The sequence below is a fragment of the Amblyomma mixtum genome, chromosome 7 (genome assembly GCF_055824585.1).
Source record: "Amblyomma mixtum isolate Tamu chromosome 7, ASM5582458v1, whole genome shotgun sequence".
Classification (NCBI taxonomy): Eukaryota; Metazoa; Arthropoda; class Arachnida; order Ixodida; family Ixodidae; genus Amblyomma; species Amblyomma mixtum.
The window spans coordinates 42,618,347-42,762,525 of NC_143018.1; the positions used below are offsets into that span (position 1 = coordinate 42,618,347).

At 44.0% G+C, this 144,179-nt stretch overlaps 1 protein-coding gene across 2 annotated transcripts; it reads right to left on the reverse strand.

The window, feature by feature from the left end:
- Window positions 1-18,035: 18,035 nt before the first annotated feature.
- Window positions 18,036-102,548, reverse strand: LOC149335819 (glycine receptor subunit alpha-3-like). Of its 2 annotated transcripts, none has more exons than XM_089554561.1 (9): window positions 102,144-102,548; window positions 39,894-40,027; window positions 30,837-30,940; window positions 29,616-29,683; window positions 26,861-27,087; window positions 24,858-24,940; window positions 23,425-23,559; window positions 22,396-22,772; window positions 18,036-21,467 (listed from the first exon to the last, which is right to left on the reverse strand). In XM_089554561.1, exons 2-9 carry the CDS (start codon window positions 39,968-39,970, stop codon window positions 21,285-21,287), a joined length of 1,254 nt encoding a protein of 417 aa, XP_089410687.1. In that variant the 5' UTR covers window positions 39,971-40,027; window positions 102,144-102,548; the 3' UTR covers window positions 18,036-21,284. The 2 variants fall into 2 exon arrangements, with proteins under 2 accessions (XP_089410687.1, XP_089410686.1); XM_089554560.1 differs by having other exon boundaries at window positions 30,837-30,943.
- Window positions 102,549-144,179: the final 41,631 nt, after the last annotated feature.

The following is a 144,179-nucleotide window of genomic DNA, read 5'->3' on the forward strand; positions in this document are numbered from 1 at the left end:
TCCACCAAAGAGATGGTGACGCCTGTAACAGATACCCAAGTGCCTCCCCCCATCCCCCCCCCCCCCCCCCCCCCCGGCAAAAAAAAAAATATCGCTCCGCCACTTACATCTCCGCTCTTCACCCCGATACGCCGCCGCCGCACCATCCGGGTCCATCTGGCTGGCTCGTGCTGAACACGGAATCCGCGACCACGCTCTAGCAACGCTCCCGCAGGAATCTGCCCACGCGCCGCTTCGCTGCCCTTATCAAGCCTTCACCGCGGCGATCCCCGCATCTGGCGAGAAACCGATGGGTCATGCGCAGTTGCGTTGCCTGCGCGCGCAGCAAGATGACTGGAAGAGATCGCGTGAAGTTTAAATAGCTAAAAAGGCTTCGAAGGATGGAAACTTCCAAAAAAATGAAAGTGCGATGTCACCCCAGCCAGTAAGCTACATGAGGATAATACTTTATGAAGGATTGTTTCAATGCCGTTTATTTCACCATATAGTCGCAGAGAAATCGTGCCAGTTCATCTAATCAAAAACTTATTTGTCTCGTTCTCAACTTTGTCATGAGTACTGGGATGAAATGTACGTTGAAAATGAGGAGAAATCGAGGAGGGATTGAATGAATATTACTTAAGCGCTGGCGACCATTTGCCAGGAATGACACTAGCCGCGTGCTCTCCATTGATCAAATTGTTCATGACAGCACAGGTGCATTGCTCACAATGTGCACTCGCTAAATTTTAGATTTAGTATTCACGTTGCTTAAGCATTCAGAAAATAATTGCACAATCCTATTGTCAACTTACACGTACGTCAGTTTACTCAGGTGATGCTCATGACTTGCGTTTGTCATGAGCATGTGATACGCGGAATGGAATGGAATGAAACGCCACTCATTAGACGAAAAATGCTTTCTCCTTAACATAAGCTGTGCGTGTAACAGGCGCAGGAAACAATTAAGCGTGGGGGAAAAAGAAAAGAAAGGCGGCACGCTTCGAGACCCCACTGGTTGGGAGAGAGATGTAGCGAGCGAAAAAGAGGAGAGAATGAACATTGAGAGGGGCTTTGTTGCATGGAACGCGGTCATTTTTTTTTTTGGGCTCATGGCAACTTGTGCTCACGAGAACAGTTTGTTATAGGAAGCGCTTAACTTGCGCAGCAATAAAACGAGGAATTCGAATTCCGATAGATTCTAGCAAGGCCTGCTGCATCCGGGAGGTGCGATGAAATCCGGCGTGCAGAAAAATGCAAAATATGCTCAGCAACGTTTGCCTCCTAGGGAGCATTAGTTTTATTGGCTGGTAGAAATAAAAGGAGTTGCATCTGCGTGAATACATTATATTTCACATTTCTTAGTAGCGTAGGCTTTCAATATAGTCCTCACAAACAGATTTGAACATCCGTTACATAGAAAATATTCTATGCGCAACTTCACAGAGGGCAATATTGACTACCTACAAAACTAATGGAATACTGCCCAGAACACCTCTTTTGTGCATGCAATAAGAGCACGCTCCAGATGTTTACCCGTAGTCGGAGATTAGGACAATCCCAAGAGTGCAACGGCCAGGTAGTTAGCTGACTGGGGAAAAAAAGCTGCTCTCAGAACCGCCATAGTGGCTCAAGGGTTAAGGTTTCAGACTGCTGAATTCACCGCAGCTGTATCCAATCCGGGCTACCGGAGCCACATTTTGTTAGAGGCGAAAGCAAAACACTCATGTACGGTGCCTTGCGATAGAGGCGATGAACGTTGAACTAACATCCAGGAGTGAATTTCTCCTACAAAACTGTTTCACTTCAGGAACTAGTGTGTCGCCACGTTCTCTTTGAAAGTAAGGCATGTCAGCATTGCGCCTTATAGGCTAATTCTTCTTTCACTCCCACCTTCTTCCCTTCAATAAAACTTGGGTTGGGCCTAGTTGGTACATGATGCTGTGAAGGTGTAGGTTGCGCAACCAAGGGACGAACCACGAAGAAAGACACAGATACACACACAAGCGCACTAACAACTGTTTATTTCTTCCTTGGAACGCTTACTTATACACCTGGCCACGCATGCTGAAATGCAATCTTTAACCACAATAGTCATGCCAAGGGCTGTTAACGCAGACGCGAGCGCAAAAAATTGATTTCGGCTACGTACAGAGCCACGGACGTGTCACTGATACAGTCTACAGCGTTTTCCTTTATGTGGAATGCTTCCAAAGCCGGTTCAGGTGTCCAACAAGATATGCGGGACAGATACTGCGTCATTTCCTTTCACTCAAAAAACCAACTTACCTAGATTTCTGTTAACTTCACCCTTGTCAGGTTTTCACTCTCTTTATCGATTGCATTCTTTACTCGTTAAGAACTACCATTTTCAGTTGACTTCTATTTACCGGCTAGCAAGACCTCTACTTTCTCGATTCTCGCTCTTTTGCCAAAAACATGCTCCTTAGCTTAGAAATGAACTGTTTTGAAGTGAGGCCAAACAGGAACTAAAATAGAGGACCAGAAGGATCAGCCACTCAGTGAAATTTACCTTCAAGTGCTTAAACGGCTCACGCAAAGCCGCTTACCTGCTTTCCGCCAGACGCGTCGAGGTGCAGCCCAGCTTACCTACCGCACAATGCGCGGCATTGCTCCCTCCCGTTTAACGAAAGTAAATTACGAAATAAAATGGAAGCAGATACCTACACATCTTTTTTCGTGATTTCTCAATCTTTTGTAGCATGCAGGTTTTACCGGCATCTTTTTTTTTACTTGCAACGGCGCCAACCCTTATGAAAATTGTGCAGAGTGTCTACAGACTTCTGTCTATAAAGTCTATAGACTCTCTGTAGACAAATCCTAGAGAACAGTCTATAGGCAATACAAATGCTTTTGACATTCTATAGGGATCCATAACAACAGCGCAAACGACAGGACAGAGATGAAGAAGGGACACCACACAGCGCTGCGTGGTGTCCCTTCTTCATCTCTGTCCTGTCGTTTGCGCTGTAGTTATGGATCATCGAAAACACCAACTCGCCCAACAAATGCTTTTGTCGAAATTCTATAGGGAATCTATAGATTTATGACCATACAGTTTTAGTAGACTTTTGTCTATAGACAGTCTATAGACTATGAATAGACAAAAATAAATGTTGATAGGAAGGCGGAAGAGTCTATAAAGTTTTTAGACTGTCTACCGACCATTTTTAAAGGAATTTATTACAGTTTTAATCACTCACCAGATATATACTGTTGGCTGCCAGTCTTACTCTACGTTTTCAACTCAGTTATATAAAAGAATATTGCGATATGGAATGTTCCTCGCTCTCAACTCCCGAGACAAATGTGAGTCGAGCATTTTGCCGCTGGGAAATAATCTGTTGTCTCCATAAAGCGCTGTAGTTACAAACTGAAAGAGAAAAGATTTGTTGTCCTGTGTTCGGCAAAGAGCAAATGTGTCCGTTTTAATTACGTCCTTGCCACATTTATCTTCATCAAAGTCAGCTGCCGGGAATGAAGGCAGCCATTCTCAGAGACGGCCGGTGCACCCACTTCGATGTTCTACGAATTGCCGCGGCGTTCTCTGGTACTTCGTGGGTTTCTGTACAGCTTCCTTGCCGTAGTATTTTTCCGAGCTAGTACGTAGGTATTGCTGATGCCATTCGGAGAGATTCCGTGAGCATAATGAATAAAAAAAAATTGGCGGTAGACATAAGGTTAACGTTTTTCTCTGCTGATAGCCTAGCACAAAATCTATTTTGCAGAATTTGGGATTTAGCTTATATTTTAAGCAATCTGTAAAGGGAAATTTATATTCATAGTCCTTTGCCTCAGATTAGATTAGCTAAGCTCCTTTCCACTAGGCAGCATTACCAAAGGAGAAGACACTAAGATAATAAGAGAAATATAAAGACGAACATTACAAATATCTTCTTATATAGAGTTATCTTTGTTAAGCTGGGATAATTATTAGCGCTTAAGGAAACAGGAAGAGGACTCCAGACAATAAACTTTTTTCGATAGTTTCTGCGCAACACAAAAACATGTATGCAGGTAAAAGAACGTTTTTTTTTACTTGTATCAGATATTACTTTGCTATAAATATTCCTCTTAAAGATATTGAAAAATAACGAGCATTCAAAGCGAGCTTAGAGGTGCGTGGACGAGAAGGTGCTCGTTTTAGTACAAACCCTGTGCTTACGGCTCATTCGCCATTGTGAGGCAATTACTTTTATCGCCATTAGTTCTGATTTAACTAAGTGTTGCAATCGTTCATTTTAATTGTTTCGCAACACTGCCCCTACCATATTTAGTTCAAGGGCTCCTTGGTAATAAATCACCAGAGTGGCTGTTCGAGAATATTCCGGCAACGGGGCTACATATTAAGAGTTACGCCGCTGTGCTCACATAAATAACGGGTTCAATATACATAAACATGACAAAGTTTTCCCTAATTGCCGCAAAAATCACCATGGTGTAGCTGCGCTTGATCATTCTTGAAATCGCTTTACCCTTGATACGCATTCTTTCTACATAATCACCGTTGTTCTCTTGCTCTTTTAAAACGATTTGCAATATTGCAATAATTTGATTATCGAAATATGAACTAAGGCATTATATCGACTAACACCTTCATGAATAAATTACTTGATTCCAGTACGATGCAGGGAAAGTAACAGCAACAAAGAAATTGTGTGTTTTTCAATCTTTAAGTCACTGTGTTGCTTTTATTTCGCTTCTCAACTTTTCTGGATGGTGCGAGTCAAGAGGGCGAAAATGTGCACATGCCCTCCAGAACGCTTTCATTGGTGTTGCTAGCTGTGTGGCCACCTCTATTCTTGAACGAAGATGTGCCAGCAATGCTTTCTCTTTAGATTTATACGTGTTCTATGTAATAAGTCTACTCAAAATTTGCTTCGCAGCCATGGATGCTGCCTTATAGCGGTGTAAAACTAATGGTACTAAAAGAATTCAATGCGGTTTGAATGTATTTCTGTTAATTGCTCGACAGTCGAACAATAACATCTTTGCGCGCACGTGTTAAATCAATAATGCTCCGTGATTTTGAGATTGCAATAAATTACGCGGATATATAAATAAACATACGAGGGGGTACCCAAAAGAAACCGGACTTATTTTTGTTTGAACTTATTTGTTCACATTTTCAGCACAGACCTTTAATATCCTTCAAAGTACTCTCCACTTACAATAATACGTTTGTCGAATCTTTCATTCCATTTTTCAAAACATTTTTTAAATTCATCTTTTGTGATGCTTGACCGTCCCTTCGTCGTTTTTTTCTTCACCTCAGCAACATCAGCGAAACGCTTTTCATTCACCTGTCTTTTCATTTTACGAAACAAAGAAAGTAGCACGTGGCAAGGTCGGGTGAGTATGAGGGTTGAGGAACACAGGTCACGCCATTTTTGGTCCGAATTTGTCGTAGAGACAGGGCTGTGTGAGCAGGGGCATTGCCATGGTGGAAAAACCAGTCACCCGTCTGCCACAAATCAGGCCACTTCCACCGAACACTGTTGCCCAATCTTTTCAAAACATCCAAGCAGAAAGCCTGGTTAACTGTCAGACCCTGCGGAACAAATTCTGAATGGACGACTCCTCTCACTTCGAAAAAACAAATCAGCATTGTTTCGAGGTTTGGTTTCACCTGACGAGCTTTCTTGAGGCGAGATTAATTTGAAGTTTTCCATTGGCATGACTGTTGCTTTGTTCAGGATTTAATTCAGGAACACTTGAGTTGTCCCCATAGCATCGTCCTTGAACGTCTTTCTGAATATTTCAAGAGTTTCCGTTCCACTGTTTCCGAGAAAAAATCAGAATTTCACCGGCGCATGCTGTTCACGAACATCAGCCATTGCAAAAACGACACTCACACAAAAGACTCGTCACTCTAAAACTCTGCCTAAACTAGTCTGAGCTCCTTCAGCGACGGCACTCGGCTTACTGACTCTGAAATGTTCGTTCTATGCGCTCCTAGCGGCAAAACGCGGTACCACAGAAGCTGTGCCGATTCAAAAAATTAGTCCGGTTTCTTTTGGGTACCCCCTCGTACTCTTTAAAGTGTCTAATTTTTGTGCTCGTGGGTCTCTCGGAATTCCCGGTGTTTTTTTGACACGAAGAATGCTTGAGTGTGAGGCGCTTTCGCTGCCCCATTTATTCGCTTGCGCCATATGCAAATTTTTAATTAGAGATGTCCAACTGCAGTTTATAACGAGAAATTTACTTTGACCTAATGTATGATAAAGTTGGTAAACTTCCTAGCTATCGTACACTCTGCTTGATTGCGATTTATTAGCGTCGCCATCGTGAACATGGAAATATTGAGCTCAGGCATACACGAGGGAATGGGAGCTGCAGACAATAAGCTATATTAAGGCGCAGTCAGTTCAAAGAGCTAAATAAACCTTAAAGAAAAAATGTGGGGCTAAAATGTTCTGGCTCACTTCTTGATTTTGAGAATATTTTATGAGAATAAAACCGAAAATTTATTATTCAAACAAATATATCATAGAAAGAGTGGAAAAGTACAATAATCTTCATTTAATATGCCTGCATAATAAAAGAAAGGATATTAGGAATGCACGGCCACAAAAGCATGTGTAGTAAATATGTAAAGCTGGCAAGGAAAATAATTACGCTCCCTCAATTCGCCATTTATATGTATATATATATATATATATATATATATATATATATATATATATATATATATATATATATATATATATATATATATATATATATTTAATGGCCAGCGGCCATTAAAATATCTCTTGTTCATGGTGCATCGCGCCTCATTCTTCGGCTGGCCGCCACGTAACAACACACAGATATATATATATATATATATATAAACGTAATTCGGTTGACACACGGTAGAAAAACAACAACTTTATTCTAACGTTTCGACCAGGGTCTGGCCTTCGTCAGAGTGATGACGAAGGCCAGACCCTGGTCGAAACGTTAGAATAAAGTTGTTTTTCTACCGTGCGTCAACCGAATTACGTTTATGTTCTACCGGATCCATCCGATCTTCACCCCCTTCTTATATATATATATATAGCGTAATTTTAGTGGGAACAAACCAGACACGCAGTTTTAAATGCAAACTCGCGTTTCTAGTGCAGAACTTCCCAACATCTGCTTAGGAGCCAAACGCTACTATTTTGGTGCGACCGTCGCAGGCCTTTTGGTGTTAATGGACACGATGGTAACTTTGTACATGTAGAGAAAAAAATTCCTGTCTTATATTGCGTACCTCGTTTTCTTTATTCCTAATTTTTCGGACATTTGAAAGCCGGTATTCAGGAATACCTCTTCTGGAACCATTCTTGAATCAAAGTTTTCTCTTATTACATCACCTACTACGCGACCTGCCATGTTTGGACTCAAGGATTGACTAAATGTGCACTGCAATTTGAATTACGGCTCTTTTCGCAAGTGACACTTCGCAATAAACTCGGTCACTAGTCTCGATCGTTGAGAGTGTAGTCCGTGAAATCTGTCAACTACGAGTGCAGAAATACAAAGCAGGCAAATGAGGATGCGCTAGTGTATTGTGCGGGAATCGCTCTAGCATTCGGTAACCACTGACCTCCTAAGCTGTAAAATGAAAAGTCAAGGTTGGGTAGCACGCCTGCTGAACGGCCCAGGTGTAGAAAAATACGGCTGAAGTCTCCAGGTCAATTCTCAGTCTTATATTCAAAGGTTTGCCGTGAACCACTTGTAAGCCATAATTTTCCTATTTTCACTATTTTGACAGTTCAGAATTATGAAACAATGTTAAAATATTAGTAAGGGCCTTCAAACATACAGAGTTCACCTCAGCTGAAAAGAGTCATTTATTAGGGTGAGACGGTATACTTGAACAGAGTTTAGCTCTTACGTTGCTTCATTGATTCAAACGCAGTTGTGATTACAATGATTTTGCTCGCAAGGCGTCGTCTCATTACCCGGGGCCCACATTAGCACGCTGTCTGCAATCACAGGCAAGAACAAACCAGTTACATGCGATGCAAAGAAAATAATAAGCTGTGAGGAACGCCTGTTCTGACTTTAAAAAAATGTATGGTTAGTAAAATCGGCTCTACAGAAGTGAAGATAAATTACATTCTTTTAGCCGCAACTATATCGTGCAGTTTTTCCCGCTAATTATATTTTTGGTGCGAAAAACGAAACGGGCGCTGTTAACATCCCCAGCACTCACTGGAATTTCTACGGAGGTTCGGAGAAAATCATGACTGCGTGATTAAAAAAGTATTCTGTGTCTCAAAAAGCTTGTAAAATGACTCGGCCTTCGGAGTCGGAAGTTAGGGCAGAGAAATTCCGACATCATAACAGCAGATGCGCTTCGAATTTCTCTCGCTCGGTAACGCGATACGGGCAGCAAGCTTTCGCGTAAAATTTTCTCTAAACAGGCCTATTGATGCATGTGGAAAACGAAGAACTCTTCCGGTTTCCTAGCGTAAACGCCAAGCCAGCCTGATGAATGCTGCCCTATATGCCCCAGAAGCAGCAGCAAAGAGCAACTTTCGGGCGGGGAAATTCGAAGGAAAGAACTTAAGCGCAAAGACACATCCGAAAGCGGTGGCGCTTAAGGCTAGTAGGCTTAAACGCCAGGACCACGCAGTTCGATCTCCCGAGGCATTAACGAGAGACAGAACCGGCAAGCGAAGGCAGCAGTGAAGACAGAGGCTGCGGACAAGGCATTCACCAAACAGTTTCAGAGCACTCCGTACGGCTAGAGCTGGTCGGAAAGCGGTCGGTTTTGGCCCAAGAACGATCTCCCTGCTATGGTTCTGACCTAGCAGGCCACACTCTTATTGGTGTTTCCTGATAAGCACCTTTCGATGTTCTTTTTGCTGACGGTGCACCATTCATATTGAAACGCTTGTAGCTGTGCTGTGTTTCTATGATAATCAGTAGAGTTCTAATAGTCGCTGCTGTGGTTACCAGCAGAGGAAAAATTTTCCGAAGAAAAAGAACGAAAACGCGTTGAATGCTGCCATCTTAATGAACACTCTACCTGCGTGATTAAAAAGAGCAGTCAAAAGAGAAATAGCAGAGATAAAAATTCTGAGGAAACAATAATTGAATAGGTTTGGTTTATGGGGTTTAACGTCCCAAAGCGACTAAGGCTATGAGAGACGCCGTAGTGGAGGAATAATTGAATAGTTGAGTTGATAAAAGACCTATTTAACTGCGTACTACCCACTTGAAAGCAAGAAAAGGTAAAAAGAAAGCTTGAGAGACCAATCATACAGGATAGAACCAAAAATGATGCCCCATATAAAAGGAGGAAAATAACACTAAAGTTACAAAATAGTCTGTTCCAAATTTAACTTACTTTAGAGTAGAATGAGTGCATCAGGGGAAAGGTACTAATGTATCATTAGCGGGTTTAAAGTAGTCACCATCACAAAAGCAGGAAGCGCTGAGCGGAGTTCATCACCTTGATGTACACGGCCCTATTTTTTTCCCCACGAATCCTGCATAATCAGTTCAATTTTTTAGATTTTTTTTTAATACCGGTGCACCCAAACCCGTACGTTGGCTTCCTGTAACCAATACCCGGAAGGTGCGTAACTGCTAAAAGCTGATGAGCATTCTACGTCGTAGAAACCTTTGCTCAAACAGGCTATTTTTACACAGCCGAAGAACTCTGGCACTTCCTGCAAGGAAATAGATCTATGCGTGCTTCAGCTCACATGACTCATTGGATCAAAAAGGACGACTGACGGAAAAGAAAGAAATAGAGAAAGAAAAAGAAAGAAGGAAAGTAGAACACAGCAACAGAAGGAAGGAAGGAAGGAAGGAAGGAAGGAAGGAAGGAAGGAAGGAAGGAAGGAAGGAAGGAAGGAAGGAAGGAAGGAAGGAAGGAAGGAAGGAAGGAAGGAAGGAAGGAAGGAAGGAATAGAGACGAAAGAAATAAAGAAGCAAATGACGAACGAAAGAATTAAGGGTAATTGCTCGCTTTGCCAGTTCCAGCTGAGTTATGCAGAACAGCGAGGAAGTAGCAAGGGCAAAAACAAATATGGCACGGACGGAGAGGTCGCGAGGACAACGCGAGTGAACGTCCCCAAAGAATAGGGAGAAGAATCCGTCCTTAGGGAGCGCTTCGGAGTCCTGTCGAGTGGGAGCGCGCAGCACAACATTGTCGTGCAGGCACCGACGCACAGAAAATGAATGCGGAAACGAGCAACAGCAACGCAATCGGTTACTGTGCGGCAGCATTAGTGGGACGACGCCCTGTTTGCCGGCCTCACTGAGTGCTTCGGCCTTTGTTTCATTTCTTGTTTATTTGCTAGATTTCTGTGAAAGAAGTAAGCTTAGGTTACTCGCTTTAGGAGCAAAATGTCGCCTTATGCGCAAGTCAATTTTCTAAAGTTTGAACCGCCTTCTCGGAACTCCTTGCCTCTTTCTCCAATAACTCTTTTACAGTCAACATACGAATTTTCTTGTACTCAGGCCTTCCGGTTTGGCTCCGGTTTGGCTGCAAAATACAGAACTTTTAGAAAACCTCTCCAAGTCAAAATGCAAAGAAGGGTGCCTGAAAGCCAATTATTTTGATGTATTTTAATGCTTTATTGCGACCAAAAGTCCCAAGTGAGTCAGCAAACTTGAAGAAAATACTTACTTCAGATGTCGGTTGCAGCTGTCACTGAAGAACTGTGACTGCAGCAAAGGGAAGATAGGTTCGGTACGCGCACACTGAAGGGGCACCGCTGTTTTGAAAGCGTCAGCAATCACCGCTAGCTGTACATGGCAGCGTAGACCTGAATCAAAGTATTTATTTTGATCAGAATACTTTATTCATATCGTATTATGCGCAAGGCTCGAAGAAAAAGAACATGACAAAGGAATTGAAATGAAAATGAAGAAGCTGAAAAACGGAAGGGAAGCGTTATAAACTACCAGCAGCCAAAATTTTGCCAGTCGCACGCAGAAAATTGAACAGGAGTTTTAGTGTCCTAATTCATATGATCACTTCAACTAGTAGGACTTCCTGACGTCCGAGAAGGAAAACATGATTTTTTTTTTAATTTTTAGGATCAATTGGGCTGCATGAAAAAAATCTACATGAAAACTGAGGTGATCTACTTTGTATATCATGTTATGTTGTTCTCCGTTGCCATTCTAGTGCGGTAATCGCGCGGGGTCAAGTGCCGCCAACATGTCCATATTTACATCAGTATTCAAGCAAGAGAAGGCAATTCCCGCCTAATCATGACAAGCGGTAAGATATATCGTTGTTTAAATTCTGCCGATGTGTTTTCTTAACTTCTGAAGGTTTGGAAGAGAACCAAGGTGTTTGCACTGAGTCTTTAAGCAAACCGACACGTGCGTGTTTCAGCAAGTCGACACAGTGCGCAGGAAACTGACTGCCTGTTCGTACTGCACTTATTGTTTTCATGAATTTACTGCATTTTTTTTTTGGCAATATGTCCAACGCAAGTCATCTACTATCAACATTTGCTCTCTGAGCTGATTATATGCGGCGACTTACAACATGAAAATAATTCGCAGGCTTGACTAACGCAGTTGACATCGAATTCACAACTTTTTCAGAGAGTGTAGTCCACCTAGGAGTGAATTCATTGTTTCAGTCGAATTTGGCCTCCTTCTTGTAAAAATTAAGTTGGTTTTTGGGACATGAAGCGAACACACAAATAATATTGCATTAAACAGTGAGTGAGTTGGGTAGCTCGTCGTTCGCCATTTTTATGCTACAAATTTTGCCGTCAGCAGTAAGGATTTTTTTTTGTTAAATCACAAGCGTAAAGACACCTTAAAAGCCCCGATTACACGATCCCTCGGGCGCTTACTTGATAAATACGGACATATCTATTTTACTATCTGGCCCTGGTGCATAATTTTGTATATCCTTGTGAAAACTTAGCCGCTCGGTTTTCGGGCTAAAAAACTAATAAACTGCCTTTCTTGAGGCCTGAATATGCTTTTTAAGTGAGAAAACATTATTGTTTTCAATCTAAACAAGAAATATCGCCTGAAATGGTTAATATACTGGAAGTGCGTGAACTTGAAAACATTACGTGTATGTTTCGGTTTCTCTACTTTTTGACCTCGAAGAAACATTTCGTTCTTTTAAAACTTATTAATGAGAAGAGAGGATGAAATGGATTCTCCAAGCTTAAAGAATGTGGTCATGTACCAGCCATTAACAATGCAGGCCTAGCGTAACATGATCGTATTTTAAGAGTTCTTTTTTTGTTAGGCAGGCACAGTTACATATTCCTTTGTTGCTCAGCCATCTCACTGCTCAGTCTTTTCTTTAGTAAGTCTGCTATTAGGTCTGACCATATGTTAAGCTGAAACATTCAGTCACCGTTCAGGCATCTTATGATTACCCCAGAAGTCAACTCCGAAACTCACCATTCATCTCCAATTTTATCCAGATAACACAACACAGAGAGAGAGAGAGTCTATATGTGTGTGTGTGTGTGTGAGAGAGAGAGAGAGAGGGAGGGAGGGAGGGAGGGAGGGAGGGAGGGAGGGAGGGAGGGAGGGAGGGAGGGAGGGAGGGAGGGAGGGAGGGAGGGAGGGAGGGAGGGAGGGAGGGAGGGAGGGGGACTGACAATCCAGTTCTAAAACAACATTTCCCAAATACCGAGAGCGACTGCATGGAAATTTCCTGAAAAGACTTGTGCAAAGTGGACTTTCATTGCATTCGAATGCGTCGTTCATTACAGCCGGTTCCCTATTACATCCGTGTCGCCTGTTGGCCGCCGCCGGAGGTGTCTCGCGTGCTCTAGAAGGTATGCGCAGCTTACGTGCAATCAGGCCTCAATTAATTCCATGAGTCGCCACTCTCGATTGATTAAACGCCGCTCAGAGAGCAATTTGCGCTCTGCGCAGTTAGAAGTTGTAATGCAGAGAGCCCGAACGCATGCGCGGGATAGACGAATGAAAACGAAATAGGAAAAGCGAAAGCAGGCTCATCATGCTCTGTCAGCAAATAAGTGACTGTCGCGGTTGCCTAAAGCGTCGTAACTGACCTTGTTCTGTTATTTTTACTTGATTTTATTTTTATTTTTGCTTATGTTCCAGGAGTTCTACAAAAGACCTGGTCGTAGCAATCACCAACACGCAGCGGCCACATACTTTGGTGAAAATTACAGAGTCGATCACACTTGCACTAGAGCGCTCGAGCGGTGTGCTGGGGAGCAGATGAAGTTAATTCTTATCGCAGCTGCTTTGCTGGGGGTAAGGTACTATAGTACCTGTGCGGTGCACATGTCTATTAGGCTTCTCCCGAGCGCAAGTATTGCCAGTGAAAGTCAATGCCTTCTTTAGAATTTTGCATTATTTCCACCGGACGGCGAGATGCAAATACACGCACACCTTCCTAATTCACCTTCTGCTTTCGCGGCCGAAGGCGTCTGTTTTGAATGAGCTAAAAGTTCAAATTAATTAAGGTTCGCACTTACTCGTGTCTGCTTATATCTTTTTACACATTTCTGTAAGAATGTCAAGCTAAGAAACAATGAGCAAGATATGTTGCCTAGTAAGAGGGAAGTACCATGTTGCACGAAAGCTATAGCGAAATCTAGAGCACCTATTTGGGCGTAAATCTTAATTGAATTGGATTTAATTTTACTTTCCTTCAGGAAGCAGGTGGAAAAAATGGCCGTAGATGCAGTTCGACGCCAGTCCCCTGATTGTGCCGCTTTCAAGTCTAAAGCAACCAAAAAATGCCTTAGCGACAATGTCCTCTCAGTCAGCTCAAATAAAAACAAGCGAATAGAGCCTGCAAATCTAGAAGGCAGTCTGCCGCGTATCACTTTTTCCTACCGCTCTTCGAAAAGGAAAGGGAGAACGAAGGAATGAAAGGTGAAAGTTAGTTTCTTGCTTAGAGATGCATAGTAAGGAGGAAAAAAAAAATTGTGGATGCGGAACGCAGGCTGCATGCCCCACGAATTTGAACTTCAAAAATCTTCGAGTATGCAGCGATGCCGTGCTGGAATGCGCTATTGAACCCGAAAATTAGTCTTAGGTTACCCTCCAGGAATAAAATAAGGTACCTCTGCTTAAGCTCAGCGGCACCGGGTATCGGTGGTAAAAAATGCGAATATGTTCCCTGTCGCGCGCATACGGATTGAGCAGGAATAATCCACGAGGGCGTAGGAGGAAAAGTGGGAACAGAAAGACCTGAGCAGTCGGTGTGACCGTTTCCAAGATCTATCATTCTGGCTTATCCCGCCGTATTCTTTCTAGGCGGACGCGTTCTATGCGCATGCTTATGAGCATGAAATACGCATCCGCCACTTAGAACCCTCAACAAGCATATTTTCCAAACGCCGTCGAAGCTGTACAAAGCAGGGCTACAGCTGTCAGTCACTCTTCATGCACCTACGACGTTAGCGTATCATCTTCAAAAATGCACTCAGGTCTGTCACCTTTTCCAATGTAGCATCGCCACTCCTGCCTTGCTTCACAAGTTCTTGTTTCACAACGCATATCGGATCGTATCGGTTATCCTCTTCCGCGTGCCCAAAGCCCTACCTTTACCAACTCACTTCTTTTAAAGCAGCACTTCAATGGAACGACCTGTCCCACCGTATCGCCACCACAGCCTTCCCGTTAATATTTATAAGTGCTGTAAATGCCTGCATTTAGTAAACCCCACCCGTGATATGACACTTCAAAAGGGGTCTTAAAGATGCACTGAAGAGGAATCTCAACTCGTCTTTTTGCCGCTGGAACACGACGTACACGTTCCGAGCATTCTTAGAAACTTCGACTTATTGCACTGTGTGGCCGATTTTCCTAATTAAATCGAATTAACGTCCGGCTCCCGCCTTTATTTTTTGAATTCTCCCCGTACGGTGGGCGGAGTCGACCAACGCGTGGAGTGCCTTTCAGCCAGCTTTGTGGAGGCTTTGCTTTCGCTTTATTTTGTTTTTTTAGGTTTCGGTGAATAAATAGTTTCATTCGCAGGTAATATAGCCGCAAAATAAGCCCGTAGAAATAAAAATACGCGTGGACTATTTGCGACTACGGATTACTACGTATTACTCCGCCGATGGCAGAGCGGCAAGCCGCCACAAGACAGGGTGAAAGGCACTCACGCGTTGGTAGACTCCGCCCACCGTACGGGGAGAATTAAAAAAAAAGGCGAGAGCCGGATGTTAATTCAATTTAATTAGAGAAATCGGCCACACCGGGCAATAAATCGAAGTTTCTAACAATGCTCGGAACGTGTTCATTCAGTTCCCGCGGCAGAAAGACAAGTTCAGATTCCTCTTCACTGCACCTTTAAGGGAAGTGAAGTGATGATATATGATATGATGGTGTGTTTTTGGTGAGCTTGGCCTGTTGACCACGGAACTGGAGCTGCCTTGCCAACATGGGCAACCAAACTCAAAATACGTATAGGAGGCATAAAGTTATTGCGCGGCGTGGTTTACAAACAAAACTAAAGCATACGTATGATGACTATTAAGGCGCAAGCCTTACTTGCCCCTTCCCTAAACCATAAGCCATTGAGCAAAAACCAGGCGATCTGTGTGTGTGTGCCTGTGTGCGTCAGAACACTCGATGGAGCCCATGAAAAATCAGGTGGCGGTTAAATTAATCATTGGTCGCGTGAGGTAGCTCGGGACAACACAGGTCGCACAAGTCAAACCGGTGGCAGCACCTGCCATAGGAGGGCAGCGGCGCATCGCTTAACCACTGCACCACTGCACCAGGAATGGTACGAGGTCTCCCAGGGATCTTTGAATTTTGGGTAGAGAGAGACCAATTCTACATATATGGCCATTACTCTATTAGCTACCGCGTCATGTGCTTAAGGCGGAGCGCGGGCAAGAATACGGCGGCGAGTGCCTTTACAGAGTTAGCGCGCAGATCAGATGGGGTGCGGCGGCGTCGTGGCGGCGGCTTCGTAGAGCAATACAGAGGTAGAAATGCCAACTGCATGGCATCGGGTTACACCACACCGCAGCGCGCGTCGACAAAGTGAGCAGGCAGGCTTACGCCTTCTGACACGTAAGCAGTGTTAACGGCCTCTATGGACGTTTTTTTCCAGGAATCACCTATGGGACCAGAACTACTTGAATGCTCGATAAAAATCAATAAATATGGCTCGCATCAGCGTTGTAAGCAATCAGAAGTAACAATAATAGGAATAGCTTTAGGCAACACAGATAGCCGAATAGTTAAAGTAGCAAGCCCTGGTTAATAACAGCGTCGATTACGATAAACAGTAGTTATTCGTCGGACAGATAGTAACTGGTGGTCGCTCATGCTGACACAGTTCTTACCCAGGGAAGCGAAGCCAAGCTGAGACCTGCAGATAATCATGCAGATAGAGAAATTTAAGAAACTTAATGGGAACTAAGTTGCTGTAAGTTTAGGAAATAGTCTCTAATTGAATTCCAGGGTCACTTCTTTAGGGTATGACGCAATAGTGTTCGGGTCCTTCAGCGGCCTGAGGTCCTCTTTGCGTACACGCGGACAGTTGTTTACCACGACACACAGAGCCTCTCTTTAACCTGGTTAAGCGAACGTGCCAGACCTAGGGTAGCTTGTCTGACTCATGGCCTGGGGGTGACTGGTTTCATTCCGATGTAGTTACGCCAATTTCTTTTTCAACGCAATAACTTTATATTCGTTCCTATCATAATCACCTATTAGGCATGTAGTGGACTAATAATCACAATTTACTTACTCTTTAATTCACTTTCAATTCCATGCGACGTCAAGACACTTTCAACCAACTCGGATTTTCTTGACACAAGGCCAAAACTCCCTCTGTTGCCGACTTTTCCGCGGTACAAGACCTTTAACAGTTTCGCGTTAATATCGCGGTCTCTATTTTCCCGGTTTCGGCAAGTGAAAAATCTCATTCGAGGAAAAGTGTTTTCTCAGTAAACAGTAATTACTACGAGCAGCTGGGTAATTTGGTGTCAATTTTAATCAGTGTAGCACGAATGCTATGCATTTCGCAAACGCAGTGGCCTTACTGGATGTCAATCCGTTTATGTTAATCTTATTGAGGTAACAATGCGCATTCAGTCCGCCGCTTCTTATCATCTTATAACCGCCGCGGTGGTTTAGTGCCAAAAGCGTTCGTTTAACTAGCCCAAGTTCCAGGTATAGCATCTGCGCCGCGGCGGCCGCGGGTTAATGCAGGCGACAACAAAAAATAGCCGAAGTGTTACGTTATAATAATATATGTTAGGAAACCCCTGGCGATTGAAACTAAAACAGAGCTCTCCACTACACCATCTTTAATTTACCCCAGGCAGCTACCCCAAGTGAAAACCAACATTTCCAGAACACATATAATCTTTCCAGTGCCACTTCGAGGCGTGTGAACTCTCTTAACTCCATACCATTGCACACCATATACAGATCTTATAAAAATGTTGTCAAATTTAGTACAGCAGCAGGCATATTATGCTAAGTAATGTCATAAAATTAGGGTCTTGCTATAGCGGTTTATACAATCCAGAGTGAAAAATGACGACTTCATTGCACAACAGGTCTATGGGATTGTTATATACTTTGAAGGTGGTAACAATAAATAAGTTCTCTAAAACACTTACCAGTTTTTCGCGCAAGTCTTAAGAAATTTGGAAGTCCCCTCTTCAACGGACAATCAAATCTTTATGTCCAGAGATCTTTGTGACGCTCTTGCAAAGGCGACAATAAGTATAAGAGGCATGAAACAGTTGTTTTGCTGCATCAAAAAAAAAAAAAAAAACGGAAGAACACCTTCCCAACACCACTGGTTTAAGCACTCGGCTTCTGATTCTATGACTCTGTGAATGAAAAATAGATCGCATTTTCTTCTCTCGAAAGGGTTATTCCTGTGGATTGTCTCCTTTCCAGAGACAGTGACTCAAGGCACTAAAATCTTCGCAGCATGTAGCCGAGCCGCAAATGCAACTCACGGACGCTTGCTGTGCGGGGCTCTAGCACAGTCCTTGTGACGTGTAGTCTCATGGTGTCCATTTGAAGCGGCCAGTGAGACACAAGCGGAAACAAGAAAGAGAGTTTTATTTACGACGTATAGTAACTGAGCATCTACGGCCAGAGTGGCCTCAAAGTGATTTCCGTTCGCACCTGTGCTCATGACGGTCAGGTTTGCACATCCTGGCCGAGTCATGACGTTGAAACGCGAGAGAAACGGTCGCGTACCGGTGTGCGTTTATTCTAGCGACTACATGCTGACTCGCCTAACGTTGCAAAATTGTTCAAGTTAAAAGCCAAGATCGCGGCATGGACGAGAGGACGATATAGTTGTGCATCCTTTGGAGCAATACCAAACTAAAGCAAACTCTGTGTGTTTCTTAATTCCCGAAAACTAATATAGTTACTCATTACAGAGGTTCTAAACAACTGATTCACATATTTTTGCTGGCCTCAAAAGCCACCTAAGAGAACACTTTTCTCAAGTAACCAGTTCTAACAGCGCTCGAAATAATCTCATTCGTATTAGTGACATTTACACGCGAAAGTTATTTTGAAATAGAATTGATTTCTTCTGTCCCCTTTTAAAGCAATTGACAGTATATCTACAATATATTTAACTGCCCCATGCAAATCGAACAGAATTTAGATCACCTAAATACGAGCATGGTGGTCCTGAGCCTATTATAAACCGTAGGACACCAAAGGTTGCGACAGTCATGTAGCTACGAAGTATGCATTCCAAATGTCAAGCGAAATACAAGGTATCATTGTAAACTACCTTGAAAGAACTGAGGAAGTTGCAGCAATGCTGCACTGTGTGCAGTCGGTGCTACAGCCTGAATGTTTCCCAATTGAAGGGCACGGTAATGTGCTGAATTTCTAACGGATATCAATCTTTAGACGCGCCAACGCTATTTTGAGCGGGTTTAACAACGTGTTTTTCACTGAGTTAACATGAAGACGGCCCTCAGGGAGGAATATTTGAGGTAGGCTGCCAGAGAAAATGTGAAGAACAATGTCAAGAAAAAAAGGCGTGCTTTGCAGCGCATTTGAAAGTAGGTGTAAGCTGCAGGCTCTTTCAACTTCTAAGATACATTCCAATATTTGGTTAAGTTTACGATTATCGTGAATATGAGAGATTTTCAATGAAACTCTGGACTCAGAAAAACAGTGAAGTTACTGCACTGCTGTGCACTGATTTAGTGCTAGATGTTTTATTTGTAGTAGATGTTTCTAGAAGCCATGTTTCTTAAAAGAATATTGGTTTGATTTTAAATCTCGCACTCAATTTTAGCATCTGTCTGATCTGCTTGCCGCTCAGGTCTCTGCGCTGTTATCGTATAAAAATCAAGTTGTTCCTTCTAAACATCAGTAGACAAGTACTTTTTTGAATATATAGTGCGTGAGATTCAGAAATGACACTTCAGGAAACAGAGGCCACACTGATCTTTACGGAAAGCGAGTCTTATGAATACGTATACAGCAGCTTTGTCTATCGGTGGTGCTAGAAGTTCTTCGTGCAATCAGCGAATGTTAATATGTCCTTATTGCTTCTATCATCTTAACAAGCAAGCGAAGTGTTATATCCTGAAAGCGTTTGCTGCGCGCTACTTTTCAAGTAAAAGAAAAGAAAATCAACGCTTCGATGCTAGTTATTGCAATTTGAGTAATTTGACGAATGCAAAGCTGCTAGTAGCCATAGTTGGTTTTCCTTGTTTAACTTCAATTAACTTCTTAAAGAAGTGAAAAACCTAACCTTGCGCTCATGTATATCAACCACACACGAGAATGAAGCTAACTCACTGCATTGGTGGAACCATATTTGATATGTTCATTCATTTTATTTTTCATTTTAACCGCTTATATAAAATGAATTTCCCGCGCAATAAAATCAGTTTATTGCGTACGCCCTGCCAATAAGAGTAGTTTTTGCGCCTGTTGTTGTTCGTACCTATGAGTAGCGCACTAATGAAGCTAAACAGAGTAATTTGTTTATGTTAGAATAAAAAAAACTTGTTGCTCTTAAGACATGCGTGCACACTGACGCCACTTCTCAGGTTGATCTAGAGAGATTGACGACTAAGTGACCGCCAAGAATGTCAGCGGGAGCTAAATTTCTAGAGTAAGAGCAAGACGTCTACAGTAAGTTAAATTCGAAACTCACACGTACACACACGTGCACACATCTTCCCCCCTCAACGATCAGGCGTTGGTTTCGTTCAAGCACTGAACTGTCCTTTGTGTATGACAGTCATGGCGATTTCCGCTGAAGCAACTGCTGTGAGCACTCTGTCCACAGAATCGCTGTGTAAACGTCACAACCAATATTCATGTACACTGCACACATATTTCACGCTCCAAGTCCCTCTACAGTACCAGGAGGCCCTAAGCAAGCTGCTAATTATTGGGAGCACCCAGTCATTTGCCATCGTCCTCTTCAACGGAGGCTTTTCGGTCCCCTCTGTCCACGCCCTCGCCACTGCATCTGGTCCGCGGTAAGGTTACTAAACACAGTTTATTTCTTTGCACTCTAATGCTTTGTCAACTTGTGGCTCCTGAAAGCGTTTCGTGACACATTTCGTTTAGCCTTGTGATGAAAGTGCAGCTCTGGTAACAGCACAACGACGGCCAAATTTTGTCAGTGTCTTCCGAAGCATTGCGTGTCTTGCAATGTTTGCAATGCAAGCGCTGAAACTGTGGCCGAGAGATATTTTCTTGATCGCCTCAACATCTGTATGAAGTGGATCTCGATGGTTTTTCTTTCTTTCTGTAACGCACGGTTTCCGCTAGTCATATTTCACTAGCGCTTGCGCACTCAAAAGTCACACTTCCACTTGTTGGGCTTGTACAAGAATGAAGTAGAATGTTCGGTCGCCACGATCACATATGCGACTCTGTCATGCGTCGTGTGTCGTACTCCATTCACGAACGGCATCCTCATTTAGAGCTGTCATAACTCTCCTCGAATCCGTCTTCACTGGACAAGAGAAATACCCCAGACGTCTGAGCTAAGACAGCCGAAATGCCGACAAGAATTCTTGACCTGTCCTAGTTGCTCGAAATAACAATGGAGAAGCTGGTGTAAGTTGATGACGAAAGTGCCACCATTAAACTTCACCACAAAAAGCCGAGTAGCATTTTAGGATATTTATCTTAGTTGACAGCTCTGCATTCTGTTCTTCGCATAGGTCCTGCACCCGGCCCTTCATGAGTTAGGTGGCGTCTTCCGCTTGGCGATCTGCCCATCGGCCGATGGTAATTATTGTCCTCCATGTCCTTGATGTCCTTGTTGGTCGCGTGAAAAGTAGTGCTCGCTGAGGGCGCTTGTACGAGAGGCAGTTTATCCTCAAGACGACAGTACCTCAGGGGTAGTCGAGGTAGACGGACCAATACACGGTGTTCAGTATGACGAAAGACAACGGGAAGACTACCCTGGAGATCTTGTCCACAAGCAAGGCGCGGTCACGGCGACGCGGTAGCCCTGTATTTGAGGGTGCTGTCTCAATCTTTTGCGTAGGTGCACCGTTGGAGAGTCGCCTTGATTCCTTTAATCAGAAAAAGACGACAAAAGAAGAAGAATGATTAGACTGAAAGTTACCTTTCATGAGTTGCTACAAGCGCTCTCATTGTAATCGCTAGTTTTGGCTGAGTTTTTGTTGATACCGTACAAATCGATGAAAAAAAACTGCATGGTTGGCACTGACGCCTATGTCTTCTAACTTGAGGGGGTAACATGAACACAGACGGCGCAGACAACTTGAGAGCGTAACACGAACACAGACAACATTCCACAAGTTAAAAAAAGTACGAAAAATAAAGACGATTTACCACAGATTAGACATTAGTGAAGAACACATTGCGCCCTTCTATTTTTGAGTGCTATTAAATATGTGGTCACCAGTTGCAGCCTGTTTTTCTTCGCGCTTTCATAGCGCCCTGTGCATGGCAGCTTGTCCTTGTAGGAACCATTTTTGGGATCAGGGAAAAACGCTCCCTGTTTCGACTTCTTCAAAAAAAGTGGCTCAGATTGTCCTCCTCTCTGTGTCCATGGAGTCCACGGGAACTTAACCGCAGCTCCTGAATTGAGATAAAATCAGCACACGCCCTTCTTTACACGAATGAGACTGCTTAAAAGCCCACATAAATAAACACATCCTCTTCTTTCCACAGAACAGGCCCACTTAAAAGTCCAACTAGACTACAAATTTAAATGTGGCACAATTCAAAGCAGCCTAAGCCTCGCCCAACACGTCCCTCCAGAACCAGCTATCGTTTCTGTCCTTCCGAATGGCCCCAAGTACCACGTTGTCTCCGAGTAGAAAGCAAACTTGCATGTTTCGAATTAGGAAGTATTACGCCGCAAGTGCTGGTAACACGGCTTCAATTTAAGATGGGCGCGCGTCCCCCATGCGTATGTTATGAGAAGTATATATTGGGCGGATAAAGGGAGCGCTGCAGCAGCGTGTCGCTCACCGTGACCTTGGCTGCGAGGTTGACGGGCCTGGCCTTGCGGTATACGAGGCTCTCGTCCGTCTCGCCCATGAGGATGTTGACGAGCGCGTACTCCATGAGCGAGGCAAAAACAAACACGGTGCAGGAGGACATGAAGATGTCGATGGCCTTGATGTAGGACACCGGGGGCAGAGACTTCTGCGACTGCGCGTGCTGCGTGGACAGGGTGAGCAGGCTGGTGACGCACAGGGTCACCCTGGCCGGCACAGCCTCGGGCTTGATCCAGAAGGATATCCAGGACATGATGACGATCAGGCAGGTCGGAATGTACGTGTGGAACATGTAGTAGCCGAGGCGGCGCTTCAGCGTGAAGGTCACTTGAATGCAGGTGAAGTTGCCTGGCCGGAAAAAAGGGGGCGTGGGAAACAGTTTATTTCTGTGTGAGCTTAGATTATTGGTGCGTAGCATTAGGAGCCAATGAAAACCTTGGCTTCGTAAATTTGATAGAAATGTTCATGCTCAGCATTAGGGCGCCGATACGCAGTGTTTTTTATTCTGCATTGCGCACCTTTTATGCTCAGATTACTCAACGAAGACAAATCTTCTTGTCGAATTATTTTCCAGCTCTTTGAGGCTACCCCCGCCCTTGTGCAATTTGTGTTTTTAAGAAACCCATCCAACTGCCCTTTTTCTACCATGTCTGTGCTAAAGTGTTACAACATTCAGATAAGTAAAGATTTTGTTTGAATGATCCTGAAAGAGCGTGGCTTCGATAAGGCAGTGTGCAAGACAAAAGGTGGAGCATAATTCCTTAGACTAACGCGAACAGAAATGCAGTGGATTCTATGTCTGTTATCTTAAATTGCTTCTTTCTTGTAGCTCAGTAAATCTGCAGGCAACTACAGCCTGGTCTTGTATTTTTTTCTAAGTACTCATTACATCGATGACTGTGGTGCCACAAATGCCTTGTACATAGCTCACGTGTTCTAGAATTTCTGGGTGCCGTTTGAAAATATTTTAGCCATTTTTTCATTATATTTTCCGCTATACCTGTAGAGTATACGGTCGTGCAGTCGCTGAGTGCGGTCTCAACCAAGTTGTGCTGTGGCAGCTCGATAGCTTCGTCCACGACTAAGGGCACGTTGTCGTCCCAGATGAACACCAAGTCGTCTGTCGTGTACGACACTGTAAGGCCAAGGGTGTAATCAGTATATCAAGCTGGCTTAAAGGTAAGACTGCAATAAAGCTTCACGTTTGCATTAGAAATTCTATTGTCAGTAAAAATGTAAACTTTAAATAAAGACATTTAACCTACCTATATTTTAAGGATAAACACGTCTGTAAAATAGGCTTCCTCCCTGGGCGGTAACGTATAAATAACTGTTTTAAACTTGGTGGTCACTCTCATGATCGTAACGTAGCTTTATTATTGGTCATAAGACGTCTAATTCAGAATGCTGAACATATTTGTTTTCTCTTTCCACCAAGAAGAGCAGTCCGCGTAAGCATTTTTCTTGCATGAAAAATAGTCCTTATTTTTCTACCAGAAAATATATTTGAAGAGATTTAGTTAAGTCTGAGGTTAAAAAGATCATAGGAAATGCCTCCAACCCGCATATACCAAATACCTACACATGACCAGCTTTCCTGTACATCAGCGTCAAGCGCCATCTGTTGCCCGTCGGTAACTTAAAGGGCACATTTTAATCAGGATTTTTCGGCAAGCCAGAGAGCCTGAAGAGATTCTGCGCGAACAGGGTGATTATCATGGCCAACATTTCGTCCTCGATGCAAAATCTGACCCACAAAATGTTTTGCGTGCTCACGCCACCCACTTTCTACAACCATAGAAAGTCAATGGGATGTACCGAAAAGTAAAACTGCCCGCGGCGATTCGGATAATTCAGCGCCACCTGGAGCATGACGGCAACCTTCAAAAGAAGAAGCGTTTGTCCAAATTTCCTGAGCTTCTTCCAAAGAAAAGGTTGCGGGATGACTACCATAAGCCTTACAGCAGTCAAAGTTCTCTAAAAGATAACCAGTACTATTTATTCTTACCTTGAAATAAAATTCCTTAAAGCCGCGGATATTTGGCGTTCCATAGAGACAATCCACATGTACTACACCATGCAAAATATTGCATAATATGACAGTGCTCACACGAAACTCTTCTTCGTCAACAATCTATTTTATTTGCTTAAAGCAAACCAAGAAGTTGCAGAAAGTAACACAAAAAATGTGCACGCTTCCCACTCCTGTGAAGGAGATGTACATATTTTGAACTCTAGCACCCCGCGCAATTAGCATTTAGATTATTTGGTACAGAAAGCGCATGAATGTGTCTGGTGCATACGAAGCAATAACATTTTGCTACGGCCGCGATCATTTAACAATGAAATATTATTTTCGAGACAAGAGGGGATGTTTTGAAGAAAGGAAGCGAATGGAAATGAAGCAGAGGCATGGTATACGTGCATACTCACGGCTTTCAATCTTCATGGTGCACACTTGCGTATCATGTGGGTACGTCTCGAACTTCATTGCGCAGGAAAGCAGAAGAGTGAGCCTGCACGGGGCAGAGTAAATAATCTATAGTTTTTGATCCTGCTTAGGGCGTAACCATAACATTTTAAGGTCCTCGTTACCAACCGCTGCACTGCCATAAACAAATTTTTTTGTCATGGTTGGGAAAAGACCACTTTTTTAACACTTTTTGGTGATGGTCGCTGTTGTGTTGTAAAAACCCTTGTTAAATTATTTCTGCTTCAGGTACCATTCGGGCGTTATCGATGTGCTGCTATTAGGCGCAAGTGTTGCTACACAAAATTCTTTACTGTGGTGTGGAAAGGTATACTTTAAGCGCTAAACAACCAAGAAAGGATGAGGACAGAACACAAGACACGAAAGAGCGCTTTTTCGTGTCTTGTGTTCCGTCCTCGTCCTTTCTTAGTTAATTGTTTCGCGCTAAAAGTATCCCTGTTCTACGATGAACCAATTTGCCCAACAGAAAGTTTTACTGTGGTGTACCTCCTTTTGAGTATTGAACAGCTAGCATTCATTGAAACAATGAATTAGGCACCGAATGTAAAAGGTATTTTATAGAACCCACGACCTATACTTCACATTAAATCGGCTCTACGCTCTCTTCCACAAGCCACTGACCCTGTCGGGACAACGCCTTCCATGGTATTAGCGTGGGAACCGCTTCTCCACTTTTTCGATAGCAAAGAAACGCCGTACGTAGATTTGCTGTTCCTAACTCTTCCATGTATTTTATCTCTTGTCTACTTCGTCTATGGAAACACGCCACTCATTTGAGTGTAACATAAAACTGAAGTTATTTCTCCGCAATACTTAAAAAAAAATGAGGCCCATAGTGCTAGCAGTTTGTGGTTGTTGCTTAGTCTTCTAGGACCCTACTGGGAGGAACAATTTCTCTCACTTGATTAAGGTTTCTGCCAGTATTCGAAGGAACACATAATACAATTCTTAAAATTAGAGTTTAAGATTCGGCAATGCGCACCTAACAATACAGGAAGCTCGAATTGTGAAATGGCTAGTAAAATACGAACTAAAATAAAAAAAGTTAGTGCCTTTTATGTTTGTATATTTAATGACACAAACGTTAGCATATGATGCATGAAGCAGACAGTTGTAAGGTTTCCCTTGTGCTCTATGTTGATACATACCTTCAGAAGGGAAAGTGTAAGATTTTATAAGTATACAAAGATTATAAGAAACTTAAATATCTTTGTTGTAGGCAAATAGTCATGGTTAAATTTGCAGTCAAGTTCTGTTTCCTGCAAGCATTCAAAGGGGAAAGAAATGTGAGCTGAATTTCTCCTTCTTTCGTCTGCTTCGCAGTTCCTAGGCACAAGCCTTGCAGTTCGTATAAGAGGACGCAGAAAAGAGCGCCTGCATTATTATAAATTTTGCAGCGCTAGCTATGTGAACTTATTTTACCAAATGGTTTCCATCTTTTACACACCCGAACCGTGGCGTCGCAGTTCCTGCAACATTTTATCCCATGATGGAAGAAATAGTGTTGCCCTTCCATGATCCTTTCACATTCAAGCATTAGGAACAGCTCTGAAGTGTACATTTGGAACAGCTCTAAAGTGTAAAAAATCTGCACAATCCAAGTTGAACTTGTGGTCTATGCCTGAGAGGCATTGTATGCCTTGAAATCATTCAAATTTCGGGAAGGCTTCATAAGGTGCCGTTTACAGCGCTCTGTTCTTGTCATTTCTACGAGACAAGTGGTTGCTTTCATGCACTGGTTACATGCACTGCATTATGGATAAAAATAAATAAATCAAAAGCCCAGACAGAATTTGACACACCGAACCATGGGCTTTCTATGAAAGCCTAAATACCTAAAGTTCTGACATTTGCTTGTTGCAAATAGCGCATTTCAACGTGGCTAAGTACATAACGAAACTCAGCAGTACTGCACTCTTCAAACGCGGAAAGTGCAAACACTCACTTGACCATGTAGAGTATGCTGCCGTCCGCGTATAGCCATATATAGTGGTTTGGTATAGTCATCTCCTGGAACGTGACACGCTTGGCGTTCTTGAAGAAGGAGTCCGGCCTCCACATCTGGTGCAGCCAGTTCACGGGAAGGAGGCGGTACTTGGACGTCATATTCCGCGGCAGCCGCAGTCGGTGGTCGTACCATGACTGGGACATGAAGATGTCTGCTACGTAAGTCTGCGCGAAAGGCACATCCGACCCGGCTTTGAGAGAACAGACTTATAGGGTCGGTGAATGAAAACAGTATAAAAATACGCCGCCAGAAGAGCAGGGATACCAGGCGGCTAATTTAACCGCGTTTGTTTTAATCTCTAGCTCACGACATGTGATCTCGTGAAGACTGCCTTAACTTAATGGCATTCCGACTTCAAACGTAGATTGAAGTTTTACGGAGAGGAGGGATGCATAGTAATTGCGAGCAGCTTTTTCTCCTTTTTCTTGCCCTGTTTTTCTGAGGGTTAAGGACTTTTGCTTCATTAGTTGGCTTGAAATCTTCTTACGCTGGATTTGGAGCAGGAGACAGCACCGGCTAGGTAAGGCGTTAGCTCCCTAATGGGCGACGGGAATGTCACCTACATGAATGCACTGAAAGACGCAGAGCTGACAAGAGTCTCAGACGTCATTCGGCCAGCGTCCCAACCTGTTGCGGCAGCACGTTCCCGCCGCCTCCCCCCGGCAAACGCCACGCAGTTGCTTTCCTCAAGAATGCGGCGTCCACGGGAAGACCCGGCCCCCATTTTCGAAGCGCAAGTGTTCGGCGCCGAAGTCGTGCCCCTACCTCAGCCGTTAAGTCGGAAGCTCTTCTTATGTAGCTTTCTACTTCCAAGCAATCATTCATTGATGTTTTGTAGCTATCTCGTCCGCTCTGTATAATATTACAAAGTATAACAACTAGCATCTGAGGGCATTCGCGTTCCTATCGTCCCTGCTATTCTTCCGATCGACCAAGAACCCCTCTGTGGTTAGCGGGACAAGACGCTGCATACGCGGAGTGGGAGCGGACGGAAGACAGCCCTCATATCGCCGCAATCCTAGCTACATTACTACTGCTGTCTTGTTACCGTGGCGATGAGGCCATCTCTTCTTCTCAGTTCTTCGTGTTGTGCAGTTCAAATTTTGCAGCAATGATATTAACCATTCTGGATTCATAAAACGCTGGGACCTCCCTAGCGCAGATGTCCATCGAGTTCTTTGAATTGAATTGAATTGAAATTTATTCCACAACAAAAAGATGCTGCGAGGAGGACAGGAGAAAAGCTGTGTGAACAGCTTGAAAAGCCCTGACCCCCCAACACACGGGGTAGGACAGAAGCGTGCGGCAAGAGAACACAGTCGGATATGGCAACATCGTTGAAAAAGTTAGTATAAAACAGGCAAGAAGAACTATAAAATCATATCACAACATTATACAAACAATAAACGCAGTTCTTTTGGTGTTATATCTGATATGTCAATGTTAGCATCTTTTATCATGTGATTCAGAAGTGTAGGCAATTTAAATTTTGTCATTTGATTTCCATAATTGGTTCTGCATTTTGGAACATACCACATCTCAGGATGGCGCACATTATAAGCAGAAATGTTTTTCTCTAGCCTTGCTAGGCTAGTGATGGCATCATTATTTTTTATTAAACTGAATTTATATAAGCGGCACAGTCTGTGATCGTTCATCGATGAAACTTGTATTATGTGGTACTTCTTGAATAGGCCTGCTGTGTGGAAGCGATATGGAACTTTACAGGCGAGGCGTAAAGCCCTTTTTTGCAAGACAGTAAGTTTGCTAATGTTTCCAGTTGTTGTTGTTGCCCATACAGAAAACGCGTAATTTAATAAAGAGGAAAATAAAGAGTTATATATGAGCATGTTAACAGGTATGGGAAAATTGTAGCACTAACGGCGCATAACGCCAGCGGTCCTGGATAGCTTACCAACGATATAGTTTACGTGATTATCCCGTGCCATGTTTTCTGAGAAATACACGCCCAGTGATTTAAAGCTCTTTACCACTTCAATTTCCGTGTTATTTAAAAAAATAGAAGGTCGCTGGACATGTGTGTGTCGGGGGTGAAATAAAAAAAATAAAATAGCCTTCGTTTTATTAATGTTTAGCTTTAGGCAGTTAATTTGAGCCCAGGCATTAATCTCGGACAACGTTCTATTCGCTCGGATACTTAGATCAACACACGATTTGCCTGAATAGAATAAACTTGTGTCGTCAGCATAGATTATATAATGTGCCGTTGCAGCAACGCGAACTATCTCGTTAATATAAAGAATGAAAAGAAATGGTCCCAGGATGCTTCCCTGTGGGACACCTGTTTTGATTGACTTTGATGTGGAGTGTTTTCCTTCAATGACGACAAACTGAGACAAACGACAACTGTGTCCCGTCTTCAAAAAGCTCTGTTACTTTTTTTCCGTCAACAATAGTTCGCATGTTGTCTGGTCTTCTTTCATGTGTGCTCATTCTGGCGAACTATCTCGTAAAGAAATGTTGCAGCAATACTCACCACAAGAAAACAGAAATGACGATGACGTACCTAATTGACACCCTTTAATTTACGCCAGTGTGCATCTAAAGGCAATCGGTGAAAACGAGGGCCAAAGAAAAAGGGGCACACAGAATGGCCCCATGCCCCATTTCTTTTTTTCGCTTTTTTACGCTCCATATGGTAGCACGTATACGTGCACAAAGTGCGTCTTACCATAGAACCCTCGTCGATGGAATCCAGGCTGAGGACAGTGACATGAAACTTGACGGACGTCGCCCTCCCTGCAATCACAAATGGTCCTATTAGAATTCCTGGATGCAAATGTTATATTTTAGTGCCTGCTATAGCTTGGTCACTAGCTGCTAATGGCTGGAATAAGACTACGCAAATATGAAATACTTTTCGCCCGTGGTAGTGAGCATGTATTCAAATAAAACAGTTAATGGACATCAACATCTGAAATACTTTGAGTCTTGTAATGTGTATCTCCACGCCATCAGTAGAGTTGTGATACTCAAAGATTCTTTTTCATATCATAGGCGCATCACGAAGCTAGCTGACGCGGCAGTGTACGTAGAAAAATTAAGGCAGCTTTGGGACAACAGAAAAGGAAGAATGCGTTAACGAAGTTTTCGTCAACAATGAAACTAATGAAAAAAAGAGCTTCAATTCTGGAACTCTTCAAAGACACATCCCGACAAGGTCCTCGCCATATCCCACGAACATTATAAGGCACACCAGCCTCTTGTGAAAGTTTTCAAAACTCACCACTTCTGTCCCCTAACTTCTATTGGAAGCCAGAAAGTACTGCCTGTGCTTCCAGTACCAGTTTTTCGAGAACTATGCAACAAAGGACTGCTCTAGCAGCCTTTCGTTGGTTTCTTCACCTTAATCAGCTTCTTGCTTCAAGTCACCAAATACCTCCAATGCTTCTGGCTCTTTACCTTGGCACTATTTATAAGTTTTCTAAATACGCATTCTGCCATGCATCTATTTAACTTACCAGAATATTTCAATGTTTATTTTGTAACTCTTTTAACTGATAACACTAACTCATTTGGCACACACCCATGCGAAGTAGCATGAAAAGAAGACATATAAAGCAGAACTGTTCGGTGTACGCCTGCAAACTGTTTTCTGTACATTTGCGCGAACATGCAGTCAAAAACGCCAATTTTTATTAATGCTGACAAACCGAGCATCAGATCGGGTCTCCCGAGTATATAATGCACCTACTTCGCCTGGCTCGGTAACCCAGAGATTGGCGAATATATTGTTCTTGTAAAGCATGCCCAGAGCTGTAAGCCTTATTCTTTTGCACTAGTACAAGTGTTCATCTAACTAAAAGGGAGAGGATTAGCCTCATAACAAGTTACTGGTAGGAAGGTTGGCTTAGAAAAAAATTAAAACCAAAGATTTATCATCTTCGCTCACCGTGTTCTCTCGGGGGCGCGAGGTTGTCGTAGTCCTGCGGATTTTCCGGCAGAATGGAGGATATGTCCAGGTTTTCGTCGCTCCCCATGCTGTGCCAGTTTGAGCTGCTGAAAAAGAAAACTTGTTAAACATGAAAATTTACGAAGTCCTCGCTTAGTTTATTCAGCGAGGCATCGCCTTTTCCTCATCTCAGAAGCCCTGAACAGTCTTTTTACTGGTGTCCAAAGTAATTTCTAAAAACAATTAAAGAGGCTTAAGAAAATATGCGAATAAAAGCAAGCTGTACGACAGACGTTTTAAAGAAGCTACGCGTGGATTGAAATTTAATAAAGACGAATAAACGTCCCACAGTGCATGGCAGAAGTAGAACTAGGAGTAGTAGAGAAAGCGGCGAAATAAAAAAAAAATCACCACTGAATAAAGCCACATTTTCCAACTTGTGCGAATGTTTGTTTCCACAGCAGATATGCTTTCAGACAGAACATGCACCTTAAAGCAGAAGACAGTAAGAATATTGCGGTGTCTTAGGTATATTCTAAAAGGATTTCTTGCACGGCGTAGAAGGTTCAAAGGCATTAAAACAAGCTTTTCAGTTGTGCCGACTGACGCTTTAGGATTTCCTTTTGCGACCGATTGCACTTCTGATGAGCTTTGGGGGGCCAAAAAGAGTTTCTCTGAACGCTGCAATTTCATCTGGATGCTGTGGCTTGGTTGAAAGGAACAACCATTGAACTCGATGGTAAACATTTCCTAGGGTAACTTCATTTTAGTTCTAAGAAAAATTTCTGGTGTCGCAGTTCATGTTTTTCTCCTCTTTTCCTCCTCCGAGGTGCACTTATGCCGCAAAGTTGTCGCTGAACAGGAGCTTATCTTTTTTTTAAACCTTGTTGATTGCGCTTTGTAAAAGTGCTTTATGTAAACGGACCGCCTTTTAGGACAAGGTTTCAGTAAGAATTTCATATCCGCATCTCAGTTTCTCAAAAATTTGCCAATCCACAAAAAAGAACAGCAGCTAAACGGTAGAGCTGAATATTCGCAGCGAGCTAGTTTGTTTCACACGGACAGATGCAGGGCCAAGGCACGGCAAATTGCATAGACAGCACCATTAAGTCAAAGGAAGGCCGCTGCAACACCCTGGGCATTTCACTCAGGCTAAAAAAAGGAATAAAGCGATGCCTCGCAGTGCCTGAAATTCCCGCTGATTTTGGAATCCACATGTTGACAGTTGGTTCACACAAGAACGATAGGAAGCGCTGCGGTTAAGTGCGTTTGAAACTATGACGGTGACAGTGATGTTTTCCGTTTCCGTATACGGCCTGCAAGATAATCGCAGTTTCACGCAGCGATGTATACCGGAATGAGCAGCCTCAGACAATGACCCATTAAGGGAGAGTCAGCGGACGTGGTTCCTCAGACAAAGGACTCAGTGGGAGAATTGGTTCGTTTTGCGTTAAGATTCTGGAGCGCGGAAACGTCGTGTCTTTCCTGGCTCTCACATTCTGCAAATCTCGAGACATTACGCCGCGTGGCTCAGGCAAAACCAGCCACGCGCTCTTGGTAGTCTGCGCAGTTTAGTCTGGCAGCGTTCCATAGATGCACGTTTCGCATCAGCGTCTCGTTCCTGCCCGGTAGTCTCTACAAGAAAGCAACGCAATTTGCTTCTCTCCCTAAGTTAGTTTTACCACTTCCACTTTACGCGTAATAGCTAGACATGCTTACGACCGTTCCTAAGTTCAGATGGGCCCTGACGAAAATTAAAGTAGCCGAAACTTTTGTCTTTTTTCCCTTCTTGGCATCCCTACGCAATTTACGTTCTTTATTCTATTTTCTCTCCTTCTGTCAAAGCCGCCGCGGTGGCTCAGTGGTTATGCTGCTCGGCTGCTGACCCGAAAGACGCGGGTTCGAACCCGGCCGCGGCGGTTGAATTTCTTTGGAGGAGAAATTCTAGAGGCCCGTGTACTGTGCGATGTCAGTGCACGTTAAAGAACTTCAGGTGGCCGAAATTACCGGAGCCCTCTACCACGGCGTCTCTCATAGCCTTAGTCGCTTTGGGACGTTAAAGCCCATAAACTAAACCAAACCTTCTGTCAAAGCTGCTCATCAGCATAATTATCAGCCCGACTTTACCTACTGCAAGACAAAGGAATCTGCCATGTCTCTCCAATTAACCGTGGCCACTGCTAATTGCTTTGTGCTGGGCAGTTGCGGTGTTGCCAGCGTGTTGCTACTCTCTTTCTTTACTCACCCGAACCGAACTACATTTTCTAGTTATACCTACTTTAAATTCATACCGATCGTGAACAGTTGCATTTTTTTCCCTACTTAGCTGCTACTTGAATTATGAAGTAAAATAAATATTGGGCACGCCACGCTTGGCCAACAGAACTAACGCTCTCAATTACTCAAGACTTGGCGAATGAAATTAAATGCGATACTAAAGAACATCCTTCGATCCATGGCATAAAACACAAATGCTTCACCTGATTGCAATTTGTTTTCGCTTTTACAGCTGCCCTCTTTTGATGCCCTCTTTCATCATGTAGTCATTCGTGCTCACTTTTGGGAGAGTACATTTTTGGTGCCTTTCATTCCTGTTCGTCCTTTTCGACATCATCCACGTTTTATGGTACCTCGCTGCTACACTCACTATGGCCACTTCACTCGTAATTATTACATACCAAAAATGTTTAATTCTCTGCCTGATTCAATCTTTTCAGTTTCTTCGTTGTCTCTATTAAAGAACTTCTTAAAAACACATATGTCGGTAACCTAAACTGTTTCTTTGTTCTTGTTTGCCTTAGGTATTGCGGTTTATCATTGTTTGCTTGCTTTGTAACACCTATTGTTTAATATATCTGTCTTTCATCGATTGCCGAGTACTGCCCTACAAGCCTTTATGGCTTGGGCAGACTTGTCTTAAAGATTGTATTCTGTTTTCTGAAAATAAAGGTGTTTATTATTATTGTTATTATTATTATTATTATTAGCGGCATCTTAGATACCAAATAAAGCAAATCTTATGGATAACCAATAGATAAGAGGATAAACAACTGCTGATATTTGCAGTCATATACTTTGCAGGGTTGACAGCATGCATGCGAAAGAAATGCAAACAATTTTACCAGTTGCGCAACGCTGTTTATGAATCTCGGCATAACCCTCCGTTTTTAATTTGCTCTCATTTTCTGCCATGCTCTCTTTATTCGTTAACGAAGCTGAATGTAGGCGCCTTCCCGCACGCCTATTTTTAATTTATTATGACCGGATAATGCCATCTTAATTGTACAAAGCGAATACAGTCTCTACAATTCGTCCCATTGTTTCGAACCTTCATTCATTCCATTTCAGTCGTCTGTTCTGCTTTGCTCCACTGATATAGCGCCTATCGAGTTTCAAGGTTGACAGGCACGCTAACCAATGCGAAAATCGATCTCGTCACTGCCATGAGAGAGGTGACCTTGGCAAGAATCAAACGTTTAAAAGAGGTAGGTTACCATATTGACTTCATTTGCCGAAGTTTTTCTGAAGAAATACTGAAGAACAATAAATGATTCCCACCTTTACTTTTTAGAAAACTTCAAGAAAATTCTCAACGCATTTCCACACACCTCAAAACCGGTGTCTACTGAACGCTAAGCTTAAAATGACACCAGACAGCTGCAAACGTCACAGCCTTTACGAATGAACTAGGGCAAAACACAAGAAGAGCCACACTAACTTTAGGCACGATGGACGGCCCACTGTCCAGATTGCCTAAAGTTACCACGTTGTCTAAAGTGGACACGTTCTCCAAATTATAACGTGTAGGCACTTTCCTCTGGATGTGGTCAAAAATATCATACTTCTAATGTAGCCGAGGAGCTGTGCCTACACCACTTCTAACTTCCACCTCTTTATCGAAAGCAGAGCACTAAAGTTTGTTGGTTGGTTGGTTTATTGGCGTTTAATGTCCCGAAGCAACTCAGGCTATGAGGGACGCCGTAGTGAAGGTCTCCGGAAATTTCGACCACCTGGGGTTCGTTAACGTGCACTGACATCGCACAGTACACGGGCCTCTAGAATTTCGCCTTCATCGGAATTCAGCCGCCGCGGCCGGGATCGAACCTACGTCTTTCGGGTCAGCAGCCGAGAACCGTAACCACTGAGCCACCGCCGCGGGGCAGAGAGCACTACAGTGTAAATGCCTCTGAATTTACCAATGATTGCGCACTTGGTAACGAAGCAGCGTCAGGTGCGTTTTTTGTAGTGCGTTCCACCAATGCGGCTTTGAGGCGTACGTGTCTACAGAATCTTACTGCTGCGTTCAGAACTATTGCCGCATCGGCGAAAGGGTGAGAGAAACGGCGTATGAAGAGAGAGTGAGGGGAATGGTAGTCCACGGTACATCGCGCTATCTCGGTCTGCTTTGCGTGCGTGTGCTGTCTCGGTTTTTCGCTGCGCGTAGCCGCTCCCCGAGAAAGCAGGGGTCGCGCTACTCTGCGCTGGCTGCCGCACTGAGATAAGCCGAGATGCGAGGAGGCGAAGCGAAAACAGCGCTTAGAGAAGCAGAGAGAGAGAGAGCGCATGTGTACGTGTATACGTGCGCCCGCGAAAGAACGAAAGGAAGGCGGGCGATTTGTTTCCCTCCTCCTCCTAGTTGTGTGCGCCCATCCAAAGCCAAAACGAAGAACCCAAACTAGTGGAGGCGCGCCGAGCCCTGAAGCAAGTTACCACGTTCCGGCGCGCTCCATGTGATAGTGTGGTGATGACACCGCCCCGAAATGCGATGTTCAACCGCGATAAGCACGGAACGAGCCAGCGGAGCGATGATTTTGCGGTGGTTTTGTGACTTTAGAATGCGTGGGAGTTCTCTTTTTTTCCGGACAGGGCAAGCAGCAGTGGCTCTCTGGCTTGCTGGGCTCACTTTGCGTCAAATAATGCGAAAAGGGCAAACCCAATAACTATTAGTAACCCCGCTTCTGATCTCGCAAAATGTCGTATTTGCTCCTAAAATTCCGCGATTTCAGGCATTAAGCTAACGTAAGAAGTGATGATGATGATGATTTTTTATGGCGTAGGAGTTGATTTCGTCAAAGTGACATGGCAGAACGTATCAAAGACACATTCGCCAAGGATTTAAATGTAGATAAGCCAAGCACCGTACCCTAGGAAATCTTGTACCCATTGTCTCTCCGGTGGCTACCCGGCAGCAGTGGGTGATGAAAAGCTCTAAAGTGTAGATATTTTATTTGGCAGTGCGCAGAATGCGGCTTGGTAAATACCATGCTTTTTCTGATAGAGCTGTGAAGCTATCATTAAAACAAGAATGCACGGAGGGTTTATGAAACATTGCTAATGAATAAAAACTTCTGGTAGAGCTGGTTCTTTTTGCCTTGCCCGACCGGCTTTTTTTGGCTTCAGGTACCCAGTTTAAAAGTGGCGCAGCGTGGTCCAGTGCGAATATATCTAAGTAACATGTTTTCTTTTTTTTAATATGGAAATAATGTAAGATAGGTGGATCATCAGATTTTTACTAATAGGCGTGATAGCTGGGTAAGCTCATGTTTGTGCTTCAGTGCTGCCAGTGTGTTTGGCTGTATTGATATTAGGTGAAAATAGAATAGAGAGTCAAAACAAGAGCTTACAATATTTTTCTTTGTCATATCCGCATTGAGTTTCTAATACTGGGATCGCGGTGAGGAAAGCAAGAGGCATCTGCGTTTTAGACGGCCATAAAATAGACCTTGGTGTCAAACTAAAAATAACGCCTCGTTTTGTTTCTCAGCGCGTGGGTATGCTACCACTATTTCTTTCACAGCTGTTCGTTTTACGCCTGTTGTTGCATTGTGGCTATGAAAGATGGTGTGTTGCAAAATAGCGCAACGTACTTAATCTTGACGGCTTCTTGTAAAAACTGCACAGTTCATGATGAGACGTTATCTCTTCTGATGTCTTTCTTATCGTCAGTGCCCCTGTCATGATTAAGGAAGGATTACGGGTCTATATATCAAAAACTAAAACCATTCATGAATAGCAATCTCATTGCATGTAAAATTTTCATAGGTTTCACAGTTTCTACACAAAATAAAATCGAAATAAAGTTGTTTGCATAAATGTACAGCACTTACACACATGGAGTAGGCCACAGAGTTTCTTACTATTACCTAGAGGGAAAGCTAGCAGCCCGTCTATGGGAGTTTGCATAGAGACCCCTCGAGGCCGCTTCAGCCACCATGGGCGCTCAAAGCATCATGGGGCGGTGAGCTACTTGTTGCGGAACTTCAACTTTTGGCCAAAAAATAATGCAAAAATAAGCGCTCTTCGATAATCAAGAATGCCCTAACATTCAATACTCTGTCTGTAAATTGCAACAAACGAGCAGAAAAGCATTTAAGTGCAAAGTTCGCCCAAAATAAGGCATGACTGGCTCTCCTATTGGCCCAGTGATGAACACTACAAAAACTAATATTTCGTAATTAACAGGCGCACTTTTAAAAGAAAATATGTTTTCCAAAAAATTTTGTTGCTTAAACACTATAAGAGGTTTTTAATGGCATTTCATAAATGTAAAACCTTTTATTGGCGTCGTGTGTCGTCGCGTTTTCACTACTATGGCTTTTGCACACTGCTTTCGCGCGAAAGTCGTCTGCGCACACACGAACAGCGTTTTCGGAATGAAACGTCTTAGTAGTGCCACTCCGTGTTCCCGAAAAATTACGACTGTGCCGCAACAAGTAGCTCACCGCCCCATGATGCTTTGAGCGTCCATGGTGGCTGAAGTGCAGCGCCGCCAGCTTTCCCTCTAGGTAATAGTAAGAAACTCTATGGAGTAGGCGCAGTAACAGTGTTAGGATATATAAGGAGAATGAGTGAAGAGGGTTGTTTAGCAAGAAAGAGATTAGAACAGTGCAGACGAGAAATGGTAACGCTCCTAAAAATCTTTTCCCAATCCCAAGCGTCCTTTTCGCCACGTCGGTATCACTTTTAAAGTGATGGCTATGATGATACCGTGGAAATTCGTGCAGAGAATAGGTCCCCAAGAATGGGCCTCCCTCTGTTTGAGACCTTCTTCGTCCGCTTTTGTTTTTTATTGCGAAGCAATATTACTTTAGCTACCACCTCAGCCCGTTCCAGCGCGAGGCAGTGGTAGGCACCACTTGACCTTTGGCATGACGTCATACCATCTGTGTAAAAACGTGGCCCCAACTCGCGCCGTCGCAGCGCGAGGCTGGTAGGCACCAACGGCGGCCTAACTCCCGCTCCTCTCACCAGGGGCGCCGCGCGCGGAGTGACGTCATACCATCTGTGTAAAAAAAAACGGGGCCCCATCTCGCGCCGTCGCAGCACGAGGCCGGTAGGCACCAACGCCGGTTCGCTTCTCTCGTCAAGCCTGTCAGATGCCGCCTCAAGCAAGCAAGACACTTCGGCAGAATGCAAAGAGGAAGCATCAGGGAGCTACGGAGAAGGCAGAAGAACGAGAAGAACGACTTTCCAAGCGGCGTGCTCAATATACAGCCCGACGAAAACGGTCAACGTCTTCGGTAGAAACAACGTCAGAACCTATCGTATTGCTTCGCAATTACCAGGCTTAACCAAGCAAAGCCACAGCCAGTTTTTTTCTCCTATAAGTAGGCACTCGTAAACTTTATTGACGTACTTATTCTCGAACATTTGCTGCGTTGTGGCATTTGGTGAGGAGAAAATGCGGCGAAAGTATTCGCGAGAAAGCCTCTGGCTGTAGCATTTACTGTGGACTCCCGTAGTCCAAGGTACATATTGTAGTCGAATGAGCTTGAAGGTATCTGTCGACAGTATGCGCAAAAATAATTCAGCAGAGTATAAATATCAGGCCGAACCTAACACCTATATCCAAAGCGAATTTTTTTTATATGTCATAACGTTTAATTATACTTGCTCTAGGTGCAATAAAATATCCTGCCAAGAGGAATTACTGAAAAGCAACACATCTAATGGTATATATTGGCGCTGATGTGTTAAAAAGCTGCCACCAAACGAGCAGCAATACTACACAAGCTCTATTCCGCAAGTTAAATTTTTGTATTAACACTGTTTCTCCTTTACTAACCTCAGCTTTATAGATGAGAAAGTAGTTTCTGTTTCCAACATTTAAAAAACATGGCTTAAAATAATAGCTATATTATCATCGTCATTGTAACCAGGAGGTATTTTCTAGTATTCCCGTTCTTCCAGCCGCCATAATTTGTACTATTCGAACTTAGTTGTATAAGTTGGTACTTAATAGATTAGTATCTTTAAAAGGCAAACTATGCACCCTTCCAACCCTCCAAACATGTTTAAGAAACTCATACAAGGATATATCAGAAATCCAACCTGAGGGTTGTTTCGGCCGGCTATAATTACCTTATTTACCAGCGGAATGAACATGCTCGCATTACGAACGCATCCCCTAACAAGGCTGCGAAAAGTAACATTTTTTCCATCGAGTCAAAACTCACCCCATCCTTTTATCGCGCAGTCTTCTGATGGTCAGAGCTAGTGAACGCTAACATTTCTTCTCAAAACGAGGACGGGGTTTGTGAGCTAATTTAAGAAACTGGCCCACTTCAACGATGGATTTTGAAAATAGAGGCTACAGTTACTGTAGCAAGCAGTATATTTTTTCACTTCTGTTTTGCAATGCTGCAATTCTTTGGCAGCAAGAGCTGTAATAGCTGTGCCACGTGATACGCCATGCGGCTCCTGGCCAAAAGCGCGAAGACCGGGAATTGGATGCGGAGTAGGAGAGGCGCCATTAAACGTAGGCGGTGGAGTGATACAGATGCATCACTGACCACACTCTGAAGACCATTTTGGACCCTCCGTGACGTCACAAAGTGGAGGCGGAGGGTGTCGCCGGTATGCGTGCAAGAAGTGCCAGTGCGCACGTTATTTTCTAAATGTAAACTGAATATCGACGTATGAAATGAGCCGGGCTTGATCTGCTTACGCTGTCTTCATGGTAGCCCGCTTTTCTTATCACTTGCCACCCTCTGTAAAACTTGTCGGGCCGGGCCTACCCCGGCCGCCCCCCAACAATAACGTGTGTCCGATACTCACGCCGAGACCGAGGCTGCTGCTGCGGCGATGAACAGTGCGAGTGTCCCGTTCCAAGGAAGGCGCCCAGGATGGCTCATGTCTCCCGGAGGGGGGCCGCATGGGGCTCGGCCGGAGCACTGGAATTTGGCCTCATCCTGCAGAACATTGGAAACAAAAGAAGCTCGGTGTGACGACGTGAGTCATTCAAAGAAGGGTGGCATATTTATAGCCGTCTCAGACGGCAAGTTTACGCATAAAAATCATTGTTGAGCATCCCTCTGGCAGCCCTCCCTTTGTTCTTTGTTTTGAAAGCGCCGGCTTCAAAGTTAACCTACAGCGAATGAAAGGGTCCCTCAAACTCGACCTTATTATGAAAAAAATAGCTACAATTTGTAATATACCTTCTGTTCTGATCCTTTTTTTATTGCTTTCTAATACCGTTGCTATACAAATAAAACCTATAAGCCTAAATTTTGCAGGAATTCTGGAATTTCCTGTCTTGGTTCATTTGTAATTAGTTTTAAATTTTATATTATCGCAGTCACTATTACCTGCTGATCTTTACGGTTGTTTTTTTGTCCTCCTAGCTCGGAACCCTTTCAGTTCTGTAGGCTCCAGCGAGAGTTTTAGATGCCAACAAATATATCGCGCTCAATATATTTGAGCTGCCGCGAACAAGGTGCCTTAGGGTCTCAGTTTTATGGGCCCAGTACAGCTAGAAATTGACGCTCTTGTCTGTCCATGTAAAGAACAGAATGCACTGAATGTTCGAGAAATTTTGATACCCTGGATGAAGGCGCATTTATCTAGTTTAAAGTGAGTAGGTTCACCTCTTACGCGCTGCAAGACATACTCATCGCGTACCTGTACAGTTAATAAACGAGTAAAGTGATTAAATAAAACTTGCACAAAAAATAAAATTGTCTTTTACGCGACCGACAGGGCACTTATAGCACAATTATTGTTCTCGACGGCCAGGGGATAACTGCTTGCGTTTTTGACGCATGGTAGAGACACTGATGACGACGCTGTAGACCGCGATTCTCGACATAGGTACAGCTTCAAAGTAACGCACTCCTAATTTAAGGCTCAGTCAGTATGAGAGTACGAAGAACTTAGTGTGTATAGCTTTCGCTCAGCCGGCTATCACACAGTTTGCCTATGAAGGACCCTTAATGATTGAGGACCCGTAAATAGTTGGCCAACAAAGACGGTAAAAGATTTTCAAGTAAAAATCGAGCTTTGCGTCCCTGTATATTCTAAATGGATTAAAACAGCACTGAATAAAAGATTATATTACTTGGAGCAGGACGTGCGCCGATTGGAACTAATTACTCCATGTCTCGACGGTCCTAACTCGCTTTTACGAGGAACATGTGTGGTAACACGTGTTTTCGGAATGAACACCAAGATTCAAGAGCCGATGATGATTTCTGCCACGCCCTGAAAGGTTTCGCATGGTAGCGATGCCACTCTTCTCAAGTTGAAGATTTGTGATTTTTATGGCTTAAATGTTATTAGAATTTGCATTTTAAACGGGTGAGTTGTTAATTTTCACTGTTAACTCTAGAAACTTTTTATAGAACTATGAAGACAATGTGCTCCGCCCTGCGCCCAACACCATCCCGTTTCAACGAAACCAAACAAAACCAAGCCAGCCAGACAAACAGCCAGCCCTCCCTCCATCCCTACTTTCATTCATAATTATAATAATCAACACAGCCGCGGCCTCTTATCTCCACAAACCCCCTAAACTTCCCGCCGGACTGTCACCCCCTGCTATATTAGCCGTCACTCAGAATCCACCCCATTACCCAAAGCGAATATCGATTACACGCACTCAGATTACATTCTCTGCCCGTGATCATTTCACATACTTGATTTCAGCTAGAGTATCATGAAGTACCGTTAGTTTTCCAACTCATTTCAAGCTCAAGTTATCCGTAACAATTATACTCCCCACACTACGCTACGCTTTGTCAATTTAAGTTAAGCCCTTTTGGCTAGCCTGATAATTACCGGCAGTTATTTGATGATCCACAAGAGAAAATAAGACGGGACAACATGAAAGATAAAAAGCGAACAGTCAGTGAATAAAAGGCGCGCACATCATACCACAATGGTCATCCACGTCAAAAAGATTCAGATTGCCTTAAAACTACATTTTTCAGGTTCTGAAAGACAGTCAACATACGCAAAATGCAGGTCAGCAAAGGTATGTAAAAGCACATAAGCCATGCCCGAAGGTTGATGCTTTTCTGTAGGTATATATTTGCGCGTAAGACACTGTCAGCCAGACAGGAAACCGCTGGAGCGATATAAATAAGAAAAGAGGACAAGAGGATACAAGCTAAGACTCTATCAACATCTCTGCGACCATTTGACCATGTTGTTCAATCCCTAGCAAAAGACTTTGCAAAAACCAATCTATGCAAAAGCTTGTGTTCGAAGGTTACAAATCAGGCGTAAATTCACTCCGTCAAAAGGTTATGCTGGCATAAATTAATACGTGCTGAGAATTTTCATAGCGCTCCAACATATCTGCATTTGCTGGAAACCGGCAATGTGTGTCAAGGTTTCTTCGAAGTTGGATTTTTCTCAGCGGTACCTCTCTGTTCGTTATTCATCTCTGTGCCTTCCGTCGTGGTACTATCAGATGTGAGCAGACAAGGATTTTCTTGCTTTAGCTATGCGCTGTGCACACAGGCCTTAACAACCTCCTTTCAGCCGTAGTTGGGAAGCGATGTAGTCTAAATACCGGGTGTTTCACGTAAGGTATTGTGCAATTTTCAAAAAGAGGTGTTTTCGGGTTCGAAGAGCGCTTTTTCGGCACAGCATTGCCAGCGGTGTAGCGCAGCAGAATACAGCTAACACATGCTAACTGGTAGGCTGCTTGACTACTACTGAGTTGTTTAGCGTTTGACTAGTGCTGCTATATTTATTGAGAGGCATGTGGCACATTGTAAGTAATATTCCTGTTAAATTTTAAAATTTCGAAATCTGAGTAACCCTCGGCACAGTTCCTTAAAAAATTTCGCTACTTCGACGACTTATGTGGCCCGGAGAGGTTGCTTTGCTTGCAAGGTTTACGGAAGGGCATGTATTTTGGCGCGGGGTGTGCAAAATTTGTCACGCCACACTTCCGATAGTAATACCGTTATCGAAATTGCCAAAACTGATATGTTTTTTACTTACGGTGGGCTACACACCTAATTAATAACGAGACTAACAGTAATAGTTTGAAGCTTAACTACTGCACATCAAATAAACAGCCTACCATTTAGTACGCCTTGATTTTGGTACTGATTTAGTTTGATGTGCTACACCACTGACAGTGCTACTCCGAAATAAGCGCTCTTGGAACTCAAAATTCTACTTTTAAAAATTGCAGAAGATGTTAGGTGAAACAGCCTGTATACAGCCTGCGGTATTTTCCCCATCACTGCTAAAAAAAGGTTTTGTGTGAGTTTTTACTCCTAAAGAAGAAATTCGAACAAATCTTTATATTTTTTGGCACGCTGCAAGAGCATAGCCCTCGTCTGTGCCGCCGCCACCGCACACCACCCTACCCTTAACCGCTCTTATGCACGCAGCCTTATCTGTTGCTTTAGGCCTTACATTCCATTGATGAATAATTTATTATCCCATTTCTTTCAGAAGATAGATGTTTTGTTAGGACTCTTAACACGGACCGGCCAAATGAAAAAAAAATGAAGCTTTACCGGCATGTTGATTCTCATCTTTGGTCTGAGAAAAAACAAAAAAAAAACACTTGGGGGACAACACTCCCTAAGAGTGGAATGCGATGGCATTGGAGATCCCGATTTATTCCACTTTCGTGTTTCTGTGTCTGGTTTCTCGTTATAACACGATTTTACCGCTGTCTTTTCATCTCATCTGTTTTTTGCTATATCTCCCTTCTCTATTTTGCTCCTCTTTGTTTTCTTCTCGTTTGTGCCACATGCTATATCGGCCAGGTTGCTCACAACCCAGTAGGCCGGTTGCCACCTGCCACGATAGGAAGGTTGTGATGACGTTCCCAGCTTTACGAAACCTCTACATTCGTTGGACTTGTTCTCACTCGCCGCGCCGGGTGGATTGTGACAATGTGACAAGCTCACCTGACCTATCTCGACCAATCGTCTAATTTTGTGACTGAGGCCGGCATTTCTACGGAATGCGGGCTCTATAGTTGTGTCATTAACACTTGAATTGTAATGCTGATGACGATAGGGAATGACGGGCAAGTATTCTGAGAGAAGCGCGCAGATTAGACAGCTAATCCCAACGCAATTCACGGAGGAACGTTTATATGGTGATACATTACTTTTTGTTGCTTGCACACACAGTGTCCTACGCAACCAGGGAAATTTCAGACGGGAAACTATGCGGGCTGTAAAACAAAATATTTAATCTAGGAATGGGTATATAACAAGTGTATATTCTGGTCGCATATATTCATTAGGATTAGAAAAATGTACCGTTAGGTTGGAAGAAGCATTTTCTCGTATCGTACCAGGGTCATCTGTTCCCGATGCCTGGCCTCTTACATAGTTATTCATACGTTGCTATCCACTAAAGGTCATGTATTGGGATGAAAGCTGAACAGGTGACTTTTAAGAAACAGTGGATACATTGAGACGGAGCAACTAGTCGGAAAAGGCAGGGACAGAAATAGAGAGGAGAGGTTGTGAAATTCAGTGGGGCAAGTATTATGTCTTGCGAAGGCAATATAACCGACAATCATTAACAATAACGAAAGAAAATGCAAAGATAATGCAAGCTCAGCAGGGGGCGGCCGACAGGGATTTGGGCGGATGAGAATAGGCAGTTCGCGGGATTAAGTATTGGAAGATGTCCCGGGAAGAGAATAATTCAAGGGATATGGGAAATGCTTTTGTCTGCTGTAAATGTAGCTTAACTAATGAAAATAATGAAGGCTCCTTCGCAAGCTAGACGACCGGTTTATTACGAGCGTAAAGAGCATGCACGGCCCCGCATAATTTTACACACTTCAGAAGACTTGATTCCGCGAATGTGCCGAACCAAATTATTTTTTGGACAGTCGCATAGCGTAAACTTTGTATCAGGATATTACATGTATCTCATTCGTCGTCTTTTCGGTATTTGACTTCTTCCATAAGGAACTACCAATTTCTTAGCAAACGCGTTTCTGTGAACGTCTGTTTTTTTTTTGTTTGTTTGGACATTATAAGCGAAACGACAACGGTGTAACATCAGCAAGTACTCTTTACTGAAGATGGCATAAGAGTAGTGTACGCAGCGCTTGAACTATAGTTGTGACTAGGGTCGTGACGTCATAAAGATCCGGCTCTAAAATTCCAATAATGATCACAAACGACGGCTTCCAGGACTTATTCTCAGCCTGACAAAGCCAAGAGACAGGCCGAATTCAACTAAGCAAACAGTTTGCTTTAATGTCCGTGGCTGGCGGAAGAGAATGAAAAGGAGAGGATGGAGAGTGTGTGGTCCAGCTCTCCCAAGATCGATATTCAATCAGGCACGTGCAGATGTGTTCAGCCGGTGGTGCGTCAGTATTTCAATAGGGTCTCCTTCGGAATAGCGGAAGGCCACAGCTTGTCCATGAGTGAGTGAGAAAACGTACTACAGATCGCATTTAGTTGGGCAGGCTCGTATTCCAGGACCCCATCACCCACGTCTGAAATGTGGTTTGCTCTTCAGCGAGCTGTTCTTAACTTACAAAACGGACCACCGACTGGTTCTCCAGTCACCTTTCTCTTCACATCCTGTCGCACTCATAATTATTGCTTTCATTTTTTGCTTAAAATTCTGCTTTATGCTGTCACTCTGCTCTTACTGTGAGACTGGGTGGAATTCTGATTTTGCTACCTTGAGCACTGCCGCAATGAATGCTTTCGTTTTTTTTTATTCCAAAAATAAATTTACTGCGTCGAGAAAGTAGTCAAAATGCGTTTAAAGTTTGCTTGATATTCCGCGCCCATGAACTAACGAACAATTATTTCTGTTTTGAAAGAATGTCGTACGCCAAAAAAGGACGAAACAGGAAGGAAAAACACAGAACAGGAAAGAGGCGCAACTTCCAACTTTAATAACAGGAAAGGAAACCAGGCGCTCTTTTATAGCCGCTGAGCTGCATGAGGGTGCGTGAACTAAAAAACAAATGCGGTGGTGGACGAGTGATAACAACACTGCAACACAGCACAACAAGTCATAGGGAGGTCGCTATTACAAAAGGCATGTTGAAAACTCATGCGAGCGTGAATGATAGCACAGGTTGAACGATTATGAAAAAGGATAAGAACTACCTCTAAGATATTAACAATCATGAAACCGATTGAAGGAAGCAGGCGGACTTTGCAAAGGGCATCTAAACGAAACCGTCCAAGAAAGCTAGTTCGTTTCTGGTGAGGAGAACAGAAGGCGTGCTAACGCAGTTGTCTTTTCTTTGATCAATATAAAAAGCCTCAATGACTTCTCTTTCGATTTTTTCCTTTGCCCTGGCTAGAAACCTGGTCTCTTGAAATTTCGGAAAACAATCTTTACACTTGCTACAATGTAAAGCTAGATTGCTTCCCGTCTTGCTTTTTAGGGTCACATTGTGCTGTAGAGCACGCTCATTGAAGCACTGTCCCGTTTGCCCCACATATACTTTGCCACACGTCAAAGGGATCTCGTATACCACATTAGTGGTACATTTTGTGAACATTGTTTGATGTTTGACAGTGCAGGCCTTTTTGACCCGCTTTCCTGACACCATCGGACATATGCTTGCCAGTTTGTAGGGGGCTGAAAAAACCAGCCGCACTCCGTGCCTGGAAGCCACTTTTTTCAAATTGTGCGAAAACCCATGCAGGTAAGGAATGACCTGCACAGGTTTGTTTCCAAATTCCCGCTTGTAGTCCGGCTTTTTCATTTTTTGAAGGAGGCTTTCAGACACACTGGTGACCAGTTGCAATGGGTAACCTGCTGACATAACTCTTCTGATCTGATACTGGAAGCTTTCACTGATTTTGTGTGGACAAGATTTTTCTAGGGCCGACCTAATGCAAAGAGAAACTACTCCTCGTTTTACTAATTTGGAGTGGGCGCTATCGTAAGCTAACAGAGACTTCTTTGAGCGAGGTTGATACATCCAACAGACGTGGTTGTTTATTTCTGAAGGCAAGAAAAGGTAATAAATGCAGGCCCCAAGAACAGGCGAATTATTCAAAATTTGCAATTTTGCAATGCATAGCAAAACTTTCAAACTAGCGAGGCTCTTGTGTTGGTACTTCGAAAGGGCTAGGGAATAAACATATACCTGTTGACGTTCGGCTTAGTTTACGGGGTTTAACGTCCCAAAACGACTCAGGCTATGAGAGACACCGTAGCGAAGGGCTCCGGAAATTTCTACCACCTGGGGTCCTTTAACGTGCACTGACATCGCACAGTACACGGGCCTCTATAATTTCACCTCCATCGAAATTCTACCACCGGGGCCGGAGTCGAACCCGCGTCTTTCGGGTCAGCAGCCGAGAGCCATCACCACTGAGCCACCGCGACGGCTGACATATACGTGTTCATTCTTAGATCGCTCTTTGGCCTATTTTGAATACGGAAGCGGAGCTGTTCGGAAGTCACCAATCCTCAGGCAGATTAGTGCGCAAAAACCAAGACCAAATTTGTGATATCTTCAGTGTGTTTGGAAGAGTTCAGCCAGCCACACGAATCCTTCCCAGCGGATACCTTCATACAACGTAGTTTAGTTTGGTGATAGAAACTAGTCTTGTCGAAGAATGGATAGTCTTAACTTCAAGCCAAAGTGTGCAAGTACAGTCATTACACTCATACACCACACCTTCATCACCTGTATCTTTTCTCCCTGGGCTACTGGGTGGGCTTGGGTAAGCCGCCGGCGTGTGTACAAAATATTCGCTAGCGATTTCCCGCGTAGTTGTAATCTTTCTAATATTCGATAGAAATGGAAGACGTTACTTGGAAAAGCGAAACTCCAGAATTCATTTTCCCTTACAGAGTTACCGAGAGAGGGGGTACAGTGGTGTTTACCTGCGCTGAATCAGTATCTTAAAACAGTACAGAATTGATGAGTGACGCCTAAGCAGCACGCCGTGAATATATAGCTGATTGCACAGATTTCTGTCTCTCTCCATCCCGTCTTAATGACACAAGTACACAAGTACTGCTGTTTACAAGACTAATAAATGCACAGATAGCGAGTACGCATTCTGAATCTCATGTAGAGGTTGCAAATTTTTTGCGCTGTTCGGGTCGTCTGCATTCGGTCAAATTTTTTTCATTACGGCAGCCAGAGTTCAGGTGTTATATGAAGCGAGTACTAATAGTAAGGCATTGTATAAAAATTCGATGTGTCCGTGTGGAAGAAAACATACCTTATCGGCATTTGATTCCAGAGCCATGCAAGCAGCACCGCATAAAATTCACACTGCAGAACGTATTGTACAAACCCGGCATTTTCACCACCATCAAGCGCGTATTCCCTTTCTATGTAGACTGGCCTTCAACTTGCCCCTTACACAACAGCGATCGTAGTAACTTATGTTCTTTTTTCGAACGCTATCAGCATTTCTTATTTTTTGCGTCTTTCGCATTTTGGCCTCAGAGCTTAGAAACGCGTTGTGCGCGTAGTACCTGTCTTAAACTCCACTCCTCCGCCCACACACACACACACCTCCCCCGGTAAAGACAGGTACGCATTCTTTGAAAAAAATAACATTATAAAGAGGTCTATACAAAAATAACAGTATAAAGAGACCATGGCTGTGGAAATGAACGCCCGCGCTTCACAGTAAGAGGAAAGATGAAAAGAAAAAAGGCGATGCTATGACACGAAAAAGACAAGCAACAATTCATCAAAAATTAAGTAATATGTTTTGCCCTAAGGACAACGATCCTGCTGTCAGAGATTAAAAAAAAACTAATAAATAAAGATGTGGCCAAACATAACTGTTCTTATAACTATGTTTTGTGCTAAAATTAAACGTAAACAGGAGCTAACGACAGCGGGGATACAAGAGCTGTCAAAGGCAACCCCGATGATGGGCGTGCCAGAAAGATTCTTCTTCGTTAAAAGATAAATACATGCTAACTGACTAAGACCTTACAATTAGCGTTGGGCTTGCTGCTGTCAGACCCATGGCGAATGTAAAAACTTTTGCGGGCTTAAATACAGCGGAGAGTGGAAGAATGACGGAAATTTAAAGCTTATGGTTGAGCCAGTGCGGGCTCAATTTCCCTTCAGTTTAGAACGATTAGTTATGCCGCAGTAGTCTCTTTCATAGCATGGCTCTAGCTGAATGGTTATGCTTGAGTGCATGACACCCGTATACCTTCGGTTTTCGATGCCGGTTAATTTTGTCCGTCGTTTCGTCTGCCCTTACAGGTGCTCTGGTGAGTCTGTGGGAACTCCAACCTACCGTTTCTTTGAGCCTGCGCTTAGCCTGGCCAGACGTACAGCTCGTCAAATGCCAAACGTTTAGAACTGAGGCAACGTACCTTATTCAGCTTGCGCTGTAATACGCGGGTTTTAGTGGGAGTCCATATGATCAGTACACATCTAAGCTGGAGTGGATAAATGAGTAACAGCCATATATTTAAAGTCATAAGCGATACCCTATAAGAGCACGGAGGCCGCTGTGACAGCGTCGTCAAGACAAGCGCCACAATAAAATATTAGCTAGTTAAATGAAAAATCAACATCTTGTAGGGTGCGAAAATCTTACCACAAGGCTGCTTATTAAGCAGATTTATCTGCTCTTATCAACTTAACTAAGGCCGACAAAATCAACAGCGGGGTAAGGAAGATCCGGTATAATAAGAATATCTGCGTTGATATCTATGTGGGAATTTTCTAACTGTGACAGGCTATGAATAATGAAAGGGAACGAATCCGAGGCCCCGTGGACTGATTTTCTTTCGCTGCTGGCAGTGCTTTGTAATCAGAATAAAAATTTATTGTCGGAGAGAAAGAGTTCAAATATGAATTAGATCATGAAATTCTTGTTGAAATTTAGCGTCATTAAATATGCACTTTGGTTGGCCCGGAAAATTTTTAAACACAATTATGTAAAGAAATGCTATCCTGAAACCAGAACACGAAAATCATGCCGGCAGTTCGTATACGCTCAGCGCACAAAGTACATAAATAACAAAAGAAGCAATATTTCCTGTTGTGCTCAAAAGGATATGAACGTGAGAAGACACCCGGAAACGCGGTTATGGCATTCCTCGCTTCTTTATGAAGTCTTCAGTATGGAGACAGATGCGGTTTTTTCGCTATACACCAAACGGCCAAATTTCATTTTGTGCGTTGCGGCGAGGCAAGAGAGTTAGTTGTCTCGTAGAAGGGTGATGGTTCGGGCCAGTGGGCGACTCATATGAGCTTCCGTAAGGCAAAAAGCAAGGACGAGCGCTTGGCCAAAAATAAAATCCTTATTGGCGTATTTTGGAGGAACTTCTATGTAATGTGACTCGAGGCATAAAAATTTGTCTCGTTCGGTGTCGCATTCCAACATTCCGCGCCAGTCTGGCTAGACTCCGGAAGTTTCGGAACAGACGGGCGTGCATGCTTTTGATGTTGCATAAGCAACGTTCTCCTGAAGTTCGAAGTAGTCAACACTTTGATTGATATTGTGATGAGTGCTACGTATTTGCAACGTGACTAGTTTCAGACACGCGACAAAGATGCTATAGAGGGTAGTGGTTATAAAATATGGATTTGAGAAAACGGGGAAACCATACGCGATTATTTGTATTCAATGGTGTTCAAATCCATTTCGATAAGCAAGAATCTGGTAGACCGCTCAGATGCAATAAACCGTTCTTGTCTTCGTAGAACCGATATTTTGTACAGCCGACCACATATAAGATTAGCTTTCAGTGTTCTAATAAGGCACTCCGCTTGTTATTTGCTGCTATGCTGATACCGTGATGGCTATAAGGCACCCCAACTTACTCTCTACAAGTCTAAATTGTAAAACTGACGCTTTCAACCCTGAAGAGGGTACTATAGTTCTAAAGTACTAAGGCTGCTTTTAAAGGCAGCCAATCTTAGACTTGTCAAATGCTCGTGAAACCGCTTACGCTTCGTGCTTTTGCAGAACGCATCTCTTCTTTGGTCAAAATGCAGTTTTTGCCGCAGAGTACCCGGCTGCAAATTCATCCCTTAAAAACGAAGTCAGTAGGTCGTTTTCTGATGCAAAATTTATGGGGAAATACATGCGTATACAGTTTTATTAGAAGGCACCGAGGGCTGTAGCTACGGTAGCTCCGCAAACAGCCGTTGACAGGAGGCAAACATGGCACCAAACTGCTCAGAATTGTCACTCTTCACGGCATGTCGGAAACAGAAGTTCTGCAGACGAAGCAGTGCCTCAGGTCTCCGACTGCTTCAGGGGTGCTTGCAACAACAGCTCCTTTCGTAAAGATAATCCACGCTTAAAGGCCCCTGTCAGACGCATGAACCCTTTTTGTGAGACTTTTAAAACCCTCTGGAAAGATTTCGTTTTTAGGCTTGGAATCATGAAGAGTTTAAAACACTGGCGGGATCGACTATCTTCGTTTGTTGAATTGGGCGGTAAATTATCGCATGGGAGGTCGTTCGCTTTTTTGAAGCACTTATTTTGCAAAGTAAACAATCGGCAACTACCTTTGCTATTGCATTATTACTCGCTGAGTTCTCACTTCCAGTTTCCTTGTACAACATTTGCAGCCATAAAATCGTGCAGCTCTATTACATTTGTGCCAAGATTTTCATAGGGCTTTGATTCACTGCCATTGGCTGAATGACGACGTTTGTCTAGCAGCACGAGTACCATAGCTGCATTTTTCATCGAAATTTCCTGTATCCTTCGTATTACAGCAGAAACGCTGAGATGAGCTACAGAGAGAAAATGACCCTCGACGCAGTGCTCTATTTCCTTCCTGCCTAACGTAAAAGGTTTTGAGGGAAGTGTGACATCAGAAAAAACTTTTAAGCCGCAAAGAAATGGAGTGACCCGCCTCAAGGTGGGCGGGCGACACTATAACATAGTGTAACATCACGAGGCAGAGCTAAGGCAATCTAGTACACTGGAGCACATGACGTCACTGGGCCGCGCTGTCTACGAGTGACGCATGCGACACTTATGAGTGGTCACGTGGGCGCCTGTTTGAACGTGACGATGTATAAACACTGGGCATGGAATGAAGCCACAAAACAAAATGCCGTACCAGCAGGGCGGTGACTACATTAACTACCACGCCGTATCATCTTTACTAGTGCCTTACCTACCAGGCAACGTCTCCTCAGAAAAAGACGTCTCAACTGTCTTACGAGAAAGTACACAAGGTGGGCTCTAGTCAATAATATGGCGACCCTTCCTTAACATGCAACGATAACAAAGAAAGAGGAGCACCTGAATTCCCGTATTCATTGCTTGCTGTCAGGTTTCGTTTATTGGTTTATTAGGGTTTAACGTAAAAAGGGACTCAGGCTATAAGGGACGCCGTAGTGAAGGGCATGTTCCTACACACGGTTTTTTAAAAAGCTGGCTCCTGCATATATTTTGTTTTCGAAAGATTCATTTTGTTTTCATGAACTAGATTTCTTCGGCCGTCTTCTCACAGCTCTCTCAGTTCGCTGCAGTATAAGCGGAGAAATAAAAAAAACTGGCTCCAAAAAGTATCAGTTTTATACCATTTGTGAAATAATCAGTTGTAAAAAATATCAAGATGGTAAAGCGAGCTCTAGTCACGTAGAAAATTAATTCCACATTAAGAGAGGCACATGGATCTTTTTGTTCATCAGCCTAATGAGTCGTCGAGTTTATTCTGATAATTTCATAACCTATGACACATATGCATACGTGATCCGAACGAGATCACGGATGCATATTTTTCAAGTCAGCGTGCTAATCTGTATAAAGAAAATAATTTATAATGCCATAGGCTTGCTTTCAATGACGTTCGCAATCATTATAATGCCCTTATTGGATACAAACTGATATCTCTTTTGTTCATACTGATAGCTTATTCAGTGTGTCGGCCCTAAAAGTTTCGAAAGTAATTTAGGAATCTCGTGAGACCTTAATCCGGGAAACCACGGAGAGAAATGGGTGGGAAGTGACCTGAAGGTGGTACGCAAGGGACGATGAATGTAAGGGTGCCGAAACCCAACCTCCTAAATTATGTCGCATCAAGGTAATCAGAAACCTTATGCACAAGAATGTTACTGCTGCTTCCAATTTTCCCTCCAAGCAATCCTGCGAAGTTTTATGGTTACGGCTAGGCGAGAGCGGCCATGTTTTTTGAAGTTTTCTGCAAGCAAATGCTTTTATACCTCTATTATGAAGGGACACTACATGGAAAATCGAAATTAAGAAGTACGGATAGATCATTCGTCGGAAACACTTGCAAAGTTTTTTTTTTTGTTAATGCGAAGACGGTTAGATTTTTGAGAAAATACCAATAAAGTTTCCGAAGCTTCAGCGTTAAAATATCTGGTTAAACAGGGTTGCATTCACGTCATTTTTATAACTCATTATCACCGGGGCTCTCCGTCCAACCAGAGCACCACAGCTACCTTCGTCGTAATTTACGTCTAGCTTCACCAGCAGTTAAATTACTAGTTTATAAAACATTAATTCGGCCAAAGTTAGAATACGCATCTGCCATCTGGGACCCCGCTCAGCTTAACCTAACTAACTGTATTGAACTTGCCCAAAATCGCGCCGTTCGATTCATCTACTCAAACTACTCATACTCCACCAGTGTTACTTCCCTCAAAAATAATGCATGCCTACCTGACCTCAAGCAACGTCGCACAGTTGCAAGGCTGTGCTTGTACCACAAAGTGTATCATAACTTTTCTTCCTACTGTCCTATTCAGCCTGCTCATCGTTCTTCAGCCCGCACAAGCCACCAAAATGCCGTTTACCCACCCCCTGCTCGCACCGTGACCCATCTTCATTCCTTCTTCATCCAAACAGCGCGTGACTGGAACAGTCTTCCCACAAGTACCATCCCTCATACAAACCCGGACCATTTCAAGAAAGCCATCGAAAAAATCTGTTATTAACGGCAATACGTCGAGGCATTTATCTCCCTTGGCATAGATTTTACTCCCACAATGTCATGGAATACCCACATTAGCAAGATATATGCACCACCCTTTCCAAATTCATAGGTATCGTCGCTCATAATAAACATATTTTGCCCGTGAAAACAAAGCTCGACCTTTATTACGCTTTTGTTCTCATACTTACTTGGTATGTTCTCATACTTACTTGGTATTCTTACTTGGTATGGGGAAATACTACTGTGTCAAATATACAAAAACTTTTTATTCTGCAGAAAAAAAATGCTACGGATCATTACAAATGTTTCCTATGACGCTCGACTCAATCCCATAAGACAAAAGTATCAAATTATTCCGGTTAATAAGATTTTTGAGTACAGGTTTGCCTGCTTTTATAAAAAAAATCACGGCACGAAATGACTTCTTTTTAGCCACACTGTTCCTCTTGTACCATATGCCACACCCTATGCAACTAGAGACCATGGAATATTTGCAATACCCAGTTGCAGAACAAACTACGGTTCTGCGGTGTTCAAATGTATTCTACCGAAAAGTGTGAACACCCCTCTCTATAGCGATCTAACAAATGCCTTCTTCTGTACTTAAGGAACTGTTCATGGACTAGGTTGCACCAAGTTGCAAAACTGTGCTGAAACGTTTTTATGAAGGCAAAATTCTAGAGGCCCGTGTACTGTGCGATGTCAGTGCACTTTAAAGAACTCCAGGTGGTCGAAATTTCCGGAGCCCTCCACTACGGCGTCTCTCATGGCCTGAGTTACTTTTGGACGTTAAACCCCACAAACAACAAACCACCACAACCTGTCATTTGTCTTTTTTTTTCTCCCCTTTATAAAACAATGTATAATGATTTTCCTGTTTAACTGTCTCTGCTAATGCTGCCGACTTCTACGGGTGACGAAGCTTGTCAAGCGGTCATTGCGAACCACTTATTTTTTGTCAGCCACGGTTTTTGTATGACAAAAGCTTGAATAAACTTGACTTGACTAAAATGGAGAGACATGGGAGAGGCCTTTTCTCTGCAGTGGACGTAGCCAGGGTGATCACGATGATGATGAATTCCCCCTAAAGCATCTGTGACAAACAATAACGAAGACTGCTAACAACGATATAAGCCGCTTTGTTGAATGATGAATGCCAGTTTTATTGGGAGCAACGGTGCTGGTTCTAAGCCAGAAAATCTCATTCACTCGATTTTCACTCGGTGAGCAGCCTGGAATTTGCCTTGTTGAAATGCTTGAACCTCGCCAGACCGTGTAAACGGACATATATGAACTTAACTACAATATACAAACTAAACTATGAGATAAGCTCTATAATTTTAAAAGACTGTTTCAGTTATTCAGAAACAGGAACATATCAGCACGCCAGAAATTGTAGACTCGACGATCTATGAGTTGGCGTCATCTAAAAATGGCTGTCCAGCGTTTGCGGGAGCAGCATTGCAGGATCCCCGCACCTCTGGTTATTCTCAGGGTTCCCCATGATATGTGCCTGCTCGGCGTGTAACCCAGTACTTTCTGTTTCGGTCACTCATTTCAAGCATGGAGTGATTCGCAATCTATGTAGATACATCGCAGCTTAAATTTCACACTTCTCTCTCCATGTTGTTTTTAAAGTTTCTTGGCCCAATTTGTCTGTTCCTGTTTTTATAGTGCTTAACGCTCTAAACATAAAAATTATATACGACGTTAACAGATTGAGCGTGTGCTAAGTTTTTTTCTGGTAGGAAGCCGAGCAGGCGAGTTTTCGAATCCGCGCAATGAGCCGAGTAATGAGCAACCGTCGCCATCCACCACCCAATTAGCGTGCCTAAGAAGTGCTAAGATGGACGGCTCAAGGCGCCCTTATTAAGAAATACTTTTGGGATCCTCGTGAGCTGAGCAATGGGATTCCGTCCGATAACCTTCACACTTGGCCGGCTTTCCGCACATAACTTCCCCCAGGGTCTCGAAAAGCCGTTAGGATGAAAAGGAGCCTTATCCCGATACCCTCCCTGTGAATGCCGTGAGGGGTAATTTGTTCTCCCGAAACGATCTGCTCATCCCCTCGTCCCACGTGCACCAAGTGCATAAAGAAGAGAACAACTGAAAGAACCGTCCTCGATAAGGGTCGTTACTCTTATCTTCCAGGCATCGCTCTTCGAGGATATTATGAGGTTATTAGCGTGTAAATCTTGCGGAGGATAAAGCATTGAGCATTTTCATGGCAAATATCTTCATCTTTATCTTTCCCAGATCACTTCACTTGACGTTACTTCGTCTCGCCTATATTTTTCTTCCTCGCCTCTATCGTTTCGTCGTGCTGCCCACGTTTTTTGCTACTGTAGCGACGTTCGGCGCATTCCCTCTCTCAAGAGCTTCAACATTACGACGACCGGGCGAGCAGATTCCCAGCAGACTACCAATGCCTCCTTGCCGTGTTTATTTACTTCGGCGTTTTCTTTCTCTGTTTTGCGCAGTGAAGGCTAGAAGCGTTTTGTCCTGCGAGGCCTTGCTGCCTATCTGCTTTGCCCACTCGCAGAATACGTCATCAGTAATCTTGTTTCCTTTGGCCCAACTCTCCTTGGCTGGAATGACAAGCACGCGCCGGGAGCGACGCCTTGCGTCGTATTTGTTTAAGAGCCGGAAACAGAGCACAAACACTGGAAAAGGGGATAAATGGGCCAGATTTGGTCATCGCAGATTTTCTCGCTTGAAGGACACACGCTGGGAAGCGGAAATAGAAGGACAGAAAGTGGTACAAAAACAAACCATATGGCCCAAAAATAACGTAACGCGCCAGTTAATACCATCGCGTACGATGCGCCGCCGATATGAAAGAGAACAGGCTGCTTTTCTTCTTAACAACAACAGAGTATAGCTGTCTTCAGCCGTTTCGCACGGAATGAACAGTGTTCTTTGAGTTTCCTGCTTTAAGGAAGTAGGATTGGTTTATGGGGTATAACGTCCCAAAGCGACTAAGGCTATGAGAGACGCCTTTAAGGAAGTAATAAAGTCGATAACGAGAGAAGGAATCTGAGCAAAAAAAAGGGGGGGGGCAATACAGTGGCAATAAATAAGCAATACTTGTGTGCGGCGGACCAGATTCGGCTTTGCCACAGGCTACACTTCTGCACGAAAACGCAGGCGTCTGTTATAGTCGTATTACTGTTCCTAGCTAGGGAGATGTCATCTGCGCAAGATATTTGGGCAACTCATCAGAATTCACTGCGTTGTTGCAGTCACTTCCTACTAATGTTTTGTTGTGCTGCGTCAGAATGAGTCGCATTGCTTACTCAAATACAACGATATACAATTGCAGACGAAGTACGTCCGGCACATCTACAATAAACCATATGGATCTATTACCAGCAATCTTTTTCTGTAAATCTTACATAATAAATACATTTCATTTATACAAGAAGTGTCACACAGTGAAATTTAAATCTTAGGCACAGAAAAACCAATATAATCTTCAAACGATTGCACTATTGCACCGTAAAACAACGCATTGTCCGAACCGATCTCCAGAAGAATGGTTATGCCTACGATTGGTCTCAGTTCCGGTGAACAACAGCTGTGCTGTATGCTACTTTCATTGTTATATAATTACCTAATGAATTGCATAAATATATATGGTCTCTAGCATTGGAAAATTCTGTGTTTGTATTGTTCGATGTGTGATAAGTAGCTGCGTAATGTCCGTTCGGCGGACCTACTGTAAATTTTTTCTTTCTCCTTTGTCATCGCACTAGTTTGTATGTCATTCCTGCAATGTGTGCTATCGCGTGCAATATTCATTCATATTATATGCCCGCTGCTGTCAAAACGACTTGGTTAGCGGGCTAGTCAAGTTTCTAAACGGTAGCTTTTTTCCTGCCGCCCTATCGTGTACCTGCGCATACATGAAAAAAATAAAGATTTGATTTGATTTGATTGCCTCTTCATTTCCACTATGCTCTCTCCGCAAGCGTACGTTTTTCAATAAATCCAAGATATTGCACTTTAAGTTCCCGGTAATCTTGTACCCAAGGAGCACATGAAATTGGCCCGATATCGCAAATAAATGGATTCACTCTAAGCCTTTGTTGCACCGGTCTTTGTCAATGCATTTCTAATACTGGGCCAATGAATTTTGCTGCTGGCGTACTTTCAAAGAAGCATGGGTTCGTAGGTTCTCGTTATCTGTTTTTGTTTTGCTACTATTTATTTGTGCTTTCGGCAATTTTTGCCGAAACATTTTTCAACATACCATGCTATTCTTATGAGATATCTCACTGACATCTTTGTGGAAGCTGTGCCTATTAAACTATGCAAAGCCGGTTACAGCAGTTTATGAGGAGCATTCATTCAAAATATAAACCTTTCTCTCGTAGCAGCTTTGATGTCCAATAGCTGGTGAATAATAGTTCTCTCGACCGGTCACTAACGCGGTATCCTGAGAAATGAAGCGAAGACATTAGCGCAAATTCCGAAGAATGCCATTCACCTGCAACGAAGAGGGGGCCAACGGCACTACCCTTACAAAAAGGAACAAATAAAGAAACTAAAAAGAAGAGTTTAATACTGCCTCGTTGAAGACATCCTATTCGTTCTCTTCGAGTAGGGCTGTTTTCTACGAGCCTCGCCCTCCGAATGCTTTGTCGCCTGAATACCTCTTTTCCTGAACTGCTGGACGCTCTCTCACGCTCCCCCGTCGACTTTCAACTTGAGATTCGACTCAGCCATCCATATACTCAACAGTTTGCGTGCCGTCTGCGTGACACCAGAGCATTTCTCCCACTCTCCGTGTCTTTCTAAGGAGACGCTCCTGGATAGGCACTCCGGATCAGACCATACACTAAGAGCTTGCGTAAGCGTAGGATGTTTTATAACCACGCTTTGAGAACTACCTTGTCTTCTCGCCTCGGCGCACTGAGCCTTGAACGTCTGCCAAATGTAAAAGAGCCCGTTCCGCGTTCGCGAGGCTGAAGTCGATCTGTTTACAGTGTCGCTGTCAGGATGGCGTACTCCTGGTGTTCCGAAGCTCTTGGCGGAAAGCAGAAAAGGTTTCTGAAAAGCCCTTGTCACACATCTTTAGCACCGCTATTTTGCCAACAAAGCCTCATCCCTCTACTCTCCGGGTTCTACCTAAAGCTGTTGAGCTTTTGCTCATACCGCTCCGTTTTTATCATGAAACGTGCACGCTTAGTGAGCATTCTTCACGATGAGATCTGTCGCAAGAGATATAGGGGCACTTAGAAGCCGCAGCAACCCTCCTTAGCATGACGTTAACAATACATACTTAAGCAAGCGCTGGGTATTGTGCTCTGCTGCTGGCCTGAAATACGCCGGTTCGTGCGACTGTGGCTGAGTCGGTCTCCTTTCTATGGAAGCGAAATGCTAGAGGGCGTATACTTTGCACTGTTAGTGCACTTTAAAGCACACTAAGTAGACGACATTCTTCGGACCCTTCACTACCGCGCACCTCATACCCTGAGTCGCTATGGGACAAAAAACACCTGAAACTTGAACCTTATCAAAGCGTTCTTGGTATCTAGAAGTGATGGAAGAGTAAGCCCAATGAATCCACCTAAGTACACTCTGCGGGTGTACGATGCCAAACACATTATATAAGTTCCTGCGCATATTTTTTACGCCAAAAAGAAAGACGAAGTACAAACCCTCTCTAACATGGTAGATGCAGTCAACGCGCGATGAAATAAAAAAAATGATTCAATCGGCAAAGCCATCAAAGGATAGACATTCCTAATAAATTCATGATTAGTTTTACTTTTGTAATTCACATACACGACATTTGACGCTAACAGCCTCACAGGCCTTTCTTTGCTTGTTTTCTATATCGCCAGGATATTGGTTTGGTAATCGCACGTTTTAGGAGAAAGAGCTAGAGACGCACCTAAACTGCTGGGTTTATAGCTTCCTAGCGACAAGTTTTGCTGTCTCTGTCGAGAACCTAACATACCCAAGTCGTGCGGAGAAAGCAATTCTTTCGATCCAGTCTCACTCTCCCTGTTAACCGTGTTATAAGAACAGTCTACATCGCTCTTTCATAGCTTGCTCGTATCTAATTACTTTTTTTTTACTAAAGTACAAAGCCTTGACACCTGTCGAATTTCACGTTACGTGTGGGGTGCAACGAAAGATAAATATTGCTTGGATTTTTGGTATTTTCTAACATCAACGTGAGTTGAAAACCCAAGAACGCATTAAGAAAAAACTCTTGTTGACGCCATAACAGATTGCGTTGCAAAAGCCTATCAGAATCTACGAGAAGCTCTTTCCACCATGGCGTCATTGAATTTTTCTCCTTTATATAGCCTTCCCTCTAATGGCTTTTGAGAAAGCACTCACTTCAGTTTAAAGAGAGGCAGGCGCGAAAAACTACACCACTCAGACTTGATAAGTGTTTTGTCTTTTTCTTACGCAAGTTAGTTGCATATAAGACAGTTGAAAAATTGACTCAAGAAGTTCACTTAAGCGCTTTATTCTTCTTTTTTTTTCTTCGAGCACTTGACTGTTGGCATAAGTTGGGTCTGCTGATATAGTAGAGATAGTGTAATAAGCCATTCGTTGTATGAACCAGAACAGGTTCAGGATCTTATAGGTTTTATTACAGAGATTTGCTGAAAGTTTGTAAGAATTTTATTAAAAGTTTCTAAAATCTCTAAAAATTTGTCATTATTGGGAACCTAAGATGAACACTGTACTATTGAACTTCACGGGCTTTCGGGATATGTTATGGAGAAGATCGTTCCAAATCTCTTCAAACCAGGGGAGCTCGCATCCTCACCCCTCCAAATGTTGACTTCTGTGGAGGCCAAAACTACCCTACTTCAACGCTTAGAAACTCCCCCTGCCCCCTCCCCCTTCCCCCCTCGGTCTGGGCTTCCTGATCGCGAAAAAGGCGGTACATTGAATGCAGGAAGTTTTGGCAAAAAAAATGTTGCACGATATGAACATAAGAGAGAAATGCATTTATTAGTTTGGACTTTTTCAACGGTTCTAGTAAATATTTTAGAGACTGGTATATATTTCGGAACGAACAACGGAGGGAAGTTTGTGAAGATTAATCCAATAAATATGGGGGCGTTCTGAAGCTCTCAAGTTCTTTGATTTAACACCGTTGACTACAAAACAATGCTACGCGTTTATTCTCACAAGCTGGAGGGTGTGATAAAAAATGTGTGTGTGCGTGCGTGCGTGCGCGCGCGCGCGCGCGTGTGTGTGTGCGTGTGCGTGCGCGCGTGTGCGTGCGTGTGCGTGCGTGTGCGTGCGTGCGTGTGCGTGCGTGTGTGTCTGTGCGTGCGTGCGTGCGTGCGTGCGTGCGCGCGCGTGTGCGTGTGCGTGTGTGTGTGTGTGTGTGTGTGTGTGTGTGTGTGTGTGTGTGTGTGTGTGTGTGTGTGTGTGTGTGTGTGTGTGTGTGTGTGTGCGTGCGCGGGCACATGATGGGATTTGGCGCTTGTTGGTCACTAGCACTGGACGTTTCTACGGCAGCCAGATTTCATATGTCAAAGTATCGAATCTTCTGTACAAATGGAGCTGGAAAAAATAATACGTAGAATGTAATGGCGTTTTTCAATGCTATTTGCTCTTCACACTTTAGGACAAGTTCGGCATGTGAGTGTTGATCAAAATATATTTCTAAAATTTGCGTGTTCTCATGCATGTGCCTAAAAATTTCAGCGTCTAGGTTCGATAGGACTTCCTTTAATGCTTGTAAATTTTCTGCCTGCCCTTAAGACCTCTAGAAATATGCATAAATGTCGTATGAAGTCTCTTTATTTGAACACAAATTGAATGAAATTCAATTGAATCAAATTGACAAATAAAGTGATGTTCAGCTTAAAAAACTTGGGAACCATTTCGCCTCTGGGAGCATAACTCATAACTCTCGTTGTGCAACCAGCAACCAAACTGTAAGGCCGCTGCTCGGAGGGCCGTTTTTTGACATGGCCCTTTAGAAGCTCTCTATGTCAATGACACTGACAACTCTTTCGGTCCCAATATTATTTAGGCTGGAGTAGTTAAAAGTTTATTCAAAAAGTCTGTATGAGAAAAATGGTTACTAAAACAAGCGGGGTCTGAAGAAGACATTTTTATTCATCCTTATTGTTATTTATTCAACTTTCTGCATTCTGCATTGTTTCTTGGGTTGGGGAATTGCTTGTAAAGTGTTTCAGAATTGCTTACGTGCGCTCAAGTAGATAAAATAAACACTTCAAAATTCTCGTCGCTTTCGGGAGCTAGGTAACAAAATTTTCAGAAATCTCACATATTCGTCGTACCTACAAAGCAGTGGAAACATTTCGTCAAAACACCAGGGAATGCTCGCGTAATCACTTGCTCTGCTCTTGCTACAGCCCACAGTCAACCTTAAGATCAGCGCGGACAGCTTTCCTTGCAAAGAAAAAAGTTGTGATCCCGTCGCAATATTTGATTTTTTTTCGATCCAAGAAATTTTTTATCAGTATGTTATCACTGGAACTCACTCACTCACCAACACAAACCCACACACAATCATTCATGCACCGAATTTGAAGCAAAGCGATAGGGTGGCCCTCATTTGCAGCATTATAAGAGCCGGAAGTAGTCCGTAAAAATCATGTCCACCGCTATCTTTCAGCCTCTTACTGTGTAATAGATACTAAATAGCCTTCTTGTGCTGTTTAGACTCAAGTGAAAACGATCAGGAGATTCCAGCTCCTAGAAGCAAGCACTACCAACGCAAGGCCTTCATTAGTTTTTTAATGTAAAAGCATTACAAGTCCCATTACGAGAAAAGCCGCCAGCGTATGTGACTGTACTTGGAAGAATGTACAAAAAAAAAGTCCGGTGATGGCAAGTAAAAAGGTGACATCGTCAAGCTGCTGTATGACGCACACAGCTAGCCTAGCAGCGTCAGTTCCGACTACCTTATAAATGTCTTTCATCAATATATGCCCGCCACTGACCGACCGCCATGTGGCTCCATTTATGTGGTGACATTCGTATCAAAATTGTGAGCAAACGTTTGTCGTACACCATTCCGGGTGGTGTCATACGATTTCTCGTTGTAAATAGCTTACACGTGCTAGTCAAATTGGAAGCTAGCTTGCAACCAGTATTCGAACCGACTGCATACGCACCTTCGATTGTATGCTTCCCAGATTTCCGTACCAAAATTTTGATTGAACGGCGTGGTTGAGGTGTCCACAAAGAAGTGATACAATTTCCTTCCCTAAAAAGCCACTAGTTCGTTCGTCGTACAGCGTTCCGAGTGGTGTCATACTATCGCGTGTCTGTGTGCGAGGCGTCATACTTCGAAAGGAAAAAAAAACTGATGGAATGAAATAAACCCAGTTCGCACCTCAACAAAACATCTACGTCTTGGATACATGTCATGTTTTTGCATTCCACAAGTAACCAGTCGAAAGTCTCTTTACCAAGTGTTCTTCCGACAAGTTTTCCGCTCACTTTTGTTAACAGTTCCTTCGCTTATCCGGGCGCTAGCTTTCAGGAGCCGCGAACCGAACGTAAAAGGCCTTAAGGAGGTAACGAAAGGAAGTGGAAGAAAGCAGAGGTCTCCTCCTTCCCACCATTTACTTTCAGTTTTTCGATTGGTGCGCCTTCCTCTATACATCTTCTTCAATCTTTCTCACATCCATCTTCTTTTAACCGTCGCTTCCATGCATGCAGAGTATTTGTGTGAGCTACACGGCGGCGCCTGCAAAAAGGGCCTTTCGCTTTAGCGCGTAGCCCTAATTACCTCAGGTCTGCGGAGCCCTTGGAGAGTCCGTTGGTAGTGGAGCCGTGCGCGAGGCAGCCTGTTCCTTCTTTCTACACCCTCTTCCCTATTGTAGCAACCCCAGCTCCCAGTATAAGTTTTCCAGCTTTTTTAGTGCTCCAAACGTGAGACCCTTGGAGGCACGCGCTCTCATTACTCATGCGTTGAATCATCTCGTGCGTTGTATTCGCCTGGTTGCTCATGAACAATTCGAGCGCAGCGTCGATGCGGAGCCAGAGGGAAATGCGGGCTGAGCTCTCGCAAACATCGGGTAGTATTCCGGCAAACAACTGGGTACACGAATTCGGTATTCGCAATGCGGGCCGCCGCCTTTCACTCTATTATTCCAGAGCAAACAGCCTGCACTGAACAGGTCCAAAAACTAGTTTGGAAGAAGCTTATTCTTAAACCTATTTCGAAACGCTAACGCGTTCACGTTAATTTTATAACAATTCATAGCTTCGTTAGGATTACTTTGCCATACATTCATAGACCTCCACTACAGGTAGCTATGGTGTGACGGTGAGCATATCATCAGCATTCAAGCAATGATTCCTCACTAAAAAATTTTCTTTTGTGGTTTAAAGTTATTTTTGGGACGGTCAGTGCGTACTGAACATTTCCAACTTAACAGCAGAAGGAACACCAGAACCCGTACTTTTGGGCTAACTGAATGCTCCGTTCAGTTCTTTAGCCACCTGAACATACATACGACTTTTCCTCGTGATCTTTTCTCAAAAGACAGCTCACACCTGAAGTTTTATTCAACTTTCTTGCATTTCTTCAATGTGGCGAAGCATTTACAAGTCAAAATGCAGGCATGGCTCCTAATGTGACGCGTGCTGTTCGGTTGACTCCTGCGCTTGTATATAATGTTGACTTCTTGCGTTTGATGACTTGCTCTATTTTAGGATATCTTGTTTGAAGGTATTCATTCCGTATTATTAGTGCGCGTTTCCTTTTCTTATACTTTGCACAATGCTCGGTCCACAGGCAGCAAATACTGGGAAAACTAGCGAAGTAAATAATGGCGACATTAAAACCTGTTTAATTTTTTTTCCGCGATGAGTACGCGCGAGATAAATGCCAAATCAACATCTGGGCCAATCAGGTACTGCACTAACCTTGGCCGAAACAGTTCACCCTCTTCTGAGGTGCAATTTCTGTTTGGGGACAGGCATAAAAATGAGTTAACGGGCAATCCCTTTTGTGTCTCTGTTCCAGCATTTGTATGAGCGAAGACTTTCTTTGTTTTCGTGCCAGCACATTCATCGGTCTCCGCCATTTTGCATCTTCATGGTGTCCTTCAGCCGCGTCCTGATAAATGGGAGGTTTTATTTTTAATCAAGTAAAAGGTTACTCCTGGTGTCACAGTCATTGCTTAACTACACCACCATCTGACGAATGACAACATGTTTTTCTAAACGCAGGCAATAACTGCTCCCGATTGCGACAAAACACGACGCGATATAGTGTTCAGACTCGTATAAATCAGCATGAAATAATAAGTAGGGTTCAGTAACGCACGTGTAGATGTTTCTGTGTTTATAAGCAATTTCTGAAGTTGCACTGAGTATTGGGCGGTTCTATTGCGCTGTAGCCAGCGTGGCTAAGAACAAGTATCCACCACAGTGGCTTCTTTGGTCTGTCGTGCGAAAAGGTCACGGAGGTTTTGGTGCAGTAAATGTTTTCTGCATTTCAGTACCCAAGCTATAACAACTGTTATTAACGTACTTTTAGTAAGCTTGGAGACCTTTTGAAGCAGTAGTAACGTTATGCGTTGTTTTAAATAGGAACATTGTTTTATATATATAGCCGCACTCGCGCTTCTTATTCAAACATAGAGAAAGTCCAAGACAGTTCGAAGTGCAAGAGAACAAAATGCATAGATAAGCGCAATTACTTCTAACCTTCTGTGCAAGACGTCACCAATGATCTAACTTTAGATCGCGGTCTCCACTACTTATCGTTATCCCCCTTGCATGGTGTCCTTCTGGAATCGGTTTTTGTGTAAAAATGTCGTGGAAAAAAATATGATGGTCGATGTAGCACTCCGCCACCGGAGGGTTCACTCCGGGGCTAAACTCGGACCCTGTTGGTGGGCACTGTAAGAATGGTACTTAACCACGTATGATATAAGGACAAGAATTGGATCATTTAATTTGATTGTTGATGTGAACGGATAAATTTCAACCTGCAGCCCTATGCTTGTCTGCGAAGTTCCTTTCACGTTCTGATAGAACCTTTTAGAGAACCATAACCGTACGTACGTATGATTGGTTCCTCCTGATTTTTATGTTAGTACACGGCACGCAACTTTCAATATCAAATCTGGCAACCGTGAGCTGCAATATCTGGATGCCTGATACATCCGATGATATTTTTTTTTTTTGGGGGGGGGGGGGGGGGCGATTAGTGCTACAGGCCAGTTTGAGAGTCAAATAACAGAACTATGAAGAAAACGAAACGCGGAACATTTGAAAACACAGGATTTTGTCTGCTGTCTCACTTCCTCAGTATTTACCCGTCACGTGTTTTGGCCTTTCATCAAGAAAGAAGAAGCATTGACTCGCGATAATGCGAGACTGCGTAAACAGCGGCGGTCGCGGCTTAAAGGAGCGCCCGCCACTTAAAGCGGCAACGAGTGAGCGACATACTGCGTAGCACAAAAAAGGCTAATCAGAGACGGGTGGTTGCACGCACGCAAAGAACGCATCGCGTGGAAGCAAACCAAAGGGGACGGAGCGGGGTGAGTCCCTTCATAGTACCTTGCTGTCAGCCCGACCTTTTTCAAAGTTCCTCAGTCAAGATCGCAGCTGTATAGCCTCAACGTGTACCCAACACTACAGTACCTTGCATTGATTAAAGTTAGATGACCTCTCCGTCTGACATTCCTTGGTTCGCCAGTCATACCAGGAGGGTTTTATTTACGATTATGCCGCAAAATGTTTATTTTTTGCCATCTCTTTCGCATCGTCAGCTTTATCTGTCCATACCTATGAATACCTGTTCCATTTTGGACACATTTTACTGACACACAGTATAAAGAATCATAATATGTAAACAACCATTACGAAGCCTACAAATGACACCGCGCTGGTAAAGCAGGGACCACCGTTCAGCACTAAGAGAAAATATAATATCGGCGTTGAGCACTCGAAAAAGGCTCTAAAACAAGGCGCCCTATAATAAGAATGTTTTCTCGAACAGTGGTGGCAAAAGTCGGTTCTGCACTATAGTGGTGTTATTACTCCAGTAATTTTACTCAGTTTTATGACAGCTTTCGACGAAAGCGCTGATAACATTACCAGTTCAAGAAAGGAATCAAAACTGGCTCCAGAGCAAATGTATCCGCGCGTGCGGAAAAAAGATCTTTCACATTTTCCAAGTCCGTAAAACAGGAAAAACGATGACAATGGCTTAAAAGGAATAAGCAAGTCGTGGCAATTTTTTCTTTTGTTCTGGAGGCGACGGAACGACTTGGAAGCAAAACGCTTCCTGTAGGTGCCATCTTTAAAACGAGACGAACGATCGTGAGACACACGCATCGTCTCGTACACGGAAGGAATCGGCCCATGGGGCATTTTAGCGAAGCGGTGTCATGAGATTAAGATTTACGACGTTGATAAGACTTCCTCACCTTATATGATATAGAAGAAAAAAGCGGTGCTTTGGCACTGGATTACCTCTGTGAAACTTGAGTTCTGTGAAGACACGCGCCTTCGACCGGAGTCGACTTTTTTGTTTTTTGTTTTACTTTTGTTTCGTTTCGACAGTGATGCCTATTTTTAACCACCCGATTGTTAGCCCGAAATGGTGCCCTGTTTTTTCTTGCTAGCGACCATACGTCCCGTGATTTCTCATCCAGGAATTCACTGCTTACAAAAGAAGGCTTGCAGGCGGAAGTTCAAAATCTGTCACGATCAAAGAGCTTGCTAGGTATCAAGTTTACGCCCAGTTCACTAGTCTTGGCTGAAACTAAGTGCTTGGGCCTGCGAACTTGGAGAACACCCTGCACAAAAACTGCAGCCTTGAGTCGACTACATCATTCCAAATAAGTGCTTGTTTTCTTCTTTCCCTCTTGATGATTCCCTTAATCGATTTTACGCTCCGCGTTCTCCCTTTGCCATTGTTTGCAGCTAAATACTATTACTACGTGGGCGCAACATCACTATTCCCGAATAATGTACCAATTAGGTAAGCAGTTTAAAACGGGTAAATATTGGACAGTCAGCTGGTTTGCTGGAGTTATACCAGCGACGGCTAAGTGCAGGTAATGCATTTTTATTAGCATGGAAAAATGATACCCGAATGTTCTCAGCGTCTTGAACTTGTTCATTTTCTTTGGACACTGCAAAAGTTTTACTATGGCGGCCATTATTGACAAGACTTCTAGTTTTTCTAAAAACTGTTCACTCTAAATGAATTGTTTATTTCATGGGTATCATGGCGGTAGTAAAATTCTGCTTATTATAGCATTATACCACTCCAACAAAAACGCGTAAAACTGTGTTACAGAACCAGAAAACTTAACATTTTGCCAGGCTTTCCACCTATGCTTGAACTATAGTTTACCACTACCAGCAACAAACCTCTTAAGCGGTGGAAGCTCAAACTAGGTTAAGGTAATCTCATATCGACGGCGCGGAGACGGTCTTTTAAAAGCGGTAGTCAAAATATCGCTTATTTCATCTTCAGGAGGTAATATTTTTGTGTTCTTCTGTGGACATTTTGGTTCTCCTAATAACGTTTAATTTTTCGCTGATAGTAGGGGGCGAAGCCTCAGTCTGGTTCACTGCACGAAAAATGCACCTTTCTTTTGCGTTTGCTCTTTAGCTCATGACGTCGTGTCGTTAGGTTTTGCTCATGAGACATGCAAGGTTACTACCATGAGGACACTGTAACTCGGGAAGAACGCCTCATAAAACTTTTGAAGCTATGGATATCTTTGAAACGTTGTCGCTGTTAAAGGCAGCATCTGGCAATATTAGTTATAGACAGTTCTTTGATTCATGGTCACCTTTGCAAAAAACGAAAGAGTAAATACAAAAATAGTGCCTAACAAAATACTCTCGTTTTCCAAAAACGTGTGGCGGCACAAGTTGCATTCCACATTGGGAGCTCTGACAGGAGAGTCGGGAAGCTGGGATTCAGAGCCTTCTGTCGCCTATTACCACTTCATAGAAGCTAACAGATTCTGACGCCACCTGTAAGCTGTCCAACCAGCCACTGATAGCGTCGAGCACACTGTTGTTTTGAGATACGCTGAACACTCGCTCCTAACACCGAAGTTTGCATGCGACTTTGATACCCTCCTCATTATAGGCCAATAAGTGCTCCATATTTTAACTAAGAGGGTTAGATAGGAAATTTTATTACTGGTATAGTCGACTAGCTATGCGTTAGTCCTGCAGAAAGCAGCTCAAACAACTACTCCTCTAAAAATATCTAAGTGCGCGGGCCGAATTTCCATAGTTTATTCCTCAAACTAGTGACAAGACTGAAGTTCTACTTTGGATGCTTTGCATTTTACACGAGGAAATACAGCGTAGAGGCTCAGTACAGCGATGAGGCGATATTGCAACTGTAGGCTTACTTGAAAAGATTTTTATAGGTAAATAAAATCACACGGAGTGCGTTGCTAGAAAGGTCGAACGCGCACTACTGAACCCACTTTAATTTCCAAATTAGGAATCATATTCCCGTTCTAAGAAGAGAGCGCAATGTATTAGAGAAAGCGGGTGCTATATAATTACTACCCAGGATTACTCTAACGCTTTTCTAAAGTTAAATTTCTTAACACTCGATATATAATGAACGTGAACTTTATTTGCATTTCATTCGAAATTCCATTTGCTCTTGCCCTCTCTCGGTGGTGATTAGTTCTCAAACAACAGCATGTAACGGCAAAAGGGAAAGTAGAATGAACATGTGACCTTTTTCAGCGCATCGACAGAGGGAGACGGAAAGATACAAGCGCAGGGAGACGTGTTATGGAGGGGGCTACAAGAAAGCAACGAAAAATAAAATGTCCAGCCCGAACCGCCGAGCGGAGGGAGACAGAGGTACTGAGGAATAAAGCGTCTGCATTAACGGAGAAAAACGATGGCAAGCCACGCCACGCGCGATTTAGATTTTTACCTAGCGCCATGCAAACAGCATAATTGGTCTTCCGCCAGGCAAGAAAAAGAGAAGAAAGCGTGAAGCAGTCTTCGCAGAAAATTACCCAAGTAATGGGAGCTATTTTAGAGGGCAAATCTTTTCTGCACCCAGAAGAATGGTGCCTTTTTCTTTCCATACGAGGCAGACTATTCCACTTCAAAAAGAACAACTAGATGTTGACACGTAAAGTGTTTCAATTTATACAGAACATTAATTGCTTGCATGAGCAGAGGAATTCCATCACAGCATTCAGCATTTCGGAACAATTTTTATTTGCAGCATAAAGGAGCTAAGCATCACTCCTTTCAATGGCAATAAAAGAGTATTCGCTCCGTTTGGGGATAAAATAATTTTCAGCGAAAAATAATGGCGTTTCAAATAACAAAATTTTATTAAATGTATGGCCTAAGTAAACAAAAAACGCTGTATTCAGAAACTAATGCGTCGGACTCGCAAACGCGTGAGTTAGAGCAGACCTATGCGAGCCTCCAGGTGAAAGTCAAAATTAGAGATTCACTGTTTTAACCCACTGTTTTAACAACCTTCTCTCAGATTGGAAAACAAAGCTCCTGATACTAGTTAGACCTTTTATGCCCACATGTCAATCACTGTAAATCTGGCGACCTCAAAATGTCCAAGGTCTCTCAAAAGAGACTTCGAATGCATTCAACCCTTTTGCGAAAAATTCCGCCATGCTTTGCATAACGAAGAGAGAGGGAAAGCAGAATAAAGGGCAAGAACGTTCAGCAGTCAGTGGCCGATTGGCTTAAGTACACATGGCGAGGGAGATACAGGGAGAGAAAGAGGAGAGATCTGATGTAAACTAGATCGAGTTAAAGGAGAATTGGAGAATTGGAGCATGAACATGGAGTATGGAACTTAGAAAATTGGAGCATGAATTTGAGACTCCTAGAGCGACGAATGCTAGGTTTCCTTTCAGTTGTTAGCTATGAAGGAACTGAGCCCTCCTGTCTAGTCATGCGACTGTGCCATTATGCTGCGTTCCTGTTCGGATTAGCGAGTGTGCACCTGCCGCGCAGTATATTTGAGAGAAGTAGTCCTTCTTGAACGGGCTGCAATGAGCGGCTGGAGTTTTGAACTTCATGGGCTTGAGACCGTTCGAAGGGAAGCAATGCCGCAAAAGAAAACCTTACCGTCAAATGTGATGCGAAACATGGTAGGGTCACTGTTTACTATAGTTTTAATGAGGGCCCCGCCGCGGTGGCTCAGTGGTCACGGCGCTCGGCTGCTGAACCGAAAGACGCGGGTTCGATCCCGGCCGCGGCGGCTGAATTTCGATGAAGGCGAAATTCTAGAGGCCCGTGTGCTGTGCGATGTCAGTGCACGTTAAAGAACCCCAGGTGGTCGAAATTTCTGGAGCCCTTCAATACGGCGTCCCTCATAGCCTCAGTTGCTTTGGGACGTTAAACCGCAATAAACCAAACCATAAGTTTTAGTGAGGAGTTTGACACAACAATGCCAAATACTCGAATATCGGCGGCACGCCTTTCTTCTTCGAGAGAACCGTACTTTTCTGTGCCTTTGCATAGCATTGCACCTCCTAACAGTTTGCTTTGCTGCTGCTAGGCCCGAACCACACTCATGGCTCGGTAATCATTTAATATATGGCAGGTGTCGTAAAACGATAGCCTCAGCAGGTGGCTAGTGAAGGTACATGCCTTGCTGCACTTCATCCTATTGTCTCGATGTTTTTTTACTCTATATGCATTAGCGTTGTACGCGAGTTCTTGCGCCCTAATTGGAAATTCTGAGGTTTCCCTTCCAGGTACTTTGGGCTTTGACGACTCCTGGGAATAATGTTTCCTAACCTTGGCCCCCAGAACTGCCTACAGATTCTAGTGGGGGACAAAAAAGAATGGCATGTTCTGCCAGGTCCGTTCTATTGTCACTCAGCCCGTCGCCCTATCTGAAACAGAAAAAAACGGCTGCTTCCACTTTCTTTATTTTTGTCGCTTCGTTAGACGGGAGGGGGAATCAGTATTAACGGGAAGTAGACCCTTAAATGGTTCAATTTTTTTTGTAGAATTGAAGACGAAGAGGCGCAGCTAATGCTTCACCACCATATTTGCAAAGAAGCTATGCAGAATAAAGTACGTGCGGGAATTATTAAAGTAAATTGAAATGAAATCAAAAGCACTGTTCTCTTTCCTAGATGTTTGCAGAAGTCACAAACTACATTGATTTTTAAAGCAAATAACTAAAAGAAAAGAAAAGCGCACGAGCGATCGGTATCAGTCCAAGACTTGTCACTGCACCGAAAAAATGTTTGGACTAGCTTTACTAATGCCCGAAGATATCGAGGATTAAAAAAAAGGTGCTCCTCCTAGACCCCTTGAACTTCCACTTCTTATCCTGTGCAGTAAAACTCTGCTTACGGCGACTATACACTCTTTTTCGTGGTCTCCACACAAAAATTCTTGCAGCGCCCCAGCTTCTGGTTTCGTGTGCATCGAATGTCGACAGTCCTTGTTGAGTTCATCAACAAATAATATAACCACTTTTCTTTGTATATATATTGGCACTGTTAAATGAAAATTCCGTATTTATTGCGGTTGTTTTGCCGTAAACACTGTACTTATTGTTCACCCTTATATTTGATGTAGTTTTGTTTATGCACCCATGTTCATCTTTTTCGTTCAGCTTCCTCGCAGTATGAGAAGAATTATAGAGCTTTATTATTATTTATTGTGATTTATTAGTTATCTGAAAGGCGGCTGCAATCCGGTTAGCTCGAGAATACCGCGCTTTACATCATTTTGTAAAGAACTATTTTATACTCATGAATACATATGAGACAACAATAATCTTTGACGAAGCAAATGCTGCACCGGAATATTTTTTTTTTCTGCTAAACATAATACTTGTGCTGTTTTTATGAAGTCGTGAGACCCATTGACTGAATATTAAACCATAGAGTGGAACAGATGCAGAAACTTTAAAGGATATATATGTTGAAGACAGGTAAGGAGTAGACATATTCAGCCTACATGGATTAATGCGTTTGTAGTCTGTGGGTTTAAATGCCTTGAAACCTGCGTGGGCTTGGAGGAACGTCAAAGCCGTTGGATCCGATTGAAATTTGACCACTTGTGGTTCATTAATGTGCGCTGACGTAGTAGAGCACGCAAACGTTTTTGCGTTTATTATCCACCAAAATGCAGGTACCACGGCCAGGATTCTAACCTGGCCGAAGCCACTGAGCGACCGTCAGAAGTCTGCCGTTAATAATATGAAAGCATTAGATAGTTATATCGCGTAATCAAAACTTATCGCACGATTGTGTCGTCCAATAAAGATAAATGTGCAAAAGATTGATTGTGTTAGAATGTGCGCGATGAGATCTTGCAGCGGGTTCATGAGTTGCAATTACTCAATTAATTGCAAGCGAAAATTACACTCGGACATCAAAATAGCCGTGGACGTCGGTATAGTACATGGACGTTAGAATAACGATGGACGTCGATATAGTATGTAGATGTTTTCCTTTTGCGTCGCTTCAATTCGGATAGCTGCAGTGATCTCAGATTTTACAGCTTCGGGGGGAACATGAGTGTCCGGGTTACTCATGGATGAATAACAAGGCACGCGGAATGACGGCTTGTGACGAGGGCTTTACAAATTCTTTGTAACACGCAATCGAAGACTGGATGACCATTGTTCTCTCCGGTTGGTAGAGCCCTAATGGAAGAAGGTTCTCTACTGTCGAATCTAATACCAAAACAACTTAATAGAAGAAATACTAGTTTCTGGTATATTTTAATATTCTTTCTTTACAAACTGAAGCATATTGTTTTTTCTTGGCTATAAAATTGAGACCGTTGGTTAAGCTTTGTGCGACTACCAGAGTTTTCGCAACTCACAAGAAAAGAGTTTGAGAAGATGTTTGCAGCACATCATTGAGGTGTGAAAGTTCTGTAGTGTTTATAATGCTAGAATCATGCAATATGCTCGCTTCTTTGTGAATATTTTTTTGCTTTGCCTTCTTCCGCGAGGAGGCTCGATGCTGCACTCCTACAGTTGTCTTTTATTGTCTGTTTTCGGAGTCTATACTTCAGTGAAATTTATTTGCATGCATAAAGATTTAAATCTTGCCTCTTTCGTACATGTATATAATTAGACTCTACCGGCGCCGTGGAATGTCCAGTTTCTTATTAGGGGCAATATAAGATGCAATTTTTTATTATACCGCAAATATTGCCTTTCATTACCTGTTTTGAATATTTTAGCAAAAAAGCCTACTGCAAAAAACCTGAGATGCGCTTCTAGGTTTGAATAACTAGTGTGCTATATTTAGCCATTTTTTCGGCCACTTTTAATAACTCCCTTGGAGCTCCGCGCGTTGCAACGACGGATCCTATGCTAAAAGTACTGCATCTGGGGAGCTTCACTGCATATAGAACAGATCATATCTATGGGAGCCGGTTTCTTTCAGGCTCTAAAGGGCGAAGGTAGACCCAGGAGGATATGAGCTGGAGAGGGTAAACAAACACACCCGCTTACAGTGGACCTGAGGAAGGAAGGAGATAGACGAAGGCTGCTAGGAAGAACAGGACGCAGCCTAGATCACAAGATGAGCTTGAAAGTTGGCGCCCTCCGCTCAAGACGAGAGCTGCTCCTACGGGTGACCGAGCATGGAGGGAGCAACAAGCTTATGCAAATTGCGTCGCAGCGAGCACTCTCCGAAGGATTATCTCGGCGCCTGGACAGGGTGCTGCCAAGCAAACACGCCGACCTGAAATCGCTCACGCGGCTTAAGGAGCGCGTACCATCGATCACACCTGCTTACGAGGAGACGCCCGGTTTTCTTCTGAGATGGTGGTGCGCAATAAACCGCTCTAGAATTGCGCGGAAGCCAACGCAGGCAGGAAGATTATGGCGGGACTTCAGTTTACGCGCTACAAAGTGCAGAAGACCTGAACCGAAGGAGCAAAGAAGCGCTTTGCCACGTTAGTGGCGCCACGTGTGTGATGAGGGGTACTTTCTCGGAGGTAAGGAGAGTCTGCACCTACTAGTGGTTCGATCATGTGTCTCGTGGTGGTGTGGGGATTGAATCGCAATACCGTCAGGTATTCAGAAGTTCTTCAGTGGACACAAGCTTTTCCTCGGTGTAGTGCTCGGCTTCTCTGAGCTAAAATTCTTCGTCTCTCACCGAACCTCGTGGAGACCAATTACACTACCAACGGGGCTAGTAATTCAAGTTATCTTTGTGAAAATGAAATGAACTCATCGGCACTAATAGGTAGGACCAGGCAACAGGGAAATTTGTCCATTGTACATGCACAGAACTTGACTTCGCTCTCACCCAAGGAAGCCATCATGCAGTGAACTATTGAATTGCAACCGTCTTCAATGACTGCACTCTTTTCTAGCGCCCTTCTTCTATTTATACTCCCCTATTCCTTCCCCTACGCACAGTAGCATGTCAGCGAATATTCACGCCGGCTAAAATCTCTGTTTTCCATTAATGAGCTCTCCCTCTTTACGGGCTACAACACAGCATTTCTGGCCTCTGTTACATCAGTAGACGTTAAAGCGCAAGTTAATTGCAGAAATTAGAAAGAAAACTAAAAACTTCATAACCGTTGCCTTGGCGTTTTGAATTAAAACGAACGGCTTGTCGGAGAGGTTACATTCGGAAAAAAATTCACTCATGGCAGTACCTTTACTGCTGGTTCTAAATTACACGAAGCATTACAAGCATCTTCTTCCTTCTAGTGCGCCACCATTGCCCATAAGAAATGCTGCATGAGTCCTCAGCGGTGTACAAACGCCGTCTCATTGTAGCACTAAATTTGGCGAGTATTTTCGTCCTGCCAACTTCGTATAGTATTCTCCCGCATGTCTCCTCTCGGTATTGTGTCGTAGACTTTTTGATCTTTAAGACAGCCGGCTAAGGAAATTAGCAGTATGTGAAAATGTGTCACTGGCAACAAGATTCCTCTGATTGCTCAAAACAGGCACAAGTTTTAGGAAGGAACACTCAGCAATTACCGAACATGCCGCCCAACATCACTGGGGCTGTTTCACACGTGGGTTGTGATGCTGATGCGCAAGGCGGTATGTAACATAGATATTTTAGGCGTTCAATGCTTCTCGCTCCCGTTCTTGCAAATGAAGGCTAAAATAGAGCGAAACCCGGTACCAAACCTAAGGAAGGGCCTCCCGCTCAACATGAGGGCTCACTTATGCTAATGGACTACAAACATTATATCGGCACTGTATCGAGCAGAAAAGTTTTCAACAGCTAGCGAGATTTGAACCGCCGACGGCAGGAAAAGATTAGCTTCGGATTTTGACGCCTTAGAGACCCCTCGACGATCGCCCCATCGCGCTGTGCTTTTGATATCGTTGCCTTCATATTCTTTTATCTGTTATTTCCACGCCGCGAATATTTTCAAACGCAGGTAAGAAAAATTCAGCGTGAGTAAAGGAAAGGCGCAGTGTTTGTATCAGACAGCTGTTCACACAGATGAGATTGAAAATTTTCAAAATTTTGAAAGCACGAAAAAAATATTTCTCTTCTGTTATTGCTTCTATAAAATTATGAAAATCTTGAAATAAGCCAGAACGTATTTCATTCAGCACATTGACTTTATAACTCTGAAATAAGTAAAGAATTGCATTCCGTTGAGACATATTTTTCAATGGGCGTTGCAAAGAAACATAAAAGAAACCCTTTAGACATGCAACAGCTTTCAGGATAAAAAAATTTGCCAAACATTACTGCGTCATGAAAAAGTTGTTCACAAGAAGTTTTTTGTACTTCAGGTTACAAGGTAGAGGACGCCAAATCGGCCACATTAGATGATCTTGATGCTACATACAGAGCATTCTTTCTCAGATGTGACATTGACTGTTTCATCAGGCCTCCTTCGAATACAGAATTATTCGATTCGGTCGCTTCACCACTAAAATAAAATTACTTGAACGACGTGAGATTTTTACGGTAACCTCGAGGAAATTCTTCCGCTCAAGTTTTAACGGCCCTCTAGTCCTCCTTCGCGTATATACCTAGATTCCCGCACTCTCCTGGGGTAAAAAAAATATTTTATCAATATTTCATCAAGACCCCACTTGCCGTCTTGACAAGAGAAGCATTTTAGCGCAGTAAGCATCGAGCAAGCAAGCAGGCGCCATAAAAAAAAAATGGGTTGGTTACTGACATTAAAGTTAAGCTATTCCTAGAATAAGAATAAACAAATCAAGCACAAGGGAAACACGAAGGAAAGACCTAAATGTTCAATCTCACTGATTACCCTTGGGCAAAGGGGACTTCCGTTTAGGAACGATTTCTGACCATCTGTGGCCTAGCTACTTGCTCCCGGCTTCCACTTTCCTTTGCGGCCACAGTCTGCAGTTGTGGTTTTCGTTATCTTGGTGGACCCGCTGCGGATGGCTCTCCTGAGGGGCTTCTGAATTTTACTGCAGGCTTTTCTTGTTCTTCCATAGGCGCTGGCTTTCTTGAACCTCTAGGACTTGGGCCTCGACACTCGAGAGACCAAGAAACTTTTTCAATCTCCAGTGATTACTCAAGCACTCGTCAACAGCCTGAAAAAATATCGCTCGCCAAAGAACTGGGGAACCACACATGCGTACAGGAAGGTGTCAGTTCCTCTCCTTCCGATATTTGTTAAAACGACAGATTTAGTTGGCTTGGTGTGCTGGCGTCCAGCAGTAGCAAGCTTTTTTGTCGTATACACCATGGGCAATCGCTGATATATTTCTCTTCTCTGCTTGCAAGTGCTTCTGAACGCACCGAGAGAAAGTGATTGTTTAATTTGTTCATAGGGCTCTAATTAGAACAGAATTCAGGGCGAGGCCGCAGAAGTGGGCTGTTTGAACATACATCTGTGGCCAGAATGGTATTGAGTACACTCGACGTTTCAACTTTTTTCACGCTCTACGTGGAGGAAATATGAATGCTTCTTGGAGTTATACGCAAGCTTACCAGCTGCGTGAAACTTTCTGCATTTCGTACACAAGTAAGGAGAGGAGATAGCGCAGAAGCCTTCTGCGTATATGGGCGCTACTGTACTACTCGGCTCAAATACTTCAGGCCACAAGGTTTGTTTCTATTCTTGTTGTGGAGCATTCAAGAAGACGTCAACCTGTTAATTTATGAGGTAAGACGAACACTGGTCCTAGCTTCTCAAGGTCCTTTTGGCCTGCAGCGGTGCAACGCATGCTCCACTATGAGTCTCGAAATAGGCGGTGTAGGCCGAACACTTTTCACCAAGGCTAAGCATCTTGAACGAAAGCACAAAAACAAACGAAAAACCACACAGCAATGAGAGGAACCATGTAGTAATACCTAGCCTTTTATGTATCCTAATATGTGTTCCTGTATTTTTTATCTTGCTTTTACGCTGCATTGTTTAAAAAATTTCCCACATTATTCTTTTTTACAGCGCCAGGAACCCATGGTTGCTGTACCAAGAGAAATCTGCTGTGGACGAGGAACACAATGGGAATACTTGTTGATTCAGTTAAAAGAAAAACCTGCAAGCTTTTTTCTCTCGTGAATGACTGCAGATCCGAAGGACGTAAGAAGACGTACTCGCAACTGCGAACATAATTAATCTACGCTTGGTTTTGCTTTTGTCAGTGCAATCCAGTTTCTTCTGGTACAAGTAAAAAAGCACTGCTTGTTCGTGAAGTCCCAGCCTAGAGATCACTAGCAGCTTGCACAGGGCGTACCTACAAATTCTTTCTAGCTAACGCCTAAACAGTACCGCAAGGCCACAAAGTAAGTCGTGTTCTTCTGGCTGCGCCTGTACATCACAGCTGAGTTTGGATGGCTAGGTAACAGCGCAGGGACGAGACACAAGGAATATTCAAAGACGCACACGTCTGTGAATGTCTTTGTGTGTCTTTGAATGTCTTGTGTGTCTTTGTCTTGTGTGTCTTTGAATGTTTCTTGTGTCTTGTCCCTGCACTGTTCCACAACCATGGAAAAGAACCAACTAGCCCGGCAATACGCTCTTCTAAACAGTTGAGTATTATATTCACCGAGTCCATAAGACAAGTAGGAGTATTGGTCTTGTAGCCATAGATAAACAGGAACGCAGGTCATACCAGTGGACTTCATATTAGCATGAAAAATGTAGAATACTTTCACCATCATCAGCCTGACTGCGCCCACTGCAGGGCAAGGGTCTCTCCCATGTCTCTCCAATGAACCCTGCACTTTGCGAGCTGCGGCCACCGTATCCCCGCAAACTTCTGAATCTTATTCGCCCACCTCACTTTCTGCTAACTTTCTGTAGTATTTTATAGAGCGCACCAAATTCACACTGCATGAGAGTTCGCGCACTTGCAGACCACGAGCTGCTGGCAAGCATTGAAGCCTCGCAGCCACTGAATCGCGTTTAAATAACTTCAAGTTTTTCGTCAAGCTCGAAAATGCTGTGTCTATCGGTGAGGTTAATTGCACGCTCTACAAGTTACGTTTCGAGCTCTCTACGCGAACTAAATCAAGGAGTACGTGATATTCATGGCTCTCTGCACGGCGGATCTGCGCACAAACTCTGCCGACCTGCGGGCTTGTTTAGCTACTAGATGTTCATGAACTACGTCTAAAGAAATACACGTTTGGTGAATTTAAATCACACACCTAACATCAGGAAGATACAACCATGGGCTCATGAGATCATTGATAGAGTTGTCAGGATTACGAAAGCGAACGCGCGAGCGCGTGGCAGATAAGCATTAACCCTACTTGTAGTGATGCGCGGCGGCTACTTTGCAAAATTTGGTGGAAATGGTTCTGCTACCTTGCTTGCTTCATGAAATTGAGGATCGCGCCTTCCTTTCAACTTTGTTTCCTAACGCGGCCTACGCGTGTCGCCGCAGGTATGGTTTGAGGGTATCTGCTATGTGCTTGCGCGTTCCCTTTCATAAAGTTTGCGACTGTACAAACGGATCGCAGTGAAATTGAGCCAGAAAGAGAGAAGTTATTCCGAAACTATGCATTCAGCGGATTACGTTCAAAGTGAAGCCGTTGAAATATACGCTCTATTCGTAGAGCAATACGGAAACATCTCTAACAAATAAAAACAGACAAGTAAAGCAGTTTAGTACAGCAAAAAGTACTACCTTTCAATGGCATAGACGAATGGAAATACAGCTGAATCAGAGTATTCGAAGCCTAAGAAGCCAGAGACGGTCAGAGAATCCACGCTTTGCAGATAAATACGCACTAGTGCGCTAAAGCTAACCACAGAAGTGACGTTTACTGGAATCAGGTAAAATGCCTTATCTTCCTCGCTATAAATGAACGCAAAGAGAAAACAAGAAAAAAAGCCTAGAAACGTTATCTCGCGCAAAACAACTCGATATAAGACAAAAGAAAATACTCGGAATTTGTTCAGAAGGATCTAACCGCCGGGCATTTGGCTACATTCTCTTGCTTTTGTAAACGCAAGCTGCTTCTGTCCTTTTTTTCCTTAGTATTTTTTTTTTTGCGGGACAAGGAACTGCCATCGGCAGATACGCCTTTGTATAGGCCAAGAACAGGCACTGAATTTCCCTGGTATGCACAAGGATTCTACTCCGCGTTCTGCGTACCGTGTTCTAACCGGACGGAAACACGATTGTAAAACGAAATGACCGGAAGGCAAAGCATACTATAGAAAAAGCTCGAAGCTGTGCGAGTAGCCTCTTTAACGCGTCGCGCGTGTTAATGCCAGGCAGCGCTAAACGAACTGTAATTACAGCACAAAGTGTTAAAGCGCGTGCATGCTCAATTTCGTGCACTTCATCCTTTGTGTTGTACGTCGCAATTTTCTGACTCTTCTTGTACTTTTTTGCCTGCAAGTTTAAAGCACATAATTTAGGCTGCGAGAACGTTAACCTGACGGGGGGCACACAGTCAGTGTATCGGGAGTAGGATGCAGTACTGCACCGCCCACAGGAAACGCCTCTAAGCTTGCGTTTTTCATGAAACAACCCTTCCGGACTGTACTATTACATGGATTTCTCGCGTAGGATAACCACTATATGAGACGAGGATGTCTAAAAGGGGCGTTGACGAACTACAGTTAGACACATACCATTTCGGATACTCGCAACCAGGAGAAGCGAAATTATTCCCTTTAGTATCAGCGGTACAGCACCGTTCACAAGACAGTGTAGCATAGCGGTGTCGTTATTGCTTTGCGCACGGTTGGCTGCCATCAGTCGAGAGAAGGCATTCCCGTGGAGTGGGCCGGACGGCATCGTTATACGGTAACAAAGAATGTCCGGATTAAATCGACCGAAACTGCTCTCCCTAACAGGTGTTCCCGACAGATCTGGCCTCCGTCCACTTCATCTGAGCGCCCTCGAAACACGGCATACTACACCCCTTCTTTATGTGCACTTCGCCCTGCAATGCTTGCCGTCTTCGTTAGGCTGGAAATGCGTCATTACCGCCGACAAGTGGCGATGAAGACCCGATGCTCTGGGTAAGGCGGAATAGGGAGAGGTTATTTTAGCCCGTGGTATTGTGTTTGTGCATATGAAAAGCCCGCATACTGGGAGGTTACGCGGCTGAAAACGTGTATGATGACTAGAGAAGTCAAGCCGATTTCAAAGCAACAGTTTACGGCAGTATAAGAAGGAAGGCAAAGCCTAATGACGACTAGCCATCATATGCTGCTTGGCAAGAGGGCTGAAAGATCATTGTTTGTATTTTGAACAAAGAAAAATTAATCGCAGTCTAACCATTATATAAGCCCTCAAAAAAAAAGAAATACAACAGGTACCAGGACTTTGTGCACATTATATTAGAGCAGGTGAGTTCAATACAGTGATAAACGCTATTCCTTAACACACAAGCAACCAGGTAACGTCTTAAGCATCGCCGTGAGCTTCGACATGCTTTACCGCTTCCAGCTTCCTAAATCACCTTCCGGATTGGTAACCGAGCAGGCGCAACTGCTAAATACTGTTTTCAAACTTGGGTACATAGAACACACGTAGTTATTTTCTCAACCCTCTTAATTTTAAAACTGTGTGCCTATAGACTCTCCATTTTGGTTCCTCTTCTCGATGTTCGACCAGAATGCTGGCTTCATATCTGCGAGTTTCTTTTTGAAATGACATTCAAGAATGTGCTAAGTTAGGTTGCAGAAGCATCACCTTTACGACTTTTTTTTGTTTGAAATGCATGGTCCTGGGACCCCGAACTTTTCAGGCAAAAATATACTTTTTGGAGGAGCTGTAGGAGATATTTGTTGCTGATGCTAAAACGAAATTAATTCAAGAAAATGCTTTTAATATTTCACTCTTAAAACCAAGAACACCAGCCGTAGGTGGGCTTCACACAGCCAGGAACGTTGAAAAAGAATGTCAGAAAACTTTTTGATACGCAATCTTTTCTAACAGCGAGCTTTCTCCGCGCTGACCATACCTAAGGACCACTACAAAAGACCGAGACTTCTGTTATTATGGATTTTAAAACTCACCACCAATGCAACCGTGGTTTGCTTCAGGCGCTAATGTTATCTGAAGGTGTTTTGCGATGGGTTATGATTCAATAACTTCCCTCATATATCGCAGAAATTGATTTTAAATATCTTGGTGTCTTTAGAGGTGGTCTGATACCCCTTCCGCAGCCCTAAAAAAAAACTTGGCATTAAGGGAACACTTTAGGACCATGAAGAACTGTAATAGCAGCCCTGGCTACACCAATGGAGTTTTTCTCGTCTTTTTGTCAAGATTCAGTGCAAGATAGCTCTGCACAATAATTGCAGTGAATCAACTTCACGTAGGCTCACCTGGCAAAAAAAAAAAAATGAGATGTACTCTTGGACGTCCAACGGAAGAGATAGAGATAAACATTACGAAATAGATGCCGGACCCGCCATTTAGAAGGGCGTTGTAAAATATTCCTGGATGCATAATAACGAAAAACGAGCGGAAAGAAAGGATATGCTTAGAGATATCCACTGGGCCTTATAATACCGCCACCACGGCCGTAACTGTCCACCGATACTCGTAAACAGTGACGCACACAAAAGCCAGTTCCTACCCGCAAATTATTCCAAAGCTTGTTCCAGTCACCATCTTTGTTGTTTTAGCAAGCCGTTCGTCGTCTACGTCAAAACAAGCTTAGGCTTCCCGGAAATGGCGATGAAACTTTCGCAATGACTCCGTTCTTTTTTTTTCTGCCAATAACGGCACGAAACTGACTGGCACGAAAGGAAGCCTGAGATAAAAAAAAAAGTCATGGCTAAAGAACGTCGGCGGAGCAAAACTGTCGGGCCCTTTAAATTGACGGTTTGTTAGTTTCTCACTCGGCAGGCAAGCAACGAGAATGAAGAGAAAAATAAAACTACGGCACTCAGAACCGAAGCTAAGACCCAAAAAGTCTTAGCCGGTTCTCGGTGGAGCGTGCGAAATCGTGAGCATTTTCTATCGCTGCTGGTTATGTTGTAGATGCGCCTCAGTTGCATTTGGTTGACGCCAATATATGCGCAAGCGTTCATTCTCTGCTTTCATCATATCAGTCATTGTGCCAATGGTTCAGCGACGCGTCACTACCGCGGCAGACTGCTGTTTCAAAAAAATTGCGCCTCTCCCGTAACCGAGAGTAGAGTAAGCATGAAATGTTTACGGGCCTAACACATGCTCCATTGCTCGGCTTAAGCAGCTGTGACGGTGGCGGCAATGAAATCCAGGACGATGCAGAAGCGTACGCGGACACGACGAGACGCAGGCCTGACAAGAATGTATATGCAGCGCGTTCGAATACTCCGCGAGCGTGTATACATCTGCCTGCCAGAGGGGGAAAGGGCTTGAAGGCCAAGCGGCCGGTCTTTTACATGCGTAAGTGTGGGACCGCAGCGCCATCCTTGAGGAGCGCGCGAAAGCAGTTTTTCAGCCGAAAGCCCTTCTCGCCCTGGAGCTCCCCTCTTTCTCTAAGCGGCCTTCTCTCAAAGCCCTTAACAGATCACGTATGACAACGAAGTGCATTGCGGCATGTATGTGCTTTTTGCACGCGTTATTAGAAATCGGAAATTATAATTCGGTGCATTATCAAATGCACAGCTCGACTGATATCTTGATAAACATACAGAAGACACTGGCAGCAGTTACTTTTTGTGACTCGTTTGGAGAGCAACCGGCGCTTGTATGCCGGTCCCGTAGGAGGGCTTAGAGAGTCTCGTTGAATCTCGCTAAATCTCGTACGGTGCCCGGATGTTCTCGTTTCAGAGCCCGGATGGTGTGTGTGCGTTGTTCGCGCGTTATGTTTGTGCGCGGGTATTTGTGCGCGGTATTTCCATCCGGCGTGCTTCCCCCGCGCGTATGGACCCCTGAACTTTCTTGGACATCTCGTGGTTTTGGACTCTTTAAGTTCCCTGCCCGTGTGTGTGTGCACCGGGCGACATCAGTCGCCGCAATGTTTGTTCGTTTTTGTAGAGGGACCGATGTCCCTTTTTGGTTCTGGGTTCAATAAACTTCTCTTAAGCCCGGATGTGTGCAATTCAGTGCCCGGATGATGGCTCTCGGTCTCGGCGTGACGTCACCACACTGCCGACAACGGGAGCTAAAAGCATTTCGTGCTTAATACAGCCATAGGTGGCGCAGTGGGACCCACATAGGGCAATATGGGGGTACAACAAATATGAAGTACTAAGAGGTATTTAGAAAGGAATAATGGTGCCGGGACTTACTTTCGGCAATGCGGTTCTGTGCGTGAGGGCAGAAGTTAAGTCGAGATTAGACGTAAATCAGAGAGCTGTTGGAAGATTAGCACTAGGTGCCCACGGCAAAACCACAAACGAGGCAGTACAAGGAGATATGGGCTGGGCATCGTTCGAAGCACGGGAAGCTTCCTAAGAGTAAAACACTATATGAAGAACTCCTGAGGAAATTGGACGATAACAGGTGGGCAGCTAAGGTATTTAAATATTTATACAGGAAGAGCGTTGACTTACAGCGGCGGAAGAGAACTAGAAAACTAACCAGTAAGTATGCCGGTCATGAGGACGGAGAAAAAAAGAGCATTAAACGGCAGGTTAAAAACGCGGAAGTTAAAAATTGGATTAATTCAATGGAAAAGAAACAGTGTAGAACTATATCGATACTGGAAAATGCATATCAGGAAAGAATTATTCTATGATAACTCAAGAGGCAGTGCCCTACTTTTTGTAGCTAGGTCAGGGTGTCTTAGAACGCGCAGCTACAAAAACAACCTTCCACCTTACTACAAAAACAAATTTAACGAAGATGATGACACATGTGCTGTGTGTGGTAGATCTGTGGAGACAATTGAACACCTCATACTCAAATGTGATGGTATCCATCTGGATGTTGATGTAGACACAGTCACTCTTCCTGAGGCCCTAGGATTTAAAGATAACAATGGTCATGTAAATGAATCTGCAGTGGAAGTTAGCAAAAAGCGATTGGAGGATTGGTGGCTGAAAAGCAGAGATGTTACATAAGGTTATAAGTGTAGGAAACCCTAGGTAAAGAAGATGGCAAATCTTAATGAGAATTGACAACACAGTTGAACAAAAATAAAGAAAGAAAAGTTGAGCATGGTGGCAATTGCCAACACCCCGTTTAAAATGGGGCGCTCCTATCCATCCATTTATCCATCCATGCATGCTCTGCCCGAGCAAACATAACTTAGTGGCTACCTGCCGAGGTGGGCAGTTTGCTTTTAATATCGCCAATATGTTAGGCAGGTTCCGGCCTGCCAGGGTGGGCAGGGCTCGATCACGTCACAAGGTTAACCCCGGTTAATGCGTCACACGTGACGGCAGTCGCCATTTTCTCTTGCACGCAAACGTCGAATGCTGACGCATTGATAACTAACAGAAACTACATTTGCATTCCATAAATCTTCTGGATATTGTTTTTTTTGTGACGCTGAAGTAGGGTGGAATTCGTAACCAGTTTTTTCCCTACAATTCAAAAAGTAGCGATGAAAGACTATTCACTTTTCTAACAGAAAACAGCTTTCATTGCTTTGTCTGTTTGGAATATGCAAACTGCATGTGAGTACAAGGCGGATTACATCTGTACATTAACGTGGTGACAATAAATAGAAATACAACTAAGTAGGCCGGCTGCCTAAGACATGGAAGCTATTGATGATAGGCAAAAGTATACAGAAATATCCTATTGAAAGCGCAAAGAACTAGGTTAGGTCACTTTATCCTTTAGGAAAGAAAAAAAAATCCGCTAATAATTATCTTCTTGAAAAAGATGCTCGATTAAGGTAATTTTGTTATTTACTGTACCCGTTATTAACAGCCGTTTCGCTCAGGGTAAAAGTGATTTAGTAGGAGCTTTGGTTAAATAAACAGCGCAGAAACTTGGTTTGATTTTGGTTTTACGAATTTCAGCGTCCCAAAGCGACTCAGGGTATTATGGAAGCTGTAGCTGAGGGCTGGGAATAATTTCGACAACCTGGGGTTTCTAGGTGCGCTGACACCGCACATTACACGGACTCCAGCATTTCGCCTCCATTTAAATGCTGTTGGCGTGGCCGGGTTAGAACCCGCGCATTTCGGGTCAGCAGCCGATGACCGTAACCACTAAGCTACTGCGGTGGCCTCAATGACCTGAATATGTCAGGTCAACACAAAGGCTGAAATATGTGTTTACTAGCACTTAACTCGGTGGACTATGGTCTGAACTACTATTATGCAGGTGACTGCGCTAAAAGCTTCCGTTATATTCACAAAAAAGCGCTCCCGTCGTGGTATTCATTTTTAAACCCCCACAGCGCGGGAGCAAACAACGGGTTCTTTGTATTCCATCCCAACATACCCAGTGAATATTTAACCAACCCAAACTGCGGCTGAATGGAAACTGAGAGAAGCCGGCAGTGCAATCTACCGCAACTGCGACGGGGGCGTTTTATTTTATTCTGCGTGCAGGCATTAGCTTTGGAATATCTTTCTGGTTTATCTGCGAGGACCGGTTGTAAAGACGGAAAATGAAGGTCTTGCTGTAATGAAGGCATAACTCCAAAAAAGCTGCAATCGGTAGCATGTGCAAACCAAAAATATCTTTTTGCGAAACAAACGGCAGCCAAGGCTTTCGTTTTAAAAAAGAAAAGCTGAGAAAGCAGCATAGAGCGTGTTTCTTTCGTAGACGATATGAAACCACAATGATTTGTCTGGGGACTGGCGGGGAATACGAAACGAAGCATTTTGGGTGGAACATTGCGACCGAGAGACCCAAGAATCCAGATTACATAGAACACCACGGAAGCCCGCGAGTTTGGAATAATGCGGTAAGGGAGCTGTATCCCCGGGTAATACACAATGTGCGCTCGAGAAAGTATGCATAAATTGTGCGGTGAAGAGAAACTCGAAACGGTTGAGGGCGGATGCGCACTGCAAAAATATGTTTAGGCTGAGCGGAAAAGGTGCCCCATCCGTAAACGTCGTATGGTTCCAGACATCCAACTACCTCAATACGTGACTGCCGCATTCATTATCTTATGTCGCACTGTTGCTTACCGCGGAAAATAAGGTGGTTTTTGAAAATTGCCTGTGTGATGCCCAAAACGGAAGGAAAGAGAAAATAAATTGTTGTTACGCAATCTTCGTAGCCATCCGAAAGAACGTAGCTTGATTCACCGGCGGCTCCCACATGTGTGTACCGAAAAGCTATAATCCTGGACGATTGGTTCGCATGATGAGAGCCATGCAACTATAGCTCCAAGAATATTTTAAATGCACAAATCTTCACAATTCACTGGGATATTCAAGGAAGAAGCATGGAGGAACATTTTCGTCGTATAGCAGCAAGTAATCTGCGGAGAGGTTTTCACCCGCTCTTCCCTGTTGTCTGCATTTATCATTTCAGGAGCGAAAAAATTATCTTGGCGAATAAACACCTTATCTCGAAGGCAGCGAGCCACTGACCCCACTAAAGCTATAAATTCCTGCTAGACGGAAATAATTTCGGCACTTTACTCGCTTTTGATCTTTAGGGCTTTTAATCAGGCGACCAATCAGGCGACCAAACTCTTAGCATACACAACTTTAGTCAGATCACAACTAGAATATGCCGCTTTCATCTGGAACCCACATCAAGCTTATCTTGCGGATAAACTGGAATCACTTCAAAATAAGGCTGCTAGGTTTATCAAAAGGAAATACGCGCGCTACTCCAGCATCACAGATATTAAATCATCTTTTATTTATTTATTTACTTATTTATTTATTTATTATTCCTCAAAGGTCCCTTTCGGGACATTACATGAGGGGTGGGGATAACACGGCAAAAGAAAATGTTATATATTAATAAGAAAATGGACAAAAATTACATTGATGAATGGGCTTCCTCGATGGTGTTCTTGAAAAGTCGGTGAATCATGATGGTGGCCACTTCAGCAGGGAGGTTATTCCAGTCACGGGCAGTCTTTAAGAAAAATGATTGCTGGAATGTGGTGGTATGGGCACGTTCAGGGTAAACAGCGTTCGGGTGGTTATGGCGGGAAATGCGATGGACACGTGGAATTAATTGGTTGGCTTCTGTAAAGTTGTGGAAGAATTTGTGAAATAAGCAGAGACGTGATGTGTTCCGACGGGTGACTAGTGTAGGCAATTGCAATCGTGATTTTAGACCTGAGATGCTGGTATGATAGGAATAGTCAGATGAGATGAACCTCGCGGCACGATTCTGAACAGACTCAATGGTATTAATTAGGTTAGCCTGATGGGGATCCCAGACAGAGTTAGCATATTCAAGTTTAGGTCTGACGAAAGTCTTGTAAGCGAGCGATTTGAGAGAACTTGGTGCTAGAGCAAGGTTGCGCCGAAGATACCCAAGGACACTGTTTGCGGAGTTAGTTATGTTGGTGATATGGAGAGTCCAAGTTAGATCACGAGAGATATGGACGCCTAAGTATTTGTAATGATTGACCGAAGAAATTGGGCAGTTATTAATAGTGTACACTGGCGCGATGAAGTTGGGGCGACGGTGAAAAGAAATCAGTGAGGTCTTTGAGATATTAAGAGACATGAGCCACGTGTTACACCAATGTTGCACTTGTGAAAGGTCTTCTTGAAGAGCGACGATATCTGAAGAATTTGTTATGGGGCGATATATGACACAATCATCAGCAAACAGTCGGACGTTGGAAGAAAGACTAAGTGGAAGATCATTAATATATATTAGGAAAAGAAGGGGACCTAGTACACTTCCCTGTGGGACGCCAGACTTCACAGGTGAAAGAGATGATGAGTGACTATTAGCATAGACGAACTGATGACGGTCAGTTAAAAAGGCACGAATCCAATTAACGATGAAGGGGTGCAGATTCAGACGGGAGAGTTTGTGTATTAAGCGACCATGAGAAACTTTATCGAACGCCTTTTCGAAATCAAGGAACACAGCGTCACAATGAATATTACGGTCTAAGTACGAGTGTAAATTGTGTAGGAAAAGGGCAAGCTGTGTCTCACATGAGCGGCCTTTAAGGAATCCATGTTGATTGGGATGGAAGAAATTTACAGAAGTTAAAAAGGCAGCAACATGCGAGTACAAAATATGCTCCATGATTTTGCAGCAAACGCAGGTGAGTGAAATCGGGCGATAATTTAACGGGGATGAACGGTTACCTTTTTTGAACACTGGAATGATTTTGCCGATACGCCAGTCACGTGGTAAAGATCCTGATGATAGCGATTGCTGAAAAATGAGCGACAAGATCACACTGCTAATATCTTTAGTATTCTTCAGAACTTTTGAATTTATGGCGTCGATACCTGAGGACGAAGTATTGGTTAGAGAGTCAATAATTTTTGCAATGCCTTGAGGTTCAAATGATATGTTTTCCATGACTGGATGATCCAAAAATGGGATATCGGGAAGGTTATCGGCAGGTTCATTGGTGAACACAGAAGAAAACGCAGAGTTAAGGACACTCGCCACATGAGAATCATTAATCGGAAATCCGGAATTATCACAGAGCGTAATGACAGAAGGTTCATGAGGCATAATGGTTTTCCAAAATCGCTTGGGGTTATTTTGTAGCATTGATGGTAAAGTGTTGGAGAAGAAGGTACGTTTTGCTTGCGCTGTTTGCGTGTTGTAGTGTTTTTCGGCGCTGTAATACTTCGTCCATGCTAGGGGAGAGTTCGTGAGCTTAGCCTTTCGAAATAAGCGTTTTTTCTTGTTATTTAGTCGTTTTAACGATACGTTAAACCATGGGGAACCAGCCCGCTCGGTTATTTCTATGGTTGGTATATATAGCTTTAAGAGACGCTGAAATTCCGATTTGAAAAGTATCCAGTTTGATTCTACGGAGCGAGAAGGGAACCCAGGTGTAAACTTATCTAAGAAGGTTGTTAAGTCGCGATTTATGCTTACGTAATTGCCTTTATCATAAAGTGTAATTGTCTTTTTAATTCTTTTGTGATTATTCATGCTGCAAGAGAAGGTAGTGTGAACTGCCAAATGATCACTCAGGCCATGCATACAAGTTATGGAGGAAAAATTCTCTGGATGAGTCGTTAGAACAAGGTCCAAAATGTTGGCGGAGTGATCTGTTACACGCGTAGGAGTGGTAACTAACTGTGTTAAACCGAACGTAAGGCACGTGTTTAGGAATTCGCTTGGTAGTGTACATTTGGTTAGCATGGACGCTGTATCAGACCAGTTTATTGACGGAAAGTTGAAATCGCCAAAGAGCATGATAGGAGTGTTTTGGTGTGTGGTGGTGATGGTGCTCAGCGCGTCATGGAAGAGAGATACAAAGGAACTATCATAACTGGGCGGGCGGTAGCAGACACCAACGATGACGTTTGGAAAAATTTCAGTGCAAATGAGCCAAATCATTTCAAGCGGGGATGAGATAGCTAAGCGGGAACAACGCAGTTCCGATTTCGTGGCTATAAGGACACCACCACCGCGCATGCTGTCATCTCTGTCTTTGCGAAAAACGTCAAAACCTGATAGTGAAGGCAGAATCTCAGAGTCACGAATGTTTGAACTAAGCCACGTTTCTGTTAGTAAAACGATATTTGAAGAAGACGAGGAAAATAGGCTGCATAAGCGATCTCGTTTAGGGATGACACTTCGAATATTGGCTAACAAAAATGATAGAGGATATGGGTCATGATGGCTGGTTTTGCGCTTTGTTGTGACTGGTTGCTATTTTGTTAGTTCAATAACTTTGTCGGAATCATGGTCAAACACGTAAATCTAAATCTAAATTTAAGCTTTCTTGGAAAGCGAAGACTTGTCACCCTGCTATGTCACTTTCACAAGATTTATCACAATCACTCGCCATTCACAGATTCTCATATCAAACCAGCGCATCGCATTTTCCCCCGATTAGACCACTGCTTCAAAGTGCAACCCCAGATAGCTTACATTGAACTTATGCGTCATTCGCCATTGTTCCTTGCCATCTATCACTGGAATAAACTACCTGCAGAAATTGTTCTCGAAAACAATTACGACGCATTTATTAACAAACTGAACAGCTTACTCTTTGCTGGCCCTTAACGGAATATTATCAGAAGTGTATTCTTCTTTAGATTGTCTTGAACAATGTGGTCGACGTGTGTGCGTGTTTTAAAATACTTTATTTATCCTGTTGTCTTCCCTATTTATCTGAGCTCATGTTTGTTTATGCTTTGTGACATTTTTCACTGTGTTATGTAATACGATTGCTTTATTGTTTTTCTTTAACCCCATATGTAATGCCTGTAAAGGGCCTTTAGGGTATGTGAATAAAAAAAAGGAATTTAAGATTTTCGATCATACTGCGCACAGCTTTCGTAAACTCTGTAAAGCTTTAAAGAAGGTGGATCTACGTCGTTTGAAGCCATGCGCGGTAAATGCGCAACACTTGTTTTTGTGTCCACTTAAACATCTGAACTGAGGATTCCCAAGAGGTTGCAGAATATCCATCCTAAGCTGGACGATTCTGATTCAAAATCCTTCTGGGAGATACGTTGCCGTGATCTACGCGGGTAGCTGGCTCAGGAAGCCGGCAATTATGTAAGATAAGAAACAAATGAAACTCGAAGAAGACAATTTAACCGTGGGCAGCAAACTGAGATTCTCTCCACCCCGTGAACGTCAGTACTGGCGAAGGGTACTTTCACTTCCAAGGTGCAAAAATGTTCTTTATAAGTGTTCATGAACCTCACCTGTGGTTTCTCTCCAGGAGATATTAAACTGATGCTTTTTTCTTGACGCTTCACTTCTCTTGTTCAGGTTTCATTTGTTGCTGAGAGTACTGATAGATCTCAAATACTAGAGGATTAAGAACTTGAAATAATTTATCAACTTTAAAAAACGCAGTTTCAGTGCGTAAGAATTCATTGAAAAATCGAAGGTGGTCAACTACGAAAACGAACAAAGTAATAATTTTTCTGAATCGCCATTAAAATTTCAAATATCGCAGGTGAGAAACGAGCCCTTCAGAGCTCAGCGGGTCGGCTTTGTAGCGTTTAACAATGATAAATTGGCTTCGTTCGCATTTCTAATGAATCTCATATTGACGCATTTTGTGCATATTATGTATAAAAGAGGGCAACGTGATTTAGGCGGCGATGCCATTTTCAGCCCTCAGGTTTGGTCGCTACTTTTGATTCATTTCTACACTGGTGCAAAGCATATCATTATGTAGCGCACACAAAGTGAACAAAGAACAGAGAAACCTCAGGGTGCTTGCAGCTAGGTGAAAAAGTCCTACTACCCCCTGGAGAAATCTCAGGGTGCTTTCCAAGCACACTGAGGTTTCTTTAGGGGATAGTAAGACTTTTTCACCTAGCTCCCACGCTTCTTAAATGAAAGAAAGAGGCTTTATTTCCCCATATTGCACGTAAACACCTATTTTATTGGGATATGCATTCATTAAAACAAATTTTTCGTCCTTCAATGCGCTGTCATTTGACCAGAATATGAGGATAGCTAAACGCCAAGTTTCAGTGAGGCTTGAGAGCTCGCATGAGATCAGTGCAGTAATAAGCCAATGGAATATCCTCATAATTCTACTGCTGCCAAGTCTGATTTTTGCACTCTGAATTGAAATGGTTATGCACTGCCTGCATAGTGAAACATGTCAATACCGGTCGTTCCCCATCTGACCACGTTGTGTGCAGATGCTAATTGTTTTTTTTTCTCTCCCGCCTGTCACATTCATGAACAAAACTGACGGAAAGCTCGAATTGTGGTATTTTTTTAACATGGGCAAATTCCGCAGTTGACTTCTTCTTCAGACAAAGAACGGAAAAACTGCTTTTCATTTTAGGCTCTATTCAGAGTGACCGCAAAGATATCAAATGTTACACATATTCGCGCATTGTAAAATTTCTACCTTGCATCTAGACTGTCATCCGAGCACTTCCGTAAAGCTCATTTTTCGATAATTAAGAAACCTTCTGCTCTCTCGGTAAAAGAGGCAATGCAAACCTTTCTGTCTTTAGATCCGAGCCTGTTATAAGTGAATGGGACAGACAGGGGCTTGTTATTTGTCAATCTTTCCAGGTTGCCCCAACCTAATATATGTCTATAGTTCCTATCAAAATTTAAGGAATTTATGGCTTGACTTTTTTCTATGCCCCGAACACCTCTTCCTCCAAAAGTGGAAAAATTGGGGAAGAAGTCTGTTTATAGGAGTTCCATTTATGTATGGCAATGTGAACTGAACATCTCATGGGCATGGATGAACTTTCGCTGCTGTGGTACGGTGAACTTTTGGCTCCTCTTTCCAGGTGGACTCATCATTTACACCACTGCAATGAAGACCTCCAGCGCCACCTCTAGGTGTCGATATTCTCGTAGCAACTTTACGTGTCCGGCTAGCGGCTGTTTTTGCAGCTCAAGCATATTTTTTAATCTGATTTTAAGACGTGCCCGCGATATATGTAGGACAAGGAGGAATTAATGAAGAGCTCAGGTCTGCCATTAAATGCTATCGACAAAACACAAGAAGAAAAAACTGTCGAATTGATGGTTTCATCAGCCGCTGATTACGTGGTGCCCCTTGCAGTTCTCTATCTAAATCACATCCGCTCTTTTTTCAACCAGTAACCACGGTCTTGTAACCAGGAGGAATTAAACTACCCCAGCTTCGCCCCCCTTTGGTTCGATACCTGATCGATGTGCTCTCTGAACGGTACAATCGTAAGGAATGTAGTTGTGTGGCAGAAAGTGCCGTTTTGATCTTTCGCACTGCAAGGTTAATGATCACCTTCGTCTCTTTTATGCTTGGTCTAGTTGACACTATGTCATCAAATTTTGCTGTGCGTCGTTTTTTTCGCGTCCCCCCTTTTCCGGGTTGTCCGGCCACCATGAAATCAATGTAACCTTGGAATGGCTTTTTTAACGAACTGTTCTTTATTGGTATCCCGGAACCTTTTGTTTTTCTCAACTGCTTTTTTTTTTGCTACAACGACCGACGGCATTGAAATTATTATTGGTCGTGCAAGCAAGCTCCATAGCCGTGTTGTTCTCGATTTGTTTCTGCGTCACCTAAACTGTGCGCCTACTCACTTTTATAAACGTGCACACACGTCGACCTGAAGTCGCCAGCGCCGAAAGTGTCATGGTTTTTAATACACGAAAATGCTACACAATGGCTGACGTCTGAAATTAAAAAAAAAGTGCAAAGAAAGTACACGCTCACGACATACAGTGCACGTCACACTGTTCCCGTCCAGAATGCTCTTTCTTTGAGTTCTTTACGCGTCCACGTGATTTCATTTTGGGCTAGCTAAAGAGAAAAGGAATCACATCTTTGCCTCCTGAACTGGCGTCAGCGGTCTCTCGAAGCGGCTGCCTCACGTCAGTGGCAGCCCAGACACTCTGCGGTTAAGTGTTCGGTTCATTCTGTTCGTTTTGTCGGCCGTCACTTCCCGGTCCATCAACGAACCATCGTCACCATGTGGCCACCTCGCCTGAATCCCGCGTTGGTGTCGCCTCCGGCAGCATTAAGGGACCCACTCCGGCATCTCAAGCTTTTCACCATTCCTGACAGATGCCTTCTGTAGCCATCCTCTTTTGTTTCGCTAACTTCTCTTCCCATGGTAAAGCTGGGGAACGGCGCGTCTAAGAAGAAGAGCGTATACAAAAAAAAATCTTTCGGTGGCAGTTTTTCAGGTTAAGGGGAAGTATACTCCATACGTCACCGACGTCGCGGTCCGAGCTTGCGCCAAGATTTGTGGGTTGCGGTGACTCGCTTCACTCTTCTTTGGAACATCGCGCTAATGGTGGTCGACGTCGAGGTGGTCTTCGAGAGAATAATACCCTCGAAGCCACGGCTTGGAAACGACGTCAGTCTGAATGACTTTCCGATGGAGTCTCTTGCGGACTCAGTAGAGGGCGGAAACTACACTCCTCTAAACGTGCTCTTCTTTTAGTAGTTGTTGATGAACCTTGCGCCGAGTGGTGATTTTTTGCCCTTACTCCCACTTTTTCCTGACATTCTTTGGCTGCTTTCGGGGCCTTCTGCCGTGATCTTGGAGCCAAATTTTGTAGCACCTCAACATGAAGATTCCGGTTGCAAGTAAGGCTTAAAGAATTGTGAATCTAGCTGTCACTAGATAATGAACACTACTAGAAAGGACTAATTGCAGGAAGAACATGATCAACAAATATTTTCTCAACGATTACAGGGTCTTAAACAAGACGGTGCATCATGAGATGATACCATGGAGTAGTTTCTGAGAATTTCTATATTGAACAGAGCCTGAAGTGCACGCTTGCCAAAAAGTGCGCACTTCTTTTTTTAGGTTTTTGCGTGTTTAGGTAGGTATATGAGGATAATACCTCCGAGCACATCGACAGTCTACTTTAAAGGGCTGCTAGATATAAACGTGAAAATGAAGACAGCGATTCATCAAAAGTAAAACATTGATGAAGAATACTCGCTCATCTTAGCTGGTTTTTTGACTTACATGGAAATGTGCGCATATGAATGCTTGGCGTTCTATTATGTGTTTTGTTTTCAAACTGCGTCTGAGGACATGCAGTTACGTCTTCGATCACAAAAGGCGCATTAAATTAGAGAAGCTTTCACTTGGTGCCGAAAAAAGACAACTGTGGTGGTGATTTGGACTTAGGAACTAAAATAATGCAGACATCGTGCTTCAGCAGTAAGAAAAGTACTTCATTGTTTTCGCCTCGGCATCTGGCAAGCGTGGGACAACTAATGAATGATGCTGTTTTGATCCTTGGCACTTTTGATAAGCAAACAAAAAAAAACACTTTCACACGCAGGGCAGCCATTTAGAAGCGTCAAGGTGTCAAGAACTTAGGTATTTTACTTCTGTCTGGCCATGACAGTAGATCAATTTTGCGGGTTTTAAAATAATGGTTTTGAAGCCTACATTTATTTTGTTCTTACCATGAGTATTCATGTCAACTAAAAAGCCTAGACCTAAACGTGTTAGAAACACTCAAAGAACAACTAGCCGCCTATAAAATAATTTAAAGCATTCGACGCGTCAAATTACAACCGCACATATTATTGAGAATTGATACTAGGGACAGACAATGTTGCACAATACATAATCAGAGAAGAGAAATAAAGCGATAAATAAATAATAGGGTACATATGACAATAAAGGAGCTGAGGCCGAAGAAGCTTATAGAAGTATATATAACAGTTGAAAAGAAAGCGCTATGAACCGGTACTTATGAGCTTGTAAAGTAGACTGACACAAGCATAAAAACACAATGGTTTACTGACGTTTTGGCTGGGCACCAGTCTTCATCAGAGTTTCATAAAAACTGGGCCTCAGTCAGAGTATCAGTAAACCCTTGTTGCGCTTTAAGCTGTGTGTTAGTCTACAGTATAACTACAGAAGTATGAAGGTACCAACAGCCACCGAAACCAAGGAGCGTACAGCAATGGACGTTATAATTTGTGCTGTTCATAATTTAGAGAATAATAATGTAATGAATATATAACTCAAATATAATTGATTACCTGTGACATCCTGCACGTCTGTGTTTTTTTCTGCTTTTTAAGCAATTATATTTAAGCTATATATTGACTACATAATGATTACATTACATTGAACCTTGCCTCCTGGTGAAATGTGCGCGAGTCTCAATTTGCCTACGACGTGAGATTTCCTGTGCACCGAAGTCGTAACTTGAACTTCGCAAAGCACTGTGCTAATGCGTGCCGTCCATAGCTCGCGATTTCTTTCCTGCTACAACACTAAATCTATGTCGGAAAAATGTATACTCATAACTCCTCTACGCGACCCTTTCCGCTCGCGTTCAATTCTGCAAGTTCGCCAGCCCAACTTCCAACGATTTCGCTTGCAGTAAGTACAGAGGCAGCGCGCTTGGAATATGCGATGAGTGAGTGCGAGGGGGCGAAGGAAAAGCAGGAGATGCTCAAGAGTCAACGGCATAAAGGGCGTCTTCAGCAGCGCGTGCCAAGAGCGCGTAGCACGGGAGCGCACGCGTTATCTTCCTTCCAAGGTTCTACGCGGCAAGAGCCCCGTGTCGCAAGCTGCCGCAGGAACCTTCCTTGATTTATTGCACCGAGCGCGAGGTCCCGCTCACGGCGTAAGAGGCGCAGCTATACTGATTCCTGGGTGCGGCGAGATGATGCAAACTCTGCGGCGCCGCTGAGAGCTCGTTGAATCGCTTATTATATACCGTGGAGGCGCAGCAAGGGATCTTGCCGGGAGCAAAATCTCCACACATCACTTTTTGCGCTCAGGTGACCCGTTGCGTCAGGTATGCCAAGCTATTTAGCGTGACAGGAATTAATAGGCAGTGTACGTGTGGCCTAATATAAAAGTTTCGCCGGTTACTATCTCACCAACCAAGAGAAATGGAACGACCTCTACGTAATCGATCAGACTGTTAGGGACACAAGAATCTCAACCCAAATCAACCCAATACAAGTTTACACGAAGAATGTTCAATGTTTAGTGCATCTTATTTTTGTTGTAACCGTCAGGACTATTCGATGAAAGTGCACGTACTTTAAAATCAGATTTTTGAGCACGCAGGGAGAGCAAACCTTGGAAGAGCAAGCTGTAAATATGTTGGCGCAGGATCTCACCGCACACACTCGTTCTCTCGTAATGACAAGTGAAAATATCGCCATCATGTAACGCAGTGTGCGCTAGTGGCAGCCGAAAGATGGCGCAAATTTGTAACGGCCAAAATCTGCACTAGTGATGTTGTTGGCCGTACATTTTCCTGTTCGCTGTACATGCGAACCATGTTGAACCTCAGAGGTGAAAGTTATTGCGTTCTCTAAAGTCTAAGAATTGGTTCGGCTATTACTAACGGCCAGCCACAAATCACTAATTTTAATTTGAGGCCTATAAATACTTGTTAAAGGTTCACTAGTAAAATTTAGTGAATTACTTTTTCTGGACAACATGATTCGCCTGTTTTTTGACGTCGGCCAGCCCTGGTATTACTCTGCCATTGTGTTCAATTTCAGTTAGTAAAGCTTACTTTGATAACGATAATCATTACGGAAATGGTTAAACTAGTATGCTTTGCAGTCGTCTATATATTCAGCGACAGCACAAACGACTCCCTGCAGCGCTCTGTGGTGCGCGAAGCGGTAGTTCAGGCTTCAACATCATCGGCGATTGGATATACTAACTGTAAACATGAAAATAATATCAGTCTTACAGTCTGACATCTGCCACGTCGTTAACTTTACACTGCGTCGATTTTCTTTTCTGGTGTTAACAGAAGAACAGTAAGTCAGTGCTAGATGTAGTTACTAAACTTCGGGTGTGTGGAGGAAATCAAAACCCTTTTAGAGAGTGTCCACTGCCGCATTAATTCATTTACGTTTATATTACCTGAACATTTTGCGCGAAAAATGGGTCCTACAGTATATCTCAAAGGAATGCTATGAATGAGTTTTAGCGTGCCATTTTTGAAGGCCACGCGACAAGAATTAACCAGATTAACGTGAATTTTAAGGAACCGTTAGGATTTGTGACGCCATATAATAAGATATACAGCAGATCGAAGCAAAGAACAAGTATACGTTAAGAGAAACCCTGAATTTAGTTTTTAGAGAATCACTATTTTAGGGCCAGTTGCATTTCCTGCGCCGAGGGATAATTGCGTAATGGTTGGCGCGTGTGGTACGGATTGCTTATTGTTGAGAAAATGTAAACTTTGCGCCTTAATAAAAGCTATTCACATCAGAATTACAGCACCGATGTTTGAGAGTGCTCGAAGCGTATCTCCTCTATTGTATGTTATCTTTTACTGGTAAGTGCAAACATCTTAAGTGGAAAGTTGTTAAGCGTGTTGAAAGTTCCGAGGCATAGTGGCCAAGAAAAAACGGTAATCGAAGAGCAGTTTTATCCGCAAATGCTTCTCAAACCGCTCTGTCTTTTGAAAAAAAAAAGTGGGGGTACGCTGTACCGAGGCTATACGTGCCCTTACATCGTTTGAGATGCGCACGCATAAGAAGCAGTTTTGATGATTAAAATCTTAAGCCCTATCCTCCGTCATATCTGTGCAGGTTACACAAGACGGCGCGCCATCAATCTGAAGCCATGCCCATGGCAATACCGAGCAGGAAGTTTTGCATATGCAAATACTCTTCAGAGCTCTTAGAAAGGGTATTCAAAAGCGCCTTGGCTCTCGCATCGTCGTTAATATTCAAATGCCTGAAGTCTGCTTCGGTGAATGACAGCCGTGTGCACAAAGTGCCATAGAGCTTCTTGAATGCAACAGCGGACACCTGAGACTTCTCTTTGTTCCTTTGTGGCGTAATAAAACCTGAACGGACATGCGTTTCCTTCGCTTGGGAATCTGCAATTTAGGCTGAGTTAAGAAGGCAGGCCGTACTCGGAATGGCGGTCTCACAAAACCCGGGTAATCCTCAAAAGCTTGACGATCTGAAGAAGTTAATATACAGGGAGTGTCAAGGAGAGCTTCTAGTTACACCGCGATGTAAGTGCAGTCCGTCTTCAGCGATATTGCCGCACATGAGAGCATGGAGTCCAGTAAACGCATTTCTTTATCTAACGCCTATTTCTATGGCATGTCCAGCTTTCGTTGGCATGAGGAAGGCAACTGTTGAATATTTTGAAGTACTGTTATGAACACATTCACGAGAATAGGTCATCCTTCCGATTCCGCCACTCATACCGAGTAGTTCAGACTGGGATATAAAACCTATGGGATGCATTTTTTGACAATGAATAGCACAAAAATATAAGCGTCCGGAGGAGAGAAAAGCGAAGATATTGAATGTTATGGTGGATTCTTATCATATGCGAAAAACTGCATTAAGATGAAACTTCCGTTAAAAGATGCGTTTGCCGGGAATTTCTTGGTATGTAACTAATAAAGAAGGACGGCAGATTGGGCGGGTTGGTTTTGCGTAGTTTCTTATAGAACAGCGCAATGGACAAAGGACATAGAAAGGTAAAGGCCAGACACAGCGCAGTGTGTGTCCTTTTTTTTTTGATGTTCTGTGTCAGTAGCCCTCTTTTATATGTAAATCTACAACTAATGCTATCCTACTTAGAAAATTGAACACCTTTCACTACTCACGAATAATTGTGAAAGCGGCCTTGTAGCCGTGGTGAAAGTATATATGCGGTCTTATGCCTTTTAACGGGAGTAACTGGAAATTAAAACTGTATTATAAACGTCGTTCTCTTAGCATGGCGTTCACCGCTCAAAAGCGCGCCAAAACTTTTTTCTTGTGTTACACGACTCAGTACCACCTGTAAGACCATTGCGGAATGCGTGAAGTTAAAGGAAGAAGTAAAAACAAGAACTAAGCATTAAAATCTTTAGAAGGATTAACTTGCTCAAGAGTATAGTGCACATTTCTTGGTAATTAGCCTGCTCACTTGGGCTCGAAGTGCAGTTTGCGGGAAAAAAAGAGCATAAGGTGACGAATCTCACCGAAACTCTCGACACTAAGAAACGTTTTTTTACAAGGGGTCTTTTACGAACGCTGAAATTTTTTTCGAGTCATGATGGTATTTGTTCTTTGCATGTATGGAATAGCTCGGTCATTCGTCTTGGAATATGTAAAATGGAGATATTTGCTTTTTTTTTTTACTGGCTCGTGTAGAAAGAAAATATCCTCCGTTTATTTAGGGTCAGTTAAAACTAGGAATCAAGGCCGATTTTGTGGCTAAGATAACTGGCAACCACAAAGCTCTTATCATCACTCTGGTGATGCAGCGAGTCGTACCACGCTAGATACAGTGAAAAAACAGAAGGTCTGTCATCTGAAGCAGGGTTCAGAAAATTATTTATCTAAGCGGTAAATTTATGAGATGTAGAAGTAAAAGTAAACAATTATTGAGATTGTTCGGTTTCATTTTACCGACAAAGACAGAAAATAGGGTCGTCTGCATGATTTTTCGAAGCAAACTGATTTGCTGCGGTACGCTGATGTGCATGCAATATCTTAATTACTGATTAGCTGATACTAGTGAAGAAAATTTTCAACAACTAATGGCCGTGCACAAATCAAAATCTATCTCTATTCAGCCGTTGTAGAGCAACTGAAAACTGCGCAGAAAAACTGACTTCATGCTCCATTCTGGCGCTCGAAAAGAGAAGTCGAGAAATTCAAATGCCTTCGTGACGAAAGGACGACTTCTATAAAGAGTACTAAATCTTGTTTTTCCTCTCTGCCATATTATCCAAGCATAACTTGGGTTACCAGAAACGGCTACTTCTTCAATTTTGTGTAATGATTTCAAGCGCCTCCCACTACAAATCCTAAGGGCGCGGGAAGAAGCCGGCATAATGAAGTACCACTGCAGGTAATAGTGACATAGCCGATACCTGTCACAATATTTATATACATATTAGAATTATTTTGGACATAAATAACATCCCAAAGTCAGTTTAAGTGCTAACTTAGCTGTCGGCGAAACATTCAAGTAAGCTGAAGTTGGAAGTTATCGGAAGGGCTGACGGAAACAATAGCACCGTTCATATGCATATTCTACTGCAAACGCAACAAACTCAACCGTTCCCTCATGATAGTCAACTAAAGGATTGCATGGCCACCTTGTGAAGTTTGGCTGGACAGTCGCAAGGTTATTTCAATGTCGTCCAGTGTATACTGCACCAACATAGACACTTGAATTAAAAACTGCACGTCTCTCTAACTTTCACGACCCTGTGTTTCTGTCATATAAATTTTCAGCTATATATTTTATATTTAATTTTACACCTCTACACACTTTTCAGGGAATATTTCTGACCAGCTCGTCAAAGCATAGCACTCATTTGAAGACGGAAATACGTGTGCAATAGCGAAAAAGCGGAGAAGAAAACTTTGTGCTTACCCTCCCGAGAACACTTGCAAAAAACACCAGCACTCTCCAAAGCGTTCACACAGAGGATCCTTTTCCCGCCGGAAAGCAGGCTTCAAGAGAGAACCGAGGAAGCCTCAAAATCCAGGACAGTTCGCACGTCGAAACACAGTTCATAACTGACTGGTAGCGCTTTCACTCGAGACTCAGAGAGCGTAAAGAATTTGGTTGTGTTCGCCGTATAACTTATGATGTTTTACAATCAGAGCTATATTTCACTACCACACGATGTCTGGAGGTTAGATCCAAGCCGAAGAGCACTGATGAAAGCGACTATTGGGGCTCCCGTTCGCAACAGGTTTTAACGCTAGAAGAGTTCCGTAGTCTTTCTCGAATGCCGGTCCTGTTCAAGGGGTCTTCCTGGGTTATCTAGAATGGGTCGAGTGCAGCTCCCTATGCCTTCCAGGGATATAGAGGGGAAAAAAGTACGTTGAGCTTTTTTTTTTTTCGTAACGGGAAGAGAGGAGCTTAGTCTTCCCACTCGCAGCGTTAATGTCGCGCCGTCGAACGTGCAAAGGAAGCTTAGGTCATGACACGCCGCAGACTGAGTCGTGCAGTGGATGCTCTGACGTCTAACGTGGCGATAGCGGGCACTAGTGTTCACCATAAACAACAAACATCCAGTCGGTCAGGCAGCGCGCACTCAGTAGATTGTAGACAAAGTTGAGGAGGAAAGAAGGAGTACATCCATGGTATCCAAAATGTGAGCTTCGAAACGTTCAGCTACACGCGGCAGCGCGGAAAGATATCCAAATAAAGAGTGCCGGAGGAGTTAATCGACGCAGCTCCGCACTGTTGCGCCGCCGGACCGACTCTGAGCGCACTCGGCCCCAGACGCGACTGGATCACCGCAGCGCGCGGCGCTCCGCTCGGCGTCAGTGGAGAGGAGGAGATTTGGGAGGGGAGATTTGGGAAAGTGGGAGTAGCGCAAGCGGAAAGAGAGGGAAGATAGGGAAGCGCACTGTCGCAGCGGTCCCCGGGAAGCAGTCGGAATGGGGAAAGTGCGCAGGGAAAAGAAGGAAAAGGAAAGAGAAAGGAGATGCGGAGCAGAGAATTTTCCTCTCGCGTTGTTTGAGTAGCCTTTTTGCTCTTCATACACTCCGAGGCCAAGCCTCGCTTGTGTTTTGGAGACATTAGCAAGCGGAGGTGAGTCGGCTGCGGTGCGTCGCGAGAGGAGATATGAAATGGGCGAGCGTGGCGCGGCGATTAATTACGGCAAGGTACGGCTCGGCGTCGGCACATATATACCGCTGCTGGTACTACAACTTCAGCGTTGGGGATCTCTACAGAAGTATTTTCTTTTTTGCGGAGAATAGCAACAGCTTGTGCGGCAGTCTGGCAGAAACTGGCCAGAGCGGTAGCTCATGGCTAGAGAACCACGTCTGATCTCCGCCACATAAATTTTTTCCTCTGCCTACGCTCCCCATTTACATTCGTGTCCCGCACTCGACTATGACACAGAGTTTCGACCGTGTGTCGGTAGACCCAGAGGGCGGTAGAAGATATTAACTCACTCTGCTGTCTAACTCATTCCAAATGCATCAGAAATAATAGCTCATGAGATTGTCCTGGACTCGGTCTCATTTTGTAACTAAACTTGCGAAACGCTTGTTCCGCAGCTGCGCTAATAACGGTCACAATTATTTTTCCATGCTCTTACGAAACACCATGCTGTTCACCGGTAAAAAACAGCATGTAGATTTCTTAGCGACTTTTTGTTCTGCATATGAAACAGGCATTTGTTCATAGTGCCCAGATAAAATGTCAAAGCGGAATGATAAGCACGCGCTCTTGTTTTTTAAATTGGTATAAGCATTCGAAATGTTCTTCTCGACTGGTTTAAAAGTTTCACATTAAGGTGCTGAAGAGGGGACCTACGTGAGGGGTACTGGCGTTATACTCATTAGGTCACGCAGGCAGGTAGCTGCCTAAGAGATGAGTTGGTCCGACAACGGCATGATGATCGATATAGAACTATATTAGTCCTTAACACTGTTTGTTATGCATTGATTACCAATTTTGAGGGCGCTCTAAGCGTCTTTTTTGATTCTAACATTTCCGACATCTCATTTCGTCACTTATTTTCAAAGTTACAGCTACGCAGCAGGAATGTTAAACGCACTTTGCACTTTCTTAAATACCTTTAGTACATATAAAGTTCCAAAGAAATTGAATATCGACCTAAATGAAACTTTGCTGTAGTTAGGTGGCCAAAATCTCACGAACGGTTTCAGCAGAGCAGGTAACCTTTGATATGTGGAGGCAAACACCAAACAAAATTCCGTAGGCACCTTTCCCTACGCGTGCAATAAACATAAGAGAAACAAAATGATCCCAGACCTCCACGCCCTTGTGAGAAGTCATTGCACCGTCTATAAAAGAAAGCTTTCAGAACATGCGTCGTTTCATAAGCTTCAAGTTTTTCTCTTATTTCCGTTTTTAATGCGAAAGCCTTTAATGGCTCATGCTCGCGGTGTCCGTCCGTGCGCTGGAATCGCGCCAACTGTGGCCTCTCCTCCGCGCAGCGACGCAACCTCCTGCCCTCCTTAGCAACCGGTGCACCGGTGGGGGGCGCAGCTGAGCATAGCAACCGTGACGTCACACAGTAGCGGTAAACGAGCGCGCGTGCGTCGGCGGTGGCAGCTGCACCGCCGCTCCTTCGCCAGACGTCTCGTTGCAGTGGAGGCAGTGAGACGCATGGCTCCGAAGCGGCCCAGTGATTCCGCGTCAAGCGGTTCGGGGAAGCGGCAGGGAGTTGACCGCAAGGCTTTTGCCAAGTACACTTCAGAATTTCCAAAGTGCCTTCGGCAATTTTTTGACGGGTGTTCTCAAATCTAGAGTTTCTAAACAAAAGAACTCATGCGCTGCTTCATGCCGTGTACATTAGACTAAGGGCCACTCTCGTGCACAGCACAAATTGCGTGCAAATAATTTGGAAAAGAAACCTGTAAAGAACAACTTTGTTTAACCCGCACGTGCAAGAATTTTCTTACCTCGCACACTCTTTGAGTAACTGCCAAACGACGACAGGTGTTTCTGCTGTCATTGTTCTGATCTGCCAGCACACGATTCAGCAGCTATAGTCGGATACAAGTTAAGTCAGCAGTGAAGCTCCGCCAGCATTTAGCCTACGAGCACAGAATTCCTCCTCAATGAAACAGTAGTCCGCTGCTTAAACGTTTCTTGTATGTACGTAAACAAGAAGCTTATCACAAGAAAAAATTGCGAGGTTTAGAATTTTGGCAAGTGGTTTCTTTGATATAGTCAAACATTAAAAAACTGATTTCGTTTACAGTTGCGATTGGCCAGCGGAGTAATACCGCGGCCCAGTGTTAGCAACTGCTGTTTTTTTTTTAAGTTGTATCCCACCATAGGAGCTGCTTTCTGCAGAATGCGGAGGTCTGTACTTGAAGCGGATATTGATGGCCAACCCTGAAGAGACGCAGACAGGATGGCTAAGAACATCACTTCAGCTCGTCTGCTCTTTTGAGCTTAAATTCATTACCTGCAGTTTCCTCGGGCACTGTGAAAACTTCTGAAGTTAGAGGAATTTTGAATGCAAATGACAGGATCAAAGATAACCTTTTTACGAGGGCGATAAAGAGCCGGACCCCAGTAGCGGTTGCAACGGCAGCGGTGGAAGTCGTTAAAGACTGCCGCAACAAGCAACTTGGTAGAGATGAACGTTCTAAGTTAAAGTGAAGCAGTTTTCATTTAATATGTTTAAAAAATGGAACTAAGGAACAACACGTTCATTAGGTGTGGCGCACTTCTGTAATAGTGTAAAAAAGTGCGACTCTTAGCCGAGTGCATGTGGCATTTTTTGGATTTTGCAAGACCTGTGTCATCACAAAAGGTAATGTCGAAAGTTCACTATAGTGAGACCCCTTTAGTAACGTATTTATGGCATTTATATTCACTTGGAAGAAACAGGGATAACTTCTAAAGTGAACTTTAAATTATTGTGACCTCTGCGACGGCTGGCGCTAAGTCTCCGAAATGTGCATTTAGGGGAGATGTATTTTGACTGTAGGGTTGTGGACCACAGCTCATTATGGTTGTTACTGATGATGGCGAGCTTGAAGCCATTGCTTTAAACACCACAGTGTGGTGTCCTTGGAGAAAACGTAAGAATATTTTCTGCCTCGTAATCACAAAGCTTAATGCCTCCGAGTTGCGAATGCATGCTAGATAGTTCGATGTACATAGTCGCTGCAAGAATTTAGGTAACGATAGGATTTGACAGGACGTTCGAATCAGCTCACCTAAATGTAGTGTAAAATCGTAAGTCTCTTGAAGAGCATTTGGTTTCAGAGACCCTAGCATTAATTTAGTATATTTGTGAGCATATCTTAAAGTACTGGCTCTGCGTACTCGATTCTGCCAGCGAGGTTTTCAGCGGTTGCACCCTCCAGAATGAGCATACCATTCACGCGTATATTATGCTAACTAAAAAACTCGATTCCACGTTCCGGCTACGAAATCTGTGCGCCATTAAAAGGCAGGAATTTTTTCTCTCGTAGGACCCTGCAACGGCAGCATACGGCATGGTTATCTACATACAGGTAAGTGTTTATGTATTTTACATATTTTTAGCGAAGAAGTCATCAGTGACAACAGTTCCCCTTCAGAAGAAAGAGGCTATGCACTCAGCAGTCGTTTCAAGTCGTACATTTAGGAGACATTTGGAAATGCTAAAATGCCCGAGGCCGCTTAGGAAAGCCTTTAAAATAAGCTAGAAACATAAAATGGAAGGCCATCTGCGTTTCGTGGACAAGTGCGAACGCTCTGAAAATTGCACGGAAGGATCCCCTCAGGCATAACAGCCTAAGCGCTTCACTCCAAACTACTTGTAGCTTTAGCCTTTGCACGGAAAATCCGGTGCGCATAGGTTATTATGCAAAGCTTGAGGCGCATTACTGAACTTCGCTAAAGGAATTCACGTCGTCGAACGTTCCTGCCATCAGGGTGCTTTTAGCTTATTAAAGTGTTTGGGATCTGCAGAAAACAAAATGCTCCAAAGTAGAAAAATGGCCCCGATGGTCCTGCTAAATGAAAGATAATGGGAATTCACAGTCTTTGACTTCATTTTATTTAGTATGAAACGCAGGCAATCTTGTCAAGCGGGGCTATTTACGATGAATAATTTGTGATTAGGCGAGGCGTTTTAGACGCTCCTGCCAATTCAATTGTAAAAGTTTGACATTTTTTGTTTCGCACAATACTTAGTACAGAATTATGAGCTATTGTAGAAGAATTTGGTTGTCACAAAAACTTCAGATTGTTCATATTTAGAAGTACGGTTCTGCATGCCGTCAGAAAAGCTGTAAAGGAGCTTATAGACCACCAGGAAAACTTTTAATGAGTTGAATATCAGTATGTTTTGACAAATACACAGCACAGAATACCTTCCTGATTAAGCAAACAGTTTCTGGCACCAAAGACAATGGCGTTCAATTTGTGGGATTAGAATTTTAGCCCCGCTGCATTCCAGATACCGGTCGCAAAGCATGGCTGCATTAATTTTTTCGCACACTATGAAAATTCTTGTGCCGTAAGATACTTGCACTTAATACCCAACATAAATTTATATTAGGGTCTTGCACAAAGAATGCAAAGAAGCATCTTGCGGGCCGTATGGTTCGCAGTTACCAAAAAAAAATTACCAATCAACAAGACGTGCACAGTACTTTTGAGATGTCCGCATGATGAACACCCGTATTGGACTCTCTTAGCAGTGTAATGACGTTCGAGGAACTCCTGGTGGTCTGAATTATGGCAGGATGCGGATAATTCTCCTCGCCTCTTTAAAATTCCTTTGCTTCTTTAAGAGTGCTTTTAGTGGTTCACATTAAACCAATTCGAAAGGCAAACAAAGTGTCCTGGAGACATTGAACTATCTTTTGTGTTCTTCGGTCGCATGTATTCGCATATAATTTTGTTTACCCGCATGTGGAGGTAAAGGGTAAACTTTGCTTTCAGATGTAGATATGACCCAGGACCCACGAGTACTTTGCTGAATTTGGATATTCTGCAAAGACAAGTAAGCTACCAGAGGCGTTGTCACTATCCTGCCAGCATATGTGCCTTCCTGCCCTCGGAACCGCTTATGGACTGGCTAGCATATATTCTCAACGAGTAGTGCTTCTTGCAGCAAACTTTTTTATGCAAGAACACACAACACAATCCGTGCCTGGCTTTTACATTTCCTGCAACCGTTCCTATGCGGAGTAACAAGTGCGGTTGCCTTTTGCCACTGCTCCTTTTTGAGAGTTAGGAAGTTTCGCATGAGGCAGCACGGCGCCTTTTAACAAAGATGAAGATTCTGGGGAGTGTGTATATAACCTTCTTGCTTGGTGAACCTAACAAAAACACTATTTAGATTTTTAATGGCAGGAGGCCTAAGCCCCTGTCTGAAGGGGCACAGCGAATGTTTTATATAGCTCACCAAGCACGAGCGACCAGAAGTGCACTAAATTTACGCGACGAGTTCGTTTTCATCTTTCACCTCTCTTCCTTTCATTCTTGTTCCAGTGTAAATGGCAACCAATGCGTTGTTGTCTAATTATCCTCCCGGCCTTTCCTCTTTTTTTTCTTTATCTTAGACCCGAAAGAGAGAGAAAGAATGGGGTTTATTGAACAGCGTTTGTGTGGTGCTGCACGACGATCAATGAGCTGTGGCTGTATCGTTGTCTTCTGGTCTGTGACCTGTTCCGTGCGAGCTGTTTTTCCAAGAATCATGCACCAACTGGCCAAACTAATTTCCGTGATTTGCCCAACAAACCAGCTGGCTCCCAGAAACATTTGGCGCAGAACCAATCGCAAAATTACGCATTGTCGCACGTGTTAAAAATTCAGAGTTCAGAAACCTCATTAGAGGTGCACTGTGCCACATGGAATTTTATTTAAATAAAAGTGCTGGTAAAAATTTTTATTAGTCACGTTCCGACTTAAAAAATACGGCATGTGCGCAAACGCATGAGCTAAACTACTATTGTACGGCTTCCCTCCTCTCCAATGCGAAGCACAGAACTGACTATGGTCCAGAATGCTAAATGAAGTCGTAGGTTTCTTGCAAAAACGTTCCAACGTTCTCAGCATGGAATGTTGGCATTCCAAAACTAAAAAAGAAAACAGAACAAAATAAGCTTTACCTCTTAAGCTTTGCTTAAGTTAAATGTAATGAACTCTTGGGAGTTTATCGTTTGGTGACACTTGCGCAGGACATATGGGCATTTATTTTTATTTACTAAATAACCAAAGAGAGCTAAATAGAACACAGAAAGCTGGCAAATCAGAAGGCTTACAAAAACCGAGTCTGTCAGGTATACAATTTGTTATATTAAAAAAAAAAACGCGACATATCCACTCTGGCAGAACAAGTTTGCTGGCATGAGCTAGCATCTGTCTCGAATTCCTTATGATACTATTCCTGTTACACATGTTACTGTTTCTGTCCTGCCTGTCTGCCACAGCAAGACGTCATTCCGAAGCTTTTAGCGAAACTCTCAAAGAGAGGTAAAATACATGAGTAAGACAAAAAACAATCAAGTCAAACGTACCGCACGACAGTAAAATGAAATAATTTTCTTACCTCCAAACTTGATTCATTGTCGCAAGCATCGCTCTTTTGTAACTGCCAAGAACACTGTGATTTTGGTTTTCTAGCACAAAGCTCCTTTCAAACAGCCGCTGTGAAAGAGGTGGAAAAGAGAGGGGCTGAACAAGATGAAGAATTAAGCGCAGGTAATTAAACAAAGTTCAAACGGTATTAAAATACGTTGTATTTAATGCAAACAGCAGCGATTTTTTTCTCTTATTTGAGAACGAAAGTGGGCGTGAGTACTCTAATGGAATCTACTCCGGTGAAACGCAAGACTTCACGGCACTGCTCATAAATCGCTTTCCTTAAGGATCTTTTTTTGCTTTCAAGTCGTTTGAGACCTCCCAAATATTGGGAAAGTAATAAGCGCATAATTTCCTCAGTTTTGCAAGGGTGGTGCTCAGCGCAAAATGATGGCCTTTTTGCTAACAGCTGAAAATGAAGGGCAATTGTGCACGTGGTTGTTTAAGATGGTGGAAAGTACTACGGTGAAGGAAAACAATTTTTGCTTCCTCCAGAATAAAAATGAAAGCATATGTTGCAAGAAATCTATCTGCGCAGCAGTGGTAATAGCAACATGTTCTGCGCATATTTTATTTGTCTGCATTAAGTAGTAGTAGTAAAAGACTTTTAATCAACCATAATTTACAGGCCGAGCATTTCGACCGCCTGGGCGACCAGAAGCCGCTGTTCTTCTTCCCCTTCAGCGCCAAGCCAGTCGAGCCAGGTGGTGATGGATAGAGAGGGTGGGGGGAAGGCACCCGACTGCTGAGCAGCCGGGCAATAGAATAGGCAATGGGCCAGGTCCACATAGATACAGGGGCAGTTGGGACAGGAAGGGTCCGATCGATAGCGATAGAGGAAGAGGCGGGACGGGGTGATAACTGCATTCATCTGAATGTGCCGAAGAAGGCGAGACTCCGGCACCGTGAGTGATGGATGAGGGGGAGGGTAAAGGCGTTTGTCGAGGCGGAGCTCAAGGTAGACCTCTTTTATGGTGCGGCGAAGGGTGAGTCTCCCACCGTCCTCCGAGGGCTTGGGCCAGGGGATCAACGGTGCCCGGAAAAGTGTGTCGCGGGCGAGCTGATGGGCCAGCTCATTGCCGTCAATCCCTGAATGCCCAGGGACCCAGCGGAGGAAAACGATGGAAGGCTGCAGTGCGGAGACCGCTCGTTCGACCTCCTGTTGGAGAGAAGGGGTCAGGGTGCGTTTCTGTATGTGGTGTATAGCGGCTTGTGAGTCCGAATAGACTAGCCTCGTATACATGGAGCCCGACGTTGCGGGTCGGGTCGGGGTGCGCCAGATGTCGGGCTGACCAGCCCGACCCTACCGCGTATACATGAACCGGTTTTCTGTCGGGCAGAGACCGTCGCTACCCCTAGCGTCGAGCACGCAAACTACACGCATGCTAGAGGAGGAAAGACGCCCAGACGAAAAGTTCCCTTTCCCGCTGCTGCTCTTTCCGGCCGGTTGGTTCGCCCGTTCACGTGCGCGCTGTCATCGAGGCCGGCAGCGGCTCGCTTTGTTTTGTAATGGGTGTCTGCGCTGCCGGAAAAAAAAATCTCCCAGCACGGCCGGTCTCGACGCGCGCGCTTTCTCGCTCTCTTCTTACGGCCTGAGCAGGTGCCGAGAAAACAAATCATGGTGAAAACCACTATCCAAAGCCGGGGTTTCTAGTGATTCCGGCGTTTTTTTTTTTTGAAAAGGCGGTCAAGTATCTCCCACGATCGAAATTCTCGAAGTCTTGTAACTAATCATTGAACCACATCTAGAAGATTCACCCGTCCTATGCTGCCCGGAATGGGTTGACAGAAGCCACACCAAATGCTTAACACACCTCATTTCTGAGAAGTTTCTCCGAATTTTTCTCGTCAACTACACAAAGAAATTGACAAACCAAAATGACAAGCCGTCTGGTTTCATCCACAAGCCAACGCGAAAGCATTTAAGGCTGTAACTGACATCCCTTGAACTGCGAGCCGCACAACAATGTTGTATAGGTCATTACAAGCAGCGCCTGTTATTGTTTTCAGTCCTTCTAAGTATGTGAAACGATATCGGAGTTCCAAAGAGCAAAGGATCTTTCTGATCTGGTGTGTTTCACGCAGTGAGAACAGATGGCACAGATACTTCGAATGTTTTCAAACGGCAAGTGCTGTTATTTTATTCATACATTTCCAAGTATCAACAGAGATTGTGCCAGCCCTGAAGCTGAAAATAAATGTTTTCCTAACCGTGGCTTCGCCCTGTAATATCTTGCCTCACTTTTATTCCTGCTAGACGCAAATGATACAGCCCTATTCGCTAATACTATGCGCCATCATTGCATGCCGACTTCAATGTTTTGAGATCCATCTACTAGTTCCCTGCTTTGCGTGCCGATAGCAGTGGCTGCATAAGATATGGTCGTCAAGTTCTTCTTCAGTACTCGGAGCAGCCGTTCAGCAATATGTGCAAAGTAACCGAACCAGCCCCCGGAGAGTTGCGGCGGTAGATAGCAACTGCCCCTCATGCACAGGCCGTTAAGAAAGAGCGCGCGCGCCGAGTGCTCCGAGTTCCTGCACAGCGCCAGCCAGACCGGAGAGGAGGCAGGAGAGGAGGCGCTAAGCCGATGCGGCAGCGTATACATGCTCCTTCCAGCCGGGTCGGGCAGAGCCAACCCACCCCCTGCAGTCGGGCTGGCCCAGCTCGACTCGACGGTCCCTTTGCTCGACCCCTTAGCGTATACATGAGCCCGACAACCGGTTCTCGGCCCGACAGCCTGCTTAACCCGACTTTTATCGGGCTCATGTAAACGCCCAGTGTGTACTCTTGGAGAGAGGGAAGGAGGGAAAATGACTGGAGGGCATGCGCAATGGCGAGGACCTCGAGGGACAATGCGTCTGGAGGGTGTAGATACGGCCCGCTGGTGTGGGTTTCAGGAGCAGGGAGGTGTGGATGGTACAGGGCGTAGCCGCAGGAACCTCGAGGAGCCACGAAGGAGGCATCCGTGTAAGCTACACCCTGGGTATCAAAGAGAGGGGAATGGTGCTGTGCGGCCGCATGACGACGTCCGGCGTGCAGGACGGGGGACATGTTGGTCGGGAGGGGAAGGATACGAAGATTGGGGGCGGGGGTGGGAATAGGAGAGGTAAACGGGGAGATTGGAATGGGCGAGATACCCGCTTGAGTCAATAACCACTGACCCTGACGGGTAAGGGAAAGCCGGGCAAGCTGCGAGTCACGATGGAGACTGAGAAGAGAACGAAGAGGATGGAAGAGGCCTGTGGCAAAGAGCTTAGTGGTAGAGGTAGTGATAGGAAGGTTGAGAGCTGCCTTGTAGAGGCCCACAAGAGCAGTCTCGAGAGCGTTAAGTTGAGTCTGAGTGAAGGAAGCGTAGGGTGCAAAGTACAAGACCTTGTTGAGGGCCAGCGCGTGGGCAACTCGGCACGCGTGAGCCTCGTGGAGACCTGAGCGTCGAGTGACCACGCGCCGCAGGAGGTGAGTTACAGAGTGGCAGGTGGTGACAGCGCGGTGAAGGGATTGCACATTCTTAGCCGCATGCAAAGGGAAGCCAAGAACTTTGCACTGTGTGACGACAGGAATGGGAGAGCCAGAAAGGTGGAGAGAGACGAAGTGGTTGTGTGAGCGCTGGTAGGAGGAATGGCTGAGAAGGAGAAGCTCGGATTTCTCAGGAGCAGGAGAGAGGCCAGCGGTGGTGAGAAAGGAGTCGATGAGATCTAGGCCACGTTGCAGGGTGTCCTGTACGTGACCGGGAGATCCAGATGAACACCAGAGAGTCTCGCCTCCCAGCTAGCTGAAATTCCCGACCTGCATCATATATTTTACGTCTGCATTAATAAATTTATTAATCTAGTCTGACTGCACAAGTTTGTGCAAGCCGTACTGTAGGATTGCAAAAACCTTTTGTCTTTACTTCCCGCTGTCTTTAATGTTTCTGTAAAAGTCATTCGATGTTACAGACCTCTGCCTCAGATGAGCTCCCAAAAGAAGACTGACAACTCCGTCTAATGCTGAGGTCGCTGCTCAAAAGAATCTCATTGAATGTTACATTTATTACGAAATCCATCCATTATAAGTGCTTTGGAAGTCCTAGACGCCCTGCATACAGTGCCTCAAAAGCCAAAGTAAAATTATTTTTGCTTTTCACGTAAAATCAGCGATCGGCATTAATTGAGCAGTAGTGGCTTATATTTGTTTTCCTTCACTCCATGCATGGCAGTAAATAAAAAGTTATGCCTCGCTAACCTCTGGACCTTTCTTCCTCCTCTCTCGCCCCGTGATACGTTTTGCTCCACACTAAGCAGCAACGTGTTATTTGTCTGATGTAAAAAAATTTAGCTTCACTGTTCGTTTTTTTATCCCAGCAAAGACGATGTTGGGAAAGAAGCGCGGCACTTAGCTAACACAACGCTCTCCATAGAAAATACGCGCCCCTTGCTGAATCCCCGTCGCGTTCTTTCTAAATATTGCAACATTAAAAACTCCAGTGCTCTCGGCCCAAACAGTAAATCTCAAGTGCCAGGCCCATAATGGACATATGTTAGAATAAAGTTTCCACTACCAGTGAGCCTTTCTGGGGAAAATTCGGAAATGCTGGCATTTAGGGGGCTCGTCTGGAAAGTGTCACGCAAGTTTAAGCTCAAGATAGGGGTCTGTTAAATGCGCATGTAAAGAAGTTCCCTTCTCTGCATCTATTCAAAGCCGGTCTATTTGTTCTTTCCTTGCGCACTCCAAAGGTCAACGCAGAAAGCATAAATTACAGCCAGGAAAGCAGCACGAAAGCAGTTCTCCACATGTCGCCCGTTCTCGCGGGGCACGAATTGGTTGCTTTGTAATTCGGGGGCAAATTCCTAACAGCATTCATCGTCCCATTGATTACCCAATGCATTTGATCCTAAATATGCGAAGGCTAGATTTATGAGCTCAGTGAAACCACCGACACGGAACGTCGCGCTCACCTCTTTCTTCGATAAAGCAACGTGACAGGCTCCTCTTCGCTGACCAAATCGAAAGTCCTGAAAGATGAGGCGATAGATTTTTGCTTAATAAGGAGGCAAAGAGGTTTCTTATAAACGAATTGGGAGTTAGCCCAGACGGATAGGGCTCGTTTTATAGTTATAACCAAGACTATTCGCCTGAGACTTGACGGCAATAGACCTGATAGGCGTCGGCTTCTTTGGACCGGGAGAGAAGTCGTTTAAGGCTTTTTTTATATCCAAGTTTCATGAAACAGCCTATTTTCACATGCCCACTGCAAAATTTCCGGCTCTAGATCTCTCGATGATCAATAAAGTCTTTCAACATGAAAAACCTACGTCCTTTGTCATTATCTCATACAAATTCACTACATTCTTTTGCCAGTTTCTTAATGAACATCATGTTTATTGCTGCTTGTGGATAGTTTCACGCATGCATTTTATATTCACGCCCCAGTTCAGTTATATGCTGTGCTCCTTTATTTGTTCCCTTTAGGTTTTGCCACAGGTGTGCATCCTCCTAGCATTGTTGATTAAGACACATCAACAATGCTTGAAAAGCGCGTAGCCCCCTACGTCACATAACAGCTGCTTATTCTTGTTGGTTTTCCATGAGAAGAAAATTTCAGAAGATTTAGGAACAAGTCGCTGAGGAAGGCCTTTGTCGTGTAAATACTTCGCACAATGCAGCTTTCCTTAATTTCGCAAACACGCAATCACGGCTTACTATAGTCCCACGACCAAGAGTTGAACCCGGCTTGCATGAACAACGTTATAATGCAACCGAAATGAAACTACACCAGCGTGTTGTGCTCGGTCAGAGCACGTTGTTAATTGCCAGTGCTCTAATATATTCTGGTGCCCTCCTCAATAAGATAAGTAAGACACTAGACATAACGAATACCACATTGTCGATTCACAAGCTTTGCTCGTGCAGTGTTCCTGCCAGTAGAAGCGAATTTGATGTCTTCGAGCTGACTGATCAGATAATAGCGCGCTAATCAACGGAAACATAGAGGCAAAAGTCGACTCGCAGTGAGAAGAGAAAACGTCTTCTTTATTTTAGTAAGGTTGTCAGACTCTTGTTTAACCAGCTATTGTTTGGAACCTTTGTTGCCTGCGTTCATTTACAATGTTAAAAAAGAGCCTCCTATAAAGAAAGAGTCCTTAGAGTGAGAAAAAGCAGTAAAGCGTTTAAAAATCTCAGTCAAATTAGAAAAAGAAGCGGCTTTAAAGGCATACGAGCCAGTGAAAAATATAAATCAGTAGAAGTCACGAAGGAGTTGAATTGATGAGCGCTGAATGTATGGCTATAATATTTAAGGGGTGAAAAATCAAGTATAGGAGCGGAAATCCGCACGCCCTATTGTGGCTTATCCAGCCTTTATAACAGCCAAATAATTCAAAGAAAAGTAACTCAACACTCTCTGGTGCTGTTTGCAGCCTAGTTAATTTGGACATCCACTGTTCTGGACGTTTCACGAGGAGGGAAAAAAGAGAAAGATGAATAAAGCCGGTAAATGCATAAGTACCAGCTATAAATGCGGAGTAGAGGAGAAAGAAATTGTTCAAAAAAGCGATAGTCCTGGAGCGAAGTTATTTTTCTGAATGAAGTAGATTAGAGGATTCGAAATTGGCACTCCTTCAGCTTGACGCCCTAATTTTGTTTTCGAGTTACTTACACAGAAAACTGATGTTACCTAGACCGTCCACGAGTAAAGTACCGAGAAAAAAAATACACGCTGATGATAATGACATTTGAATGACGGAAGGACAATAGCGCCAAAGAACGCCGTTACGTACTTGGTCTGCCCGTGGGAGGGGAAGGGGTGTTAACGACCCATTTCCTAAAGCAATTTATACGAACGAAACCGATTAGCAGATGGAGAGAAAGTGTGTACTGGTTGAAAGCAATCGGCAGATACCTTACGGCGCTCTGTGTTGAACGCCGCACTTGCCACGAGGAAGGCACATTATCAAACCATTGGTCTTCAGAAACTACCTTGCGCAAAAATAGTAGAGCAGTGAAGGAAGAGGCCGACATGAAAAGAAAACCATTTGTAGACTATTGCGCTATATTCAACGCCACGGAGAATACAGAGGAACGAATGCAAAGGGAAAATTACCAGGTTCCAAGAGAAGAAATTGATCGTGTTACAAAATGGTATGTTGTGTGCTGTGCAGGGATGCTGGGGTTTATGGCCCATAAGCAGCTAAGGCTATCATGCGTCAAATAAGAAAAAAATGTTATTGCACATCATACTGAATTTAGGGAAATTTGCTAAAATGATTTCCTGAAAACAAATTAAAACATTTTCAAAACGAATCCGGCGTGTATGCTCATTGCCGATGAAAGAACTCGCTTGCTTTCTTGTGAAAGTTTCAGGATTATATTACTTGGTGTTACAGTATTAGATCAACAAACTCTTGCTTTGTGAGGGCGGTCACTAGCGAGGGAGTCATATGGTGCTTGTAGAATTTATTTTGCAGATGTAGATAAATTATGAAGATACTTTTCATGAAGTGATGATAGTTCCTGCATACACTTCATTCACGGGAAGACATCGTAAAAAAACAGTAGCGTCTCTAAATCGTGCAGCAAGTACAGCGAGTGTAGAATAAAACGCATTTAGGGAGCATTTTCGCTCGGTTGTTTCCGGTCCCGTAAACTAAACTATGTCGGAAGTATTCTCTGCCTGAAAGGGTGTCGTTGCCGTGCCTTATATCCTCCAGGAATGCGTAAAGCCTATCAGGAGCCCTACAGCACGGCGCTGGTGGAACGACGAAATTACCCGCTACTAATTGTCGCGGCTACCTGTCGCCGTTACGGCACGAACTACCTAGGATTATTCCGCAGAGCCCGGAACATTCCAAGCTCCAGAGAAGCCACTGCTCCTATGAGCCCGCGGTATGCGGCTAGAATGTGGTGGATCAGGGCCGCGATGTAGTTTTATTGCCCCGAGAGAACTCGAAACTAGAGGTCGCGAGAGCTTTTCATATAATCGCGGAAACTAATATCCATTATTTTATGAAGTCAAATTTCATTCGGTTGTTAGTTACCTTCCTAGGTATAGCTGGAGTGGTCGTTTTGATCCTTTAATTTCAGTTATTTTTGTCCCAGCTTCAGGAATATTGGCTAGCATAGCTTGCGGCTGACGAGTGCCTGCCTAAATAAAATAAATACGAGCTTTTAGGGCAGTCATGTAAAAGAAAAAGCTAATTTTCTGAGGATTTGCTTTCTGCATGCGTAGGATTCAGAAAACGAAAGGTGTTTCAGCTACTCAGCAAGAAAACATTATGTGCTAAGAGTTCAATACTGTGTAGCAGCATGTAAGCTATAATTCACGCAGTGTCTTTTCTATCTCAATCACTGAAGTAGTTTTCATGTCCGCTGTAAAGCGTGAAAGCGGCATTTCAATAATAGCAGCGTTTAACGGTGCATTCATGGCCTATATTAGAAGGAATACTGTGTACTTGAGAGAATTTCAATGCCCGACCACACTTTGTATTTCAATGGGCATACGTGTAGTCCCCTTTTTCGGCACTGTGTGCGAATCTCTTTCAATAATAGCTAGTTTTGCTCCCCAGGTGAAAGCTGGAATTATATTCACATCGTGTTAGGCCTCGGTATAACGTATAATGGCGCGCCAACCAGGACTTGTGCACGGAGAAAATATGGTAATGGAGAGGCATGTTTTGCTGCTTGATTTGCACAATAAATTTGAGCCAACTGGCTTTAAACTTCGGAACTCGGTCAAAATCAAAATTCAGTCTTGTTTGTATGTGCAAAGTTTATCCGGCTGGAATGTGCACGGCATGTTTCTCTGTCACGGAAAAGTAGCGTTTGCTGATCTCTTTGACGCACAAGGGCTATGCTCTGAGCGAGAAGCAAAGTGCGGAATAAGAAAAATGCCTCTACTATGCTCAGTAGAGAGAATGCTTCGCGCTGGTCTCAGAAAGAAGAAGCGCCTCCCGCCAAGTTGGTGCCACGTTTACTGACGTAAACAACAACAAGTTGGCAGCAGCAGAAACAAGATCACAATAGGAGCGAGCGTGATGCTTCGAGGAAAGGCTTCACGCGGAAAATCCAAAGCAAGGCGTTCATGTCAGCCTTCCTGAAATTACCATATTATTACGTGCCTCCTCGCTACCATTTCGGCCTCCGAGCGTCTATCTACCAGTTCTCGCTCGATTTTTGTGCTACGTAGTCCCTACCATATGGAACGCCTGTTTTCCTTCCTGCCTTTTGTCAAGTTCGTAACAAATAATTTGAATTCATCGTAAAGCCAGCAAAGACTTCTTAGAGTTTGGTGATGGTGATTATTGCATTTTATTTAGTTTTGCGCCTACTTTAAGGGGAGAAAAGAGTGCAGTCCTTGTTATTTTATTTACTGACTGGCTCAACTGCAAACTCAGTTGCGAAGAAGAAATTCGCTCTTGTGGGTTGGCTTTGAAGCTATTTTTAGCAAATATTTTGAAATGACGCCGAAAAAAGTGCGTAAAAGAAATTTAGCTCAACACGTATTTATCGGAAGCAAATAATAACAAAGCGTTCTCCCGCCCTCTGTTCGTTTACTGGTAATAGTCAAGGCATGATTTCCTCTTAGCCTGCCGTTTACTACGTCACCGCCACGTCACGCTCATCAAATGTCGTGACGTTCAAGTGGCGCAGCCAAGAAGTGGGTCTAACCAAAATAGACTTATCTATCATGAAAATGACTAGCTGGTCACTCGTGACTCGCGCCCCGTGCATCATTCATCCACGTTTTGACTAGGGTGTGCGTCCGCAACAAGCATCTCTCGCAAAGCTCTTATCCGTGCTACTCAGTATTAAATCTTTTTCGAGAAAAGTTTGTACCCAAAACATGAGAACATATAAAGCCATTGACAAACCTGGTTGGCCATCGCACAGGAGCGCAAAGAATAAAAATAGCATAGTTTTATTTCGGTAATACACGTGCAGTGCTGGCTCTACAATGTGTTGTCATCAATTATGCTTGCAAGTTACATTCTAATTACTAAACATGACAGGGCGGTTGGCCAGTTGTGGAGTCGAAGCGGCTCATGAGGCTCTTGGCACAGGCTTACGGGACTCGTTTGATTGCGTACCGCGGCATCGCGCGTCATGGCCATGCGTTCTTGAGGCGAAGCCGTCATCTCAGGAAAGCCCAACGCCTGCTTTAGTTCATCGCGGATGGCATCCGGCATGGCTGCGACTTGATGTTGCGCTTGTGCCGGCAGGCGACTGCAAAGCTCTCCTGGAACGACCTCATGCATATACTCCTTTAAGATATACTTGCGGATAGCTGTTGTTGTGTCAGGTGGTCTGCGGAGCGCAGGGTTGGGCGGATCCATTGGCGCGTCCGAAAGTCAAAGGTTTTCTCTACAGTAGTTGTTTCCCTGGAGAAATCTGCTACGATGGTAGGGGTATCACAAACGAGTTCGGCGAAAAATTTCTCAATGACACACCCTACTACGAGGTGAACTTTCATTTCTTCCCTCGTTTCAGCGTCTGCGCGACGGAAGAGGCATGTCCTTTCTTGAACGTACGTTGTCCCTGTCTCGTTTGAGTTCTGGACCGGAGCTTCGAGCTGTGGCTGGGCATTGTCCTTGGACAGCAGGCTTCAAAAAGACCTCAAGAGCTCATTCATAAATCTGTCCAAACTCGCGACGCAGATTTCGTAGTTCCCGTACCCCTCACAAGCATCCCCATGAAGTGCAAACAAAATGTTCTCAAGCTTCATAGCATCGTCCCGGTTGTTCAAGTTCCCTTCTCGCCCGTAGCGTTCAAAGCAGTCATTTGCAGCTACGCCCGGAGTGCCGTTCAAAAAAGGGGAGGGGGGAATTCGGGGATGGTGAAGGATAACCGGAGCTGACGCTATTGGTGTGGCTATCGTCGTGGTCGGGCCTAACTTTTGGGTTCGAGTTGGGTCCGGTACATACATACATACATACATACATATTTATTTTGTCATATTTACACATGGAAGTATGTGTGCCCGCGGAAGCGCAAGACAGGGCGCTTGTGGGCGGGCCACGGCAATCAAACAAAGTGCAGACTCAGTACAGACAAAATTACATGGTTTGCAATATAAAAGAGAGAAAAAAAAAGAAAAAAAACATATATTGATAGGAACAACAATCACACTTGTACACACTGAAAAAGTAGGTTAAATACATAGATTATGAGGATGCAACAACAACAACAACAACAACAAAAAAGCAACCGTGCTTCGTAACACATATCAACAAGACCTTAAAAGTGTTTCGAGCCATTATGTCAGTGTACCGTTTTAAAGGTTCTAGACGTAACTAGCCAGGATTTTACTTGTGATTTGACCTCTTTGATAGTCTGCAATGATAGTATTTTTGTTGGAAGCTGGTTAAAAAGGAATGGGATGTAGAACATTCGGCACCTTTTTCCATAGTGTGTATATATCTTGGGAAGCTTAAACGACTCTACTTTTCTTAGTATTTTAGGTTTGTTCACAGGAAGCTTAAAGTTATTAGAAAAGTAGTTTCTACTAATTACTACATGTGTAAATAAATCTTGAATGAAGTACACATCAGCTGCAATCATTCTTTCAGCACTATCTAAGGTCTCCTTAGACGTGCCATACAAAATGTTTGCGGAAATTCTGTGTAGTAATCTATCTATTTGGCTCCTTCTAGACAACGCACATGAGCTATAAACAGTGACACCATACCTTAATATAGACTCTCCTATAGCCTTAAACACAAGCTGACGCAACCTAACAGAAGTATTGAATTTCATTCTGTAAAGATACATAGAAGTTACACGGAGTCGTTTGATGAGATGCTCAACATGAAAAGACCAAGACATGTTGGCGTCGAGATGAATACCTAGATATTTGACTCTTTCAGACAAGGGCAGTGAAACACACTGCCATCTAGGGCAGAAAGTACCGTGCACAATAACAGATTCCTTTAATGTGACCTTTTTGTGCGGATTTCGAAAACAAACCAGAGCCGTTTTCTGCTTGTTAATGTAAATCTGGTTACCTGAAAACCAATCACACACTTTTTTAACATCCGCTTGTAGCAGCTCTGCAGCCCTGTTGTACGACTCATTCGGAACAAGGAGCGCTGTGTCATCAGCGTACTGGTAAAGTACCGAATTCAGTCTAAGATATGCCAAGTCATTTACATAAATATTGAAAAGGAAAGGTCCTAAAACGGAGCCTTGTGGCACGCCATATAGAAGAGGTTTGAAGTCGCTGAAATTATCTTTGACTCGCACAACCTGAACACGATTTGAAAGGTAGTTTGAGAAAAATATGAGGTAAGGTCCGCGAAATCCAATGTTCTCTAATTTCTGCAACAGAATGCCGTGGTCCACTGTGTCGAAAGCTTTGGTTAAGTCTAAGAACAATCCAAGGACAATCTCATTTCTATCTATATGCATGTTAATATTGTCACAACAATCTTCTAGAAGATCTACAGTGCTAGTCTCGCGCCGGAAGCCATACTGTGTGCCATTTAGGATATCAAATCTGTCACAAAACGACAACATGCTCTGATATACGATTTTCTCCATTAAAATAGTAATGGTAGGCAATATAGCGATTGGTCGGTAGTTCCTCTTATCAGTTTTTTTGCCCGACTTATAGATGGGCCGTATAACGGATATTTTCATACCTTGTGGTATTTCCCCTGTTGAGAAGCAACCGTTAAGAATATGCAGGAGCACAATTTTTCGTTTGCTGTAATTATTTCTTACATCTCGTAGTCTGATCTTATCGTATCCAGGAGGTTTGCTCAGTGGGAGGACCTGAAGAATATTCCATAACTCAGTGTCATCAACCATGTAGAAGTCCATGTTAAAGTTGAAGCTTTAGAAGACGGCGGCTCCTTCGCAGGCAGTCTTCTATCGGAGCCTCTTCGATGGCTTGCCCTGTGTTCGATTCCTGGGGATGGCTTCGGCTCCTTCGACGGCTCCCAGACGGACTCATGTTATCCAGCACATCCATCAGATGCAACATAGAGGTGGCAGCGCCGTGGACAATGGGCGAGTCGAGTGAAGTGTTTTCTAAATGATATCTTCATTAGGCTAACGTGCGCCCACAAAGAGTTTAGCAAATAAGCGGTACTGATAACAACGAGTGTGCACGTTGGTCTTCGAGAGACCGAATTACCACTACTCGCTGCCTCGCTCAAGCTCTCTATTAAAAGTTGTCTGCGGCCGTTGAGATAATACGCCAAAAGCAGCTACAAAGTGTCGAACGATATAAAAGCCGTTGAATGTTTTCAAGATAATCAGAAACTTATTGGTCTCGTCTCGCGCCACAAACATGATGACAAATCCTCGTGAGGGCAGCTTTCAGCATGAACAAACGTTCCAAGCTCCGCGGCAATGTTAGGAAGGTAAATTTCAAGTTTTTGGTAGTTCCATAGGCCACCAAGCATGGTTGCTTTTCTTTAACGATATACTGCTCGTAGCGATATGAAACTCGTATATTTCAGACACCCTGGAAGCCTAGAGGCAGTGTCGAGGTGATTTCTTGCTATGAAATGGTGGAACCGAGTTAACCAAATCCCACTGGATTAAAAGAGGGGCGTACGTAAGGAGAAAGAATATCGAAAAATGACCGACTTGGATAATATGCGAATCAAGGAAAACCCTAGCAACAAAATGCACCGTAAATAATGTAATTAAAGTGCGAACAATTTTTATTGGAACCTGTCGTTCGCAAATACATAATAATGCACTAGATCCGGTGCCTAGAATCAACTCGCCAAGAGGTTTCCATTGTGACTGTATTGGTGCTTTGAACCAAATTAGGTGAACGCGCGTTCCAGTACCACAATATGAACTGGAACCATGTGCTACGGCAGCAGTGTTGCTGTTAATTTCTTTAATTTTAAGAATAAATCAGGAATAAGTGCTTTCCGAACTTCTTTTGAGTAGTGCGGAATTGAAGTGAGGCAGATGCCTTTGAAGGTAATTTTCGATAATGCCCTCAGTTGCCATGCCGCAGAAGTAAGACTAGTGCGACGAGGAAGACACCTTAAAAAAATATGAAATGAGTTATCACCCTCCATATAATAAGGTCTCGCTCTCTTTTAAACAAATATGAAGCACTTGGTGCCAAGTAGCGAAGTTCAATACCTTTTCGATGTGGCCATATAATTATCCTTGAATTGAATTGAATTCAAAATTTTTGTACAGCCGTTAAGTGGCGACTGAAATATTCTGTCTTGAAACTATGGCCGCGGGTATAATTCGGCAAGCAACAAAGAAGATAAACGAGTTATTATGCTAAAGGTCTGCAAAAATAAAACGCACAAAACTGCTCAATTTTCTTGCATTTCACGAATTAATGTACACCCGTACAAAGCGAATGCGTGCGAATTTTGGAGGCAAAAATTACCTTTCCCGCCATTTTATGGCCGCCTATAAATTGATTTCAGAGAAATGAAAGCAACTAATCTAAAACATACCCGGGCTCTAGACGAGCTCTTCTGACAAAGCCATTATGTTCTTTTAAGGTATCTTGCACGGCAAGAAGCCCATATTTGGAAAGCGGCAGCCATTCCGGATAATCGTGTTTTGGCAGTTCAGATCCTTCGATCGCATGCGGTGTCTTCTCTTCAGCTGAGTTGTTCCGAAAAAAAAAAAGCCGCACATTTCGGATTCGCATCATTTTGTAGCGTAGGTTTTGGCTAGCATCTCTCGTACTAGTACCGGAATACGAGGCACATTGTAATGAATAAGAAGTGGAGGTGACCTGCGATTCATGCATGACTGAATATTAACCGAACACGGCCACCTAAAAACTCCTGGTTGCGAAGCCCAAGTCTCACTTTTCTCACTGTTTATTCAAGCTTTGTGGGGCGTTTTACGACCGCCAGTAAAACCTCGTATGAAGCTTCGGAGTGCGAGTTCTTCCATCAACTTCACTGCATACATCCAGTTTTATGGGCAATGGTTCACCGACCTAAACTGAGATGTTTCACTGACAACATGGTAAGCTAGCATTCGTCAGAGGCAATAGAATCCTTGATGTCGCAGGTGTATAACGTGCCCTCGGCTTTGGCGAATACTTATTTTGATTTGATGTAAGTCCGTTCCGAACATGAACCTTTCTTTTCGCTAGATTTCTCTGTACTTCAAGATGTGTGCTTGCGAAATGTTAAAAACAGCTTTGCATGCTACATTGGGTTTGGGAGCATGCCTCATCAAAGTCACGCATTCTGATTTTTCATTATTATTACTTTCTGTTGCCGTTCAGGTACAATTCGAGACAACTGCACAAACTAGAATTTTGGCAGGTGTTTTCCATTGCAATCGAACTAAACCTCATCGACAGATAAGGAATGAAGGAAGCAGGAAAGAGCCAATGATAAAAACCGCTATCATGAAAGACTCGGGAATAAATTTGATCACATGAGATTTTTTTGCCCAGTACAGGCATTACTCCCCGGAGAATAATACAGTTACAGCACGCATTCCTTGCAGCCAACTTTGTTTTTTTCTGTTAGACTTGTTCTCAAACATGAAAAAAATGATTATATCAACATTATCTTACACGATCTTACCGGACAAAATAAAGAATAATGTCAAAGTCGAAGCACACATTCTTGACCCTCTGCATGTCCTTGTTAGTGCTATTTCAAACGACTACTGGGGCCGTATTTTATAACCTGACCATTTTAAAAGGGCCATTTAGCGTCCGTCTCGTCCTCTGTCACTGGTCACTTAGATATACCCGCGGTTTTCAAGCGTTTGCGGAAAGGCAGCCGGTCATTCTTTAGAAGCCGACTAGACAACACCGTTGGCAGCATATCGCAACCAACGGCAGAGAGAGGGCAGCTCCGGTCGCCTGCTGTTCACAGAACGCGGAGATGCACCTCACCAGTGGCTACATATTGTAGCCAATGTCAGCCATCAGGTGTATTTCCAGTGACTATGACGCTGTGGCATTCGTTTTAACATTTATGGCTGTACTCAACAGCGGGCATGAAGAAAAGTACCTTTGAACTTGTTTATCAAGAAAACGAAGCTGAAGTCGATATTGAGGTACCCCAATCCACAAACTACGTTCTATAATTCGGTTCCAAGAGAGGTCGAATGAGTGAGATTTTGGTGTTAGCATTGAAGCAGAAAACCATGATATATGACGCGGAGCACCAGTAAAAATTTAACAATTCATATCAGTTGCCTTATATATGTGAAATCAACAAGCTTTCATGCCGTGCTTGTTTGTCCAATACCGGCCGTTCAGAAATACTCTTCAAAATGAACTAATTTGCATGCCTATACCACTTGCTTGTATTTTTTCTTATTCGGTTTCTCACGCTTTTATTGAAGTATATTTCCTCTATAACGAATTTATTTGCGTGTCTATGAAAAGTTGCGGCTGGTCATACCAATCAGGTTATAGCAGTGCACTTTGGAGTTCAGAATTTTTGTTTCACTTGCAGCATTCCATCGGATACACACATAGCGGCTTAGGTACTTATCAAAAAAAAATGCGCCAAATTTTTACAAGTCAATAAAGACTTCGTTCCACAGAGCACGAACACGCCTATCTCTCGTCAACATTCTAAAAGGTGTTAAGTGACACCCTGGCAACATGGTGAGACAGGGGTAAGATAACCTGCCTAAAAATTTTGTGAACAAGGCGCTCACTGCCACGATGAGTCAAATGTTTATTTTTCCAAGCTTGTCATAAGATTTCAGCCATAAAGATCTGTTGCTAGCGCTAAGATTTCTCGCGCCATTTTAGCTCCCAGAATATTCTGACTAAACACCTATTTATTATGGAAAGCTTACTTTCCGCGTTTTCTTGCTGTACTCGCTGCGCTCTTTACGATTCATTTTCGAATACACCAAAGCCTATGGATATGCGGTTGGGAAGCCTCTTATGAAGGCACCGCTCTTATGAAACGGTGTAACAAAACCCAGCAATAAGCTTAATCCACAGAACGGGCAAATGAAGCTTTGATGAGACTGCATACCTCCTAGTTATATTCGCTCTGCTTGTCTCCTTTGAAAATAAAGTTCTGAGCGCTGTAGAGGTTTTCCCGTTGCCAGATTGATCCACATGGTCGATAAAACCAGTGAGCAGTGAGGGCGTTTTGTTTTGCCGAGCTCTTGGGTGATACTTTGGAGGAAAGTGAATCGTTTCTGAGCATTAGATCTTAGTCTCCTTGATCGGGTTTTACGACGTCAGCATCAGCAAGGGAGGAGACGACCCACCGCCGATCATGGTAGCTCGGCAAGCTGCGCTGAGCCTGTAGCGGCATACCTTGGTTTAGACCGAAAGCATTATGTCCCATGCTCAAACCAAAACACGAATTTTGTATGAAGCTTGCCCTTGATGGGTACCTCGGCGAATCAGAAGAAGTGAAATAAATGTTGCCGTGACGGGGTTTCGAACCCAGAGCGGCGCAGTGAGATAACCTTCGCTGGCCACTGTAAAAGAGCACTATGTGACTAGGGGCTGGGTTTTTTGGTTTGGATTCATCGGGTTTAACGTCCCAAAGCGACTCAGGCTATGAGGGACGCCGTAATGGAGAGCTCCGGTAAGTTCGACCACCTGGGGTTCTTTAACGTGCGCTGACATCGCACAGTACACGGGCCTCTAGAATGAAATCCAAGCGCCGCGGCCGGGATCGAGCCCGCGTCTTTCGGGTCAGCAGCCGAGCACTATAACCACTGAGCCACTGCGGCGGCGGCGGCTGGGGTATTTAGATGGACACGGGCAAATCCTGACAATCGGTAATTTCATGGTGATTCTCTAAAGTTTTTTCTACTCGAATTGTTCTGGCTGTGACAATGTACCGGCTTATAGGAAGATGATGTTTTCCGCAAAAAAGTCAGTTTGCAGTAGGCGCTTGTTCTGTCCTCCTTGCATTTCCTATCATCGAATCCTTCACGTCTTTTAAATTTTTCTAGTTAGTGGTATGCTTTCTGCGCATTAGCATTGTCAGCGGTGTAGCATATCAGAATACAGCAAATTTGTTCTAACTATTAGGCTTGTTAACTAATATTGATTAGTTAACGCTTCAGCTATTAGCGTTAGTCTTCTTTTCTATTAAAGTGCGTGCAGCCCACCGTCAGTGACATCCTTGTTACTTTTAAGGATCTTGAAATGACCTTTACCGTCGCCGCTATGGCCCAACAAATTCCGGTTACTTCGACGAGTTACGTGCACTGAAGGGGTTGCTTTGCCGGTAAGCCTTAGAAAGCGCTTGTATTTTGGCCTGATGTAGCCGGAATTTTTTTGGCCACAGAGCTGGAGTAACTGCGTTTTGGAAATTCTAGAAACATATATCTATATTATTATCGTTAGCTAAACGCCTCTCATTAGATAAGGAGACGAACAGTAAAAGTGAAGAAATATAAGTACTAGAAATTAGTTAACCGCCCTACAAATTAGCATGCCTTAGTTGCATGTATTCGGACGCGTTACATTTCTGTTAAAGCTATGCCGTTAAAATCACTCACGTAACTGAAAAACAACGTTTAAACCTGTCGGCCAGCTTAGGTGAAACGCTAGTTATAGCCTGGCGGTGGGTATACGTCAAACAAGGGCTGTCTTGAGCATGGCAATTTTATTTCATACTTTGTATGTGAACTTGTTCTCTCTGCTATTTTTGTATCATAGAATTCAATGTTTACTAACAAACTTAAGCAAACTAATATGCAATAATAGAAAGCGAGTCAGACATGTGCTGAATTTAGAGCAGTATTCATGGACGTTCCCTTTGATGTCTATCTATAGATTTCATCGAAAAGTTTTCCACGTTCCTTGCAGGCATCGAAATTTTAAAAGCACCCAGAACTCACAGCGTTCTTTTGAGTAATTTGACCATAACCAAAATTCTGTTTAGAGCGAAAATGTTACCTATACTTTAACCTTTATCCAGGAGCATTGTTCCATGCGCCACAATGGTGACCTTGTGCTACAGCTTTTGGGGATGGGGACAAAACATCGATCAATCTTGAGCTATCGCGACTAAAGCGCCTCTAATGGTAGTACACAGTCAACTGAACTGCCTCTATTCTGCTAATACAAAAAAAAACTACGGAGAAAAAGAAACAAAAAAAACTTAGGGCGCTGAGAACGTAGACGATGTATTGAGTGCGTAGGATACGCAAAAAGCCATGCTATCGCATCAATAAAAGAAAGATTGAGCGGTGGCGCCACACCCGGCAGTTATTCTACCACAGAGAATAGAGTGATTACCTGCGATCGCTCGCGTTTTTCCGCGTTTTTTTGCGTTTTCCTGCGTTTTTTCTGCGTTCTTTCCGCGTTTCTTCCGTGGTGTGTCAGCTTATGGTTATTGAAGCGTTTGACAGGTATGCAGCTTTTATGTGCGTGGAGAAAAAAAGAAAAAAAAGAAAAAAAAGAAAGAAAAGAAGCATTTTCCGGATAGCCCCTGTCTTGCAGCATGCACTTTCATGCCTTCATTTTGGCTGGTTAGCTTTGAGCGTATAAAAGCGTGAAAGCCTCCGAAAGAATGAAGCGAGATTGATCAAAGAATGTGAGGGAAAGTGGTCGCGTGGCACAAATTTCACTAGAGTGCTTTTTCGGTTCTGCGAACTGCCTGAACGATTCTTTTCAAGGTGACATGACAAATTATGATCCTATCATCATCGCATTTTGGCCAGTTGATTCGTTGGAACACAAACAAAAAAATTCATCGCAACCCTCCTCATTCCATGCAAGCATTGGCAGCGCCTCTTGGTGAAGGTAACTTCAGTAAGATATTTCAAGCTGGATTTTAAAAATTCCTTTCTTATAAAATAATAAAACTATGTACTTAATGTCTACTGATATCCAAGGAAATCCGGAATCGAGCAGCACGTTTTTTAACCGAGGGACTTCGAGAGTGATTGTCTATGAAATAAATAATTTCTAACATCCCAATTTAAAGGTGTTTCATTCCCATTAGATATATGTTTTTATCCTTGTTCATTTCTTTGTCTCAATAATTTCACGGTCGTCTTGAGTGAAATACGTGAAGGAACTGCCTCCATTCCACGCCCTATGAAATGTATTCCAACAAAATTGTCCTAAAATGCTGAAGTAATAAATGAACTAAACATATTTCATTCGAAAGCGAAAAAGTTCTCCGCAGAGAGAATAAAGCCGGTTGCAGCTGCTGGGGACATACGCTGTCTTGCTGCTAATAACACTACTTTGTCAACGCAGTCCAGTTTGTTTCATGAGATGGGGCCGGAACGAAAATTATTCAGAATATAAAAAGATCAGTATCATCACCATCATCATTAGCCGCCATATGGCGGCTAATGATGATTGCACTGTTGCATTCCGTTGCACCGTTGCATCGTTGCTGCAGGAATGATACCGCCACCGTTGCAGGAGGAATGCCTTGCTCAATACTCTATAACTACCCCGGTTTTTCTTCATACTTGTTCTCCCTTTCGACGCGACCCTCCTAATGAAAGTACTGTTTGTTTTTTTTTTCCACGTTTTCGTACAGGCGGCAAGAAAAAGCAGATATCAGAGAAGATGGGGTTATTTGGAACAGAGCTCTTTGCCGGTAACATCTCGTACCCGTTCCAGTTATACGGGAAATAGGAGCTTGTAGGGTCGCTAAAGTCAAGATGGACCTCATCCCCACTTCTAAATAGGACCTAGTCCCTCTGTAAGGTTGTGCAAGATTGTGTTGGCTCTCGTTTGGCTTAGAACAGGTTCTGCTAATAGGTAGAAGAAACGTAGGCTCAAAACAGGAAAGGAGGTATGTCTTTTTCTGCGCGACGCTGCTGCCGACAGCGAAGCAAATGAGCGCAAGGTGAGCGCGAACGACGCAAGGTAGACGTAGCGAGGAGAGCTGGACTATTTGAGACTTACTGGGAATTGGCTATTGTTGCAGCCGGCAGTCATCCAACCGACAGACACAGAAAGGAAATAGTCAAGCGTGAATTTCTAATCAAAGCCCCGCTAGCGCTATTAGCGTTAGCTAGCGTAGAAAAATTTGGTTTTGGTAGAAAGGAAAGAGCTCAGTAATTGTCTGACTTCTTAGTGAACACACGAACCGCGCCGTAAGGGAAGGGAAGAAGGTGGGAGTGACAGAAGAAAGAGAGAAAGAGGTGACGTAGTGGGTGTCTCCGGAACAATTTCGACCACCTGGGGATCTTTAACGTGCACTGACATCGCACAGCACACTGGTGCCTTTGAGTTTCGCCTCCACTGAAACGCGGCTGCCGAGGTCGGATTCGAACTTGGGAACCCCGGCTGAGTAGCTGAGCGCCATAACCACTGAGCCACCGCGGCGGGGCAGTTTTCAATGGCTTCTTTGCTTATGATGTAACACCACGTGACCAAGAATACGAGCTACGCTGTAACAAGCTCCAAACGTATAGTTTTCTACCAAGGCTCCAACGAGACTTTACTGCCGCATTGCAGCTAGACTTTGACTTAAAATTTTAAAGGCAATATGAGACTGAGGGCTGCATACGCTTAGCCGGGAAACTGATATATGCACGAACGGCAGTGAAGAGGGGCAGAAACACAGCGTTGAGGGGTGACACAACTCAAGGAAGTTAACTTTTTAGCCGCTAAATAGATCTCATTTAAACCTGCAGGGCTGCACTTTAACGGTTTCTGGGACAATGCCTGGCAAATTTTAACGCAAAATACCTGGATAAATTTCCAACAAAACAAGTTCAGGAAGGGTCTACGCAAAGACGACTAGAGAACCTGCAATTGCTGAGAGCACCATGTAACTGAAGCTCCGGGATGAAGTAGCCCAACCACGCACGGCGGTGGGCATCATCGCACAGCCTAGTACAGAAGCTTTGCTATGTTAAGAGCCAGACCCACATTAGGAAAAAACTTTACGCCGACCTCGAGGTTTCTCTATACCTCACCAAGGCTGCTGGCAGTAAGAACAATGTCACAAGAATAGGCTAATGCTCTCACAGAGTCGTAATTGAAATAGTGGCCAAAACAAAGTGCATAGAGCTCGTGCAAAAAAAAAATGACGAAGAGCAAATGAAAATGAAATCGCGAAAGAGGATCTCCCAGAATAATAAACCTCTGTAAGAGCATCCGCACCTCTGTAGAAACTGCATATGAAACTTTGGTCCTCTGAAATCAATACAGATCATGAATGGCATCAATGTACGTGTTCTTTGCACAGCCCTCCTGTAGCGCCCTATTAATCACCTCCTGCTTCACACTGTCACAATAATTTCTGATACAGGGTGTTTTACGTAACTTGAACCATGTATTAAAAAAAAAGTGGCGCATAGGAGCAGTTTGAAAGCAACGACATATTGATTCCCACCTTGTGGCGCTCCCCAGAGTATTTTTAAACTCGAATTAACTAGTTAGGTAAGATTGATTATGCAAAATTTCAGATGCTCACTTGAGGACCACGTGCATTTCTTAAAGCTTCAGAGGTCATTAAGGAAGAACTCATCCATTTTTTGTAGCAACGTACCTTCTACATAGCCCTCTTTTCCGGCATTTAAAGAAAGCCCACGAAAAATTAAAAAAACACGGGACTGTACTCATACGCTTACCGTATTCCAGCGCTCCCAAACACGTTTCCAACGAACGAAACGTGCGCGCTGACAGTGCCCAAGTGAGCGGTCGCCACTCAGTTCGACGGCCTGCAATACGATAAAAAACAAAAAAACAAATGGAGGTTACCTTGAAATGCGGGACTTCACTGATTTCAGTTCTTTTTTTTTGTTTTTCTGAGCGATGTCCCAATAAAAGTCCTGTGCGAATTGGCTGTCGGTGGCCTGCCTATCACTTATCGCAGATTGCGCTGCATGCTTTCCCCGTTCAGGAAGAATGTGCTCACGCACTTTCAAGAACATGCTGAGAGTGGCGTTGGCCGCTCTCTTCGAGACTGTGAGCGCGCAGGTTTCGTTCATTCTGCACGCGCTTGGCAGCGCTACAATACGGTAGCGCAAGAGCGCAATCACGTGGATACTTTCATAATTAGCAGGCTTTCTCTATAAGTTAAAAAAAGTCACCACGTAGGAGACCAGTTGCTGCAAAAAACTAGATTGGTTGTTGCATAACCCCCTCTACCACTTAATAAAACGAAGGTGACCTAATTAACTAATGAAGCGAAATTTTAAAAAATATTTAAAAGCGCCACAAGACGGGAAAGGGTATGTCATCGGTGTCCCGCAGCTACTCTCCACCACTTTTTTTTTAATCCTTAGTTCAAGTAGGTGAAACACCTGTATATAATGAACCAGTGTAAAGCACCGGCTTTTCTTTGTTGCTCCTTTTCATGATGCCTTGAAGAAAACATGGGACTGTGCATGCGTGCCATATGATAATCCGCTCAGCGATGTATAAAATGAATTGTAGATGAAAGGCGAGAGTGTAGTGCCCGAGAGGAGAATCGTGCCCTCAAAAAGCTTATCGTCATTTACCATGTGTCTACTGGAAGACTAGGACATCAATCTTTGCAGTGAAGACAGTTCTAGAAAAAGGCCGGCCTTTCGTAAGATTGTGTGTTGTCAGGAATTGATAAAAAAATAATCAGAGGGTAGGTAAGGGTATTTTACGCTTAATCAATTTTGCGTAGCCCATTTTGACCAGGCGCAATATCTACTCGAGTCACCCGGAAGCGAATATTACCTCCTGATAGATAAACAGTGGTACATTCTCAGGTAAGACCTCTGTCTGTACTACACCTAAGGAAGCTCTGGGTAAGGGTCCTGGATCCGCTCTGAGTAAAAGCCACGAATTCAGTGCGAGAAAATGTCCCTACCGTCACACTTGGATTCGCCTAGTTTTTCCAAGAGCATCCTAGACCCCGGGTGATATAGCTGCTGTTATCCCATTTATTGCCCCTTATTGAACCTCCTTATTATCTCCCCCAACCATCTGAATGTCCTGTCGTATTAATGTTGGCCTTTTTTGTTACTAGATTAGAGAAATGTTTTGAATCTCCTCTGCGTTGTTTCAAAGTTTTCTGCTTTGAACGCACTGTAGGAAAAAAATTTACGGGACCACGTTCGATAGAAGTTAAACTCGGTGACACCCTCTTTTACCACAGACTAGTCAAGTCTTGGCTTCTCTTGAAACTCAACGGACACTTTGGATGTCGATGGGAGAGTACGAAGGAATAGCGACTGCGAAGCACCTGACTCCCAAGCACAACGGAGGCTCGACAGGGCGACAACCACCTGCGCTCATGCTGTTTCCAGCTTATGCCGATATTCAGGCCTACGGCAAATGGTAAACAGAAACGATGCGATATTTCTGTGCAATAATAAATATCGACAGTATTTCTCGAAGACGGAGACCCGACTCGAGTTCTACTAATGGTAGAGCTTTTGCTTTGCTTTATACGGTTTGCACTCTGAAAAAGATCTAGGTCTACAGCAATACTCTCTTGGCCCTCCCCTTTTTAGTGCCGATGTATTCACTTTCATTACCACTGTCATGATTGGCAGCGTGCCTTAAGAGAGACAAAATAAGGTTTACAGCCACTAGACCACACAGCTATTGATCTCTGCCTCGTATACCGAAACAAGTCTCTTGCATTTACGAAGCGTAAAACTGAAGTTAGAATGTTTGAAAGGACAGGTTGTGGGGATACACATGAATCACCTGCCCCATTGTAACGGCCGCACGTAATTATCACGCGATGCTATGCGCGCGCCGTTCGGGAGGTTTTGCGAGGGAGGGCACTCTCGCCACCCCCGCTTCCTTTCGCTCCCCGCCGCGGAGACTTTCCCTCTTTCCCCTCTTACAACGGAGAGACCTCCTCTCCACAGCCCGGGATGAGACGCGTTTCTCCCGAGGCTCGCTTGTCTTCTGGCGGGAGCCGTGCACAAGCACGGATCAGAGATCTGCCACGGAGACCGCTGCCCTTATCGCCCGGCCACCGTGTGTGACTTGACCGCCGCGGGCCGTGAGCGAGGAACCACGCGAGGTGAGCGGAACCCTCTTCCCCCACATTTTTGCGTGCGTTCTTTCCTTTGTGTTTTTCACCCCCGTACGCGAGCGGAACCCTCTCCATCGTTACGGCGGTTGTATTGTTGCTGCTGCACTGTATTGCTCGGGAGCAATAAACGCTCATCCGAGTAGCATACTCGTGTTTGTCCCCTCTGGCCCGAACCCGCCGTGGTTGCGACTTACCGCACCGCGGGTTGGGGGTCACAGCTCTGACTGCTAGGGCTGGCACGCTGGTGCTAGAGAGCGACAACTGCTTCTAGCCCTTTGAGCGTTATCGAAAGAATAGATCATGGAAGACAGTTGGGCTAGTTGGTGTGAATTCGTTAATGACTGCGACATTGCAACTAGCGTGGAAACACAAGGACAGCGACACAGGAAACCGACAGGACAGCACGCTAGACTTCAACTGACGTTTTAATGCACACATAACAGATTTTTACACTTCTATTCGGCGCATGCTCAGGAGACTGTACCCCCGCCCCCTTCACTTTATCACGAAGCAGGTTGTCAAGCAAACAGTAAAGATTTAAACCAAATTGACGCGCAAGTTTTTCGACAGATAGATTAACTCTTTTCTCGTGAGGGCTACTGAGGGTGTGCTCACGCACTTGTCCCCTGCCTTATCAATGCAAAATGCTTCAAATATCTCCCTATCACCCTGCCTATGAAGCCGCCTCAGCACTCTCGTGTGGCTAAAGAGTGGAACGCATTTTTCTTCATTTCCGCCTGTTGTTTTGACTTTGCATTTGCGGCAATGTGCGGCCAAATGGCCACCCGCCATCAGAGCTGCGACTGTAGTCCGGTGTTTTCGTAGCCTTTCGTTCAGGCACTGGCCTGTTTGGCCAATATAACATTTACCACAGGTCAGTGGGATGAGATACACCACACCGATGGCGCAGTTCACAAACCGCCTGGCGTGTTTTGTTGCGCAGGTTTTTGCCTGGTAAGCATTATTGACCATTCGGCACATCCTGGACAGCTTTTGTGGGGCAGTCAAAACGACACGGATGCCGCACTTTCCCGCGGCCTTTTTGAGGCGATGGGACAAGTTGTGCATGTAGGGCACAGGCACAGGCCAGTGCCTGAACGAAAGGCTACGAAAACACCGGACTACAGTCGCAGCTCTGATGGCGGGTGGCCATTTGGCCGCACATTGCCGCAAATGCAAAGTCAAAACAACAGGCGGAAATGAAGAAAAATGCGTTCCACTCTTTAGCCACACGAGAGTGCTGAGGCGGCTTCATAGGCAGGGTGATAGGGAGATATTTGAAGCATTTTGCATTGATAAGGCAGGGGACAAGTGCGTGAGCACACCCTCAGTAGCCCTCACGAGAAAAGAGTTAATCTATCTGTCGAAAAACTTGCGCGTCAATTTGGTTTAAATCTTTACTGTTTGCTTGACAACCTGCTTCGTGATAAAGTGAAGGGGGCGGGGGTACAGTCTCCTGAGCATGCGCCGAATAGAAGTGTAAAAATCTGTTATGTGTGCATTAAAACGTCAGTTGAAGTCTAGCGTGCTGTCCTGTCGGTTTCCTGTGTCGCTGTCCTTGTGTTTCCACGCTAGTTGCAATGTCGCAGTCATTAACGAAAGAATAGACCCCCATATTCTTGGCGCCCAACGTGGGGCCAGAGGTGTGACAAACCGAGTGTCTGTGTGACCGACTGCCGACATACAGACTAGCCATGGCGGCGAGCGGGATTGACATCCAGTCCCTGCTGTGGTTGTCCAATACGGCTTCTCAGCAGCAACATCCTGGTCACGGCACTCACTTGGCTGAGACGCCTAGGCGAGCCGTCCGGACGCCTAGCGCGATGGGCGCTACCCCTCCAGCGTTACGACTTTACCGTGCGCTACAGGAGGGGCAAGAACAACGTGGTGGCGGACGCACTTTCGCGCGCGCCCGTTGACGGCTTGGGAAGTAACAACACTGCCCACTCCGCCGCGCCCGACAGCCAGAGCAGCGCGACTGTCGCGCAGCTCACACAACGCCCCGAGGGAAGGGATACCCCGCCTTCCCAGGGCGAAAGCGTGAACCACTTGGAAGACATCAGTTCCGTGGTGAGCGTTTTCAGCAGAAGGGAGCTGTTGGAGGCACAGCGGGAGGATCCATTTTGTCGAAAAGTGTTCGACGGGCTCAGGGAGCCAGGCGGCGCGGCCGCGGCGCACATGGAGGCAACTGGTATTGTTGTCCGTGCGGGGCGCTCGAACGCAGCTGGTAATGCTGTGAGCGCGATGGATTCCTATCTGCTCGACTCCGATGGCATCCTGCTGAGATATATCCCCTCCGAGAAGGATACACACGAGTCCTTCAAGGTGGTGATTCCACGCACGTTGAGAGGAGCACTTTTACGCTACTTTCATGACACGTGGATCGCTGGGCATGCGAGTGGCCCTAAGACTTACCTCAAGTTGTGCCGCCTCGCTACCTGGCCTGGCATGAAGCGGGATGCGATACGCTACGCCCGCTCGTGCGACGTGTGCCAAAGGGAACGAGTGGCCTGTAGAGAACACCCTCCCCCGCCAGCAGGCAGCCGCACCGAGACGCAAGGCTCGACAATAGAGCCCGGCGCCTCGTTACAACTTGCGCCCACGGCAGAAAGAACTCTGACCAACGCGCAGGGAGTAATTTCTCCTGCTTAATAAGGACGGAACACCCCTTCCATATTTCGCACCACGGCTTCCGGAGCAAGCACACGCTTTCTCGTCGGAAAAGACCGAGCGGGGTTAGACTAGCTCAAAAAAAAAAAATAGAAAGTGTAAATCTGGAAAGTAACTAGAAAGAAAAGACAGCCTTGCAGCCGCAGGCCAGCCTTCACAGCGTGCCCAGAGGAGAGCCAGCGGACGCCGCAACGACCGTTGCTTCTTCGAACACCGAGAGCCAGGCCGTTTGGAGGGAGGCCGCATTCCAAAACCAAGAGCGCGCTGTCACCACCGAGCAACCGTGCCGAAAAAAACAGCTTCCGGTCGGCCGCGGGACGAACGAGCGAGAATTCGGAGAAACCGGGGCCTGTGTCTACCATGGCGAAACCTGCAGCAGAGAAGCCGCCTTGGAGTTCCCCGTGTCCCCGCGGCAGCGCCTTCGCCCACGAGAGAAGCTTCGTGTCCCGCTGGGCCCGCCTCGCAAGTCCTCCGCGGCAGAGGGAAAATGGGTCGGCGTGTCACTGCCACCCCCATCGAGAGGAAAAGAGGGCGAGCCAAGAGCGAGCGGTTCGACCAGCTGAGTGGAGGCCTGCTGAACGCTATACAATGGGATGACACGGTGCGTAATTGCCCTGAGCCTGCCTGCCGCCCGCGCGTCCCGGCAAAGCTGCCCTGGCCGACGCACGGGACCTGCGGTCATCGACCCCCTTCAACCCTGGGCTCCACGGTCGTCCATGGCGGCCGTCTACACTGCCTTCCTGCCCTGGCGTCCACGGCCTTCGACGACGGCACTGCTGTCTGTGAGCTGAATCTTTTCTTAATTGGCTTTTAAAGTTAAACGGTGTTTCGCCGGCCCCACTCGGTATAACCTTTTGTGTGAACGCGGTCACTTCTCGGCCGTAGGGCAGTTTTAAGGAGGGGGGGATGTGGGGATACACATGAATCCCCTGCCCCATTGTAACGGCCGCGCGTAATTATCACGCGATGCTATGCGCGCGCCGTTCGGGAGGTTTTGCGAGGGAGGGCACTCTCGCCACCCCCGCTTCCTTTCGCTCCCCGCCGCGGAGACTTTCCCTCTTTCCCCTCTTACAACGGAGAGACCTCCTCTCCACAGCCCGGGATGAGACGCGTTTCTCCCGAGGCTCGCTTGTCTTCTGGCGGGAGCCGTGCACACGCACGGATCAGAGATCTGCCACGGAGACCGCTGCCCTTATCGCCCGGCCACCGTGTGTGACTTGACCGCCGCGGGCCGTGAGCGAGGAACCACGCGAGGTGAGCGGAACCCTCTTCCCCCACATTTTTGCGTGCGTTCTTTCCTTTGTGTTTTTCACCCCCGTACGCGAGCGGAACCCTCTCCATCGTTACGGCGGTTGTATTGTTGCTGCTGCACTGTATTGCTCGGGAGCAATAAACGCTCATCCGAGTAGCATACTCGTGTTTGTCCCCTCTGGCCCGAACCCGCCGTGGTTGCGACTTACCGCACCGCGGGTTGGGGGTCACAGCTCTGACTGCTAGGGCTGGCACGCTGGTGCTAGAGAGCGACAACTGCTTCTAGCCCTTTGAGCGTTATCGCAAGAATAGACCCCCATAAGGTAGAAATTTTCTTTTTAACCCCTTTGAGCTAGTAGTCTCGGATATGGGATATTTTATAGAAATAAAAAGACCATTCCTTTTGTTTTAACTACATACAACTGTCGGATTGGGGACCTGCATGTATAGCATGGTTAAGATCTATTTAAAATCCCAGAGAAATCCTCTATCTTCACGCGGTGAAGATTTCAACAAGCAAGGCATGGTACGATAAAATATCTTGGCAAGCTACGGTTTTAAGCAGGGAATTCAATTTTGTGTGTTAAATGGCGTCACCTTCTTTAACATAGTGGCAATACGCAGCCGATGGCTTCTTACCCAGCTCCGAGCCGTGCAGGCCTCCATCGACAAGCAGATTAGACCTGAAATCTTCGCACGTACTCTAGAACCAGCGTAACCTGCTCAAGAGAGCCTAATTAGTTTAATGTTCAAGCCTAATGCTCCACGATCAACGTCGCCACGTTGATCGTGGAGCAAATCACAGAGGTGAAACCCTTTTTGCGGAGTTCGCAAACTGTTCCTAGCATTGTCAGCAACGAACCAGCCCATTGTAGAACCTTACTAAAGAAGCTCAGATGACCGCACAGCTTGATGAGCTTCATCGAGATAACGGCAAAGAACCAAGTGCCCAGCTAGAAGTTTGTCCCCTTCAGCTCTAAATTAATCATCGGGGGTCGTGGAAGCCCCTTAATGGTGACTGCGCGGATACAATACGGACTTTCGTTAGCGTTCTTCCACAGGCCATATTTCTCGCTTACGGCAGTTTAATCTATCTTAGCATGATTTGGTGAATGGTTCGCTTCTCTAGTTCAGCCCCGCCGCGGTGGCTCAGTGGTTACGACACTCGGCTGCTGACCCGAAAGACGCGGGTTCGATCCCGGCTGCGGCGGCAGAATTTCGCTGAAGGCGAAATTCTAGAGGCCCGTGTGCTGTGCAATGTCAGTGCACGTTAAAGAACCCCAAGTGGTCGAAATTTCCGGAGCTCTTCACTACGGCGTCTCTCAGCCTCAGTCGATTTGAGACGTTAAACCCCAACAAAACCAAACCAAGCTTCTCTAGTTCAAAGTGTTCGCATCTCAAAAAATGAGCCCGACACTGTCAACCAAACGGTTATCTGCAGACTGCTTTCAGAAAAAATTATCACTCTTTCCCCAAGACACTCTTGCGTAAACAGTGACTGTTCTCTTTCAGTCTTAATGTTTAATCTTGGTTGAGTTTATTTGTTGTGTTTTCTTTTGCGAATCTATTCTGTTGTTTATTTAGAATTTTCCCGAAAACGTGTTTATATTGTAAGCAGCACAACACGACGCAAAAAAAAATACTGCTGGTTTTACTAAAAGCGATATCGCCCCCTTAGACGACAAATAGCAGCTGGTGATCTGTCTTTATGTGTAGATTTTAGTTCCTCTTTCATTCCTTCTTGATGGAAAAAGTAGGGATAGCACCGATTTCAGATTTAACATGACTCTTTTGAGCGCAGTTTCTTTTTTCCCTAACTGCTGCAAAATGCATTGCAACAAACACACCCAACATTGCTGTTACGGCTCAAATACCAATGAATTTTGTCATAATTGTTCACAGCCACTATTTAGACAAAGTTGTCACGTTAGTGCTCTTATGTTTCAGCACTTCAAAAAAATTTATTTATTTATTTATATTTATTTATTTATACAGAATACCCCTAAAGGCCCTCGAGAGGGTATTACATAGGGGGGGGCACAGGCAATTGAACAGAATAAAAAAAAAACCACAAATATAAAACAAACAACAAAAGCACAAATAAGACACGTTGCATGACATATAAGTAAGCAAAAGAATCAAAAGAATGGCGGCGAGGCAAAGAACGAAGATTACTGCATTATTAAAATTATACAAACAGAACACTAATACAATGAATCTTTTTAGTAACAAACCCTGCAAAAAAGGAAGCCATGAACAAATAAAATAACAATGTATGCGAAGAGTTAAGCAGTAGTTATTGAAGATATAAGTTTAAAATATTTATCAGGATCAGTGGTGGTTGCGATATGTGAAGGCAGAGTGTTCCAGTCAGATATTGTGCGTGGTAAGAATGAATGCGCATAGATAAATGTCCTGCACGTGAAACGTCTAACTTTAAAGGGATGATCGCGGCGGTCAAAAATCGAAGTAGGCAAAGAAAAAAAGTCGTTATGAAGTGATGGATGATGATAAAGTTTATGAAAAAGTGACAGTCGTGCAATTTTACGGCGGAGACATAAATCCTGGAGACCTGCGCGTTTCTTTAAGGCTGTGACGCTGGTGTTACGTGAATAATCGGAGTAAATAAAACGAACGGCGCGGTTCTGCAATGATTCAATGTTATTTATTAGGTAAGATTGGTAAGGGTCCCAAATAGCCGAGGCATATTCAATTTTAGGTCGAATTAGAGTGGTATAGGCATGAGCACGGAGGTGAGGAGGAGCATGCTTTAGGTTATGTTTTAAGAGACCTAATGACCGATTAGCAGATGCAAGCATAAGGTTAATATGGTGGTTCCATGCTAAGTCTGAATGAAGGTGAAGTCCTAAGTACTTATACGTGGTGACTAGCTCGAGTGAGCTATTATTTAAGGAGTATGCTGTTTGAATTCGAGACATTCGGTTAGTAAAAGACATCAATTTAGTTTTTGAATGGAATGGAAAATGGAAAATATGAATGGAAAATACTGGAATAAACTCTATAAGTGTCGTGCTTCGTTCGTTACATATTCATAATTAAACCCATCATACCCATCTTCTCTATCCATCACCACCTGGCTCGACTGGCACGGAGCTGAAGGGGAGGAAAAACAGCGACTTCTGGTCGCCCAGGCGGTTGACATGCTAGGTTTGTAAATTATGGCCGAATAAAAGTCTAGTACTACTACTACTACTGCTACTGCTACTGCTACTGCTACTACTACTACTACTACTACTACTACTACTGCTACTACTACTACTACTACTACTACTACTACTACCACTACTATTACTACTACTACTACTACTACTGCTACTATTATTACTACTACTACTACTACTACTACTACTACTACTACTACTACTACTGCTACTACTACTACTACTACTACTACTACTACTACTACTACTACTACTACTAAACATACAGAAAAACATTGGTTAACAGGGTCAACTTGAATAAGGACGAGCAACACCAAATTCTATGTGGAATAACTCTAGGATTTTGATATAGAACCGTCAGATACGGGTTCCTTAGTCACTTTCCTCATTCATGCGAACGCAGCGAGAGCTGGTTATCCAGATTCTGAGGGCACTGAACAAGCATTATTGTCGGTTTATTATATATTCGCCCTTCAAACAACAGCTTGGGACGACCTCAAGCAGTAAACCTTGCATGCGAAGAGTGTAATGACAGTTTCGAACGGAACGAGCGAGCTTGAAAGCAATGATTCTTGGCCACCAATTTTAACTTTGAGGTAACTGTGGAACATTGTAAAAAAAAAAAACAATTCAGGACACTTCTGACGACATCAACAAACGTTCACAGCAAAAAAAAAAACGCACTCCTGCCGACGGGAAATCTGCGAATACACTGATTGTTGTAGTTGGATCATCAGCTACACAAAAAATAGCGTTGGTAATATATTTCCCGTTGAAAAATGCGCTTGACAGCTATTTCTGTGTGTGCTATAACTGACAACGTTTGCTTTTCTAGTGATATGCAAGAAGATCGTTTCCTTTTGTCCTGAACACACCTAACTCCAGTCGATATCATCTATATGGAGAACATCTTTTGATGCTTCGATTAAGGTGACAACGAAAATATAATATTTTATGCTGCACTAACTCTTCGCCAATATTCTGTGCCTATGACTTCCTTTACGCAGTTTGCTAGGGGAAACGTTCGGCACTGGCATTATATCTATTTTACTTTTTTAGCTGTTATAGATTAATAGGTTAAGTAAATTACATTTTATTCGAAACAAGAATATTTTTCATTAGAATGTGGCTGTCTATCTAATGCTAACTTCGATTTCTGTTTGCCCTTTGAGTTTCAAGGGAGTTTTTCCTTCGCTAAAACCTCTCGCTGGTAAGATATCGTTTTTTATAGCGATAATCTCGGGGTCTTGAAAGCTACTAGTTGCAGTCTCCATGAGTCGGGGCAAACATGTATATACCTCATTATATTTTTCGTGAGCGATGACGAATCAACGCTAATATTTATTTATTTATTTTATTTATTTAAATACCCTAAGGGCCCGGGTGGGCATTACATACGGGGGGACAGCAAATAACACAACTACTCAAGCTTCACTTCATGCATAATACAGATAGAGAACAAAAGAACTAGGTGTTAATTATCAAATTCGGTTTTTTTTTTATACATCATGGGCATGGTGCACTGGGCAATAAACAAAAATAATATGTACATGCATACGGCAAAGCAGGGGTACAAGGCGACAAGTTCAAACAGACGACAATGCTGCGCCTGATTCAAGAAATGTTAGTAGCGCTGAACGGAAAGATGATGGTTCAGTGATAGCTACAATGCTAGCAGGTAAACCATTCCATTCCCTTATAGCCAAGACTAACGGGGAATTCTGATATTTCTTTGTGCGGGCGAAAATTGTTTGAATTTTATGCGCATGGTCGGTTCGAGATGATATGTGATGTGCCGCTGTGATGTGCCTCCGTGCAAAAGATGAATGGTTGTAGTAGAGGGAGTGGAACAACGATAGGCGAAAAAATTTGCGTCGTATGTTGAGGTCCAGAAGATTTAGAGACTGTTTTATTGCAGTAACGCTCTGAAATGGAGAGTACGACCGTAAAATAAAGCGTGCTGCCTTATTTTGCACTGATTCTATAGAGCTAGACAAGTTTCCTTGGTGGGGATGCCATACTACCGAACAATATTCCAATGATGCCCGAACTAGAGATGTGTAGGCCAGAAGTTTGGTGTCAGGGTTAGCTAGAGATAAACGACGTTTAAGCAGGCCTAATTTTTTCAAAGATTTGCTAGTAATATACTCTATGTGGCTATGCCAATTTAGGTCCGGGGAAAGAACAACGCCTAAATATTTGAAAGTTGATGAGCGCGCAATGACGCTATTATTTATACTGTAATTGTTTACTGGTGTTTTAGAGAGTGCAGAGAAAGTAATCTGTTTGGTTTTATCGGTGTTTATTTCCATCTGCCAAACACTGCACCAAGTACTTAACCTATCTAGATCTGTTTGCAAGACAACAACGTCGTTAGGATTAGCTATTTCCCTATAAATGATAC

Bases quoted from the DNA above. Each gene is read 5' to 3' on its own strand.
- LOC149335819 (XM_089554560.1), bottom strand. From the start codon at position 39,970: ATGAGCCATCCTGGGCGCCTTCCTTGGAACGGGACACTCGCACTGTTC. The intron at 29,684-30,836 runs GTGAGCGAAGAT...TTGTGATTGCAG, and splicing joins CGCGCCCCCGAGAGAACACG to GGAGGGCGACGTCCGTCAAG. The intron at 21,468-22,395 runs GTGAGCGACACG...TTCTGATTAAAG, and splicing joins ACCTCGCAGCCAAGGTCACG to GAATCAAGGCGACTCTCCAA.